Source organism: Cornus florida, unplaced genomic scaffold (genome assembly GCF_030987335.1).
Source record: "Cornus florida cultivar Cherokee Brave unplaced genomic scaffold, ASM3098733v1 CherokeeBrave_3.0.0_Hap2_Chr08, whole genome shotgun sequence".
NCBI lineage: Eukaryota > Viridiplantae > Streptophyta > Magnoliopsida > Cornales > Cornaceae > Cornus > Cornus florida.
Window position 1 is genome coordinate 41,395,552 of NW_026775578.1, and position 144,179 is coordinate 41,539,730.

Here is a 144,179-nt window from a genome sequence, read left to right on the forward strand (position 1 = left end):
GGGTGGGTATGTAGTATTACTTAATAACTTAAACTTTTGGGTAAATGAGTAGTCCACCCGTTATACCTAGTTAGTAGAGGATCCAACTCCTCGAGCGGGTATGTCCGTATTAGAGTCTCTCCTCCTATCCACTCCTTTGCCAAATAATATGATAAAAATAAATTATACTTAAATTTTGAATTGAACAAGGCTTCATTTATCAAAACTTAAAATAAGCTAGATATCCATCCATTAGATATTAATGCAACCCGGGCTAACTCAACTAGTAAGTCATTTAGGGATGCTTCCGTTTGAGTCTCTGGTTCGAGACTCACCGAAAATGAGACCTAGACTTAAACGATGCACGTCCTATCTAAACTGCGTATCTTGATATTTTGTGGTTGTCCTATATCGAGCCAAATTAATTTTTGTTTTTTTGTCTTTCCATGATAATGTGTATTAAGAAGGAAAACTGTACAATTGCATTAAGAAATAAGAACGAAAACTGTATATATAACGTAAGAACAAGGCCGAAGCCCAGAGCAATCAATATAGATTAAGGCCCTTGTTAAATATGAAAACCTCGTGCAAGACTTACAAAGGCCCTCTAAAAGGGCAAACTGGCATGAGGTTAGGACTTGGGCATATGCCCCAAATAGACCGAGGGCCTGGCTCATCTCATGAACTCAGTGCAATGGCCCAATTTGACATGGACCTAAACAACCCACCTTAATGTTTGGGCTTTCTTCCACTTGGAACAAAATTTAAGTGCATGTTTGGTTTGTAATTTTAGAACAGAAACTTAAAATTAAAATAGTGTACAAAAACTATCGTTTTGTTTCAGTTTTCTGAATATATATATATTTTTAACAATTCAATTATAAAAATGCTTGCTTTAGAGAACTGATTTCTATAGTTCTTTTAAAACAGTTTTCTGTTTTATGAATTACTTATAACTGTGTCTAGAGTTACAAAGCAAACAGACATTAAATTTTTATTTATTATTATTGTTATAGAAAAAATCAAATTTAGATTAATTGTTCAATAGGAATTTATAGAAAGCATCGAGAATTTTAATTAATAAGGCATGTCATAATTTATGCAAAATTAGTGTAGACATTACAAGGTTTCATTCATAAGTTCCAAATTTGGAGGAGGAACTATTCAAATTGGAAGCTATTAGAAGCTTATCAAGAAACTAATCCAAAACTCAAAAACTTAATTTGATAAAATTATTATTGTTATTGTTTACAAAGTAAGAAGGGTTAGAAGTTATATGAATAAATGTATAGAGTCAAAACTTGATACTCTAAAATTCACCGAAAATACTAACCCACTAAACTTTCAAGACATTTTTATTATTGTTATTGTTAACTTATATACAATCAAATAATTTTTTTTACTAATGTCGTTTTTGTATAGCTCTCATACTCTGCACGTGTGCGACTCGCTCCCACTTTCATTGTGTAGGACTTAGATTTCGCCATAAAGCTTATGAGGTTTCTGTTATTAGACTTTCTTTTTGTTAAACCAACCAATTTCATTTTTAGCGGAAAAAATCAGTTAGTTTTATGGCTAAAGTGTGCTAGACAAGTGGTCATCTGATGGCAAGTAATCATAAGAGAACATAAATAATGAAGATTCTCAATCTAACGTCTAAATTTATGTGGACCATCACAACTATATTCTTTATTTTTTAAAATTTTTTATTCTATAATTAGCCTTTAAATTTATTATGTAAAGAAAAATAAATTTAAATGGAGTGCATATCATTTAGAGTCCTCTCAACCCTTTGCTACTCAGTTAGCTTTGCTTGTGGGCGCTAGCACTCTTATTTTCACTGACACCTTTTTGATGTAGGTTATTGTCAATGATGTTATCTTGACATTTATGGGTGTCAGTTTTGGATGTTTTGTGTCTTTTAATGTTGAATGTGTTTGTTTCGACAATAATTACAATGGTATCTTGTTCGTGCCTCTATAGATGTCGTGTGGCTATTTTCTTGCCAAGTTAAAAAATAAATAAAAAATATTTGAGCCTGAAGCGATCATAAAAGTTTCAAAATCTTTATTAGTTTCATTTTAAGTGAAATAGCAACATAAATTTTAAAAATAGTCTATATTTATGTGAGCAGGAAATGACGTCATCATAAAAGTTTCAAAATTTTTAATATTTTCGTTTTAAGTGAAATAGCAACATAAATTCAAAAAGTAGTCTTGAAAAACATATAATGATAGGTCTATCTAATAATAAGTTTACATTGTTATTGTGATTGATTAATTTTATCACTCTCAAAAATAATTTTATAAATAAATAAAATTTTATTATTTATTCCCTTGTAAGTAAGTAAGTACTTCTTACTCATTGTTTGTGTTGATCTGATCCAATCACAGATACACACATCTTTCAAAATTAGAAAAGTAATAAATAAAAAAAATGAACTCAAATTGACCCGATTATCATTTCATTTTTTTTTCAACTTTTTTAATTAATAACTAAAGGTGATGGGTCAGTATAAAAATGGACAACATCAACGATTAGCCCCAAATACCTAGTATGAGAAATTATTAGATAGTGATGAACTATTAACACTTAGCGTATAAGAAATTATTAGATGGTGATGAACTATTAATACTTGGCGAACCAATTCAATTTAAATATTTTAATTTAAAAAATAATCTCATAAAAATATATTTAAAAATTAAAAAGAAATCTCAACATTAATTATTGTTAAATTACCAAATATCAAATAATCTAATAATTTATCAGATAAGTATTGTTCTTATATTAATAAAATTTGTGATTGATTATGGTGAAATTCAATTAAAAAAAAAAAAACAGAGAGAAAAATCGTTGGATTTTGATTTGATATCATGTGAAAATGAAACTTAGATGACAATTACCAATCAAGATTATAAATTAGGCACGTATATATTTGACCAAAAATGTAGGCCTTTTATAGCTTATAAGACTATTACAGTCACAGCCTCGCAGCTCACACAGGTGTGGTGTGGTTGTAATATTCATATATACATACACATAGATATATAGATAGAAAAAGTCATCCCCAATGCCTTGCTGCTTTCCTACTTGTCAACCTTACTCTCTCACTAGCCTCACCGCCCTATACCTCCGCCCCCTCCTCCTCCCCACCTCCAAACCCCTCAGACAATTCCATTTCCGCCCCTCCAATCTCCTCAAATCACAACCAAGACCCTCCTCCTTCGCATGCGACGCGGTTTCAACCTCCAAGTTTGAGAAAGCATGTAAACCCTAGCAAGCCAAGAAAAGAAGCAATCATCCCCCGTGAGCCGACTTCACAAAGGGTCTTGCTTCCTTGAGTAAATCCTAAAACTACAACTCTGAAATGAAATTGAAAGCCTTCCTACAAGAACCTAAATACAAGATAACTTCTCAATTTTAGCATCCAACATTTTCATATCTTGAATGGTTCTCGATTCTGTTTGGTAAAAATTGTTACTAGTTTAAAAATTTGAATGGTCAGTTAAAAAGGTTATTATAGATTTTTTTTTTTTTATTATTATTTTAACTGCGAAAGTAAACAAAAGTATCATTTTGACATTTTCGAATTTAGCCTCAATTTTAGAAGCGTTTCGGTACTATTCCAATGACGGCAAACATTATCAAACATGTTTCGTGTTTTTGTTTCGCTATAGTACACTAGCAAAAGCAAAAAATACGAAACAAAAGCATTAGTCAAACTTCGTGTATCCACCGTACTATTACATTTTTACACTTAGGGCCCGTTTGCATTAGAAATATTATTGAAATAGCTAAAAAAAAAAGGATCTCAAATACAATTCAACTATTAGTTGGAGAAAGAAAAGCTAAAGTCCTGGGAGAAATTCTCCCAAAACAATCTCAACCAAATCCTAACATGTAAACAAAAGCATGTAAACCCTAACAAGCCAAGAAAAGAAGCAATCATCCCCCATGAGCCAACTTCACAAAGGGTCTTGCTTCCTTGAGTAAATCCTAAAACTACAACACTGAAATGAAATTGAAAGCCTTCCTACCAGAGCCTAAATACAAGATAACTTCCCAATTTTAGCATCCGACCTTTCCATATCTTGAATGGTTCTCGATTTTGAAGACAGTCGGACACATTCGATTAAATTCACGTGAGTAGGAGATGACATCTTCATGAGCTCGTCATATTTGATGATGTCATGACGATATCATCCCCTTCTCACATAAAAATAGTCACCATGAGATTAAATTCATTTCCAAAAGGAAATTCTAAAATCTTAGACTCTGCTCAACACTTCTTCTTCTGCTGCTTGACCTCGTTTCTGATATTCTCCTTCCTCAAGGCTCATGCACTTATACCACTTGGCGCAAAACACATAGGCCACAAAATCAACAGCTGTTAGGACTGCTATAAGGAAGTAAAACCTGTCCATATGGCCACTATTTAGGTTTTGAGGGATCCAACCTGGGCTGCTTCCTCTAGCTGTGATCTTCATCACCATGTTAACCAGCATGCTACTCACATAATTGCCAAGAGAAATCGATGCCATGCACAGAGAGCTTCCGAAACTCTTTATCCCATCCGGGGCTTGCCCATTGAAGAACTCCAACTGTCCCACATACATGAAAACCTCTGAAGCCCCTACAAGAACATACTGTGGAATCTGCCAAAATACGCTTAAAGAGCTCGAATACTTGTTTGGGATCACCCTTTTCAGCCTCTCCAGCTCTGTGACACCGGCTGCAATCATTGCTAGCATTCCAATTATAAGCCCTATGCCCATCCGTTGGAGCTCGGTTAAGCCCTTAGGGTTTCCACTTAATCTTCCAGCTACTGGCACCAGGATTTGGCGATAAATCCCCGTGCATATGAGGACACTGCAGATGTCGAAAGCAGACATGCTAGCGGCTGGAAGGTGGAAATTTCCGACGTTGCAGTCCATGGCTGCACCTTGCTCAACAAAGAGTGAAGCCATCTGAGTGAACACAACAGAGTATATGATGGTGCATAGCCAAATAGGTAGCATTCTTATAATACACTTGGCTTCTTCAACTTGAGTGACAGTGCAAAGCCTCCATGGATTTAGAGGGCCATATCTATCCTCCTCTGTCACTATTGCAGCCTTGTCCAAACACCTGACCATGTCCAAACAACATAGAAATCGAAATAATTAATTCAGCTTTTACATACACAAAATTGTCCTAAATAAATATAGATATTGGCTTGTGTTCATGCTTGTTTTTACATTAACATAAAATTGTGGTAATAAAAGATTGTGCATACTTACTCGAACTCATTGGTGTGGAGTATCTTCCTACTCCCTTTAATTGCAGACTCCGATCCTTCTACCTCATACAAGTCATCATCCTCGCCTAGATCTTCCTTCCATTTTTTAAATGCAGCGACGAATACTTGAGCAACACGGGGCAAAGGGTTGCCACAAGGTTTGATATACCGGTAAGCAGGTGACCCTAACAAGAATAACAATAGGGCTAGAATAGCAGAAAGAGTGGACACCCAAAACCCCAAAGTCCATTTTCCCGTATCCTCATAATAGACCAAAATGGTATTTGAAAATAAGGAGCCAACATTGAGTGCGAAGTAGAAATAGCAGAAGAAAGCCCCTTTCAAATTCCTTTCTTTAGGATTGTTCTCATCAAATTGGTCTGCTCCAAAGGTGGCTATAGTGGGTTGGTGCCCTCCATATCCAAAGGCCACCAAGTACATGGCTAAGTAAAATATGCCTATTCCAATTGAAGAAGAAGGCGTGCAACTTAGTTCTCCATCGCCACAATCAGCAGGTTTGATCAAGAATAGCCAAGATGATAGTGATAAAAGCACCAAACCCTGGTCAAAAGTAAAATAATTTGCTTAGAATTTTTTAGATACGACATGAAAATGGTTAAAGAAGGTGACTATATGTTATTGAACTTATATTACCAGCACGAAAACAAGTTGAAATACAGCGCAGGTCAGGTAACGGCCCCAGTATGAGTCGCTGAGGAATGCTCCTATTAACGAACACAAATAAACAGTTCCGGTCCATTTGCTGACATTGTTGGCTGCAGTGGCATTGTCTTGACCAATAACTCTGTTCAAGAACAATACCAAATTCACACCAACACCGAAGAAAGCTAGTGTTGCAAGGCCTTGATTTGCTGCACCAAAGAGAAGAAAATAAGAAACTTCCCATCACTTTACACATGAATTAGAACCAACATAATTAATGGATTGTTTGGAAAAAAAAAAAAAATCTAGCTTGTTTCTTGAATAAAAGTTGATTATGAGTGATTCGATAAGTACCCAGCAAGAGAGCTGCTGAATTCCAGCCTCCTAAGCCATTGCTCTTAATGCAACCTCCAAGTTTGAGAAAGCTAATTATGTTCTTCTCATTCTTATTGAAATTTGTATTAGTAGCTTCTGATTTTCCGAGGCTATTATTTTCTTCTCTGGCCTGCTTGAAGAATAAAATTCATTAGTTGTAAAAACTTTAAACAGTAAAAATTTCAATGCATATGAAACTAAATCATATAGAGTCATATATTTAAATCCTTTGTAGCTAAAGCATATATGGTCAGTTTCAAAAGCATGGTCATATGAACGTCAAAAGAAAGTAACAGATGGTTCTGAAGGTCTAATTTGAAGTCAAATGAAGATAACACTATCGTAACAGTAATTGACTACAGGTCATTATCCAGTGATAATCATGCCTAAGCAGGGTACTCACTCACGAAGACTTGAACTCGTGATCTCAAACTTTTTACCATCGAACCAAACAATGGCTTCTTTAGACTATGATTTAATAAAAACTAAAATAAATCTTTGTATTTTGTTTGGAGTGAACCCATAGGATAAAGTTAACAAGACTCCTAAAGCTTACTTTTAAAGTAAGAATATATTATAACATAAGCATATCATTTGGACAAAAAAAGTGAAGCATAAATATGATAGTTGTGCTCATGAACAGAGAAAAGCAGAGCAAATGAACCTATTATGCTGAAAATATCCCTAGGAATCAGCAGGAACATTGTGGCCCCTCAGCTGCAACAAACTGATATCATATTTTGACCCCACTGATAGGAGACTAGTACATCATTTTCACCACAAAACTTCTTCTATTTTCATGAAAAGGGAAAAAAAAATGATTATTTGTTGCCAACCTTTAGCGCAGTCTCTTTGGTGACAGTAAGCGAGTCCATTGCAGCCATTCGAGGCTTCCTCTGCAAATTATCAGTCGAACCGGGAAAAAAATGTTGTTAGTGATATATCATACTAAATTTTTCACCAAAAAAGATGAAAACCCTTCAACTATAGTACAAAAAACAATAAACCTAGAGGAAGAAAACTATGATTTTGTAAGTGATGGCATAAAGCAAAAAAATAATAAGAAAAGGGTTAATAAATTTAATGCAAGACACACACAACATCACACACATAGACACACATACAAGTGAGATAATAGTTCTTTTAATAATGGAAAAAAAGGTATTCTATCAAAATGAGTAGAGAAATGAAGTAATGCTTACAAGGAGAGAACTTTCAGGCAATTGACTGAACAAAAGAAGCTATAGGAGAGGTATGGAAAGAAAGTTGGCAATGAGAGGATGAGAAGAATGGTGCAATAGATAGGTGAATATATAGGACAGCATAGAGAGAGAGAGAGAGAGGTAGAGGAGAGAGAAAGCTAGAAAGAGAGGGGAGGGGGGTCACTTTCAGAATTAGCTTTGTTGTGGAAACAAATATTTTTTTAGGGGAAATGATGAAAATATTGGTGGAGGAAATGGAAGTAGAGGTCTGGTTAGAAGAGTCTGGGCCACGAACCCAGTCACGAATTCCATTGAATATCTCTGCAAGTGGGACTTATTTCCCGGTGAAAGTGATATCCTCTCATTCTACACCATTTTCCTTTCCATGTTTGATATATGTATACTGATAAACTCTTCCTAATTTCACTTTCAGATTTGATTTTTCCTGAATTGCTTCTTATATATACGTCACGAACCATAATGAGCATAGGCAAGTAGTTTTTCCTAGAACAATCCAAAATAGCAACATTTTATGGGACACACTCAGAACTGTTTTTTGCTTCATATGCATGGTATGATCTTTAGCATAAGGCAAAGGCTTAGACAATTGGGAATGAACTGTGAACTAGTGAACTAGGAAAGCAATAGTTAAGCAAGAGACTCAGCAAGAAACTAAAAACACAGGTTAAACATATAATCCAAATACATAGAGGCATATATTATATGCGCGCCAATGCTTACTATACTTTACAAATGGCATTACCAAGTCCGTACTTCTCAAAGAGATGTCAAGGGTTCGAGCCTCAGTGGAGGCATATGTGTGTGAGTACTAACTGAGAAAAAAAAAATGGCATGATGGTGATGACTAACATCAATATTAATTAGTATAAGCAATTCAATGTCTTAATTTCTCTTTTTTTACTTCATATATATATATATATATATATATATATATATATATATATATATCTTGTATAGAAGCATTTATGTATCAGAATCTTAATGATTAGGAATGATCTTTTAGCATAATGCAAATACACAGAGACATATATTATATGCCAATGCTTACTATACTTTTAATTGTTTTTATTCAAATCTATCATTTATGCACCAAACCCTTGTCATTTCTTGTCAATCAATTGTATAAATGGCATGATGGTAATGACTAACATCAATATTAATTCGTATAAGCGATTCAGTATATGTCTTAATTTCTCTTTTTACTCTTCATATATATATATATATATATATATATATATATATCCTTGTATAGAAGCATTTATATATCAGACTCTAAAAAGATTAGGGATGAATGAAATTAACCATACATCAAATATAGAAACAAGCTAGCTATATAACCTATATGTGATCTTTAATTTGATTCAAAGAATCAATAGACAGCTAAACTTTTATTAATGCAAGGTAAATCACTAACCATTTTATTAACAAACATGAACATATATATATAATGTATGTATAGAGTAAGAAGGCAAAAACAAAGTTTTCAGTATATATGAAAATCAATAACAATTATATAGCAAAATATTGATTATCACATGCTACAAGTTTTGCTAAAAATATATTTCTTAATCCTACTGAAATTCATCTTTTCCTTTTCTTTTTTCTTTCCAATGGACAGGAATCACTTCTGCTAAGAAAATTGCTTTTCTTTTTTGGGAAGTCTAGTAAATGAACCACTTACCCAAAAAAAAAAAAAAGTAAGTCTAGTAAAAGAATTGTTAATAAAAAAAAATATATGTAATTAATATTATTCAACAAAATTTGGGTAATTTCTTGTATCAGTTTGACCACAAGGGTATGATAAAGGCATGATCATGAGCTCTTTTTTCTAATAATGGAAATCATATAATTTATATATTATATTATATAATTATATATAAAATAATTATATATAAAAAGGCATGCTACATGTTTGAACTTTTTCTACGACCTTTTTCTGTATATAAAGCCATTGCATACTTTGTACATACAAATACAACACAAACAAAATTGCTGAATTTTATTGCTAACAGAAAAGTAAAAACAAATTAATCAACAATCATTAATATAAATTTTTGTACACATACACATATATAAAGACTATAATTATAAGTACTGAAAATAAACAAGGTAGGGTTTAACCTTTTACGGAATTTGGTGACAGAGAAAAACACAGATTTTGGAATGTTGCTCGATTCTGGTAACGGCGAAGAACGTGTATCGAAAAGCTCAATTGGCATGGTAGGTCGGAGAATCGCTCAAGTGGAGTCACCGGAGACTAGAAAAGCCGGTGAAACCTTAGTGTCAAACTAATGATGACCTGTTAATGGCCATTTATATATATGTTTCAACTGTAGACCTGTTTTTTCTCTAAGGTTAAACTGATGTGTCTGAACAATATTTTTGTTAATGGAACACAAAACCCTAGATAGTATTGACTACAATGCAGTGCAGAACAGAAGAACCCTAGTGGAGACTGGAGAGAGAAGACCCTGCATGAGAATAGTGTTAGTGTAACAAAGAAAGTCTTATATTATTATTAATATATATATATATATAGTTTCAGACTTCGATTGAACGTGACACTATCACAGTTCAGCTGTGAAACTAACTCCTGATAAATTTCCAATTCTTTCTCTTTCCTAACTATATTCATGGATTGCAGGTTCACATTATTTTGAACTTTTCTACTGCCAAAGGGTAGCTCTGTGTGCGTATATACACACACACACCTACATATACACCCACAATATATATATATATATATATATATATATATATATATATATATATAATTAATTTTCAAGTAGTAAAATTGATGAACTGGTCAAAATCGTTTAGAATGATCTATCATGTGCCTCAAGTGTTTTGGCGCTTTTGTCATTAAATTAATTTTAAGCATGAGGAAACAAGGGCTGGTCATTTTTATTTTTGTTTTATTTTATATTTAATTTTGCACTTTTTCCAAATTTATGTAATCAACATATGACAAAAGTGCACCATTCCCATTGTTTCGAAAATATTTTTAGGTTGAGGCCGATTCCATCGGGCGTGGATATAAAATGACTTGTCAAAAATTTATGAATAAGTTATTTTCATATTTTAATATATTTTTTCTTCGTAAATAGTTTACGACAACCAAACACCATAAAATAATATAAAAAAATTCTGAAAATTATTTTAAATCCAAACAAACCAAACCTAAATGAGGAATATCTTGACACAAAATAATAAAGCGGAATAAACAAACAATTAATCTTTTTAATAACAATAAATTATATTTACTACCAGTTCTGTATGTAAATTAATATGAATGAATACCGAGTGGTTATAAAAGTTCAACACATCAAATTTAATTTATGTGAATGTGATTAGGAGATATTGTTTATATTTTTATTCTGATGATAGTTGATGCACTAAATATATGGCTTGAATTAAGAGTTTTTTTTTTTCCATCTTAGGAAACCATTTTGACATTCAAAATCAACGACTATTATTGTGTCAGCTGTAATCAACTAGTAAAATAGTAATCAAAATATTTGAAAAATTGACTGTTATTATGACCTTTGCCTAAAACTTTGAACAAAGTTAACAAACTATTCAAACACAGTTACACAGTCAACTTCTTTAAGGGACAGTTGGACGAGAGTCTCTAGCAAAATTGAATAATTCCAAAACGTTGACCAATTCAGATTCAATCCATAAATATTCCAGCTGTAAACCATGCTCTCTCTCCCTCTCTATTTATATATACACACATATACATCTGTGTGGGTGATTTTGTATGTGAAAAGTATGTATAATAATGAGTGTATTTATCAAAAGGAAAACAAAATTTAAATTGATGAGTTAAACCTAAAAATTGAGCCCAAAACTTATTTACTTCTAGATATATTTCAAAGTGAAAACTTTTTTAGCACTTAAAACAAATTTAGCAAATAAAAACCTTGGACAAGTGTTTTAGGTGTAAGTTATAAGTTAGAGTAGCATTTTTCTTATAAAAAAGAAGAATTGGGGGCATTAAAAAAGAAAAAATATATTAAAAGTTTATAATTATATACACATAAATAAAACCACTCACATTATGTGACAAGTAAGATATTTGTAGAACTTTGGAGAAACTCAATATCTTAAATTATTTATTATATTATTTCATTTAACAAAAAGAATCAATTATTCTAATTTTCTTACTTTAAGAATTAAAATGAACCGTGCCAAAGTTGGTTTAATACCTATTATACTAAAATAATCTAATTTTAATTTTATTTTACATAAACAACGTAAGTCTTTAAAATACAAAAATTATAAAATTTTCTTGTATCAAAATTGCTAGAGTTAGAAAAACCTTTGACCAAATTCCGTTTAAAATAATTTCAAGATTTAAAATGTAAACTCAGTCTCAGTTCCATAGTCGCACGTACCTTATCCGCCTTTGAAATTTTTTCGAGTGGGAGTAGGTTAGACCTACCCAAATCCCATCTTTAATATGTGACATAAAGAAGTATATATGTGTGTATAATGTATATAAGTTATGTGTCCATACGATGGAGGACTTATGAAGATGAATAATAAGTGGAACTTGATTTCAGGAAAAGAAATAATAAAGGAATGATAAGGACCGGACCATATTACACTACAGAAAAATGACTTATCAAATCAAACATTAGTAATGTCACTCTCAAATGGAACTATCAGCAGGGGTAAAGCTGTCTTCCACTGTGCCCAATTCCATTGTCTTGCACACTGTGTATGGTACACTTTTCTTTCATTCCTTTCACCATCAATTTTTTTGGTTTTGATGTTATCCTCAACCAGATTTATATGGTAATGGAGTAAGCGTAAAAAAACACTCCGCTAATTTGAAAAAAAGTGTCAAAAATTATCCTTTAATTAAAAAAAAAGTGTAAATAACAGCTTTCGTGTTCAAATCACACATTTCATAGTAGTATGAAAAGTGAGCAAATGAGGGCTTCTGATCCCAAAAAGCGACATGTGTATGTCATGTGACCAAAAAATGCTCCTAAATACCAACATTGCCCTTTTGGACTTCCCATACTACCCCTCAATGAGATTATTAGGTAGTCCTGGTGCACCACCTCATCTATGGTCCCAGACAATCCTAGCCATCCATCTGTCCAGAAAAATTACACCTCATCAATAATCTTTACACATCAACTTTACATACTCTCTCTACACTGTCATGTCGGCCGGCCAATGAAATTGTGCTTTTTCGGTGTGGAGTGAACTACAGTCTCGTTCAGGTTGAGGAAGATCGTCTTTTTTCTTTGGGGACATCAATGGTGGGAGGCGATTTTTGAATTAAGGTGACCGATATGTTCAATCCTCTTCATGAAAGAGTTTAGATCACAGCCGAATTATGGTTGTGGGAGATGATTGATACTCGTATTTTTTAGGGTACTTGGGAGTTCAGATTTGGGCGAGTTTGGTGAAGATCTTGATCAAGCGACGATGTCAGGTGTAAATCGATTTATTTATCGTTACGACAACGATGGAAGAGTTGGATCACGCCAAAGATTGCAGGTGTCGCAGGCTGAACCATGCCGCCGACGTGAATCATGTTGGGATTTCTTTCCCAAAATCTAAGATAGATAGATATTATATATATATCACTATTTCTACCACCATCATCACCACCCAATCGGATCCATGACGAACCCAATCGCACCCAAGAGGAACCCCAAATCAAACCATCACCATCATTGCAGACAACTTGCAGAGCCTTAATCGAACCCAACACCACCACCATCACCAATTTGAATTGTCTACAAAACCAAATTGAAACCCAGCAACACCACCATCGGTTGCGCAACCAAACTCGGCGTTGACAAATGCTTCCCGGATTCAATGGAGATGCATAAACAAAGCTTCGTCGACTTCAATGGACATTGTGCAGTGATTGTACTCATCTTCAACTATTCTACTACAATCACCATTCGCGACGACGATTTGAATCCAAAGAAGCGTGGTTGCGAGAACAATTTCGTGTTGGTACATCTAATTCTCATTTCATCTTTCAACCCAGTTGGTTTTTCTGCGATTTTTCAAGTGGGTCTTTTTTGCTTTGTTAAATGTTCGTGTATATACATGTACACACCCTCAGACACGGGTTCTATATTTGATGTTGGCTGGATTGATGAGGTCGGCCGATGAGACAACGACGTCGGTAGTGAGAAAGGGGGTGAGCAGTGGTGGTGATGAAGCATGGTTGATGGATGATGGTATAATGAGAATGACTAAGGCTATGTTTGGTAGGGTGGGTTTGAAGGGGGAGGATAACATTAGTTACGACGGAAAGGGAAGGGGAGGGAAGGGAATGATAAATTTAATCCTCAATCGTGTTTGGTCGATTAATGAAAGAAAAGAAAGGAAAGGATAACAATCGTGTTTGGGAAAAGAAAAGAAAGGGAAGGATAATAATAAATTTACTATTATGCCCTTTTATATTTTAAAAGATGAATTTTGAGATTTAAATATGCAACAACATTTTTGCCCCAAGAGGAGCCGGCTCAAGTAAAAGTGGAGGAGGCTTCAATATGAATGGAGCCGGCTCAAGTAAAAGTGGAGGAGGCTCTACTTTAAGTAGAGGAGGCTCCAATATGAGTAGAGCAGGCTCCTAAAAATGGGAGGCGGCTCCTTTCAAGAAAAATTGTTCTGGGAACCAATTTTAGCTACTAGAATGAAGATCAAGTGTGTGTTTTTTTTTCCTTTCAGTTTCCATCGCTGTTCCAGTTCGGGTTCGCCGTCGCCATCCGCCTCAAAAAATCAAAACCCACATCTTTTAGTTTCCATCACTATTCCAGTTCGAGTTTGCCGTCTGCCTCAAAAAATCAAAACCCACATCTTTCAGTTTCCATCGCTGTTCCAGTTCGAGTTCGCCGTCTGCCTCAAAAAATCAAAACCCACATCTTTCAGTTTCCATCGCTGTTTCAGTTCGAGTTCGCCGTCCGCTGTTCGCAAGCTTCCTGCGCTAAATACATGTTCAATATCAAGTGCAATTTTGAGGGTAAAAGTGGCATGACAAATATTATATGAGCCATTGCCTTCCCTTTCCTTCCTTATCCTCCCATTTTTGGAAGGTTAAAGAAATTACTGTACATTGTTATGAAGAACCCATCCAAACCCTTCCCTCTCCTTCCCTTTCCCTCCACTCACCTTACCAAAACACAATTTTTTTATAACCCTCCATCACCTTCCCTTCCCTTTCCCTTCAAACCCACTCTACCAAACTGAGCCTAAACGACTAATTTGCAATTTGCAATTGTGCTTTGTTTCATTACCCAAAACGATGTAGTTTAGGCCAATGTCCATTTAGGTAATTTCAACTTCTTCAATTTTTTTTTATTATTATTGAATAAAGAATATTGGGGGGTATTTTCGTATTTTTACCTACGCCTCCAATAAAAAAACCCTTATTTCAACTTTTTGAAACTAGAGGAGAGAAGTTTGAATAATAAGGGTGTTATTTGCATATTTTTAAAAATACAGGGGTATTTTTTACACTTACCCCATATAGTAATATAACTATGCAAACTCCAGATAAAGTATGGATTTGAATAAAGGATAAAGTGGGCAAACAACCCCTAATATTTATATTTTAAACAAATAACACTCATATCTTATATTATATATTTAGTGTATAAGTCCGATAAGTTGAAAAAAAGAGTAAATAATGACTTCTTTTTTTTTTTAGATAAAGAAGGGCTTGTGTTGTATATAATAAGTCCGTTAAGATATAAAATTTAAACAACGTCCTTACCTTATATATATATTACCCTTATATATATATATTATACACGTTGAACTAACGTCGGACATATCAGGTCATTGCTATTCTTCCACTACTAGTGACATTGATGATGATGAAGAAACCCAAAAAAAAAAAAAAAATGATAATTTAGTCATTCATTATTTAATTAGTTTTTTTCTTTTTTTTTTTTTATTAATTGTAGAGGGACACTTTAATCTTTTCATCATTTAGGTCCTTATTTGCTCCAAAATTAAATGTTAGTGATTTTTTAAAAATGTATAAAGGATTATACACTTTATATACATACCATAGTAATATTTTTCGCTCAACCCTAAAATAAATCATGTTGTATAATGGGACTAAAGTTTTAAAAGAAAATTTATAATTTTGTTTGAGTAATAAAAAGGCAATTGTATATTATTTATCAATGATTTATCTATTAACTATGTTAATAAAGCAGAAAAAAATTGTCGTTTGAAAAAAACTCCTCAAAAGTACATATGAATTCAAAGATAGGTTGATTAATTTAATAAATAAAAAAAACCTAGTTGATATCGAGACCCTCCAAAGAGAATTGTTTGTACTTAAGAAAAATCGAACCTTAACTTTTCTATTTCTTGAGAGACCGGAACAAAGTTACTTATCACTTGAGCCAATTCCTTTTGAAATTTTTTTTAGCATTAAGATCCTCTTCATTTTTATTATTTTTTTCTTTTACTTTGTGACACTAGATTGAATAATTCAAACACTCCATCTCAACTAATTAACATTTATTTTGATTTTCTCAAAATAATGTATTGTTGTTTAATGTCCCATTCAATTTTCTACGAACTGACCCAGAACTTGAAAACATCAAAAAACGGATATCAAGTTGTTTTACTAATTTTGAGAAAATTTTCATTTTTTTCTGGTTCACATTTGATAATTTTTAGAAATTTTGAAAAACAAAACTTTGACATGTCAAATGAGTTAATTAATGAAAGATTAAAAATTTTTTTTTTTGAAAGATTAGGTTTTCAACAACATTAATGTAAGAAGAAGTTTAGCGTTCCCTAGCCTAGTAAATTAGTATTTTTCATAAACTCTACAGTATCAGGTTTTGCCATATGTAACTACTAATCTAACATTTAATACTTCTTGCCAAAGAAGAAGTTTATGCTGGAAAGTATTAAAAAAAATTACAATATTTTCATATATTGGAGCAAATGGTCACATAAATTAGGGGTGCACAAAAATCTAGTCAAACTAGACCAGTTTGGTTTGGTTTGCTAATGGTTTGGTTCGATCACGGTTTTTAATTTGTGAAACCGTAAAGATAAGATTTGGCCACGGTTTGAGGTCCTTTAGGACCGAACTAGACCGAACCGAACCGAACGGTTATGTTATATATATATATAAAATTATAGAGCATGTATAATATAATATAACCATACAATCCAAATTACTTAGAAGTTTATAGCAACTATCAATCATATGGTCCACTCTTAATTATCTTAGATTTTATCAATTTATTAGATAATTTTTTTTTTAGTGAATGAATTGAATTGTGACGGATTGTTTATTATTAAACTAGTAATTCTAAATGTATTACGTTATTACCAATTTTAAATTTATTTACTTCAGTTCAAGAACTGATAGAGAAGAATGAATAAAACGTTCTTAATATATTAATAAATTTAAAATGTGCATGGATAATATGAATACTTTTGTAACAATAAGATATAAAAATAAAAAATAAAAAAACGTGGAACCGAATCGAACCAAATTGGTTTTTCACAATTTGGTTTGATTTGGTTTGGTTTCTTTGGTCAAATAGTTCGGCTTGATTTCAAATATTATTAATTTGTTAAAATTAGTTTTGTTCCAAAACACTCTTAAACTGGTCCAAATCCAACCGTGTGCACTCCTAACATAAATACAAATATAATAATAATATATATTTTTTTCAAACATAATTATAGAGATTAAATTTGAAGTTTCAAACCCAAGCTTGAGGCATCGACCAATAGTTGAAACTACTCTAAGGTTCATCAATAAAATTAAATAGCAAAACTATTAATGAGAGCCAACTAAGACAATAAAACAACCCCGACTTGAAATTTTTTATACACATAAATACACAATTACACATATGCAATAAATAATTAAAGAAATTAAATTTGTAATTACAAATCCAAGCCTGAGGGGTCTAACTACTCCTTCAAAACAGAAGAAACCACTCCAAGGTTTAATCAATAAAATTAAATGCAAAACTACTTATAAGAGTCAACTATGACAAATTCAACAATCTGTATGTACGATTAAGGGAGTCCCCGCCGGGGGATATAATTTACAAAATATTACTTTGTGCCTCATTAAAATTTATTTTTTCTTTCTAAAACACCACGGGACTTGAAATTTTTTATACACATAAATACACCTGTGCAATATATAATTTTTTTTTTCAAACATAATTAAAGAAATTAAATTTGTAATATCACATCCAAGATTAAGGCGTCTAACCGCTCCTTCAAGATAATTGAAATCTAAATCATATAGAGTAAGAATGAATTTCAGAGCAGGAGCGTGAAAGTGACAAAATTAAATCATAAACAGTGATAATTTGAGTTAGAGCGTGCGTGAAGCGTGAGAAAGAGAATGCGTTCGGAACGCGAGAGCGACACCTGTTTTAAAGGATTATGTGACTTAGATTAAAACCATTCTAAGGTTTAATTAATAAAATTAAATGGCAAAACTATTTATGAGAGTCAACTAAAATAAATTTAACAATATGTATGATTAGGGACGGAGCCAGCCGAGGCCCAAGCTCACCCACTAAATTTTATATAAGGATATAATTTAAAAAATATTACTTTGTGCCCTGTTGAAATTTATTTTTCTTTTTAAGACACCCCCGGACTTGAATCTTTTTATACATATAAGTATATAATTTGTAAATTATTATTGTGTTCCCCTGAAATTAAATCCTAGCTCCGTCCGACCACCTTGAACTCATGTATTTATCTTTGTCCAAATTAAATAAAATATAAATTTAAGAAATTATATATATATATATATATATATATATATCAATTATATAGTGAGTGTTAAAGTTGAAAACGTTACTAAATTAGAATTCCTAAAAACTGCATAATTTCGTGAACGAAGATCAATTAGAATTCTAAGTATGTTGTCTGTGCTAGGTACTTAGCAGGAAGTTTCTCAAATTCTGAACATGTTACGAGAAACTTCATCGGAATTTCACTGAATTCTAGAAATGTCACCAAAAATTTCATTAAAACTTTGTCCGAATTTCACTAAATTATGTCATTTCACTCATTATATTTGGTCTCGACTCAATCAATTTTTTAATTTATGGTGTATAAGGCTCACTCTTAGCCCTTTTATAGGTCCCTTTGTTAATGGATGATTAAATGTGAGTGATTAATCATACAAGCCCACAAGTTTTTAGCATAAACTCCACGATTTTTTTTGCCCCTTATATTTGACACATGAGATCCATTAGTTCAAAAAATGAGATGTGACCAAATGGAACTCCACTTTCCTTCTACCAATTATGCAACTTGATTATTTCTTTAAATTTTAAGAGATTTTATAAAAAGAAATATATATATACACACACACAAGTGTGTATGTGTGTGTATATAACGTTGTATAAGAAGAAAAAATAATAAGAAGTTAATAGAATGCTAGAATAATTAGGGAAAACATGAGAAATTAAATATATGTAATTAAATTCAAGAATTTGAAAGTCTTTTTTTTAATTGAAAAAAATTATGTGCCCAGTAAAAAAAAAAAAAATGGAGAATATTAAATTATAAATCAATTCAGAACCAGCTAATACTCATTTATTCTTAAAATATTCCAAATTCACAATATAGCAACTAATATGTTTATCAAAATATGCATTATTCTTATAAAATTGTCCTTATATTCAAATCAGACTTATTGTATTTCCAACCAAAAAAAAAAAAAAAAAAACGTGCAGATCTTATATCTTTAGCTTTTCGTGTGCACTCCACGTGTTTTTTTTTTTTTTTTTCCATATTTTTTTTCTACAATATAATTTTTAAAATTGCATGGTGACGACAAAATGTCGCATTCATGTGACCTTTTATAAATTAAACAATTAAAGTGGCATAATCAAACATAGGTCATGCTTGCCCTACAAGCAATAAAGTTTCACTCTTAAAGAAGACATATTAATGCACATTAAGGGAAACTTGGTAGCAAAATGTTCAAATCACGAATAAATAAATTTTAAAAAAATAATTGTACCTGAAAAAAAAAAAAAAAAAAACAAACACAAAAAAACAAAACAAAACTTGTATATTGCTTCATAATTAATAGCAATTGACCGGGCTTTTAATTTAATTTTTTTATTTTTATATATTGGGAGTCCCATATTTTGTAAGCAGACGTAAGTCGTAGTTGTATACTGGTAAATGTGATAAGCATGAAATTGACGATGACAAGCATATGACGATGAATGTTGGTTATGATGTGGTGACTACTACACTGATGGGACAAATCTTACCTAAAAATAGTCTTTGCTTGTTGATCCACACGATCGCCATGACCATGTAATTTTCATGAATAGAAGAAATTTGCGAAAAATATACTTTTATGGTGGATCTATCGACAGGATGACCATCAAAATTTCATGAATGCTTTGTCAATATATAATGGTAATATATATATATATATATATATAAAACAATGATAAAACGACTTGTGAGGAATGAATGATCGTCGTCATCCCACGTAAGCTTTGGTCTTACTTTCTAAATAAATAATTCTTCCTTCTTTAATAGGTGTATAATCGAGTCTACGTATTTATAGGGGTTATACATATTTCCCTTATAAGCTCAGTATTAATCGCATCTCTTTTTAGTGATTCCTATTACCAATGTAACATCCTCATTTCCGTTACACAAATGTGTTGAAGTTGTCTCTTTTTCAATGCCCAAAGACTCCGCTCCATAATAACCACTCTATAGAATTTCATTTTTATTTATTTAGTATTCGTCTGTCACAAAAGATATTACTAGCCTGCCCCTAATGTGTCTACCCGACTCTAATCCTACAGCTATATGACCCCCAACTCTAATCCAACCATCTCCTCATCTTTTTGCAATATAGATAATATGTAACAGAAAAAAATTATAATCTTGAAGTGTAATATTTATAACGTGGATCGTTTTTTACCTTATCAAATTTACATGTTATATATTTCGTTTTACTTTTAATAATTCTTACGCCCCTTGATTTTAATATCTTTCTTCATATTTCTAATTTTGTTTTATCAAATCAAGAAATAATCTTTTTGAATCCAGATAAAATCACAATCACAAGTCATACTTCTCACTAACTTACACAAATATTCTTATATTCATTTCTTGAAATTCTTTTTTTTTTTTTTCCAATTTATTTTTTTTTGCGATTTCAGAATGTATAAAGAAGACATTTTTAGCCAAATTTAACAATTTCTTTTTCTTTTTCTTCTTATTAACTTTATATTATATTTTTCTTTATTTTTTAAAAATTTGATTGGCGCCAAGCATATGAACCGACAAATGACAGCATGAATGTCGTGACCCCATAAATAATGTCGGGTGGACTAGCAAATAGTTAGCCATGCGCTCAAACAAACAAAAAAAAATGTGGAAGCATTTTTTAGGGATATTCATTCATTCATTCATTCATGACTCATATATGCTTTTACATCAAAGGGCCCAATAAGGACTGAAAGGTGCGTTACACTGTACTCAATCTCACTCAAAGCTACTACACATGCACATTTAAGGGCTCTTCCAGAGGTAGACAGAGGCCACTACCCCCATTAATTGCTTCCCTCAAGGTCCTTTCTCATGGAGACACTGACCTAACTACACAACTCTTCTGCCCACTTTACCTGCATGGCCCATACTTCCTCAATCCCATTCACTTAAACTAGGGTTTGTTTATTCAATTTAACACTTGGGCATTATGGAGAGGACTAATATTACAAGGAATATTTGTTTCACGTCGAATCCGGATGGAAAGTAAAAAAGGTATAAATGAGTGAGTATGCAGCACAATTCAGTTTTTTGATAAATTGTTAAGTATCCATCCGTTACAGTTGGTATCAGAGTTATACCAGTTTTTTATCTAGTGTCATGCCAATTGCCCGGCCCAGAAGCATTTGGTGAGCCCACCCGGGTAGGCAGGGTGGTCCAACCGTAATGAGGGAGTTGCGAGTTCGGATGAGAGAGAATGTTGCAAGGAATACTTGTCCTACACCGGATCCGGATGGAAAGTGAAATGGGTATAAATGGGTAGGCATGTAGTATTACCCAATAACTTAAACTTTTGAGTAAATGGGTAATCCACCTATTATACCTAATTAGTAGAGGGTCCAGCTTCTCAAGCTGGTATGTCCGTACTAGAGTCTCTCCTCCCACTCATTCCTTTGCTAAATAATACGATAAAAATAAATTATACTTAAATTTTGAATTGAACGAGACTTCATTTACCAAATACTTAAAATAACTCATTCCTTTGCTAAATAATACGATAAAAATAAATTATACTTAAATTTTGAATTGAACGAGACTTCATTTACCAAATACTTAAAATAAGCTAAATATCCATCCATTAGATATTAATGCAACCCAAGCTAACTCAACTAGTAAGTCATTCAGGGATGCTTCCGTTTGAATCTCTTGTTCGAGACTCACCGAAAATGAGACCTAGACTTAAATGATGCACGTCCTATCTAAACTGCTTATCTTGATATTTTGTGTTGTCTTATATCGAGCCAAATTAATTTTTGTTTTTTAGTTTTTCCATGGTAATGTGTATTGAGAAGGAAAACTGTACAATTGCATTAAGAAATAAGAATGAAAACTGTATATATAACGTAAGAACAAGGCCAAAGCCCAGACCAATCAATATAGATTAAGGCCCAAGTTAAATATGAAAAGCTCGTGCAAGACTTACAAAGGCCCTCTAAAAGGGCAAACTGGCATGAGGTTAGGACTTGGGCATATGCTCCAAATAGACCGAGGGCCCGGCTCATCTCATGAACTCAGTGCAATGGTCCAATTTGACATGGACATAAACAACACACCTTAATGTTTGGGCTTTCTTCCACTTGGAACAAAATTTAAATGTATGTTTGGTTTGTAATTTTAGAACAATATTTTGTTGTTAGAAAACTCAAAATTAAAATATTGCACAAAAACTCTCATTTTGTTTCAGTTTTCTGAAATTTTTTCTTTTTTTAACAACTCAATTATAAAAATGCTGTGTTCTAGAGAACTGATTTTTATAATTTTCTTAAAACAGTTTTCTGTTTTATGAATTACTTATAACTGTGTCTAGAGTTACAAAGCAAACGGACATTAAATTTTTATATATTATTATTATTATAGAAAAATTCAAATTTAGATTAATTGTTCAATAGGAATTTATAGAAAGCATTGAGAATTTTAATTAATAAGGCATGTCATAATTTATGCAAAATTAGTATAGCATTACAAGGTTTCATTCATAAGTTCCAAATTTGGAGGGGAACGGTTCAAATTGGAAGCTATTAGAAGCTTATCAAGAAACTAATCCAAAACTCAAAAACTTAATTTGATAAAATTATTATTGTTATTGTTTACAAGGTAAGAAAGGTTAGAAGTTATATTAATAAGTACATATCGTCGAAACTTGACATTCCAAAATTTACCGAAAACACAAACCCACTAAACTATCGATATATCTCCATTATTGTTATTGTTTATGTATATACAATGAAATAATTTTTTATACTAATGTCATTTTCGTATAGCTCTCATACTCTGCACGTGTGCGACTCGCTCCCACTTCCATCGTTCAGGACTTAGATTTCGCCATAAAGCTTATGAGGTTTCTGTTATTAGACTTTCTTTTTGTTAAGCCAATCAATTTCATTTTTAGTGTACTTGGAAAAAATAGTTAGTTTTATGGCTAAAGTGAGCTAGACAAGTGGTCATCTGATGGCAAGTAATCATAAGAGAACATAAATAATGAAAGATTGTCAATCTAACGTCTAAATTTTTGTGGACCATCACAACTGTATTCTTTATTTTTTCAAATTTTTTATTCTATAATTAGCCTTTAAATTTATTATGTAAAGAAAAATAAATTTAAATGGAGTGCATATAATTGAGAGTCCTCTCAACCCTTTGTCAATTAGCTTTGCTTGCGGCTGCTAGCACTCTTACTTTCACTGACACTTTTTTCATGTAGGTTATTGTGAAGGATATTATTTTGACATTTATGGGTGTTAGTTTTGGACGTTTTGTGTCTTTTGATACTGAATGTGTTTATTTTGACAATGATATCTTGTTTTTGCCTCTATAGATGTCGTATGACTATTTTCTTGCCAAGTTGAAAAATAAATAAAAAATATTTGAGCCTGAAGCGATCATAAAAGTTTCAAAATCTTTATTAGTTTCATTTTAAGTGAAATAGCAACATAAATTTTAAAAATAGTCTATATTTATGGGAGCAGTGATGTCAAGGTAATAGCTATGAATAGTCATCGACTACCGCGAAAGGGTAGAAGAATAGGAATGACATCATCATAAAAGTTTCGAAATCCTTATTATTTTCGTTTTAAGTGAAATTGCAACATAAATTCAAAAAATAGTCTTGAAAAACATATAATGATATCATCTCAGGTCTATCTAATAATAAGTTCACATTGTTATTGTGATTGATGAATTTTATCACTCTCAAAAATAATTTTATAAATAAATAAAATATTATTATTTATTTACTTGTAAGTAAGTACTTCTTACTCATTGCTTGTGTTGATTTGATCCAATCATAGATACATATATATTCTTTAATTACAAAATTAGAAAAGTAATAAATAAAAAAAATGAACTGAAATTGACCCGATTTTCATTTCAATTTTTTTTTCAACTTTTTTAATTAATAGTAACTAAAGGTGATGGGTCAGTATAAAATTGGACAACATCAACGATCAGTCCCAAATACCTAGTATGAGAAATTATTAAATGGTGATGAACTATTAACACTTAGCGTATGAGAAATTATTAGTTGGTGATAAACTATTAATACTTGGCGAACTAATTTAATTTAAATATTTTAATTTAAAAAATAATCTCATAAAAATATATTTAAAAATTAAAAAGAAATCTCAATATTAATTATTGTTAAATTAGTCCACCAAATATCAAATAATCTAATAATTTATAAATAAGTATTGTTCTTATATTAATAAAATTTATGATTGATTATGGTGAAATTCAATTTAAAAAAATAAAAGAGAAAAATTGTTGGATTTTGATTTGATATCATGTGAAAATGAAAGTTACATGACAATTACCAATCAAGATTATAAATTAGGCACGTATATATTTGACCAAAAATGTAGGCCTTTTATAGCTTATAGGACTATTACAGTCACAGCCTCGCAGCTCACACAGGCGTGGTGTGGTTGTATACATATATACATATACATAGATATATAGAGAGAGAGAGTCATCCCCAATGCCGTGCTACTTTCCTACTTGTCAACCTTACTCTCTCACTAGCCTCACCGCCCTGTACCTTCGCCCCCTCCTCCTCCCAACCTCCAAACCCCTCAGACAATTCCATTTCCGCCCCTCCAATCTCCTCAAATCACAACCAAGACCCTCCTCCGTCGCATGCGACGCCGTTTCCAGCTCCTCCGGCGTCTCCATGGACTCTTCGTCGAGAAACCCCGATTTGTCGGTGGACTCTCTCGCCGATGACTTCAAGAAACAGAGTTGCTGCGACGATAACGTCAAATTGAACCTTGAAGATCTGAAGTGGGACCATTCGTTTGTTCGAGACTTGCCTGGCGATCCCAGGACCGATACGATGCCGAGAGAGGTCTTTGTTGTTGCTCTAACCCCTTTTTATTTTGGATTTATGATGATCTCTTTAGATGAAGGATTTAATTTTTTATGAAATCTCTGTACAGATAACAGATACGTATATATATGTGTGTTTCTATATATTTTCATGTATAAATCTAGTTGTTTTAGCCAATCTCGTAAATTAAATGTTTGCGCTATAACTGATTTAGCAATATGTATGGAATTCGATGACGGCATAGAATTCTAATTCTCATTCTAATTGAAGTTGAAGATTTATTTTTGGTTGGGAAATTACATGGTAATTTATCAGCATATGGAAAATGTTGAATCGATGCATTCTTAATCTCCTTAGACTTCATAAGGTTCTATCATATTGGTTATGAATTTAGGTTCGGAGTCGCTCTCATAGCATGATTCAAAGTCTTCAAATTCCATGTCTCCAACTTTATATTGCCATGCTCTTACAAGTTCATTGTAAGCTCGTGTAATGCATTTTTGGTACACCTTTAGATTTGTTTAAGCTTTTTCATATTGTTCTTATAAGGTCTGGAGTGGGTTAATTGAATTCTGCCATCAAGGGTACTTGTTATGACCGAAGCAGCTGAAGGAACAAGGATCTCTACTGGAAATATTGTTTTGATTCAACAAACTAGATAAAATGGCATAGTCATTGTGGGACTTTTATTTGAGGTTTGGCGTCCATAATGCACAACCCCAATTCTTTGGAAAATCTCTCATTGGCATGCTGAGAATCTTAAGTAGTGTCTTGTTTGTAGCTTTTCCTTATTATTGCTTTGGGATAATGTGGTGTGGCTTTATGATGATCAATGCCATGGGATACAAAAAGTTGACCGACCTGTAAATTCACGAAAGAACGCCATTGTTAGGTAAGATTAATTTAGGAATTCCTGAACAAATTATATGTTCCTGAATGAAGCATAAAATAGCTGGCTTGATTGGTTCTTTTAAGTGGTATAGCTTTGGACCATTTTGCGTAAATCTCAGCTGCAGTAATGGTCCAATTCTATCTTTTTTGGGCAATTTAAAACAGTCCGGTTAATTCTAGAGCCCAGATGTGAAAGGGCTGTGGTGTTGAGAATTGAGGGTGGATGAAAATTCACCTCAGGAGCATAGCGATTGTCATGTAACTGACAAGAACGACATTTCTTAACATAGGATTTTGCATTCAGCTTCCGTGGTAGGATAATAATACTCCACATACTCCACCTGTAGTCAGGGCTGGCCCTGAAATTGAAAAAATCTTGAGAGGCCTTAGGCGAACTTTAAAAGTGAGGCCTTCTATACATAAATATATTTTTTTTTGGTTGCCCATCATTCATGGGCCTATAAATTTTGAGGCCCCTTAAATTCTGAGGCCCTAGGCGACCGCCTTGGTCACCTTGGGTAAGGGCCAGCCCTGCCTGTAGTAAATGTCTATAGAGTTTATTGTTGCTCTGATGTTCAGTATTGGGCCAAACATCACAATGATTAGCCATAGAATACTCTTCTGAATAAGTTGATCTTGATGAATGATGAATTGAATTGGATTTGACCTGTCTCAGTTGATATTTTATACTATGCTTTCCTAGTAAATTATTTGGTTATTCCTTTGTGGTTAAACATCATAGTTCAAAGTTACAAATGTAGTCGTGTTATAGTAGACACAGGCTGTAAACAACGCTAGTAACAGTTGAGGAAACTGCAGTAATGAAATTTTCTTGACCTTGCACACAATCAGATCTGATGACTTGGTCTGTTAGGTCAGTAGGATTTAGGTTGACATATTTCGTGATCAAAACTAGAGTTTGTATGTTTATTTTAATTATTAGCGTAGTTGTATTTTCATAGATTTTGTGTTTGATTTTTTGAAAATCATTTTTCATATCCATAAATTTTTGAAAACTTCTACATTGAAAATTTTCTAGGCATAGAAGATAGGGCACTTTGATGGACTGATCAAATGGCTGGTTGACATATTTCGTGATCAAAACTAGAGTTTGTATGTTTATTTTAATTATTAGCGTACTTGTATTTTCAAAAGTAAGTGTCAAGTTAGTTGCCTCTTGGACATGGTCAAAGTTTGAATTCAAGCTTCAACCAAGGAGAAAATTGTAATCTTCAAAGCCAACGGTAGAAATGTAATTTGACATGCATATATGCACTCACCAAAATTAGGGTTCATGCGTTTATCAATTAGGGTCTCATAGATTTTGTGTTTGATTTTGAAAATCATTTTCATATCCATAAATTTTTGAAAACTTCTACATTGAAAACTTTCTAGGCATAGAAGATAGGGCACTTCGATGGATTGATCAATGGCAGGGCACTCGATGCATGTTGATTGATTGACTTGATTCCTTGATTGATTGAAATTTTTGGAAAGCTAGTTTTGTTTTTCCCAAACTGTAAGTCTAAAACCCTAATTTATCTACTACTTTTCTATAAATACCTTATTATCTCAGAAAACCTAGACACAGATAACATACAATATAGCATAACTGAGAAACGAGTGCGTGCATCTTATTATTTTTTCATTCATCAATCATCGATAGGTGAGTGTTCTTCTACGAGTGTTGACACTACATTCAAACGGATCTGCATTTAAATTCAACACCAAACAATCAGTCAACCGAAATTGGCTGGACGACTGGTCTAGAGATAAAAATTTTATTGTTGAAGCGAATCGCGTGTGGAGCGCAATCTTTTGATGGAACGGACTTTGTACTTGGAGACTCAGTGTGAGATTGGCGGACCAATCTGTGTCAAGAGGTAACTAGGGGGTTTGGGGTTATTGAACTGTTAATGTAGCGGTATGTCTCTTTTGTATTAAGACAGCCAACAGGAGCTATCACCCCCTCTATGTCTAGATCACGGACCTTGCACACACTCTCTTTGGCTCTTCTAGAGTCTAGGGTTCCGATGCTTACCCCATCATGCCTGATTCCTTATAGACTCCAAAGAGACTCGTCCGATTCCAATTTTCACTGATATATCGGGGAGTATTGGACTTGGCCAAGTCCATTATGACTCAACCAATATGCAGAGACTCAGGTGCGCTCCAGACCATGGTTAACAAACTGTATATTGGTTGTCTACATTCTGTCTCTTAATAGGGAGATTCTGTTGTTACTTATTCGAAGTTCTGCTTCAGTTCTTTTGAATGCTGGAATATATTGGTAATATTACACCTGAATTGTACGTTTTGATTCAGCCTCCTCATTTTTAACATATACAGTTTAGAGCACTATTGAGGTAAGCATTTATTGGTTGTCGAATGTCTTGCTGTTTTATTATGACATTATTGTAAAAAATTACGAAGTTGTAACTTTAAATATTTAATTATGGAAGCCTTAGACTTTTAGGAAATACCCTGAACACTTTTCTTTTACTCCCTCAGACATCAATAAATTCTTTTGTTCAGTTAGATGGAATATATCTAGGAATCTCAGGTTATTCATAATAAAAACACATGATATTATTCTGGAAAAAGAAAATGATATATAGTTTCCTTATGGGATTTTTAAGATGAGTACCACCTTTTCCTCAAATGACTTTTGAAAAATGGAAATTTGAGAACATGAGCTGGTTCCCTTCTGGATGTGTGTCTGAGGTGTTTGTCATTTCAGTTGCACATGTTTTATTGCAAAAAGAGACCTTGAATCAATTAGTTATTATGGTGCCTTATTACTTTATTGTTTGTGTTAGGAATTACCCCAAGATCTCACTTATAATGGCAAATAAAACAGATGAAAGCACACACACAAACAAGACAGGATTTACGTGGTTCAGCAAATTGCTTACATCCATGGGCGAAGAACGACCATCTTTCATTTCAACAGAAAGATTACATACTCTCTACTTCTCAACTCTCACAACTTTCTCTCTTACAATTCTCTCTCTCTCTTTTTCTTTTCACACAATATTCTCTTTACGTCACCTCTATTTATACAGTCTTCAATTCCGAAATCCTGGCAAGAGTTCCACAACTTGCCTACAAGGCGTTACCATATCAATCACCAGCTCTAAAATAGAATCATCCTAGTGAGAAACAATTTACTCCACAAGTCTAGGCCCTTTGCCAAATGAAAAAGGAAACTAATTTGAGGCACACTCTTTGTTTTAGAAATCTTTACTGTGGTGATCTCATTTTTACTGTCAAGATGGGTCAGAAAGATTGTTGACGTGTCTTGAGATTTTTTACAAAGACCACTAAGTTGCATGTTATGGAGTGTTTCTGCTGTAGTGCTTCTATAATCTAGTCTCACTCTTGCTCAAAGTTATACTTTTTTTTTGGTACTCAAAGTTATGCTTTTGGTTGAATGAACAGCATGCTTTTTGGTTACCACTAGAGGCGTGACACTGCTTATCTCCCTCTATTTTCAATTTAATTATTCTAGTCTTAACGTTACTCCCCTTGTCTGATGCTAGTGGGTTTCATGCGAATGAGATGGTTGGTGGACGACCTGGCAAAATTGAATCTGCTAAAGTCACTATTTTGTCTTTTTGATAAAAATCATGTGGACCCGGGTGTTGGAAAAGAGAGGGGCGGGGTGTTGGGGGGAACTTTTTACTTAAGAGTAGGGCTGCAAATGAACTGAGCTCTTCATGAACAGCTCGGGCTCAGCTCGGGCTCGTTCGTTTAGTAAACGAGCCGAGCTTGAGCTCAATTTTCAAGCTCATTTAGTAAACTAGCGGAGCTTGAACAATGTTAAGCTCGGCTCGTGAGCAGGCTCGTTTACACACACACACATATATATTATTTCAAAATAGCCCATATAGCCCAAATTCATATATATTTTTATTGACCCAATTAATATTTGGGCATTTGGAAGCCCATTTAATTAAGTAGCCCATTTAAATCTAAATTCATCTCAGCCATTGATTCACCTTATAATATCTTAAGGGTAGAGAAAAAAAACACCCTCAGAAACAGCCGCAACATGTCGAAACCATCTTCTCCAATCCCATTGGCATATTGCAACGGAAATCCACCGTCCTACTCCGTCGTCCTACTTCTCAGGTGACTGTCTTATACTCCTAAGCGACATCAAATTAGGTTTATCTAGCTCTCTCCTCCCCCTCTCTCTCTAGCTTAATAATATTGTTATAGATCTGATAAATCATTGATGAAATTGAAGTTGGTGAAGGAGACTCAAGAATAGAGAGGAGTGTTTAATATGTGAAGTGATGGTGGTGTTTTTCCAGATCCAAAATGGTTACCCGATTTGATAGATAGTATATACATATATGTGTATATATTATATATACACAGCCACATACGAGCCCAAACCGAGCCGAGCTCGAGCCCGGCTAGGCCAAGCTCGGCTGAGCCTGAGCAGCTCTCTGACTTAGACGAGCCGAGCCTGAGCAGCCTAATCAGCAATAAGAAACAGAAGTAGCATCTTACATGTCCCTTATATGTTCTTTATTGGAGGCTGAATTGCTATTTTTACGACTTGTTTAACTGTTTAGTTTAATTAATGCAATCAATCTTCTCCCTTTGCTTGTTACATTTTAATACTGTAAAATGTCATATTACCTTCTGATTATCTTTTCTTATACCTCCAGACCATAGGTAAACAATACCTGTTTAATTGCAATGTGAATTTAATTGTGCTAAAAATACATCTTTCTTTCTTTCTAAAATTGTAGTGTTGTCTCCATATGAATTGTGTCATTGCAAACTAATTTACAATTGCAGTCCCAGATGTTAATATTTTCAATATTTCCTCGGTATAGGTATTGCGTGCTTGCTATACAAAAGTATCCCCGTCTGTTGAGGTAGAGAACCCTCAACTTGTTGCGTGGTCAGAATCAGTTGCTGAGTTACTTGATTTGGAACCTAAAGAGTGAGTACTTTCTTTTCTTGTGCTTCCTGGCTTGTTAAAAAATTGTAATTCTGGATATTTTCATAAAAGAAGCGGTCCTCCTCCACCCATCCTCCTCTTTAAAAGGGGGACTTCTGGCCCTGATTCTCCTCCAGGGGTTGTAAAGGGGACCAAGCGCATGGCAGATGTTTGACTCCTATCACTCATCTTTTATTTGCAGATGACATGCTTGGTTAGAAATCTCCATTTTGCGACTGACTCTTGAATAAAATTTCTGCAAGTTTACAACAAATGAATTTAGTTTTGGTTAGTTATTAAAATATAATTTCAATCAAAGAGTTGTCGAATTGTACTGCTTGGTTTATTCAGTTCTTTATGGAACTTGCATTACATTTGGCTCTCTTAGGTGGTTAATTGCCTAACATATAGAAACTGTGCGTCTTAGCAAATGGGCATTTTGTGTTCTTTGTTTAGACCCTTCCATTGTCTTGGAAATTGTGTGGGATATGTTTGAAGTGTACAATCTATGGGGTAAATTTACTACATTGTTGTTGGCTGAGCTTGGGCAGGCCACTCTCTTATTAAGAAGTGGTGTTTCAAGAATTTGGCAACGGTTATTAAGGCTGACTTTTGGTTTTAAAACGGCCTTGAACCCTCTGATCCATAAAGCTGACCCATAACTGGAATTAATATTTGTTAATTCTGATTCTGGTTTCCGCTTGATTGGTATTTGAAAGTCTTTGATTCACATTGTCTTCCTCTATTGTACTAGGCTTTTTCCGTCAGCGTTTTTCAAAATTTCATATTTTCTAATTTTCATGGGTTTTCTTTTACTGTTGTCTCTGTCGTGTATTGTCTTATTTTGCTGGACTAAACTGATTTTGATGTTGCAGATTTGAAAGACCTGATTTCCCACTTATATTCTCTGGGGCATCCCCTTTGGTGGGAATGTAAGTGTCATTCTTCTAGTTCAATTCATTTCCAGACTCTTTATGGTGAAGCTTTATTTAGCTTTTGTAACATGTTTGACTTTTATAGAATGCCTTATGCTCAATGCTATGGAGGACATCAGTTTGGCATGTGGGCTGGTCAGTTGGGTGATGGTCGGGCAATAACTCTTGGAGAGATTCTAAATTCAAAATCTGAAAGGTGGGAATTGCAGCTTAAGGGTGCAGGGAAGACTCCATACAGCCGGTTTGCCGATGGCCTTGCTGTTCTGCGTAGCAGTATCCGAGAATTCCTTTGTAGTGAAGCAATTCACAGTCTGGGAATCCCAACAACACGTGCTCTCTGTCTTGTGACAACAGGAAAATATGTAACCCGGGACATGTTTTATGAGTACGTCTCCAAAGTTTAATCATGATACGCTTGTTGCTAACATAATGATTTCGTTTTTCAGTATACCCCTTGACTGTTCCTTTAGTTATATGGATTGCCAAACTTCCAGATTTCGAATACTTCCTTTTCCGTAGAAGAAATAAAATAAAATTCACGAGGTTATTAATTTCCACTGTAATATTTTTCTAAAATTTCCAAAGTTTGGCCCCTTCAATTATTTCACCAAAGTCATTTAATTTGGCTGCAGAAACTTATTAGTATTGATGATTTTTGGGGAAGGAAAATACATGAGTTTATTTCTGACTTTTTATATTAGCAAGCACAAAATTAATGCACAAAGACAATATTCTGCTGTTACTAATTCTTGGGCCTATCTATATATATAACTGGAACATATAAGAATTTGTAGGAGTTTTTTTAATCGATTTTGGTGGATAATTAGTTTCATTGCTGATCATTCTTTGTTTATTCACTTGCAGTGGGAATCCGAAGGATGAACCTGGTGCCATTGTTTGCAGAGTTGCTCCGTCCTTTCTGCGTTTTGGTTCATACCAAATACATGCCAATAGAAGTGCCTTAGACATTGTTCGTAGTTTAGCAGATTACACCATTAGGCATCATTTCCCCCATCTCGAGAACATGAGTAAGAGTGAAAGTTTATCTTTTAGCACAGGCGAGGAAGACAGTTCAATTGTGGATCTAACTTCAAACAAGTATGCAGGTGAATATTTTAATTTCACAAATGTCGTCGGTGATAATTTAAATCATTGTGGACTGAAGGTGAAATGCAGCCTGCGTGGAATGGATAATAAGTAAAAACTGTAGCCTATAAGTAGGTTTGATGAGTGTGTGACGTGGGTTTTAGTCTAAAAGAAGCCAGTTTATGTAAAAATAATAGCAAAAATTAGTTTTCTGTCTTCCTCTTCAAGCATCCTCTTAGGGAAGAGCAACATGATGTAATGACATTTTGGACTATAAGAAAGCCTGTACTTCAGCACTGGCAAATTACTCCATTTTCAAAGCCTGCACTTCGGCACTTGCAAATTATTCCATGTTCCTCATTTAGAGATTACTTATATTCTTTAATTTAATGAACTTCCCAAACAATTTTTGAAAAATGAGTTTGTATAGCTATTGGGCTATATGGAAGCCTGCACTTCAGCTCTTGCAAATTACTCCATGTTCAAAGCCTGCACTTCGACACTTTGCAAATTAATCCATGTTCAAAGCCTACACTTCAGCACTTGCAAATTACTCCATTTTCAAAGCCTGCACTTTGGCACTTGCAAATTACTCCATGTTCCTTATTTAGAGATCACTCCTGCTCTTTTATATCTATGTACTTCCCAAACAACTTTAAGAAAATGAGTCTGTATGCCTATATTGTTTCAGTCTTCTTGGACCGAAGGCTCTTGTTCAAAGACACGACTGGGACCGATGTATGGATGTTAATAGACACAGAGTCTATCGAGGGCATCCAACTTAGGATGCAATTAGTGGTTATCTGGTCCTAGTAGTCTAGTCCTGGTTAGTGAATAGGATATGGGCCAGACACCACTATGTGATTCCCAGTTAATGTCTAAACCCGGATGGGAGTCGGCACCCTCTATTAAATTTATGTTTCTTTTCTATTGACAATTACGAACTGTGAGTTACACACTGTAATTTATTTGAACACTTGCATTCAAACATGGTATAGGGGAGATCTCACTTACTGGGTAAAAGTGATGGAAATGTAATTTTTAGGCATTCACTTCATTAAAACAGAAAGAGTTGCACATTGTTGTCTAGGATTTTCTTGAATCACTCTTCTAGAGTGTTTATGGCACCTCAAAACAAAAGCACCAAAGTCTGCAATGTGCTCCTTCAAAATTCATTTATCTCACAGGTGAAGGGATACCCCTATATATAATGGCGGAGGAACTTACTTCAAACTTAAGTACGTGAATAGGAAAATAAGCTACTAGGTGGCAAGTTGGTTCTTTTGGTAAAGATTTCTAAATCTTCTCCTCTTATACTGATCCCATAACTCAGGGTTAATGTGGCCTCAAAACAATTCAAGAATGACTGCCTCTTTCATTGTCTCATGTCTTACTTTCTATTAGAATTTATTAGATAAACGCCATGGACCATGCACACAGCTTACAATACTGAAGTTTGATGCTTCATCTTAGTTTTAAGAGATTTGAATTATATCTTTCTCATTGCCCCTGTTTTTAGACATTGCTTGAAGCATACCCTTACCATATCTTGGGGGGAAAAAAAGTCACTCTAGGATCTATTTTGACAATTCCTTTTTTGGCTTACAATGGTGGACATCAGCTTGGACGGTAGAGGTTGCTGAGCGTACTGCTTCCTTGGTGGCAAGCTGGCAGGGTGTTGGTTTTACTCATGGTGTGCTGAACACTGACAACATGAGCGTGTTGGGTCTCACGATTGATTATGGCCCTTTCGGTTTCTTGGATGCTTTTGATCCCAGTTACACTCCAAATACCACTGATCTTCCGGGAAGAAGGTATTGCTTCGCAAATCAGCCTGACATTGGCTTGTGGAATATAGCGCAATTTGCCTCAACCCTTTCTGCTGCTCAGTTGATAAATGATAAAGAGGCAAATTATGCCATGGAAAGGTAGGTGTAAACTTTTAAACATTTTCCATAACAATTCTTGCTAGCTGGCTATTTGTTGAACATTTATGTGCTTGACTTGCTACAGATATGGAACCAAATTTATGGATGAGTATCAGGCCATAATGACAAAAAAACTTGGCCTGCCAAAGTACAATAAACAGCTGATCAGCAAACTTCTTAACAATATGGCCGTTGACAAAGTTGATTACACGAATTTCTTTCGGTTGCTTTCCAATATTAAATCTGATCCTAGCATTCCAGAAGATGAACTTTTAACTCCACTGAAGGCTGTTCTTTTGGATATTGGCAAGGAGCGCAAGGAAGCATGGACCAGTTGGATACAAACTTACATTCAAGAGGTACTTTGATGTTGTCTGAAACTATATACTTATTATACAACTTAAGAGTTAAGAGTGATTAATATTTTGAAAAATAATGATCATTAAGATGCACTAATAAATTATCTGCGCGTGATTATTTTTATTTACTAGAAATGGAGCTCCTTGCTTCGAATTCCGTATTTTTCAATTTTAATATTAGAATATTAGCATTCTTTTCTTATAAAAAAGAAAAAGAAAAGAATATTAGCATTCTACAAATCAACAAAGTTATAGGTTTTACGAGATTTTAGTGATTTGTATGCCATTTACTACTGGTAACTTTTAGGAATAATATCATGTGGACCAAGTTACATGTTATGTCCAATCTGTTGTTTTGATATCCCTGTCTACTACTTACTTTTTTTTTTTCCCAAGCAAATGTTGTTTGAAATTGTAATGCTGATACATGTCATATACTCGTAGAAGAGTCTAGTGACAGTGGGATTCTAAAACACGTATCCTATGTTCTCTCAAATTCTGTTTTTATCACTCCCTGGTTGGATGTCATTACACAATCAAAATGTCGGCTTTCTGAAAGAGGCTGTTGTGCATGTGTTTCTGCACATCTGTGTGTGAAAGAGAGGGAGGAAGGGAGGGATCATTCTGGAATAATTTTTTATTTTAAAAAAAAAAAAACTCAAGTCTCTTATATTTATATGTTGTGGCCTGAATTCTGTTTCGGCCCGAGTCGCAATGAACGGGATAACGGGGTACCCCAGGAAAATTCTTTGACCCGTTTTTTTGCCTGATGTTTACTGTGGATGTAGGGCCTTGCCGAACCACGTAAATCTTTGTGGTGTTTTGTGGCGTGTTTTCTTTTCTGTTTATGATTCTTCATTTGTTCTTGGTTAATGGTGTTTGTCGTAACACACACACACACACACACACATATTAGGAGTACCAATTAGAATTTAGTGGAAAAAGTAAGGCATTGTTGTATATTATTTGATACAAGATGAATACATAAGAAACTCTTTTCCTTCGCATATTTGAGGATGAGGGAAACTAGAATGCCTTAATTACAAATAGACACTAGACTTGCATTTTCCCTAATAATAGCATAATTTCGGTTTATAATTTTTTTTTTTTTCTTTCTTTTCTTTTTGGCGTCTCCTTTTATGTCCCGTGATGGCTAGTTTTTTATGCCCTTTCACAACCACAGCGGCCTCGAGTATTCCACGATTCTGCTTTCATTATTCATGAATTTATGTAACCGGAAGATAACTTCTAATATTCCCTCAGTTTTCTCATTATAACTTATAAGACAGAACATCAAAAGTCACAAAAATAATTCTTTTGGAAGGTAATTTTTTTAAAAGAATAATTAAAGATAAGGACTACCGGCACAGGAAGAACTCAAAATATTTAGGATCCATGCATTCCTTGTTTCTAACTTTCATTATTAATCTATGGGCTAAGGAAAATCACTCTTGTAACTAGAACTGCCTCATTTCATTTACTATACAAACCTACCAATGCTGTACTTGGTTTTAGGGTATGTGGCATGCCATGTTCTTGTTTAGTGTGGCAGACTGATCTGCCTCCTTGGTAACACTAGTTTACCCTTTGCTCATAAAGAAAATGTGACGGAAAATGGTTTTCACAAAATACCATTACTGAACCTTTTCATGAGCTTCTTAGAGAAGAAGGAAATAAAAGAATTAGGGCATGTTGGAATCATCTCAACCTTGGTTTAAAATTTGCATGTTCTTTCCCATTGAAATCTTGTGAAAGCTCCATGGATCAGTATTTTAGGTGTAGCTTAATGGCTGTTAATTCTAGCTCTATCGAGATGATCTCTTTCTTAGGAGGTCTGTCCAATAATGCAGGACTCTCGCATTGATAGGATTCACTCCAAAACATTTACCATCCTCCTACTCCCTCCACTATTTTCTAACTGTTCCGCAGAACATGGAAGAAGAGACTATTTTAGAATTTTTTGATGGAAACCAATACCATCCATCAAAATGTCATTTCAAATTGGTTTTTGGGCTATTCAGTTGTCATCCTGGAAGATTTTGTAGTCTGGTGGTGTCACCCCCTCTTCCCAAATATTACCCAAAATTGTAATATATAGTGTTTTTAACCCCGTCTTTATTTCTTTGAACCGGACTATCTGGCTTTTCATTATTCGTTAAGATTTTTCATCTAACTGCATTCAATTTTGGCTCATTTCTTAAATTATTATTCTTGAGCCCTTAGTTAGCACCTAGCACCCAGCCTTCTAGGGCTACAAATGAGCCGAGCCAAGCCAAGCCTCGCCATGTTGGGGCTCGGCTCTTGTATGTCTGAGCCCAATGTAACCAAGTTCAAGTTCGACTCAGCACTTTTTCTAGAAGTTTGGGCTCTGCTCGAGCTTGTAGACATGAACTCTATCGATACCAATCTCCGTCTTCTCGATGCTCGTGATTTCGGCATGAGAGGGTGAGTTTAAATGAGAGAAATGTGTTATATATAGAAAGAGAAAAAGAGATAGATACCTTGTTCCCCATTGTTATTGGGTTGTGGCAACTGTCGATGAGCGAGGCTGGTACTTGTGGTTGCCGCTGGTGAGTGAGGTTGTCGTTGTGGTGGTGACGGAAAAAGCGCCTAGTGCCGCTGCCTGTGATATAGTCTGTTTGAGAGAATGCAAAGAGCTATAGTGAAAATTAGGGTGATAATTATGGGTGTGATGTCCCACATCGCTTGGGGGGAGAGGTTTGATGACACTTATATGCGTGGACACTCCCTAACTGTGTAGAAGCGTTTGAGGAAAACTGTGTGCACTGAGAGGAGAGTGTGCAAAGCAGGCAAACGAGCTCAACAAGCTGAGCTTGACAATGTTCGGGTTCGACTTGCTTATTAAACGAGTCTTAAATATATGTTCAATCTCGGGTCATTTAGTTTTGAACGGCTTTTAACAAGTGAGCCCAAGCTGTTCATAAAGCACTTGGTTCATTTGCGGCTGTATTTAACGAGTAAGCCTGAGCTGTTCATAAAAACCTCGCTCTTTGTCATATTGAGAACCTACTTTATTTTTATTTTTTTCCTAGTTGGTACTCACACACCCCATCCAAGAATTGTTTGGACCTAGCAGGAATCGATCTTGAGACCTGGATGCTTCATGAGGCAACAAGGCCTAAGTGGTTTCCAACTAGGCCCCAACCCCTTGGGGTTCTATTTTATTTTTATTATTGGCTTTTGAGTGAATGATTGCATGAAGGTATTTTTCTCTACCCATCTTGGTCATTATTTTTCTTTGATTTTGTGAGTCATGGCCATTTCTGTGTGTGCATATATATATATTTTTTATTTGCAAAACAACTGAAAAACTATCTTAGTTTGGTTGAAAATCAATGCATTTGGTGAGTCATGGTCATTATTATTATTTTTTTAATGGGTCTCTTGGTTTTCTCTAATACCCGTTAAACAAGTATTTTACTTGCAACAATTTGTTTTTTCTTTTTACCATTTGAACGTGTTGATGCCCTTCACAATTTCATGTACGTATCGCGTTGCTCTTGTTGCTTCCACAGATATCTGCTAGCGGAATTTCAGATGAGCAGAGGAAGGCTTCCATGAATTCTGTGAATCCCAAGTACATACTCAGGAATTATTTATGTCAAAGTGCCATAGATGCAGCTGAACAGGGTGATTTTGGAGAGGTTCGCAGGGTATTAAAAGTTATGGAACGGCCATATGATGAGCAGCCGGGTATGGAAAAATATGCTAGGTTGCCTCCGGCCTGGGCTTATCGTCCAGGTGTGTGCATGCTATCTTGTTCTTCATGAGTTGGTTGCTCACCATATTATGCAAAAACGGAAAAGGAGACCAACTTGTATATAATACTAGCAAATCAAGTTTTTACCATATAAATAATGAGCGGATGTCACACACCTTTTTCCCTTTCTTTTTGTCCCTTTTGGCATAGTTAAATTATATCAGTTGGAGGTGTTTGTATTTTTGTTAACCATGTGGCCTGTTACATGGTAGATATTTGCTCTTATATGGGTGAAATTTGTTTTTTTTTGTACTGGTTTTACTTTATGGACTGTTTATGTTGAGATCTATTGTTGAGATCTATAGATGATGGGCTTGAAATGACATTTTATTTTTGGCTATATTTGTGCTTGATTAAAATGAGGTGTTTACCATGGAGAAATCTAATCCAAAAATGGGTTTGGAAAAATACTATCTTATGAGGACATCCTCCCTTATAGCAGGCGGCTCATGTCTATGCTCTTTCTCAAAATATATTGGGACAAGTGATCCATTAGAATTGAAGCACGCACGATTTATTATTACACCACTAGTACACCATAAAAAACCTTGGATCTTACTTGATACATGCTTCATTGCCTCATCTCTTTTTGAGGCTCTTTTACATTCATTCACGTGTTTAAAAGAATGTTAGGGGTTAGTGGGGAAGGGGAAGGGGAAGGGTGCAAAGTTCCTAGAATTAATTTAATCATTCGGACACCAAGATAAACAAGAATTAATGTTAACTAAACACTGGGTATATTCATTTTTTAATGGGACTTAAGTATTCTCTTTTGAGATTTTTAATATAATCCTCTGAAATTTGAAGTAACTAGGCTCGGTTTGTTTCCACGTTTCAGATAAATTTTTTTTTAGTGTTTGGTAAAGATCTAGGTCGAGTTCATCGGGTGGGACGTGTAAAATAGTTTGTCGAAAATTGATAAATAAATTTTTTTTATTAGTTTTAATATTTTTTTCTTCGTAAATATTTTACAACAACTAAAATACTAAAATTATTTTTTAAAAAATATTTTACGTTCAAACAAACACAGCCTAAATTATGAATTTGGATAGGTTATAAAATCTAAAAATGGATTCTTTTGGAAAGCTTTTATTTCTGTGCACCTAGGAGTGGCAATTTTTACCGCCCCACGGAGGCCCCGTCCTGTTAATAACTAGGGGTGGCAATTAAAAATTCGGGTTACTTATATGGCTAATCTTCGTATCGAAAATTTAATATGATTTTGAATTAGTTTTAGATTAAATTACTCTTTAAAAAAAAAAAAAAGGTTTAAAGACATTTTATAAATTTTTAATAAATTACAAACAATTTATTAGAAAATTAATTCTCCTAAATATTAATATACAATAAGTTAAGATTTAACGAATGAAGTTGAAAAGAAAAACGTAATCATAATTTAAATATTATATATAATATATTTAAAATTAAAAATATATATGAAAATAATATTAGAATTCGGGTTCAGGATTGCTCGGGTTGCTAATACCTCAACCTAAGCTCAATCCTAATCAAACTCGGTTTGAGATTTTTCAACCGAGGTCCAACCCTAATTATAAAAAGGATTGTCCAAGCTTAAGAAAAATTGAGCGTGGCTCGGGTTGGATTCGGGTTGCCCAACCTAAGTTGCACCCCTAGTTATAATTTAATAAAAATGGCTCTTAATAAAAATTTAGATTTTTGAAAAAATAAGTTTCATTTTAGGTTTTCTTTTCCTTTTAATTTTTTTTTTTTTGAAAATTACAAACTATCAAAGTGATGTTATAATGATTGAAAATTATGCACAATTAAAGTGATGTTAAACTATGGTTTCATCTTAGATTTTCATTTTAATGGTGCATATTTTCAAAATGTTATTAGATTTTTATTTTTTATAAATAATAAAGAAAAAAAATCTAAAATGAAAATCATTTTAAAGAAACTTAAATTTTCATAAATTTATATTAAAGGGCATTTTTGTCATTATAACATCACTTTAATGGTGCATATTTTCCTTAAATTTCTATTTTATAAAAAAAAATTAGAAAGAAAAAGAAAACCTAAAATAAAAATCATTTCAAAAAGCCTAATTTTTTTTTTTTTTTTTTTAAATTTTTTATTAAGGTGCATTTTTGTCATTATAATATACTAACTCTAACGGTTAACTAAATGGGGTGTGTATGGTGGGGGTGGTGTTGCAACAATTGGATAGCCATCAAATCTTAGGGGTATTGTGCCGAAAATAAAAAATGGAGGAGATTTTTATGCAATTTGTCCTACTTAAATTTTATTTTGGGTTTTCCGTGATATCATTTTACTATTATTATTATTATTTTTATTTAATTAATTATTATTTTTAAAGTTCAAGTAAATGCGCACACATTATTACAATATTATTCCTAATGGCTTGAATAATCAACCTCCCTTCAAAGAGGAAAGACTGAAAAAATATATCATCTGAAGTAATAATGTTCATTTTATTAAATATTTGTTGGTCAATACTCAATAGGTGACATTATGTTTCACTTTTGAAAATATATTTATTGTATTGCGGTGCATAGAGGATGGACCTCGAGTTTGTGAATATCCGTTTGGGTAAGAGCAAAATGTCACGCTCAGCCTATGGAGGTTGTGCCGCGCAGGCACTGAGGAGGACGCTGCATGATAACTGCATGACAATTGGAGTTTCTAGAATCTTCCGGAGTTGTCTAGAGTTGTGTGGAAGATTCTAGATATGTGTAGTATATTCTAGAATTCTCCGAATTGTGTGGAGTAGTATGGAGAGTTCTAGAATGTTGTAGATATTAGTAAATAAGTATGGAAGTGTGAAGAAGGTGGGAGAAGAATCTAGAGAATCGATCTCCACCGTTGGTTAGAATGCATCTTAGCCATCCATTAGGGATGAGGATGCCTATAAATAGGGGTAGGACTTCATTTTGTATCCAACAAGTCCTAGAGTGAGTCTTGAGAACCTTGTAAAAAGTTTGAGTGCTAGTCTTTTACAAAGCACTCTTTGAAGTAATAGAAATGTTCCTTCCTTGCCAACATAAGTGCCTTAGTGTATGTGAGTGTGCAAGCCAAGTGAGGAGAGCGCGAGAGCCACTACAACACTAGTAAGCGCACGAGGGGAGTGTGTTGGCTAAGGTGTGCACGGAAGTTAGGTTGACCAAGTACTTGCGAGAATAGAAACAACGTCTTGGTGCCGCACTAGAGCAGCTAGAGTGCTGTTAAAACTCTAAGCCCGTGACAAAAAGCTCCAATTTGGCTTATTTGGCCTAACTCGAGCTTCATCTTCTTAGATTTGATACCACTTTTATTTACGTGGCATGATAAATGCACAAATAAACTTTTAAAGATAAGCTACTTTGACAATTCTTGAAGTTTATCCAAATTACGTGTTGTTTGATTTTTTTTTTTTTTTTTTTTTTTTTAACAAAAGGAGAGAGAGCAATGAGCATACCATCTGTATTAATCCATTCATAGGTGATTTTATTTTTCACTTTAAAAGCATTTTCAAAACGCTAATGTTTTGTGGTTCGAAAGTATCTGTTCAAGTGGGAGTAAATTCTCTAATTTGGTTAATTTTGGCTTATATGGTTCGAAAATATATGTTCAAGTGGGAGTAAAAAAAATTAGGCGTACCAAAAAAAAAAAAAAAAAATTATTTTTGAAAATCCAAATATATATATATATATATATATATATATATATATATAACTCATATTTTTTTGGAAGGTCTATTTTTTTTGCTCATTTCTCTGGCCTATTAATTTTTATCCTTTGATATTTTGATGATATCCAAATCTTCTTCTTGTTTTACTATTTTTTAATTTTAATTTTTTTGTCAACTTAAATATATATATAATTAGATATATATATTTATATAGAGGCTTACCAAATTTATATATATAAAAGTAATATATAAAATAATTTTCAGAGGATGACTCAAATACGAGTACACCCATTCAAAAAATTGTACATTCTACCTGCTAGGTTACTTGATAAAATGACATTTTGATCCTTTTTGTTGCTTAATGATTTGCTTAACCTTAAGAATTTGATTGAAAAGGCCAGTTACCTTCTTGACCCTTTCAAATAAACAAAAGTACCCTCAGCCGTTAAAAGATCAACGCGTCTTCAGGGTTCGAACACGAACTTGTAATTTTTTAGAATGTACAGATTGTGCAAACTAAACAAAACTTAATTTTACAAATTAACTTGTAAAACTAATATAGTATTGAGGAGGCCCAGGACGACATGGGCCGGATCTGACTTGCAAGCACTACATCCGGTCCGTACAGCTGGGTCGGCCCATAAAAAGACACTGCCATATGGGCCGAACGCGAATAAGCCCATCAAAGGTGACCAGGATTTATGGAGGAACAGGCCCAGATCCAGCAATCCGTCAGTATTTGTAAATATCTTGTAAATATCTATAAATAAGGGAAGGAATGGAAAGAATAGGGGGATCTTGTTATTGAAATGTAAGAATTCTAGAGAGAGAAAGAGAGTATGAATTTCTTGCATCTTCAATTGGCGCCGTCTGTGGGAATCGCATGGAAGTTTGGTTGATCAATGAGGAATATCGAGTGGATTCAGACCAATTCGGTTGATCGAGACTCGATCTTTGGGATTTGGATCCAGATCTGAGCGATTGTGACCTACTCTGGAGGAATTACAATTCTTGAAGCTTTGGCAGAAGTGGCTTCAGATCTACGCAACAACGAGTTGTTCGATTGTGGCAGGATCTGACGGATTTAGAGTTCAGACAATTCAGATCTCGTAAACGGTGAGCATAATTCGGAGAATTCGAAACCAGATCTGAAAAATTCCCACTCACGAAGCTCGGATCTACTCGCGAACTTGAGATTAATGCCTTTACTCCGTTCAGGAATAATGATAGGTGAAAGCTCCAATCCGATGGAGGCTGTCCAGCAAACAAAGCTTGAGGAGTTGATGAACTTGATTGAAGCTCTCAAAAAAGAGAATGCAGAATTGAAAGCTGGAATGCAACATCGGCAAATACCTGCGGTTTCGCATCCACTTCCGGTCGGTGAAGGAGGTGTTCAATCTAATATCACGCGTCAAGGCGAGCAGGACGAGAACAATCAGTCAGCTCACCACCGTGATGAAAGGATGGTGGACAATTTGCCGCCAAATGTTCGTCGAGTTGAGGATCACGAAGGATCGACTCACGTTGATCCGCGACATGAGCAGATTAGACGGCATGAAGCCATAACCTTCGATCCGCATCGGGAAAGGTTCGACCGAGAGGAAGTGATAGAGGTTGATCGCCGTCGAGTAGCGTCGCCTTGGCAAAGAGAGTTCATAGAGGAACGGTCGTTCGATCCGTCTTACCGGCCCTCCATGGCTACTATCACTCATCGCGGTTCGGAGGGCAGAACCGTAACTCACAGAGCTACCGCTGGACTCCAGAGAGAGAATGAAGCTCTCCGATCCGCAGCTCGGACGGTTGATTCACCATTCACCGACGAGATCTTGAATGCCCCGCATCCAAGGAAGTTTGCTATGCCAGTCTTTATTCTGTTTGACGGAACAACCGATCCGATCGATCATGTGTACCATATCCAGTTGAAAATGGCCCTGAATACGGAAAACGACTCTTTAATGTGCAAATGTTTCCCTACGAGCCTAGCCGGACCGGCGCTCAGCTGGTTTAAAAACTTTCCTAGGAGCTCCATTGGTAGCTTCAGAAACCTATGCGATCGGTTCATAAGCCAGTACTATGGCAACAAGCGCCCGCCGAAGGACATCTCGAGCCTATTCACGATGAGGCAGCACAAGGATGAACGTCTCCAGGCTTTTCTTACCAGGTTTAATCTCACTAAGAGTATGGTGATCGAATGCCACCCTTCTACAGCAGTTCAAGCCTTCAAGTTAGCCATGACACGTGGAACTCCGTTTCACACCAGTCTGGTAGTGAACACGCCGACTACTATGGATGAACTCAATGAAAGAGCCGATGGCTTTGTGCGCCTAGAAGAAGAGGAGGCAGCTAATGCTCGGACAGCGTCGCTCGTGTCGACCGAGGAAAAGTCCAAGGCAAAGATCAGGCAGAAGCAGGCTCAGCCGCAACGTCAGACCTCTTGGAAGGCAGAAAAAAGGTCCAGGGAGGAAGAGCTGATTACTCCGCTGAAGGTCACTCTGGCGAGGCTGTATCAGGAGAACAAAGATAAGTTTCATCCACCACTGCCAATTAGGCAACCCCTCGAACAGAGGGATCAAACTAAACATTGTGCTTTCCATTCCGACTTCGGTCATCAGACTAACGAATACAGGAACCTGAGGAGGCAAGTGGAGATGTTGATAGCTAGAGGGGAGTTCGCGAGTTATGTTCAAGGCTCGGCGATAGAGCAGAATCGACCGGTGGAACAAATAAAAAGGAGTCATAAACAAAGCTCCCACAATTCACAACCAGTTCGTATAATCAATGCTATCCATGGTCGACCCGAGCCTAGTGAAGAGTCAGATGAGCTACTCCGGGCGCGCCTGCGGCAGGCGCAGATGAAGAAAAGGGTCAGCAGTGTGAATACTCTACACCAGCAGAGCCCGTCATGCAGATAAAGTTCGACTGGACAGACCTGCAGCGTGTTCAACTGCCCCATGAAGACCCGTTGGTAGTCAGTTTAACAGTGGCGGACTGCTTGGTGCGCAGAGTTCTGATCGATCCTGGGAGCAGTGCGAATGTCATGCCGAGGGACACATTTGATAGGCTTGAGATTCAACCAGAGAGGCTCAAGCCCACTGGAAATCCCTTGTTAGGATTCGATGGGAAGAGGGTGGAGCCCGTCGGGATGGTGGAAGTGGAAGTTCAAGCTGCAGAACGAGCTCTTATGGAAACTTTTGTGGTTGTAGAAATTCACCCCTCGTATAATCTCCTGATGGGAAGAGGATGGATTCACAGAGTCCAAGGTGTACCCTCAACTCTGCATCAGGTCATGAGGTGCCTCGGACCCGATGGAGATAAAGTGATAGACATTCGGGGGGATCAGGTTGCAGCCAAAGAGTGTTATTCCGTCACACTAAAGCATGCTGGGAAAGGGAAGGCGCCCGTCCGTTCGGCAAGCCCCAGATAGCAATTACAGGAACCTCCGCCCGAGCAGAACAGGGTGGAGGAGTCAGTCAACTTGACCGAGGAGCCCCTTCTGGATGTGCAGATCGATCAGTCCAGGCCAGAACGAACTACCAGAGTAGGTATAAGACTGACCAGAGAAGAGCAGCAAGAGCTAGTGGATTTCTTGTCCCACAATGCCGACGTATTTGTATGGAGTCACCTAGACATGCCTGGAATTAGTCCCTCCGTATCCTGTCATTCCCTGAATGTCAATCCCAATTTCAAACCAGTGAAACAGAAGCAGCGAAGATTTGCTCCAGAACGTAATCAAATCATAGCGGAAGAAGTCGATAGGCTGCTTGATGCGGGATTTATCAGAGAAGTGCACTACCCTGATTGGTTGTCCAACGTCGTTGTCGTGCAGAAGAAGAATGGGAAATGGCGAGTATGCATTGATTTCACCAATTTGAACAAAGCCTGTCCGAAGGACAGCTTCCCGCTGCCTAAGATTGATCAAATGGTGGATGCCACCACCGGGTATGAGCGTTTAACCTTTCTGGACGCTTATTCAGGTTATAATCAGATCCCTATGGACCCCGCAGATGAAGAAAAAACTTCTTTTGTCACCGAGCGAGGAACATACTGCTACAAAGTTATGCCTTTCGGACTAAAGAATGCGGGAGCAACTTATCAAAGACTTGTTAGCAAAATTTTTAAGAATCAAATGGGAAAGATTGTGGAAGCCTATATTGATGATATGGTGGTAAAGAGTAGGAAGAAGGATGATCATCTGAAGCATCTGCAAGATGTATTTGATGTACTGAAGCGATATGGGATGAGGCTCAATCCAACCAAGTGCTCGTTCGGTGTGAGTTCCGGACAGTTTCTGGGACACGTGGTCAACCGCAGAGGCATCGAAGTTAGCCCCGCTCAAGCAGAGGCTTTGATTAAGAATGCCGAGCCAAAGACGATCAGAGAGGTGCAAGCCCTCACAGGACGAATAGCTGCATTAAGTCGATTTATTTCGAAATTGTCAGATCACTGCAAGCCGTTCTTTGACACGATTCGGAGCCATGGAAGGCAGGTCTGGGGGGATGAGCAACGACAAGCATTGACTCATTTGAAGGAATATATGCAGAATCCACCAGTCCTGTCAGCCCCAGATCCGGAAGAAAAGTTATTTCTATATCTTGGAGTATCTGGTGTCGCGACAAGTGCCGTTCTGATTCGTTGCAAGGAGGGGGTGCAATACCCGGTATTTTATGTAAGCAAAACAATGACAGAGACAGAACAAAGATACTCAAAGGCCGAACGGGTGGTACTTGCACTTGTAAATGCAAAAAGAAAGTTGAGGCATTATTTCGAATCCCACCCCATAGCTGTTCTAACAACTTTTCCAATCAGAACGCTTATGCACAGGCCAGAGCTCTCGGGCAGAATGACAAAGTGGGCCATAGAGTTGAGTTCATTTGACATAACGTATGAGCCGAGAACAGCTGTTAAAGGGCAAGCGGTGGCCGATTTCCTGCTAGAATGTGATGCCGAGGATACGGAAGAAGACCTTAGATGCGGCTCTTGGAAACTTTTTGTGGATGACTCCTCTAACCAGATGGGGGCTGGAATTGGGATCAAACTGCAAACCCCAGAGGGTACTTCCTTGAGTCAAGCACTCAGACTTGAGTTCCGAGCCACCAATAATGAAGCGGAATACGAGGCGTTGCTAAATGGATTAAAGTTGGCCAGAGAGCTACAGATCAAAAGTTTGACTGTGTATAGTGACTCGCAGCTGATTGTTCGGCAGGTAAATGGTGAGTACGCGACCAAGGATGACACGATGGGGGCATATCATTCTGCCGTTCTGCATAAAGCCAAGGACTTTGCAAAGATTGAATTCATACAGTTACCGAGGGAACAGAATGCAGATGTAGACCGGTTAGCATGTAGTGCTTCGAGTTCCGGTGAAACATTGGCGAGGGTGATTCCAGTAGGAATACTGACCCAGCCATCTATTTTCGAAGAACCCTTGGACTCTGACCCTTGGCAAGTCAACGTCATACCGTATGAACCGAGTTGGATTGACCCCATCATTACCTATATTCGAGATGGCGTTTTGCCTATGCAGAGGGATGAAGCTAGGAGACTCAAAAAGAATGCTGCAAAGTACGCCATCGTGCGTAACCAGCTGTACAGAAGGTCCTACTTTGGCCCATACTTGAAGTGTGTCACCCCCGCAGAGTCGCAGCAGGTATTGCGAGCTATTCATGAGGGTGTGTGTGGCAATCATTCTGGGAGGCGATCGTTAGCGCATAAAGCAATAACACAAGGGTATTTCTGGCCAAACATGTCAAGAGATGCGGAGGAGTTCTCTCGAAGGTGCGATAAATGCCAACGATATGGACCATTGATCCACCAACCACCTGAGGAATTGCACGTAATGGCCTCGCCATGGCCTTTCGCGCAATGGGGGATGGATGTGGTCGGTCCTCTGCCAACTGCAAGAGCTCAGAACAAGTATGTGTTACTGGCCACGGATTACTTCACTAAATGGGTGGAAGCAGAACCATATCCTAGCGTGACTCAGACTCATGTGAGACGATTTATTTGGAACAATATTATCTGCCGTTTCGGCGTTCCCAGATCAATAGTCATGGACAATGGCACAAACCTCAACAGCAGGCAAGTAAGAGAGCTGCTGGAGGAGTATGGAATCAACCAGAAGTTGGCTGCAGTAAGTCATCCTCAGGCCAACGGACAAACAGAAATCACAAACAGAACCATTTTCGCCTGCATTAAGAAGAAGTTGGAAGACCATAAAGGGAAGTGGTTGGATGAACTCCCGAACGTTCTATGGGCTTACAGAACCACCCCAAGGCGGCCGACTGGGGAGAGCCCGTTTGCAATGGCATATGGTACCGAGGCAGTTATACCGGTTGAGCATTTGGTCCCCACTATCAGAAGCTTAGCATGGAGTCGAGATCAGAACGACAAGATGTTAAGATTGAACCTCGATATGATAGACGAAAGGAGGGACACAGCGGCTATAAGGTTAGCATCGTATCAGCAAGTATTGGCGAATAGTCACAACAAAAGAGTAAAACACAGGGATTTTGCCCCTGGCGATCTGGTTCTGAAAAGAAAGGTGGGGATGGTCAAAAAAATGATGCCACCCTGGGAAGGCCCATACAGAATTGCAGAAGTCATAAGCAAGGGGGCATATACGTTGGAAACCATGGCGGGAAGGTTGGTCAGCAAGCCCTGGAACGCCACGTCTCTGAAGAGGTACTACCAATAAAAGCTAAGTTTCGGCTCTAATTGGATGTTGTTTGTTGTCAATCAAATACGTATGAATGTGCAAGTTACTGAAATTTACAAAAAAAATAACTTTCTTTTCCAACGGCCTACTAAAAAATGAAAAGCCAAGTGGCAAGTGGCATTCTAGCCGAGCGCCAGGCACTTAAGCAAGATAAGTGGCAGCTGGCACCATAAGCCGAACGCCAGACACTTGCTAAAAATTTTAAGCCAAGTGGCAAGTGGCATTCTAGCCGAGCGCCAGGTACTTAAGCAAGATAAGTCGCAGCTGGCACCACAAGCCGAACGCCAGACACTTGCTAAAAATTTTAAGCCAAGTGGCAAGTGGCATTCTAGCCGAGCGCCAGACACTTAAGCAAGATAAGTGGCAGCTGGCACCATAAGCCGAACGCCAGACACTTGCTAAAAATTTAAAGCCAAGTGGCAAGTGGCATTCTAGCCGAGCGCCAGGCACTTAAGCAAGATAAGTGGCAGCTGGCACCATAAGCCGAACGCCAGACACTTGCTAAAAATTTAAAGCCAAGTGGCAAGTGGCATTCTAGCCGAGCGCCAGGCACTTAAGCAAGATAAGTGGCAGCTGGCACCATAAGCCGAACGCCAGACACTTGCTAAAAGTTTAAAGCCAAGTGGCAAGTGGCATTCTAGCCGAGCGCCAGGCACTTAAGCAAGATAAGTGGCAGCTGGCACCATAAGCCGAACGCCAGACACTTGCTAAAAATTTAAAGCCAAGTGGCAAGTGGCATTCTAGCCGAGCGCCAGGCACTTAAGCAAGATAAGTGGCAGCTGGCACCATAAGCCGAACGCCAGACACTTGCTAAAAATTTTAAGCCAAGTGGCAAGTGGCATTCTAGCCGAGCGCCAGGCACTTAAGCAAGATAAGTGGCAGCTGGCACCATGAGCCGAACGCCGGACACTTGCTAAAAATTTAAAGCCAAGTGGCAAGTGGCATTCTAGCCAAGCGCCAGGCACTTGCCATAAACAAACACACGGCAAAGCTAATATAAAAGAAAAGAGAGAAAAGATATATATGTATTGAAAATAGGTTGAACAGAGCACAACACAAAGGGAAAAAGAGTTCTGTCATTTCATTGATATTAAGCATTGAGTTTACAAAAAGTGAGATGTCCATCGTTACAAAAAGATATGGAATCGAAGAGTCCGAAGGAGCCCTAGCTAGACGCCTCAGTACCAACAGCATCCTGGTTGTGCCGACCCGCCTCCTCGGCCCCATCAGCCGTCTCACCTTCACGAGGCGGGGAATCAAGATGAATGACTGAATCGTTCGGCTGGGGCTCAGCGTCAGCAGTGGCTATGGAAGGTACCACAGTTGACGATTGAGGAGCGGTCAGAGGCAGAGCGGTAGGAGGAGCTGTGATGATCCTTGAGGAAGCAATGTCCTGGCACTCATCGAATATGCGCTCCGCTTCGGTGGGTTCTGGGTCGACATAAACCCCCAGAGGTCCGATCCCTAGATCCTTGTCGACCTCATCTGGAGTGGAGCTGGTCTGTCCCTCATCCGGAACTCGGTCGGCGAAACCTTCCCGGAATCCTTGAGCATATCTAAGAGCACCGACCCTTGAGAACCGAGCGTGAAGAGCCAGCATCCCACCGCTCACTCTGCTGATCGCATCGATCAGAGCGGTACGCTCGTCCAGAGCTCTTTTCTCAAAAGCCATCCGAGCAGACTGTTCATCAGCCAGAAGGCGCTGGAGTTCTGCCTTTTCGTCTCTGATTGAGTCACGCTCAGTCTGCCAGACGCTCTTTTCAAGCTGGAGGGCATCCTTCTCATCCTGAAGAGAGTCATTCTCCTTCTTCAGGACATCTTTCTCTTGTTCAGTTTTCTCAAGCCGAGCCAGTACCTCGGTATTCTTCATGGCGAGAAGGTCGTTTTCTTTATTAGCCACCTCCAGGCTATCAGAAAACTTACGAGCCCTGGCGTTCCCCATCTCCACCTGCTTCTGCATAGCCATCATTCCGAACAATGTCTGCATAGGTGTACATTAAGAACGGTTAAGCCAATAGTCAGGTCGGGCGAAGGCAAGACCAAATAATATGAGAGAATTCATGAGTTGGAAAATAAAAGTCACCTCCATAGCAGATTGGGGAAAGCGGCTGAACACATCCTTCTGGGATAGGCCCTTTGCCGCCTCAAGGTCTTTCGGAGTCCACATGCTCCTATAGTATGCTATGGCGGTCTGGCCATCCTTCAGCATGGTCTCGTTCGGTTTCACGAACGTCCCATCCGTTCGGGTGTACCGAGGGGCCCATGGCGGTAAGGTGGGGATAGAAGGGGGGCCTGAAGCAGAAGCGGAGCCACCAGCTGCAGTAGGCCCAGAGGGAGCAGGAGCTCTGATCGCACGATGCAAGAGAGCACCCGGCCCGGAGACCCGGGTCCTTCTTATGAGAGGTTCCTCCTCAGGATCGACTTCACTGTCAGGATGTGGCCTTTTGCCTCGTTCTTTATCCCGAACGCCCCCCGCGGTAGCAGGAGGTGTGGTAGTTTGGGGAGACGCGCTCGGGTTGGCAGCAGGGGTGCTGACAACGGAGTTAATAGCCACTGTGCTCGGGATAGTGTCAGAGATGGTGGCTGAGGAAGAGGCTGATGCTGGAGAGGAGGTCGCCCCAGCAGCAGGAGTGGCTGGTGGAGTATTTTTCTTCCTGCCAAAAGAAGGAATCTGAAGCCTGCTCATGTTGTAGCCGAGTGATGAGAGCGCTAAGAGGTTGTCTGAAGTGAGGAGATCTGAGCAGGAAGGAATATCGTTCAGAACGTATTTCTTCAAGTAATTACTCCTATCCCTGCAAACACTGTAGCTCAAGTCATCACAAGGTATTCCTAAGGAACGGCATAAGAAAGTACAAAAACGGGGAACGCATGTTTCACAGGGGCAATCATGTTTATGAGATTTGAATTTCTTATAAGAGGAAACAGAACAGACACCAAAGGCGCTCGGGATTGGGTAACCCTCTGCAGCCGGCGAAGACCAAGCCCCACTAATGCCCACGATGCTATCCCTCCAACCCTTTTCAGATTTTATTGTGTCCGTACATATGGACATCTTCTCGAACGGGTAGAGGTGGTAGAAGGGTTCGTTAGTACGGATCTTACTGACCTTATAACACAGAAGAAGGTCTATGAGGTCAAGGTCCAGATTTCTGTCACGCATCAACAGGAGCATAACGGATATGATTCTAAAGAAATTGGGGTTTACCTGCAGGGGGGATATCCCCAATCTATTGAAAACATAACTAAAGAAAGGGTGCAGAGGGAACCTAACGACATTCAATTGAAGGTTCGTGAATAAGACTTCGCCGGGCAGGAGGCCGGCACCGGTCATAATGTTAACGTCCTGAGGGCAAACCCTAACTTCGATGTTGTCAGGAAGTCTAAGTCTCATACGAAGAACATCCAGATCTACAACCATGGTGGAAGTGCTTGAAGGATCTAAAAGGGGGTAAATAGAAGCCTGCCGAAAGTAAAAAGGAACAAAACTAACCTCAGAGGACTGCAAGATCGCTGGAAGAATGACTCTTGAAGGATTTCACCAGAAAAAGCTTAGCACTGTTCTAGAAAGAGAGAGATTTGACTGATGATGGAGACGGTAAAAGGACGTGAAGTGGTATTCTAGAGCCTTATAAAGGCGAGGGGGGCCCGAGGGCCGAAGCGTCAGGAAGGCGAGAAATTCATCGAGCCCCGGAACATTGATTCTGGATCTGACCGTCCGTTCCCCCACGTGGTTTTCTCGAGCCGTCAACGTCATGATGAGACGCCATCAATAATTACCCCCTTATTAAATAAGGGGCAATTATGGGGGCAGTTGAGGAGGCACAGGACGACATGGGCCGGATCTGACTTGCAAGCACTACATCCGGTCCGTACAGCTGGGTCGGCCCATAAAAAGACACTGCCATATGGGCCGAACGCGAATAAGCCCATCAAAGGTGACCAGGACTTATGGAGGAACAGGCCCAGATCCAGCAATCCGTCAGTATTTGTAAATATCTTGTAAATATCTATAAATAAAGGAAGGAATGGAAAGAATAGGGGGATCTTGTTGTTGAAATGTAAGAATTCTAGAGAGAGAAAGAGAGTATGAATTTCTTGCATCTTCAAGTATGTATATATAATATATACATAAAATTTAATTTATAAATTCTATATTTTATTATATATATGTAGCATCCACATTTTTTTTAAAGTATATATTATTTATTTGTATTAATTATTACATTATATATATTGGGATAATAGGGTTGATGACAGATGAGTATTATAACTTAAAATTTGATAGTTAACCACGTAACGTGATTTTCTCTCAACGTTGACGATATTCTCTCTAACTAAACACGCGGCCATTATATACCACCATTAGTTGTGAGATGGGGGGAGTGGTTACCTGATAATAAAGGTTTCTGTATAGGGAAGATTAAGAGAGAAGGAAATGAGGTTTCAACGTGATTAACCAGGGAGGAGAGAAGAATTTGGAAGAAGAGATCTGTGAAGAGATAATTAAAAGGCAAGTAGATCTCTGCTAGTTTTTACGTTCAATTGTGTGATATGTTAGAGATTTTTATTTTTTAATATATTTTTAGATATGAACAGTACTTGAAGTATAGACTGAGGTAGGAATAATACGCATGAATGTAGATTAGTGTATAGATCATCTTCATAGACTACTTCACTGGATTCGGTTTAGTATGAAATAACGTGAATAAAAATGAGTATTATTTTGACTACACTAATTCATATATGTAAACTGTTATTTATGTGACCTATGGTTATGCCTATTATTTTATTTTATTTTATTTTATGGGGATTTGTTTGTATGATGACGCATACCTAGTCTTGGATAGACTTTATCTATAATGGCAGATATATATATGTATAGAGTAAATACTGAAAGTCGTATTGAATAAATTGTATGGTAGTAATGATTACATAGGACCTTATTTCCTGAAGTTGGGGTGCGAGGAGATTGTATATTGGAGGTGGGATATAGATATTCACGAGTAGATATATATATATATATTTGAACTTGATTGCCTAGTCTATTATTCAAGGAGTTGTTATTTAATTGAGTGGAGCATGATTGATAAAAGGAAACTGTGTTTAATGATAGCTATATATGGAATGCTAGTGAATTAGATTGGATTTTAATTACTGGAACTATGTAGGTAAGATATATATATATATATTTTACGTTGAGATGATGTGCAATAGAGTTTTTTTTGGTAACTATAAATTACTGGGTCTATTAAGTTTGAATTGTGGATGTACTTATATAAATCTAGTTTCTCACAGTTGGAAAGTAGATAAGTTTAGAGAAATTGAAATACTGGAAAAACTAGGATTGTGGGAATCTTGGGCAATTAGAAGAGATTAAGATAGAATTGTTGTCACTGAATTTGCAACGTGCTTTGACAGTTGTCATGTGGTGTTGGTGGGATCTTGAAATATAAACTTTAGACGGATTATTGATTTTGTATAAAATTAGTTTTTCCTAAAGGTGTTACATTAATTCTTAACGAGAGTATAAGAAATGCTGTTAATTAATTAATTAAATATGATGAAGTACTATTTAATTGGAATTAAATTGAGAGTCCCTTTCTTGGGAAGTTGGATTCATTCCTAAACTATTATTGGATGGTTGAATTCATTCCTTACCATATATTGAAAGGTTGGATTTGTTCCATATTTATTATTGGATGGTTGGATTCGTTCTTTACCTATTGTTGGTTGGTTGGTTGGTTGGTTGGATGGATTTGTTTCTTACCACTACTTACTGGATTCGTTCCTTACCCTATATTCATTAATATTAAGATAGAATGAAAAGAATTCGTTCCTTATCCTCCAGAATACTAGGAATTGTACATAAGACTAAGTGGAAGAAAAGATATAAAAATAATAAATTCTATGATATATTGTACAATTTTTGGTAAGAGGTAATAAGAGTTTACTTGTTGAATTGTAAACTCACCCTTTATTTAACATTTCAGGTAAGGCGCCTATGAAGCAAAACTGATGTTGCTATGACAAGCTTACTTAATAAATGTTTAGTTTATTTCTATTGGATGCAAGATATTTTAGAATGGAATAATGTAACTAAAGGATTTTGTTTCTCGTTGCTCATATGGAACACCTTATCTTTTCCTTATATGTACTGTTACTTATTTCTAGTAAATAATTCGGCTATTGGTTTTTATTTTGTTAAATAATGAGATTTTAGTTTTAGTCATGCATGTAGTGTTTTGGGTGAGGAAACCTTTATTGAAATTCGGGCGTGACAATATTAATGAGAATTATTCTTATTATAATTATAATTATTTTTTCTTTTTTAACCCAAACTAAACAATATAGGATAGCCAAAAAAAAAAAAAAAAAGACTAAACAATATAGTGGGAAAAAAAAAAAATTATCGAGTTCAACTTTTAACCCCAAAGATTTTGCGCCAACTGATTGCACAGCAGGAAGCTACTGATGTCTTCTTGCACCAGTCTGTCATCTTTATCAACTATCGCCCAAATTTAGGTCACACAAACCCTAAAACCAAACGCAATCGAAACCCTAACTCTCGTTCTTCTTCATCGTTCTCACGTAGTTTCCTAATCGAAGCATCTCCGAATTTCTTCCCACCAGAGGGAGAGCTCTTGAAACTGGTCGCTGTAGTCACCATTGCAACTTCGGTCGCGATGGTCTGCAGCTTTATAATCACTGTAGTGACTGTACTCAATCGCCAGCCGAAACCCTTTCGCGACTGCGGTGTGGATTTTGATGATTCGCGCTCTGGTGACTAATTTGTATCAATATTATTATTACTATTTCTTGAAATTAGCTGTTATTCCAAGGTAAATTCAAGCATGACGCTTCATAACCAGAATGTTGGTATTGCCGTGTTGGAGTTTCACGATGATAGGGACAAAAAAGTCATTTTACTTTGGAGGAAAGTAGCTTTTTACTGTAATAAAAAAGCAACTACAGTCCCGCCCCGTAGCTGTGAGTCTCTCTGACAGGGGACTGGGCTTAGGTTGTAGGATTTTTAAAAGAACGGTTTGGTGCCTAAGTATGGAATAATAATAATTTTTTTATTTTATCTTATTTGGTTAAAAACAAAATTTAAATTTTCAATTAAAATTTGAGATTTAATATTATTATATGATATTATAGATGTTTTTATTATTATTATTATTATTTTTTAGATGTGTCTAAACAAGGATAATACAAAAAGTTTTTGAGTGATTAGAATAGAGTAATTTAAGATTTGTTTAATATATATTTAATAATTTTTTAAATAAAAATAAAGAGTTAATTTCACTCACACCCCTTTAAGTTTGACCAAATATCAAATTATTATTACTCGTACTATAAACGTTTATTTTGTCTTTCACTCACACCTCAACGGTCATGTTCTAAACTCTGACAATATGACTTAAATACTCTTTGACTTGGTCAAAATCACTATCTAACCAAAAGAGTTAAATAACAATATTCATAAATACACTACAAATTTACAATTTTATATATATATATATATATATATATATATATATATGTTTCCAAAACCCAACATCGCTGGATGTGGAGGAATGGATCAGCTACTAGGGGCTCCATCGCGATTTGCCGTGTGATTGATGGGTTTACCGTGAATTTGGTAATCAACACAAATTCCATCCCAAATTCCATCATTTTGGAAACATTGAATTTGACTCTATTTTTTGGAAACATTGAATTTAACCTAACAGTTCAGGCGCCCACGATTGTAGTAAATTCCGACGATGTTGGGTTATTGTACCGCGTAACAGGGCTACCCCTTTTTTATTATTTTTTATTTTTTTTTTCAGTTGGGTCTGGTGGTGGTAATTATGGAGAGCGGTAATTGAGGTTTTGGCTAGTTATGGTGGTTTTGGGAGGTGGTGAAGGTTGTGGGCGGTGGTGATAAGGGCAAGGGCGGAGCCAGCATAGTCCCAGGGGGCCTATGTTGGTCCATTAGTTTTAATTACAAAATAGTCTATAGTTTACAAAAGTTTTCTAAATGTTCCCCCTAAAATAATTTTTTTTTTTAAAATGGCCATTAATTTTTATTACACATAGGCCAATAATTTATAAAAAAGTGAAAAATGCCCCATTGAAATAATTATTTACCCTTGGGTCAATTAATTTTTATTGTAAATAGGCCTATAATTTGTAAAATTTTACAAAAATGCCCACTAAAATAATTATTTTTTCCTTTCTTTTCATTCTTACTCTTCCTCCTCCTCTTCTTCTTCTTCTTCTTTATATTCTCTTAAAAAAAAAAATTGCATTCCTTTATTCAAACTATTTTTTTTTTTTTTTTTTTTCTCTTCAAAGTTTGGTAATTAAATTTGTTGCTAATAGGACTCTTAAGGTGTATTTTATGTTTTTATTATTTTAAAATAATTATTTTTTAAATTATTAAATGTTATTATTCCACCATTATTACAGTTCTATTTTTTTTTTGTCTTGCATCACTATTCGCTTGAAAAAAATATAATTTATCATTTTTAATAAGGCGCCCCCCTGAAATAAATTCCCGGCTCGCCCCTTGATAAGAGAGTTTTAGATGGAGTTGTTTTGCCGATTTGGGGTGGTGTTTCAAGGCGGAGGTAGCTGAATCGGCCGTGAGCAAAAGACGAACCCACCGACGACGATGGAGGAATGGCACAGCAACGGCGAGCAAGGATCCCAGTAGCGATGTGACGAAATTGGATCCCTGTATATTCCAGCAAAAATTGTTAAAGAGTGAGAAAGATGGGATTGGGCGTACTAATAAGGGTATAATGGTAATTTTAGTAATATGATATTTTAGAATAAATAAGATTAAAAACTTAGGGGCAAAGTTGTCTTTTTATACTTTTTAACGAATTCGGAAAAAGAAAAATGAATTTAAGTGATAATAATTTTCGAAAGATATTTGAGTGTGATATTTAATCAAACTTGAGGAGGTGTTAGTAAAATTAATTTAAAAATAAATTATAGTGACAAAATAAAGGGACTCTGACTTTTTAATCCCATAATCCATTTTTGGTTTGAATCCAATAGTTCATTACATTAATAAATAATACTTCGTATATGGATAAGGAGCAATCATAGTAATTCGATCCGATCAAATACTACTATATATATCTATATTCGTACTATTATTAAATGTGTGAAATATTTCAGTTTTATTTATTAATTAATATATATTCTATAAAATTCAAAATTACCTAATAAAAATTCAAAATAATTCTATAAAATTGAAAATTACCTAATAAAAATTTAAAATTACCTGTTTCGTATTTCAGTATTTATTTATTAATTGATATAAATTCTATAAAATTCAAAATTACCTAATAAAATTTAAATTAACACAATATCAAAATCATAAAACAAGTATTTATTTATTATACTACTACTCTAATAAAAGAAGTATTTATTTATAAAAACAGTCCTTCTACTATACTACTACTCTGATTATTATATCATACTACTACGCAGGAATCCTCCTCATAAAAGAAGCATTTATATATAACACGATAATTCAAAAATAAGAAATAAAAAACCTAATAGCATACTACTACTAAACCTAACACGATAATTCAAAAATAAGAAATAAAAAACCTATTAGCGAGGGAGAAAAAGAGTCTATTTTGAATATTACATACTACTACTAAAGCTAAGACGATAATTCAAAAATAAGAAATAAAAAACTTATCAGCGAGAGTCCATTTTGAATATTAATTAAATATATAATCTCTCTCTATATATGCCTTTTTTTGCCTTGATCTAATTACATCAATTTTCTGTTTTTCGCAAGGTACATGTCACCCCCACCCCCTGTTATAGAGTAACTCATTAGCTATGTCTTCATCACGCATTGTTTTATTATTTGCTCATGCACTGTTTTATTATTAATTTTATGTTTTGAGCATGCATTGTTTTATTATATATATTGCTACATTTATCTTATATTTTGATCATGCATTGTTTTATTTTATATATTGTTACATTTATTGTATACAAAAATAAAAAAACCTAATCAATTGTCTTTCTCTTCTTCTTATTGTTATTAATCTTATGTTTTGATTATGTATTGTTTTATTATATATATTGCTACATTTAATGTATACAAAAATAAAAAACCTAATCAATTGTCTTTTTTTTTTTTTTTTTTCTTCTTATTAGTCCAAGTTTTACCAAGATCGAAGCCTTTTTTTGCAAGGCTACGTGTCACCCCCACCCCCTATTGGTAGAGTAATTCATTAATTTATATATATATATATATATATATATATATATATATATATCTAGGTTGTAATTATAATTTTTTGCTTGATTAAATTTGAATATTGTTATTGTTATCTCAATATAATAAATTTAATTATGAGGTGTGTCTTGCTAATAGAATCAAAGGATAAACAAGCCAAATATCAGACCATTATTCTTTCAAATTGTTTCTAATTCCACCACACTCAAATTGTTTCTGACTGATTTGTTTGAATTGATTTTTAAACCATTAGAATAATTGATCAAAAAGAACCAAACCTCTGTTTTGAAAAAAAACAAGCAAGGTGTTGGTCTCCCTTTATTTGCAAAAATATTCCAAATGTCGATAACGTCATTTTGACATATTCCAAATGGAGTGTTTTTATGTTTTATATTGAGGATACCAAAGGCGGTATGGGCCGAATCTAACCTGCATGATGAGGAATGGACAAGGAAAGTGGCCTGGGCCCAAATCCAGCTGTCGTGAGGCAAGCCCAATGCCGAAGAGTGAAGCTGAAGGCCTGAAAGACGAATAGGTCCATGAATACAAAAGCCTCAATGATGAGCCCAATAAAGGAAGATAGTTAGGGAACTTCTAGAACTATCCCTCCATTGACTCTGTCGATGATACTGAGTAGGGCATTACGCTCATCCAGAGCCCTCTTTTCAAAGGCCATACGCTTTGCTTGTTTATCATGAAGTAGGCGCTGAAGATTGTTTTTTTCAGCTTTGAGCGCTTCACGCTCGGTTTGCCAGACACTCTTCTCAATCAGAAGTGCGTCTTTTTCATCTTGAAGGGAGTCTGTTTCCTTCTTCAGACCATCCCTTTCCTTCTCAGCCTTGTCCAGCTGCGCCATGAGTTCAGCATTTTTGGTGCTGATGATCTTGTTCTCTTTGTGACCCACTTCAACGTCTTTGGTGAACTTTCGTACCTTAGCATTGGTAGCCTCGACATGCTTTTGCATGGCCATCATGCCAAAGAGAGTCTGTAAAACAATATATGAGTACTAATTAAGCCGAACGCATGTCTGGAGGAATTACAATGAAAAGACATTTCAAATGCAACAAAGAGAAGGGAGATGAATTACCTCCATGGCTGCAGGGGGAAAACGGCTGAAGACCTCATTTTGAGATAGAGATTTGGCGACTTCAATGTCTTTAGGAGACCACATGTTCTTGTAATAGGCCATGGCTGTCTGACCTTCCTTGAACATGGTTTCGCTCGGCTTCACAACCCAGCAGTCAGCTTGGACCAATTTGGGGGTCCACGGAGCCTCACCAGAAGAGGAGCCAGCTGCAGTGCCGGAACAGGAAGGAGCAGTTAGCCTAACCTAAGGAGGGATATGCAAACTTGGCCTGGAGGTACGAATCCTTCTTGTCAGAGGAACGTCGTTAGGGCTGCCTTCGCTTTTAGGCTAAGGCCTTTTTCCCTGTTCTTTATCTTAAACGGATGCAATGGGGGCAGGGGTATTCCGAGCCTGAGGGACAGAGTTCTAGATGACAAGTAGAGCGGTGATGATCGGGCGAACAGTCACCACGTTCGGGGTAGTGCTGGATGTGGTGGCAAATGAAGATGCCGAAGTTGGAGAAGAAGAAGTTACGGAAGTAGCATTGACCTTGGGAGGATCCTTCCTCTTGTTGAAGGATGGAATCCGAAGCTGGCTCATTGTGGTGCCGAGGAGAGATATATCACTTAAATTATCGGAGGTGAGGAGTTCCGAACAGGAAAGGATGTCGTTCAGAACATAGTTCTTCAGGTAATTGGTCTTATCCCTACAAATGTTATAACTAAGTTCGTTATCCTGCGGGATACCCAAAGAATTGCAAAAAAATGAACAGAACCGAGGAATGCAAATTTCACAAGGGCAACCTGTCTTATGGGTTTTGAATTTCTTATACGAAGATACGGAGCATTTACCGAAAGCGGTAGGGATAGGATAGTCCTTGGCAGCCGGAGCAAACCAAGCACCCCGAACTCCAACAATACCCTTTTTCTACTCCTTTTCAGAATTAAGCTTGTCTGTACAGATGGATTTCTTTTCAAGGGGGTAAAGATGGTAATATGCATCCTCCAGCCTGATTTTACTGACCTTGTAGTAGAAGAGAAGATCAACCAAGTCAAGATCTAGGCCTCTGTCACGATTCAGAAGTAACAGAACGGACATAACCCTAAGAAAATTAGGGTTGACTTGAAGAGGAGAAAGTTTCAACCTATTGAACACATAGCAAAAGAAAGGGTGAAGAGGGAATCTAATAATATTGAGGCGATGAAGGGAAAACAAGACTTCGCCGGGAAGAAGACTGGCACCGGTTCTGACATTAACGTCTTTGGGACATTCTCTAAGGTGAATGTTGGAAGGGAGATGGAGCTTCATACGCAGAATATCCAAATCTATAGGCATGATGCTGACCGTTATGATCTTTGGGAAAATGTACAAATACTTTAAGAAGAATAAACAGAACTAACCTTGAAAAGATGAAGATCAGTGATGGATGTTGCAAAAGAATTGAGAATGAAGAACCTTTCACTGGATTCGCCGGAGAGTATCTGGATTGACTAGAGAGAACAAACTAAAATCGATTGAAAGTGATTTCTGGGGGGTACGACAAGGGAAGATGTGGATATGAGGAAATGGTTTATAAAGGGGAAGTGGTCCCGCTAACCCAGACGTCAGGGAGTTAAGAAGTTCAAATTTCAAAGACATTAATTCTGAGGCCAACCGCTCGATGCCCTACGTGATCGTCTCGAGCCGTCAAATCATCATTAGCCGTCAAGTCATCATTACGTCTATTGATAATCACACCCTAATTAATAAGGTAGTGATTATGGGGGCAGGTGAGGATACCAAAGGCGGCATGGGCCGAATCTAACCCGCATGATGAGGAATGGACCAGGAAAGTGGCTTGGGCCCAAATCCAGCTGTCATGAGGCAAGCCCAATGCCGAAGAGTGAAATTGAAGGCCTGAAAGACGAATAGGTCCATAAATACAAAAGCCTCAATGATGAGCCCAATAAAGGAAGATTGTTAGGGAACTTCTAGAACATTGTAAACAATCTATAAATAGATGAAAATGAAAGAAAAAAGGGATCGAAAATTTTGAAGTGTAATGAAACTCTGTCAATTTAGAGAGAGAAATTTTCTTACATCTTCATATATATTTTGTGTTTAGCCCTTCCGTGAATTGGTAGGTGTCACCCCCACCACCAATTGGTAGAATAACTCACTAGTTATGTTTCCATCATGCATTGTTTTATTCCCCACTTTGGGCAAGTAGCCTAATTGAGAAAGAAAAAGAGAAAATTATATATACATATATAATCAATACAAGGCATGCTTATATATGCTTAAGAATAATAGTACTAGATTTCAATATGAAAATTTAGTTAATGATATATATATTTGATGATTAATATATCACAAATTACTTCATTTATTTATTTTTGGTTTTTTAATTTGGTTTTCTTGACTTGATAGAATAGTGTTATTCACCTCTTGGGATTCAAAAATTTGGCGGTGGGTTTTTAATTGAAATAAGAGATAAGCGACACAGGCAATGAGCATCAAAATAATGCCTTAAACAAGAATATATTTAAACAAAATACAATAATTTCTATAAAACTCTATCATATATAACCTAAATTTATCTATTTATCATGAATATTTTTACAGAAAATAAAATAATATTTATAAAACTCTTTCACAAATTATCTATTTTATTTTCTTTAAAACTCTATCACATTTTAAAAAATGAATTTGAAAGTGGTGATTTGATTCTTATTCGATTCTAAGGTTCTAAGATTGTTTTTTATTATTGTTTTTCATTGTCTTTTTAATGCTAAACATCTTTTACATTTTATAAAAGCATGTCTAACATATCTCTTTATCTATACATATGTTTAAATTTGTTGGTCACACTTGAATGGCACCCACACATAAACAAAATCAAAGAAGTTCAGACAATAGAAAATATTATGCAAATTTATCTACTGAGGAAAGACAGAAGAGGATTAAAGAAGTAACAGATGTGGCCAAAAGAAAAAAAGTAGATGTCGAACAATCAGCACATGTAGAAGGAGTTTAGATAATGCTCTGGTGACTCTAAAAGCTGAGCAAAAGAATGCATATGATATGATAATGGAATGTGTTCTCTCAAACAAACCCGACATCTTCTTCATTGATGGCTCGGGTGGAACTGGGAAAACATATCTATATCATCAAGGTCAGGTCCGAAAAAAAGATAACTCTTGTTGCATCTTTGATTTTACTTGGTGGCAGGACTGCACATTCAAGATTTAAAATTCCAATATTAGCAAACGAGTCCGCAGTTTATAACATTTCAAATCAAAGTTCAATAGCAGAGCTAATGTGTAAAACAAGTGTCATTATTTGGGATGAAGCACCAATGGCAAAACGTTATGCAATTGAGACAGTTAACAGGACTCTCCAAGATCTCCGCAGTACGTAGCAGTCTTTGGTGTAGACATAAAAAAAATATATAAATTTTTTTTAAAAAAAATACAAAAAATATATAAAATATAATAAATAAATAAATATATATAAAAATATAAAAAAATTTAAAAATTATAAAAATATAAAAAATATATAAAAATATAAAAATATAAAAAAAATAAAAAAATAAAAAAATATTTAAAAAATATGAATATATATATATAAAATATACAAGAAATACTAATATAAAAAAATGTTTATTAATTGATATTAAAAATAATATAATTTCTCTAATAATCTAATTAGACTAGGATATATATAAAGAAATAATATAATTTGTATAAAAGTCTACCACAAATGACCTATTTCATCTTCAATTAAACTCTCTCACATTATACAATGATATATTTAAAGAGTTTCTATAAAATTTTAACACAAATTATTTATTTATCTATTTATTATGAGTTTTTTTTTTAATGAAAGTAAATTTAATTAGACAAAAATTATTAATATAAAAAATATTTATTAATTGATATAAAAAGATATTTTAAAAGAGTTTCTATAAAACATTAACACAAATTACTTATTTATCAATCTATTAGGAGTTTCTTTAATAAAAGAAAGTCTAATTAGACAAGAATTATTAATATAAAAAATATTTATTTATTGATATAAAAATAAAATAATTTTTCTAAAACTATACCACAAATTATCTTTTATTATGAGTTTTTTTAATAAAAGAAAATTTAATTAGAGAATAATTATTAATATAAAAAAATATTTATTAATTGATATAAAAAGAGTTTTTAAAAGAGTTTCTATAAAACTCTAACACATTTGACCTATTTATCTATTTATTATGAATTTTTTTAATAAAAGAAAATCTAATTAGACAAGAATATATTTAAAGAAAATAAAATAATTTCTATAAAATTACCACAAATTAGTTTCTATAAAGCTCTATGACATTATCTACTTATGATGAGTTTTTTAAGATAATAAAATCTAATTCAACAAGAACATATTTAAAAATAAAAAAATAATTTCTAGAAAACTTTACTACAAATTAGCGATTTTATTTTATGTAAAACTTTATCACATATAACTTGTATTTACATATTTATTATGAATACATTTAAAGAAAATAAAATAATTTCTATAAAAGTCCATCTCAAATTACCTATTTTATTTTTTAAAAACTCTATCAAATCTAACCGGTTTTTATCTATTTATTATGAGTTTTTTAATAAAAGGAAATGTAATTAAACATGATATATTTAAAGAGAATAAAATAATTTTTAAAAACATTTTCTATAAAACTCTAACATAAATTACCTATTTATCCATTTATTATGAATTTTTTAATTAAAAAAATGTAATTAGACAAGAATTATTAATATAAAAAATATTTAAGAATTGATATAAAAAATGAAATAATATCTCTAAAATTCTACCACAAATTACCTTTTATTATGTGTCTTTTAATTAGAAAATAATCTAATTAGACAAGGATTTATTTAACGAAAATAAAATAATTTTTATAAAACTCTACCACAAATTCCTGTTTTATTTCAATAAAACTCTATCACATTAGACAATGATATATTTAAAGAGTTTCTATAAAATTGTAAAACAAATTATTTATTTATCTATTTATGATGAGTTTTTTAATGAAAGGAAATCTAATTAGACGAGAATTATTAATATTAAATATATTTATTACTTGATATAAAAAGAGATTTAAAAAGATTTTCTATAAAAATGTAACATAAATTACCTATTTATCAATTTATTATGAGTTTTTTAATAAAAGAAAATATAATTAGACAGGAATTATTAATATAAAATATATTTGTTAATTGATATAAAAAATAAAATAATTTTTCAAAAACTTTATCACATATAACCTATTTATTATGAATATATTTAAGGAAAATAAAATAATTTCTATAAAACTGTAGCACAAATTACCTATTTTATATTTCTTTAAAACTTTATCATATCACCTATAAAAGAAAATCTAATTAGACAAGGATATATTTAAAGAAAAGAAAATAATTTTTTAAAAGAGTTTCTGTAAAACTCTAACACAAATTACCTATTTATCTATTTATTATGAGTTTTTTAATAAAATAAAATCTAATTAGACAATAATTATTTATATAAAAATTATTTATTAATTGATATAAAAAATAAAATAATTTCTCTAAAACTCTGCCTCAAATTACATTTTATTATGAGTTTTTTAATAAAAGAAAATCTAATTAGACAATGATATTGTAACGACTCAGATCCACTGGATCCGGATCATTAATCGGGTCCTTACCCGACCCAAAATCATCCAAGGGTAATACGGGTCTTTCACATTAAATTAATATATTAAAGTCTAACAAGGACGAAATGGTTATTTGTCACAATTCCATTGGTTTAAGACTCCAAGGGTATAATGGTCAATTACTCGTAGTATAAAATAATTAAGATAAAGTTCCTGGGTAATATAGTCTTCTACGTGGTTAAAATATAATTATTGAATTTTATTGGGTCATAAAATAAATACTCACAACATTAATTAGGTGCTAAAGAGTAATTATTTTGGAAACTAAACAAAAAATGTATATAACAGGAATCGGTCGACATATGCTTATTACACGTTAACTGGTTTGGGTCACGCACAGTAACATAGCTCACTGCTAGGATACCGGTCGATGTGTGGGAAGCTACGCGTCGACTGGTTTGGAACGTGTACAGTAAAAAGACTCACTGTCAGGATACCGATCGACGTGTGGGATGCTACACGTCGACTGGTTCAGGTCATTCAGTCGACGTATGGAACTATACGTCGACTGGTTCTGGGTAATTCCTCACTCAACTCCCCACTGTCCAATGAGAACCAATATACATCAACATTTGGTAATTAACCACCCACGCTATTACACTCACGTACAAATTTAAATACATATTAACACTTAATATAATAACAACAACCACGTTGTTAACATAATTTGCCACACGTCACTTAAATACACAAAAGGATTAAATGTTGGTAAACTCAATTACATTACCCCGCTGGCCATGTACATGATAAATCCAAATATTTTACATATTGCAAAAGTAATACATCTTTACAAAATCAGTTCAAGCTCTACAAAAATACATCCAAAATGCTTCCTAGGTGCTCTCAAGCATGAGGTGGATTATCATCCGCCAACTCCTTGCCGTGACCTGAAAAGAATTTAAATATGGTGGGGTGAGCAATTTGCTCAGTAAGTGGCGCCTAAGACGCACCTCTTGAGTCCCCGTGAATCCAAAATAAAAAATAGAACCATAGAAAACGGGGTCATACAATGTCGGGAATTTACAATATGGTTTCCAATCTCAACATAAATAATATGATGTAATGGGGATGCAATGCATGCCGATGTCGCTCTCCATTTTTTCACATTTAAAATCATCACTTTCAAACTGTTAATATAACCCGCCCTTTGGTGACCCCACAGCGACACGAGAGAAGGATTGGCTAGTGTCCCTGATCCTTGGTACCCCGCGGCGTCATTATAGGGCCCAGCTAACTCAATCACGCTAGGGCGACTTTCTAGTTCCCTCTAGGCTATATTAACACTCCGGCCCTTTGATACCCCCGCGGTGACAGGGTTTTCTCAAAACCGATTCAAAACAATTTTCTCCCGAAAATCCCCTTTTTACTTTATCCAAAACATTACCAATCATGAAACCCAATGACTTACATGCATATCTCATACTTTTAATGCTTTAACAATAAGGGATTTTCACATAACACAACGAAGCATGCCTTCATCCATCATTCATAGCATATAAACAACATAATAAGTATAATAATTCATCATATAAGCATGCTTTCCACATAATACATTTAATACATGTCCTCACATAACCACATATACATAATTAAATCATTTCAAACTACAATTAGCACAAATAAGCATGTTAAGTCACAATTCAAGTAATTTGACTCACAAAAGTGCAAGAATATGCAGACTAGGAAGCCCCTATCTCAAGTTTGTGCAAAACCCTCAAAATGGTTTCCAAATTTCGAAAACCCTATGGAGGCCCAAAGCTGAAATTGTTAGTACTCACACGTAGAATTCGTCGTGCTCCCCGTTTTGCGTCAAACGACACTTAAAAAGTCTAAGTATTGAAGTTGGAATCAAAGCTTGAAGTTTGCTTGTGAGAATGGAAGAAAAATTGCAAAGGAAAGAGATGAGAGAGAGACTTGCGGGAAAGGGGAAAGAATAAGAGACCAAAGTGGTCTATATACCACTTAAAAGTGGTTGTGGGCCCCAGCATGAATTTAATTTATTTAAATACGGGTCCAGGAGATGCATCAGTCGGTGCAAGTGCAAAGACACGTCCTTGCGGTGCCTGTGCTTGAGAACTGCCACCCTGAATACCAGACTGCTGCGCTGACACAGTAGGAGCATCCCTCCTAACGGATCATGAACCCTGAGAAGACAGAGCAGGCTATGATGGTGGCGGTTGTCTAAAACCTGATTGAACTGTAGCCGATTATGACGACCTCTGTCATGACCCTTTGCCACTACCAGTGCCTATTCCCTGACTAGGACAATCTCGAATCAAGTGACCCTGCTGGCCACACCCATAGCAAGCCTTTGGAGCTGATGAAACAGAAGACGATCTCATAGGACAACTGGACTTGTAATGCCCTGGCTGTTGACACTGGAAACATACGACTCCACTCTTGTCAGACCCCACTGGCATAGGAGTGGTAGGAGCAGATCATACAGACTATTACCCCTAAAACTGAGACGAACCACCCTTGTTCTTCTTCCAAGAAGATCCTTCTGAAGATGGCCCTGCACCTCTCTTTTGTTTCCACTGCTCCCTTCTTGCATCCTTATCTTTAATATTAGCCTCAAGCATCAAGGCTCTCTCTACTGCTTCAGAATAAACTTTGATAAATTGTGCCGTTATCAACGGCCTCATTCTATCATTAAGACTGGAAACAAATTTTCGAGTCTTATCAACTTTATCTCTTACCATTTTCGGAGCAAAGCGAGAAAGTGAAGTGAACTTGTTCTCATACTCTGCCACAGACATATTGCCTTGGATGAGGCCAAGAAACCGGTCTTTTAACTCCCATCTTTTAGAAAGTGGAAAATACTTCTCGTAAAATAGTTCCTTGAACTTGTCCCAATTCATCTCTTCCACCTTATGCCGATTCGTAACCGTCTTCCACTAAAGTTTGGCATCCTTAGCAAACTTGTAAGTTGCTAGGATGATCTTTAGGTGATCCTCTGTCACATCCATTGAGGTCAACTGAGTTTCAACTTGATCCATGTAGTCGTCTGCCTCCATTGGATCTGCACCGCCCTCAAACATAACCGGCATCAGCTAAGAAAACCCCTTAATGATCTTGAGACGCTTTTGAGCTGGCGTCTCCTTAACTTGAACTGTAGGTTATGGTGCCGACTGCGACTGAGCGGCAATTGTTGCCCTCACGGCACTTTGTGACAAACGATTCAACTCCAGTGCCACAGAACCTTAACCTACTTCTATGGGTGCTTCAACGTTATCCCTCCTCATGGGGACAACTCTTGGGGGAATTAAGTCCCTAAGACGTGTGTCCTCATCATTTAGCTCCTCCGGATTGGAGCTGGAGCTCTGGCCAACATCACCCTTAGTCGGCCTAGGGCCAACTTCCCTGGTTTCCTCACGCCGTGACATCGTGCTATAAAACGAGAAAACGGTTCAATGACAAAACACTAAGGTTCACTGTGGACGACTCAACGTGAAATGATGTCGTACCAACACTTATCATGCAAAACTATACAAGGAACATTTTAACGTAACATTTAAGCACGTAAGCACATAAACAATTAAGCATGCTTGTTCAAGAAATAAAACACGTAGCAAGTAGTCACGTAAACAATGCAAACAACTTCCTATGCAACTCTATGTAGGCCTTTACCTGTCATCCTATAGGTTTTCGAACCAAGGCTTTGATACCATTCTGTAACGACCCAGATCCACTGGATCCGGATCATTAATCGGGTCCTTACCCAACCCAAAATCATCCAAGGGTAATACGGGTCTTTCACGTTAAATTAATATATTAAAGTCCAACAAGGATGAAACGGTCATTTGTCACAATTCCATTGGTTTAAGACTCTAAGGGTATAATGGTCAATTACTCGTAGTATAAAATAATTAAGATAAAGTTCCTGGGTAATATAGTCTTCTATGTGGTTAAAATATAATTATTGAATTTTATTGGGTCATAAAATAAATACTCACAACATTAATTAGGTGTTAAAGAGTAATTATTTTGGAAACTAAACAAAAAATGTATATAACAGGAACCGATCGATGTATGCTCATTACACGTTAACTGGTTTGGGTCACGCACAGTAACGTAGCTCACTGCTAGGATACCGGTCGACGTGTGGGAAGCTACACGTCGACTGGTTTGGAACGTGTATAGTAAAAAGACTCACTGTCAGGATACCGATCGACGTGTGAGATGCTATATGTCGACTGGTTCTGGGTAATTCCTCACTCAACTCCCTACTGTCCAATGAGAACCAATATACACCAACATTTGGTAATTAACCACCCACGCCATTACACTCACGTACAAATTTAAATACATTTTAACATTTAAAATAATAACAACAACCACGTTGTTAACATAATTTGCCACACGTCACTTAAATACACAAAAGGATTAAATGTTGGTACACTCAATTACATTACCCCGCTGGCTATGTACATGATAAATCCAAATATTTTATATGTTGTAAAAGTAATACATCTTTACAAAATAAGTTCAAGCTCTACAAAAATACATCCAAAATGCTTCCTAGGTGCTCTCAAGCATGAGGTGGATTATCACTGCCAACTCCTTGCCGTGACCTGAAAAGAATTTAAATATGGTGGGGTGAGCAATTTGCTCAGTAAGTGGTGCCCAAGACACACCTCTTGAGTCCCCGTGAATCCAAAATAAAGAATAGAACCATAGAAAACGGGGTCATACAATCTCAACATAAATAATATGATGTAATGGGGATGCAATGCATGCCGATGTCGCTCCTCATTTTTTCACATTTAAAATCATCATTTTCAAACTGTTAATATAACCCGCCATTTGGTGACCCCGCAGCGACACGAGAGAAGGATTGGCTAGTGTCCCTGACCCTTGGTACCCCCGCGGCGTCATTATGGGGCCCATCTAGATCAATCACGCTAGGGCGACTCTCTAGTTTCCTCTAGGCTATATTAACACTCTGGCCCTTTGGTACTCCCGCGGCGACCGGGTTTTCTCAAAACTGATTCAAAACAATTTTCTCCCGAAAATCCTTTTTTTACTTTATCCAAAACATTACCCATCATGAAACCCAATGACTTACATGCATGTCTCATACTTTTAATGCTTTAACAATAAGGGATTTTCATATAACACAACGAAACATGCCTTCATCTATCATTCATAGCATATAAACAACATAATAAGCATAGAAATTCTTCATATAAGCATGCTTTCCACATAATACATTTAATACATGTCTTCACATAACAATATATACACAATTAAATCATTTCAAACTACAATTAGCACAAAGAAGTATGTTAAGTCACAATTCAAGTAATTTGACTCACAAAAGTGTAAGAATATGAGAATTAGGAAGGCCCTACCTCAAGTTTGTGCAAAACCCTCAAAATGGTTTCCAAATTTTGAAAACCTTATGGAGGCCCAAAGCTGAAATTGTTGGTACTCACGCGTAGAGCTTGTCGTGCTTTCCGTTTTGCCTCAAACGGCACTTAAAAAGTCCAAGTATTGAAGTTGGAATGAAAGCTTGATGTTTGCTTGTGAGAATGGAAGAAAAATTGCAAAGGAAAGAGATAAGAGAGAGACTTGCGGGACAGGGGAAAGAATAAGAGACCAAAGTGGTTTCTATACCACTTAAAAGTGGTTGTGGGCCCCACCATGAATTTTAATTTATTTTCTCCTTTTTTTTTCTTTTCATTTACAACACATAATATACCTACATGCACATACAAAGTCACAACCATAAATAACACATTACACCAAAATAATTATGATGCAAACGGACCCAACTAAAATCCCGTACGCAAAATGTGAAATGACAAAAATACCCTTGCATCAACGGAAGTTCGGAAAAAAGAAAAATGCTGAAAATTGGAAACATCACAGATCTATTTGAAGAAAATAAAATAATTTATATAAAACTCTAACATAAATTATCTATTTTATTTTAAATTAACTCTATCACATTAGACAATGATATGTTTAAGGAGTTTCTATAAAACTCTAACACAAATTACCTATTTATCTATTTATTATGAGTTTTTAAAGAAAAAATTCTAATTAGACAAGAATTATTAATAGAAAGAAATATTTATTAATTGATATAAAAATAATTTTTAAAAGAGTTTCTATAAAATTGTAACACAAATTACCTATTAATCTATTTATTATGAGTTTTTAATAAAGGGAAATCTAATTAGATAAGAATTATTAGTATAAAAAATATTTATTAATTGATATAAAAAATTAAATAATTTTTCTAAAACTCTACCACAAATTATCTTTTATTATGACTTTTTTAATAAAAGAAAATCTATTTAGACAAGAATTATTAATATAAAAAATACTCTATAAAACTCTACCATAAATTAACTATTTTATTTTCTTTTAGTATTTTAGTATTTATTTATTAATATAAAAAATATTTATTAATTGATATAAAATGAATTATAATAAAAGATTTTTTTATAAATAAAATGAATTAAAATAAAAGAGTTTCAAATCATTATTAAAACAATAAAAAATAGGTAATTATTTAATAAAATAATTTGCCAAATAATAAAATAACTTACAAAACATTCATCACGTGTACGTGCCTTTTATTAGTATATATGTAGAGAGAGAGAGAGAGAGAGAGAGAGAGAGAGATGCACATACAGTTAGCCACACCCACAATATTATATACATTAATTACCAACCATTTAGTTGATGTGAATTTGATAAATAAAATCAATTAAAATATTACATAATAAGATAAAAAAAAAGTTAAAAAAATCCAATAATAAGTAAATATGTAATTTTTCAACTGTTGGGATTATTAATTCTAAATATGGCGCTCTTTGCAAAAAAAAAAAAACAAAAAAGGGTCTAGTAGTGTTTGTGATTGAACCAGGTCTCTTCCTTTATTTCCTTAAAACTATTCACGTTATTTTTTAATTTCTCTCACTTTTTAACATGTGCTACCCTTTAATATTTCCAATCAAAGTTGGCATGCATATCTTTTAGTCACCTTCTAAAAAAATTCAGTCAGAATTATGTCCCCTTGAAACTGGCTCAAAGTTTTTCTTTTTAACATTTAAGTGTGATTTTGAAAACACTCGTTCAAACACCACTGACTCATTGGACCACAAATTTCGCCCTTTGGAGGGGCAAGATTATTCAAAAGTGACCATATGCAAAGTCTCTTTACTTGGTAAAAATCAAAGAAAATGATGAGGGTGGACTTGGTTGTCAGGCACGGATTTACAGTGGTCTCGGTGGGGTCTCCTCATATGAATTTCTAGATTGGTCGCTGTTGGTAGTCAATTACTGAATAATAAGTTGAGAACTTTTTTCTATATTACTTCTTCGATATAACCCAACCTTTGCTGTATTCCTGAAATCAACCAACTTGTTCAGGCTATGGCTAATACTCTGCCTCATCTCCTCTTGTTCCCACTATTTCTCATGCCATTTTCTATCCTTGCTCAAGCCAATGGTACAGTAGTTGTTGGCACATCTCTAACTGCAACTGACAAGGCCACTCCTTGGCTTTCACCTACTAACGATTTTGCATTTGGGTTTCATGAACTTGGCGATAAGGATTTGTTCTTGCTTTCTATTTGGTTTCACAAAATACCCGACAAAACCATTGTCTGGTATGCAAATGAAGGCAAGCCTGTGCCAAGAGAGTCAAAAGTGGAGCTAACTGCATACCGTGGGTTGCTTCTAAGTGATCCTCAAGGCAATGAACTATGGAGTTCAGACTCAGTTCTTGATGAAGTAGCTTATGGTTTTATGAACGATACAGGCAATTTTGTGCTCGTTCGTAGTGATTCTGTAAACGTATGGGAGAGCTTCAAAAACCCAACCGACACCATGTTGCCTCACAAATAATGGAGACCGGTGGAGTACTTGTTTCTCGCCGCACAGAAACCAACTTCTCGAGGGGAAGGTTCCAGATGCATTTATTCCAGGATGGGAATCTTGTGCTTAATACCCATAACATGGAAACCAATTGGGCTTATGATCATTATTTTGTCAGTGGTACTAATGATCCTGCAAATTCAACCAATTCTGGTTACCAGGTGATCTTCAATGAGGCAGGTCATTTTTACATATTGAGAAGAAATGGAAAAAGATTTGAGCTCACATCTAGAGTGGAATTACCAGTCAGGGAGTACTATCACAGAAGAACTCTCGAGTTTGATGGAGTTTTTATCCATTATAGTCACCCGAATTTTTTTTCTGGCAACCCGGGTTGGAGGGCAATTTGGGCTAAGCCGGATAATATTTGTTTCAATATAGGTGGAGGGAAAGGTCGTGGGGCTTGTGGGTATAACAGTGTTTGCAGGATTAGTGAACAAAGGCCAATTTGTGAATGCCCAATGGGATATTCTTTGCTTGACCCTAATGATAATCATGGCAGCTGCAAGCCCAATTTCACAGAAAGCTGTGAAGAAGATGGGGCAACTTATGCGGAAGATGCATATGGTATTGTGGAGCTAAAAGATACTGATTGGCCGGAATTTGACTATGAGCAATTGAAGCCTTCTAGTGAAGCGGAGTGCAAAAAGTCTTGCTTGCAAGATTGTTTCTGTGCTGTTGCCGTTCTCTCTACTAATGGCTGTTGGAAGAAGAAGCTTCCCCTCTCACACGGTCGAAAGGTGAGTGGCCCGAAGGCTTTCCTCAAATATAGGAAACGTAGTCCTCCTCCACAAAGTCCTCAGCCTCTGTTTCCAGAAAAGAAAAAGAACCATGGGACTATGATGCTTGTGGGATCAGTGCTTTTAGGTACTTCCTTTTTTGTCAATTTTGTATTTGTTGGTGCTTTTTGCTTGGGTTTTTTCCTCATCTACCACAAGAAAATCATAAAAAATGGCAATGGTAATAACGTTGTGGGAACAAATTTGCGTTGCTTCACATACAATGAGCTTGCAGAAGCTACAAATGGATTTAAAGAAGAACTGGGAAGGGGATCTTTTGGTATTGTTTACAAAGGGGTAATACAAATGGGTGCTAGAAATTTTGTTGCTGTCAAGAAGCTACATGGGATGATTCAAGGGGTGATTCAAGATAGCGATAAGGAGTTCAAAACTGAAGTCAATGCGATCGGCCAGACTCATCACAAGAATCTTGTCCGACTGCTTGGATTCTGCGATGAGGGACAACACCGAATGTTAGTATATGAGTTCTTGAGCAATGGCACTTTAGCTAGCTTTCTTTTTGGAGATTCGAAACCAAGTTGGAGCCAAAGGATCCAAATTGCCTTGGGGATTGAAAAAGGACTCTTGTATCTACATGAAGAGTGCAGCGCCCAGATCATCCATTGTGATATAAAGCCTGAGAACATACTTCTGGATCATTATTACAATGCGCGGATTTCTGATTTTGGATTGGCAAAGCTTTTGATGATCAACCAGAGTCAAACAAACACTACCGTTATGAGAGGAACAAAAGGGTATGTTGCTCCTGAATGGTTCAGGAACAAACCAATTACAGCGAAGGTTGATGTGTAGAGCTTTGGTGTGTTGCTACTAGAGATCATCTCTTGTCGCAAAAACGTGAAAAAATTGGAGATTGGTGGAGAAGAGAAAGCAATATTAACTGATTGGGTTTGTGATTGCTTTGAGGCAGGAAAACTTGATGCTTTGGTGGAAAATGATATGGAGGCCTTAAATGACTGGCAAAAGCTGGAGAGGTTTGTGATGGTTGGCATTTGGTGTATTTAAGAAGACCCTTTTCTAAGACCAACCATGAGTAAGGTCACCCAAATGCTGGAAGGAGTTGTAGAGGTTGCAGTACCCCCATCTTCATTTTCTACTACTGAATGAAACACGGTGACCAGCTTCTTTTGCTCTGGTTAGTGTTTTTATGGTCAGTACTCGTCTTTTCCAACTTCCCAAATATTTCATCTGGCTGCAATTATCTAGAGTAACATTGTTCCTTGTAATAATAATTGTCTAGTGTTTCAATCTTGTGTTGGTTTTGAGATTCTTAAGTAGAAACATTGTAGCATGACGTGTTTTAAGAGACCATATACTTTGCTTATTGGCTTTGATTACAGCAATAAAATTTGTTTCAAGCAGTAAGTTCACTTTCAAAGTGTTTAAATTGCAATGTCATCTATTTTTTTTTTAATTTTTTTTTTGTGTTCTAGTAAGTAATTTGCAGCCTAATCAATATTGTTTTTGTAAGCCCTCATATATATATATATATATTTCATCTTTTTGGGATATGTTATCAACATGCTTTAAGCATCAACTTTGCTTTCAGTTGTAGCCAATTTCGTTGCTATTGTCTTTGAACTTCTCATACCAGACAATATTACTTGGCTTTTTTTTTGAACAAAATTAATAAGGAAACTGTAAAAAATACTTTAAAATATAACTACATTGATGAAGTAGAAACCATCAAAGTAAATGATTTGGTTACATCATCATCTAATAATAAACGTTTCAATCATGAAAAGTATGCTATCACATATTTTGTAAGAGGAGCAGAGTATTATTGTTTTCGCTTGGTTTTCAAAAAGTGAAACAGAGTCGCTGGATCAAGTTAAACTTGAATTTTTATTCTCTCTTTTTTTGTTGTCGTCTTTGTTGTTGTCGGTGTCCAAAATTTTCTTCTTCCCTTAGGTTGGCTGAGGGTTCAAACTTCATGAAACAAGAAATAAATTCATAAAGAATTTTGAAATATTATAATATTTTTAAATTCTGTTGTTACAGTACATTAATATTTATAATAGAGAAAACCTAAAACCACAAGGAAACTAAAAATACTAAATATTTAAATTCTCTCTAAAAATACTAGAAAAATAAAGAAAGAAACCTAATCAAATAAAACTACTAAATATAAATTTTAAGAGTATTCCGACCTTGTTAAGGCCTCGAACAAAAATCCCAAAATAATTCGTAGGGCTCCTATAACATAATACAACGCGATTTCGGAACCCTAAATGAAGGTTTTCTACCGAAAACCAATATGGCTCACAAGCTAAAGCTAGTGGGTTTTTCTCAATGCGTCGTTTCCACCCCAAAAACTCTCCAATCGGGTAAAAAATGGACTCGTCAAACTGTTCACTATTATGTCGGGCATCACTCTTTTTTGTCGTTGTCGGTGTCCAAAATTTTATTCTTCCCTTAGGTTGGCTGAGGGTTCAAACTTCACACCTTCCATTAACTTAATAAGAAGTTTCTTTGCAGAATTCTGGATCAGTCACCACATATTCTGAAAACGCAAAAAGAATCAGTTGAAATAGAGAAAAAAAATAAAATAAAAAATGAAGCAGTTTCCCCTTCTTTTCTCTCTAGGAAACTTTACATTGAAAACAAAATCTTACAATACAAAAGAAAAAAAAAATTGTTTTGCCCACGAAGTTTCAGTTACATACTCCTACTACATCCTATACCTGTCTACAAAAAAGGAAGCATAAGAAGTGTTAATTACTTTTTTCATTCTTAATGAACCATTCCTTCATATAATTGTTGTTTCCGCAAATACACATTAGCAATGAGGCAAACCTATCACCGTGAATGTGAATTACTTTTGACACATATCTCACTTATTTGGCCTCCGCTTCACGAATTTGAGGTAAACAGAGAATAATCTTTAGGCAACTCTCTTTCTCTAGGAGGACCTATGCAGAATACTGTGAAGTTAAGAATGGACCTTGCATTTGTAATTCCACGAGAGCACGCTCATTGTCACTTTCCAATCCAGGTTTGTTTCTCCTGATGTGTGAAATTTATTTGTTGTGTTTGCAACTTGCTTTTGAATTTTGACGAGGCATGAAATTGTTGAATTATTGTACAACTCTTATCACTTCTTGGTTGTAGTGACTTCCCAATGGGCCATTGGTTCTATATTAAGGGGACAATGTTAACAATGCTAATGAGAATGTTTAGCAGGGAATTGGTAATAGTGATGAAAACCAACCAAGACCATCTGTCATAGTATGAGAAAGTAGAACTAGTGACTGGATCTCAAAAGATGGTCAACACAATGTTTCATGTCTAAAATCATTTGCTTAAAGGGTGCGAATTTTTTTTTTTTTTTTTGTGTGCAAAATTTTCTATTATAAGCTTTATTTTGTTTGCCTCTCAGGTCTTGTAAACTCAGAGCTGGATCCATTATTGATTTGCCCTCTGGTCCCATACTGGAATATTGACTACTCAAAAGTAATAGAGCTGGATCCATGATTTTTCCTCTGGTCCCAGACTGGAATATTGACTTCTCAAAAGTAATCGAGTCTTTGAGGGTCCAAGATAATTCAAAGTCTTTGAGGGTCCTAGGATTTGTAAAAGTTTTTCATTCTTGAAAATTCAAGGAACCAAGACAATTGTGAACTAAAAAAGCTTTATTCCTAGTAGTTTTTGCTCTACATGTTGATGTTTTAGCAGTTATCAGACTAAGTAGATAATTCTTGCAGTGGCTTATGCTCTCCTTCATCTCCTATATTGATGTAAATTTTAAAAGAACCACAAACCTGCCTACCTGGACTACTAATGATCCCATACTCTGAAAGAGAGACGAGTGATGATACTGATTCATCAAATTCATGTACATACTAAAACTTAACGGTCTGAAATTCACGCTCTCAAAAGGAGATGACATTTCAGCTGTGGATTTCTATCACACAACTGACTTTGTCAAATTCGATGGAGTGTATGTTCAAACATTATTATCATCCAAAGACTTAGATGTCAATAAAATTAAGATGGTTTAGCGTTTGGGCTGAACGGGATAATGTTTGCAATTACATGTAAGCTCTAATTAATTTGTGTTAAACATTAATCACAAATTATCATAAATTCCTAGATATTAGAACTTCAATTAATTTCACATTCTTCTAATGCATAAATAAATATAGTTAGATATACATACCTCGATTCATGATATCAAACCTTGTTGAGACTAAATCCAATGTCCAGGTCCTTTAACCACGAACCAATCTGCAACTCTAATCAATAGGTAAAAGTGGAAACTGGTTTCTCTCTCTTAGCTTTTTGCACACAATAACCTTTTACGTGTTGTCTCAATAATCGTACATAATTGATGGAGCATATGCACTTTTATAAAGGCAGAGAGAGGACCAGTTTTCCTTTTAGTAATATAATTCTACTTTCCATCAAAGTAAGGAATTAGAAAGAAAATACTTCTCTAATAAGTAATTACCAAAAAAGTAATGATAAGTTGACCAAGAATAATTAATTGATATCTATTTACTTAGCCACTAAGTAATATGTCACATGGCCAAATCTTGTTGGCCACAATTAAATAAATAATCTTACATTCTCCCACTTGGCACATATGATAACTTTTGTAGCGGTTTAGTAAAATAGTCATTAGCGTGCACCATAAATCAAATTAAGATATTAATATGGTCATCATAAATACCATGGTAAACAAACTACCAATGTGAGTCATGGCGGTTGTATGTCTCTAAATGACACAGTCCGTTCCATGTACCACAACACTAGTAACCTATTTAACATAGTCTATAAGTGAAAAACATCAATAAAGGTCTAGTAATAATGTCTTTTCTAAGACTATTCCTGTTTTTCATCATTTAAAGTAATACATGCATGTACATACATAAATTAACAGGAAATAACAGAAACACATTTTAATGAGCTCAAAATGTCAAATATATATAAGCATTGTTAAGCAATTCATAACAAAAATAATAGTTAACTTTGATTACATTCAAGACCTATTATTTTAACATGCTCTATGAATGTCTTTGGCGGTAATCCTTTTGTTAATGGATCTGCAATCATATATATTTTCAAAAGATACTCATTGTTTTTGAACTTCTTCTTTAACGGTAAGATATTTCAGCTCCATATGCTTAATGCCATTGGAATACTTATCGTTTTTAGTAAAGAAGACAGCTGCGGTGTTATCACAATAAATTTTCAGCGGTTTGGAAATTGAATCAATAACACCAAATCCCGAAATAAAGTTCCACAACCACAAACCATGATTTGTAGCCTCAAAACATGCTACAAACTCAGCCTTCATAGTAGATGAAGTAATAATGGACTGTTTTGCGCTTTTCCATGATATTGTCCCTCTAGCTAAAAGGAATAAATAACCAAAAGTAGATCTTCTACTATCCACACATCCAGCAAAATCTAAGTCTGAGTAACTAATAACCTCTAAGTCACCAGTCCTTCTAAATGTGAGCATATAATTCTTTGTTCCTTGTAAGTATCTCATGACTTTCTTTGTAACTTTCCAGTGATGCATTCCTGGATTGCTTTGGTATCTGCCTAGCATTCTAACTGCAAAACCAATATCTGGACGAGTGCAAACCTGTGCATATATCAATATTTTGCATTTTTTATGTTCTAATTCATTCTTTGGGCATTGCATCAAACTAAATTTATCCCCTTTCTGTATTAGAACAATACTAGCTGAACAATGTTCCATACCAAATCTCTCTAGAATTCTCTCAATATATGTTTTCTGAGATAATCCTAACAATCCACGTGACCTATCATGAAATATTTCTATTCCTATCACGTAGGATGCCTCACCCATATTTTTCATCTCAAAATTTTTAGAGAGTTAATGTGATACCCCTCGGATCCGAGACACGGGTTGATCAGGCCCAGGCCCAGGCCCAAACCCGAGAGAATATCAAACAATTAACGTATTTTAAAGCGAACACAGATGACAAAATGAAATAATAAAGATAGAATAAAGCTGAAAGAAATACTAATTATAAAACCCTCAATATATAACTGAATAATAAAATTCCAATCCTCCAAAACTTCAAGGTTACAACTTGGGAATCCACTGGTGGAACCCTAACCAAAAGTTCAACTGAAACTGAAAACTGAAAATAGATAACGCTAGAAACATCGAGAGAAGTCCTACGTAATCAGTTGAATGTGAGGCTGTCATCAACAAGCACGATCAAGCTCTAAGGCTAGAACCGTCCTGTACCTGAAAAGAACAATAAAGGAGTGGGTCAGACCGACGAGCAAGTTCTAATCTAACTGCAATCCATACAGTGACCCGATACGCAGATACACCGTAGACACCTCACAATATCTATCTAGTCCAAACATATAAATATATCCATACTAAGGGACATTCACTGGTCTATAATAGGGGTCTCAACCTGAATAGAAGGCAACATGCGAATACGTACCCAAAGGTGGGTATGAGTACCTAGACCTAACAGGGTACACCTCAACCTATTATAACAAGCTACGCATCCACCGCATATACGCACCCTAACCAACGAGTCTGAGACTCAAGCTCAACTCGTGGTACCATAAACATATATATAAAGTCCGTCCAAATCCAGGGTATGTAGTTCAACTATTTATTAAAGTGACATACAATAAATCAACTAGTTAGTCACTCAACTTATTCAGTTGATATGACTTAACTACCATCCGTTAATCCAGGAAGTCATCCAACTTGGTTACAGCTGATCTGACCTAGACACAAATAGGATTCAATATCTTTTAATCCATTCCATTAATCCATTAAGTTAGGTTTATGCGTTTTGAGCTAAACTGTCCCTAGTATGTCACCGTCCCATATCGGTACATACAATCCTCCATATCCACGTAAATTACAACATATATAACAGTTCAATAATTTACAGACCCAAAACCACCAACCAAATAATTGCAGAAAAATATTTAAAGTTTTAGCAATTTAAATCCAAGCATTTAACTATATAGTTGCAGCAGACGATTTAATAAATCAACAACTAACATCCAGAGTCTGCATAGACCAAATTTAATATGTCAAGGACTCCATCATGCATGTGAATATGTTAAATAGTCCTATTGTTATTCAATAAATTGCTAAAATAATTTCAGAAGATTGTTTAATGTTTCAACAATTTAAATCCAAGCATTAACCATATAGTTGCAGGAAACGATTTAATAATTCAGCAACTAGCCTCCCGAGCATGCATAGATCAAAATTAATAATTAAATGACCTTATCATGCATTTGAATTCATTTTAAAACAAGTTTTATAAACACATTACATTCCATCAAATTACTAAAATTTAATTCAACAATTAATTTATCTTCCATTTGTTAACAACATAGGAAGTGCCTTAATTTTTACACTGTTTGTCCCAACAATTTAGAATTAAAATTTAATCAATTTAAGGTCTTAATAACACCCAAATTCATCCTTTTAATCTCTCTTTGGAACCCCAGAACCAATAGATTAAATCCCATGCTCCAATAGTAAAACACAGTACGTAGAAAAACTAAAAAAAAATTAAAACAGAACGTAAAATGAAAAGGGAGCCTGCTCCAAAATTTGGGAGCAGGCTCTTTCAGCCTAGAGCTGGCTCTAGGAGTCCTTGGAGCCGGCTCTACTTGTTGTGGGAGCCGGCTCCCACTTCTATGGAGCTAGCTCTCACCTCTTTTGAGAGCCTTCAGTCCCCGGTGCTTCGTTTCAGCTTCTCTGCTCCTTCTTAGGCTTATTCCTATCACTCTGTTAGTTTTTAAAACTAATCTTAGGTGTCATATTAATACCCAGTACATCCCAATTGCTTGATAACAACAATTAAAATCAATTACAGAGATTAAATTTGCTACCGAACTAACCCGCGCTAGGAACAAAACTGAAACTATAATTCTATTCCAACCTCTCTGTTCCTTTTCACAAACTGATCTTAGGAGTCTTATATCATCCCATTAACATTCCCAGGGTTTGTTTACAGAAGATAAACGCAAGAATCGTAACTAAAATCTCAACAGATTTTAACATGCTTTAATGAACAGAACTGGAAGCAACCATACACGAACTGTAAACAGATTTGAATTCAAGGTAAACAGATCATCAACAGAGCATATAATAAACGCGTAAGTTTCAATTACTAATTAGTTAAACCCTAGAGACTATCTAGGTGCACAGAACACGAGCCAAAAGGGAAAGAGGAAGATAAGAACTTGCTTGTACAGTTTTATAAAAAAAACCTTGTCGCCGTTGTTCTAAGCTTTCCGGCAACCACTGCAATAATGTCTAACCTCCTAACACTTCTGCCCTTTCTTTCTCCTAGGTTTGACCTTGAAACCTCAGTTGAGAACTCACTAACTTGCTTTGGTCTTTCAAAACCTCACTCTGTAACTCTCTGGATCTATGTTACTTGAGTAGGTTTTTCCAACCCTTAATACAGATTATAACCATGTATATATAGGCATAAAAATCCTAAACCCTAATCCTTGTTTAATTAGAGACAGAGCCCTAATTCTAATCCTAGCCGGCCTATGAAACTATCTCTGTTACTATAGTGTGGCTTACCTATATGTGAATTGTAATCCAAAGTTAACTGTAACCTAAAATATAATTAAATTAAAATCCAATTATATAATTAAAGACACTTAACCAATTAATTCCAATTAAATAACCCAATTAATCAATTAAAACACTTATACAATTAAATCAAATAATAAATAAAAACAATTAAACCAAATAATCACCCAAAAACACAATAAAATAATAAATAAAAAAAATTAAACCAAATAATCACCCAAAAATACAATAAAATAATAAATAAAATGCCGAGACTATTATTTTAAAATTAGGGGTATTACAATTAATTTTTAGTTTCATGCAATAAACCAAGATCACTACTAGCAAGCAAAATATCATCAACATATAGAATCAGAAATATAAACTTACTTCCACTAACCTTCTGGTATATACACTGATCAACAGTATTTTCATTAAAACCAAAAGAGGTAATAGTATCATTAAACTTAATATACCATTGTCGGGAAGTTTGTTTAAGTCCATATATTGACTTCTTAAGTTTACAGACCATGCGTTCTTTACCCTCTAATCTGAAGCCTTCAAGTTGATCAATATAGACTTCTTCTTCTAAACTCCCATTTAGGAAAGCTGTTTTCACATCCATTTGATGCAACTCTAAATCATAATGAGCTACAAACGCCATGATAATTCTAAAGAAATCCTTCTTAGATACAGGAGAGAAGGTTTCTTTATAATCAATGCCTCCTATCTGAGTGAAGCCCTTGGCAACAAGTTTGACTTTATATCGTTCAATATTGCCATTAGAGTCGTGTTTGGTCTTAAAGACCCATTTACACCCGACTTGTTTAAATCCTTCAGGCAATTCAACGAGTTCCCAAACTTTATTTTGTTCCATTGACTTCAACTCTTCATTCATGACATTAATCCAATTAGTAGAATTATTACTATTAATAGCTTGTGAATATGTAACCGGATCCTTACATATCCCTATATCAAATTCAGATTCATGTAGATATACCACATAATCATTCGGAATAGCAGGTCTCTTTTCTCCTTGAGATCGTCTTAATGTTATTCCTTGTGGTTCTTCTATAACTTCATTGGTGATATTTTCATTATGGAGTTGTTGATCATTTAATTGTTCTTCGTTGTTATGTAGTTCAACAACTAGAGAAACAATTATTTCTTTAGAAGTTGTGGGTAAAGGGATTTGTACCCTAACTTCTTGAATGATCACATTCTCATTTCTATCACTTCCACTGATTTCACCATCTTCAATGAATCTGGCATTATCGGTTTTAACAATTCTTGTACTATATGTAGGACAGTAAAACTTATACCCTTTGGATTTTTCTGGGTAACCAATAAAGTACCCACTAACTGTTCTAAAATCCAATTTCTTTTCATGTGGGTTATAAATCCTAACTTTCGCTGGGTAACCCCAAACATGGAGGTGCCTTAAACTAGGTTTCCTTCCTGTCCACAGTTCAAATGGAGTTTTTGAAACTACCTTACTAGGAACCCTGTTTAATACATACATAACAGTTCTAAGAGTATACATCTATAATGATATGGGTAATGAGGAACTACTTAACATACTCCTAACCATTTCCATAAGAGTACGATTACGCCTTTCAGCTATACCATTCTGCTGTGGCGTGCCTGACATAGTGTATTGAGCACAAATGCTACGCTTTTCAAGGAGTTTAGCAAACGGTCCAGAGCATTGACCCGTTTCATCATACATTCCATAATATTCACCACCTCTATCTGACCTTACTATTTTCACTTTTTTATCTAGTAAACTTTCAACCTCATTTAAGTATACTTCAAGAGTATTCACTGCTTGGGATTTATCATGCAACAAATAGATATATCCATAATGTGAAAAATCATCTATAAAGGTGATAAAATATTTTCCTCCACCAAAAGATGGAATATCAAAAGGTCCACAAATGTCTGTATGAATAATTTCAAGAAGCTATATACTCCTTGTGGCTCATTTCTTTGTGTGTTTGGTTTGTTTACCTTTAATACAATCCACACACACAATAAAATCTAGATTCCAAAGAATTCCATCTTTTACTAATCTTTTTTAACCTTTCACTGGATATATGACCCAATCTTTTATGCCACAAGAAAGCTGAATTTTCATTAATTGAGCTACGTTTGGTTCCAACATTATGATGCAAGGTCAAAAGTGTTTCAGAAAATAAATCATCAAGCTTTATCTTGTATAAACCATCAACAAGAATACCAGAACCAACAAATTGGGATTTTTTGAACAAACTGAAACATCCATTACCAAATTTAAATGAAAAACCATCAACATCAAGTTTGGACATAGAAATCAAATTACGGGAAATTGAAGGAACATAAAGAGTTTTAAACAAATCTAAATGAAATCCACTATTTAAAACTAAACGAAATGTCCCAATGGCTTCAACTGGAATTTTCTCCCTATTCCCTATGAACAAGAAACCATCATTTGGATTTGTGGTTTGGGTTGAAAGGAATCCCTGCATTGTATTGAAAATATGAACATTAGAGCCTGAATCAACCCACTAAGTATTAGAAGGAACTTCAATTAAGTTTGATTCAAAACATACAAAAGCCAAAGGCTTACCTTTCTTTTCGAACCATTCTTTACGTTTCATGCAATCTTTCTGAAAGTGTCCAGATTTGTTACAAAAATGACACTTATCATTCTTGCGTTCCTTCTTTTGAGTAGCTTGATCAGAATCCTTTATTTGGGATGTTGCTCGCTTAATGCCTTTTCCAAGCCTTTTCCCAAATTTCTTTCTAGCTTCTTAAGTCATGAGATGAACATTATGATTATCTTGTTGCTTAAGCCTTCCTTCCTCCTGAACTAACATACTAGCCAATTCATTCACATTCCACTTGTCCTTAATAGTGTTATAGTGAATTTGAAATGGCCCATACTGAATAGGTAAGGAATTGAGAATAAATTGAACGAGAAAAGTCTCATCCACATTCATCCCTAAAGTTTTCAATTTCACAACAAGATTAGTCATGTCAAGAACATGCTCATGCATACTATGAGTACCATCAAAATGCATAGTAGTGAGGTCAGCCATTAATTTCCTTGCAAGAGACTTATCTGCAGTACGGAAATGTTCTTCAATATTTTTCAAATATTCCTTAGCACTATCAGTTTAGGGAAAAGTTGTTTTGATATTGTTTACAATAGTCATTCGCATAAACATAATACTCAATCTGTTCGATTTCTCCCAAACTTTATGGAAAGTTTTTTCTTTTTCACTGCTTTCACCAGTAATAGTAGTAGGTTTCTCAATTTGAAATACTAAATCAAGATCTAGCACACCTAAGTTGAACTGAACTTGCTCATTCCATTCTGAGAGTTAGTCCCATTGAGAATTGGAACAGATGAAGTATGTGAATTCACTGAAACAGGAAGAGATACTGCAATAAAATAATCATAATAAGGTAAATGCTCATAACATTAATACTTTGAGATAACAACACATAAAAATAAATAAATACATTGTATAACTATGGTACCCTTTTGGGTAGTAACCACAAAATACAAAAAAAATGATGCTTAGATGTATTTATTTATATATAGCTTCATTGGTGATGCACTAATTAATTAAATAGACAAGTTACCTTTGGATATCCTATATCTATCCAATTAAAAATTACATGCAACCCCGTAATGTTTATTTAATCACTTGAAAATTAATTTCCTTTGAGGAATTATTTCTAATAATTGAATAAACCCAATATTCATGAATTTTACAAAAAATTATAAGCATCATTATTCATGAATATTGCAATTATGTCTACCACTAAAATTAATATCCATTAATCATTATAGTTAGGTCACTTTGGTAGCTACCAACCTTTCTATAATATGAATATTTAATTATTTAGTGATAAATTCAATATTAAATTACCCACCATATTATGCATACATATTTTACAAAATCAATAAATTAAATTGCTAGTGAGTGCCCAAAAATATCATAGATATATGTACTGTAGGTTTATATCAATAAGCATATGTAATCATGTTCCAAACAAAAGACATCATTACAATTTGGTACCTCGTTTTACGCGGAATCAAAAGTAAAAATAAAAAATAAAATTCATTCTCTACTACTACTGATAGGCATGCACGAAAAACACTTAGATTTGTCTCATTATGCTTATATATATATAAATATATAACTATTAACCATTCATTAGGTACCAAATCAGGGCACACAATATAATAAAAACAACAAATCTGGTAATTGATATATTATATGTACTGAGAGATATATTTCATGAAACCAAAATCTCACAAAACAGATCACATACAACATATATAGGTGTATCATAATGAGACAAAACTGATCACATACAAATAGATCCGTGACAGTAATTCAAAAAAATGTTACTAGTGTACGAAATTGAAAAAGGTTTGACCAGATCTGTTAAATTAAAATTAATTAATTGTTTAATTTTAATTTAAACTGAAACATATTATTTATGCAAATATAATGAAAAAAATAATGAGTTCCAAAACTTGGTCTCTGATACCACATGTAAACTCTAATTAATTTGTATTAAACATTAATCACAAATCATCATAAATTCCTAGATCTTAGAACTTCAATTAATTTCACATTCTTATAATGCATAAATGAATATAGTTAGATATACATACCTCGATTCATGATATCAAACCTTGTTGAGACTAAATCCAATGTCCAGATCCTTTAACCACGAACCAATCTGCAACTCTGATCAACAGGCAAAGGTGGAAACTGGTTTCTCTCTCTTGGCCTTTTGCACACAATAACCTTTTACGTGTTGTCTCAATAATCGTACATAATTGATGGAGCATATGTACTTTTATAAAGGTAGAGAGATGACCAGTTTTCCTTGTAGTAACATAATTATACTTTCCATCAAAGTAAGGAATTAGAAGGAAAATACTTCTCCAATAAGTAATTACCAAAAAAGTAATTATAAGTTGACCAAGAATAATTAATTAAATATCTATTTACTTAGCCATCAAGTAATATGTCACATGTCCAAATCATATGGGCCACAATTAAATAAATAATCTTACACCACAAACCTGCCTGCCCGGACTACTAATGATCATTATACTCCGAAAGAGAGACTAGTGATGATACTGATTCATCGAATTCATGTACATACTAAAACTTAACGGTCTAAAATTCATGCTCTCAAAAAAGGAGATGACATTTCAGCTGTGGATTTCTGACACACGACTGTCAAATTCGATGGAGTGTATGTTCAGACATTATTATCATCCAAAGACTTCAGATGTCAATGAAATTAAGCTGGTTTAGCATTTGTTCTGACCGGGATAATATTTGCAGTCAAGTGGTGTGATTACAGGAAGTGGCATTGCGTGCATTCAAGAAGAGTCCTGTTTTTTGAGACTCAAAATGATTAGGAAAAACAATACAAATGTGTTGAGGAGTTGTTGAAGTTAAGGTCCCTCTGTGTCCCTCCCAATTCAGGTATTCAGAATAAAATCCATAATATATGTTTGTGCAAAATCTCATCGTTCTTTAAAGCAAATAGATAACAATTAAGAACTATAATGATTTATATTTGTATTATGGCTCAATTTGACCATAATTATCATCCAAAGACTTTTTACCCATGGTTACTCACTCACTTAAATTTGGATGCCCAAATGATTTAATTTTAGTGGGCGGGTTTGGGCTTAAATTGTCACCCCAAAATAAGATACACACATGATGGTAAGAGAATCATTGTCATGTGTTTGTTTCTAATAAACTCACACAAGATTAGAGCTTTGAGTTAATACCACCCCCTACACTATTTTGAAATATATATTAAATTATTAATTATTGTTCACTTTTTATTGCATACCTTAAAATAGTCTTTTATTATTTAAAGCGATGAAAAATAGTATTGATTTTTAATGATTTGAAAATTTTCAGATGAAACACAAAGAAATGATAAGGATGTACAACATTCCACATCATCCCAAAGAAACTGTTTCAATAATTTTGAACTTCAAATAGATGATATTCTACTTCCTTATTTGTTTTTTCTACTTTATGAAATGTTCCACATTTAGAAAAAAATAATTGGAGTAAATAATCAGATTTAGAGTCGGTTAAAAAAAAAGAGAGTAAATGGAGTTAGAGTCTAAAGAAATTGTAAAGAAATATAGAGAAAGAATGAGAAAAAGTAATGAATAGAAAAATAAATTTTATTCACTCTTTTTCATTGTCCAGCAAGATGTATGGATATATCTATTTATACAATAAAGAGGTCGTTAATATACAAAAAAAATCTCCTAGAAAAAAGCTTTATTTAATTCTAGAAATAGGTAATACTTTAAATATGGCATAACAAATTGCCAGGTTTGTTTCCAATGGCTTTGCATATATCATGGGAATTTTTGACCGCTTGGAGTAGTAATTTTCTTGTTCCTTTTCCATATATCATGTCATTAGTGGTAGGATCTTTATTTTTGACAGGTGGATCATCATTGACTTTATTAGGCCCTCTTAAGCTAGGAAGTGGAAGAGGATGAACTCCCAGCTTGATTCGAAAAGTTTTGAAAGATGACTTTGGAAGAGCCTTAGTTAAGATATCCGTAATTTACAGTGGTAAAGGAATATATTTGGTAACAAGATCTCCACGCGTAACTTTTTCTCAAACAAAATGGTAATCTAGTTCAATATGTTTGGTCCAAGCATGGAAAACATGATTTTTTGCCATGTGAAGGGCATTGATATTATCGCAGAAGAGCTGAGGTGGTTGAACTAAAGGAATCCCCAGGTTGCATAATAGATACTTGATCCATGTTAATTCAGCAGTAGTGACAGCAAGTGCACGATATTCGGCTTCGGCACTTGAACAGGCAATGGTTGGTTGTTTCTTTGAAAAGCATGACACACAATTGGAGCGAAGAAAAATACAGTAGCCGGTGGTGCTTCGACGAGTGAAAGGACAACCTACCCAATCTGCATCACAAAAACCATTTAAAGTGAAGAGCTTTGAGATAAAAAGTGAATGTCATAAGTTATAGTGCCTTTGAGATATCGAAAAATTCGTTTGACAACTCTAAGATTGGCAAGGGTTGGTTGATGAAAATGTTGGCAAACTTTATTGACTGTATGAGTGATATCAGGGCAAGTAAAAGTGAGATATTGAGGTGCGCCAACAATGCTTCAAAATTCAGTTTCGTTGACCAAGTTGTGATCATCTGGTTGGTGGGGTAGTTTAATGGCAATTGGAGTCGATTGATGGGATGAGTCTAACATGTGAGTACGGGAGAGAAGATCTTTAGTGTATTTTGTTTGTGAGAGGAATAGGCCACCAATGAAAGGGTTGACTTCAATGCCCAAAAAATAATGTAAGGCGCTAAGATATTTGAGAGAAAATTCATCCAAGTTTATGAATGATTTGCTGAATAAGAGTATCATTTCTTCCTGTTATAATAACATCATCAACATAGATAAGCAGCAACAAAAGGTTATTGTTTTTCTTGTAAATAAACAAAGAAGAATTTGCTTTGCTATAGGCAAAACCAAGTGTAAAAAGACAATGAGATAAATGCTCAAACCAGACATGAGGTGCTTGTTTTAAACCGTAAAGGTATTTATTCAATATGCAAACATGATTTGGAAAAGTTGGATTGACAAAACCTGGTGGTTATTCCATGTACATAGTTTCTTTGAGGAAACCATGTAAGAAAGCATTTTTGACGTCAAGTTGTTTAATGGTCCATCTTGAGACAATCGCTAGAGACAGGATGATGCGAATGGTTGTGAGTTTGATGATAGGGCTAAAAGTTTCGTCATAGTTTAGCCTAAGAACTTGAGTGAAACCCCTTGCAATAAGTCATGCCTTGTACCGATCAATTGAGCCATCTTCCTTGTATTTAATGCGGTAGACCCATTTAGAACCAATGATATTGGTGTTGGAAGGTCGAGGAATAAGACGCCAAGTGTTGTTTGAATAAAGGGCTAAAAGCTCTTCTTGCATCGCAGCAAACCAATGTGGTGATTTAATAGTAGTTTTGAGAGACTTTGGTTCTTGAATAAGATCAGTAAGGAGAGCAACATCTTTATAAGTGGACGAGCTAGTGGTGGGGCATATATAATCCTTCAAATGAGGTAGTGGTCAGCGACTCGGTGTACACGAGTTAGACGAGTAATTGGAAGATAAGTCACATTTTGATCTATAATAGAGGGAGCTATAGATAAGTCTTGTATTCCATGAGAAACATTGTTGTCGTTATCTTGAGAGACTTTAAGGTATGAGCTATGAAGGTCATTTTGTCCCAATATGTGACTAACTGTATCAATTGAGGTGTTGTCATCTAGTTCATTACAACAACCAACTTGGGTACCGCATGAGGTGTTAGCTTGCGTGTTTTCGTCAGCTAAGTTTTGATGAGAATGATGATTGCTTGCCGTAGAAAACCACTTTTCTTGATCTGGAAAAGTTGTCAATGCAAGCTATGGAATATCACCACTTGAAACTTTGTGAGAATACAGAAATATTTGTTCATTAATAGCCACATGTCTAGATATATAAACTTTATTTGTTAAAGGATCAATGCATCTTTATCCTTTGTGAAGAGGACTATATCCAATATAGACACATGGAAAGGTTCTTTTACAAAATTTATTTTGATTTTAGTGCCTTAAATAAGGAAAACATTTACAGCCAAGGACCTTTAAAATACTATAATCAGGATGTCTGCCAAACAATTTGAAATATGGTGTCTCCATTTTTAGAGAAGATGATGGGAGACGGTTTATTAAATATGTTGCTGTAAGAAAGGCATCTACCCAATACCTGAGTGGTAGATTTGCATGAAAAATCATGGTGAGACCAGTTTCCTCAACATGTCTATGCTTTTTTTCTATAATTCCATTTTTTTCGGGTGTGCTTGAACAGGACAATTGTTGAGCTATGCCACAAAGAGCAAGATGGTTAGTGAATAGTGTGGAAGTGAACTCACCCCCTCCATTACTTTGAAATTTTTTGATTTTCCTATCAAATTGATTCTCAACAAGTTTTTGAAATTTTAAGAAACTTTCATAAAAATCAGATTTGTGCTTGAGAGGATATAACCAAGTATATCTCGTGCAATCATCAATAAAAATAACATAATAACGAAAATTTTGAATAGAAGAAATAGGAGCTGGCCCCTATAAATCACAATGTATTTTTTCGAAAGGACATTGGCATAACTTATTACTATCATGAAATGAAAGTTTGCAGCGCTTCCCTAATTGACAACTAGTACAAATAGAATGTCTATTTAGCCAACTAGAAATGCTTAGCACGTCTTTTTTATTGAGAACTTGTAAAATTTTTGAATGGGGGTGTCCCATTCGTTGATGCCACAAATCCGAAAAAGCTGAAGGAGATTTGACTGCTGCAAATGCTTATAATTTTGCTTCTTCAAGAGCATATAATTGTCCTCTTTTATGCCTCTTCGCTAGTGTCCTTTGACTTTGATCCTTTGTCACAAAACATTAGCATTGAATTCAATACTACAAGGATTATCTTCAGTAAATTGACTAACAGATAGTAGATTTTTCTTAAGCTTAGGAACTACAAGGACATTTTTTAAATTTAAATTTCCATATGGGGGGGGGGGGGGGTGCATTACTAGTGTGTGAGATGGATACTTTATTTCCATTTCCTACATAAATGACATCATGTCCATTATAAGCATGTACTAAAGAAAGCTTACCAACATCATTTGTCATATGTGTTGTTGCTCCCGAATCCGCATAGAAACTTAGGTCAGTTTCTTGTAGAGATAGAGCCGCAAAACTTTTAGGCATCTCATCTTCTTGTTAAGCATAATCGTATCTGTAAAAGCATTTAATGGCAGTGTGGTTGGTTCTTCCACATATTTGGCATTTGATTTCTTCTTCATCTTGTTTGTTAGTGTTGCTTCGTCCATTGCCAATGAAGTTTTTCCAACCATTGTTTGATTTGCCATTGTCTCGATTTCCTGAATAGTTTTGAGAGGGATAGAAATTCTGGTTGTTTGATTGATTTGCTTGAGCGAACCTTCTCCCTCTGTGATTAAAATGTCCCCCTCTGTTGTTTCTTCCTCGCCCTATTTGTCCAAAGAAGGCTTGTGTTTTGTAACGACCTAAACCCATATGTTTGAACCGTTAGCTAGGTCCTTAACCGAACCCGAGGTTAACTAGGGACAATACCATTCTTTCCTACGTCAATACATATTATACGTGTCATTCTGGGTTTACAAAAAAAATAAGTAATAATAAATAAATAAATAATAATAATAAAATGAGATTATAGTTGCAAAGTATGTCAAAACGGTCTACTAACCCATCAAACCCTGTGGAGGAGCGTCGTCCACCACTTGCCATCCATGTCTTGAAAAATATTAAATATAAGGGGTGACCAAATTGCTAAGTAGGTGGTGCCTAAAACACACTTCTTGCGACCCCGTGAATCCACACAATGAATAGAAATAGGGAATAGAGATCATACTATGCCGGAAAGGAATACAACATAAATTTTAATTTCATGATAAAAAATGTCGTGCCATGATATGCAATGCCATATATGTCACTCCCCTTACTTAAAAACATTTCCATTCTTCACTTTTCAAACCGTTAACCCTTCGGTAACCCCTCAGCAACGAGAGAAGGATTGGCTACTATCCTTGACCCTTGGTACGCCCGCGGCTTCATTTGGGGTCCAGATAGCTCAACCACGCTAGGGCGATCTCCTTAATTCCCTCTAGGTTACATTAACGCCACGGACCCTCGGTACCCCCTTGGCGTCCAGGTTTTCACAAAATTCTTTTCTCAAATTTTTATTTTTATTTTTATTTTTTATTTTACTCCTTTTTCATTTCAAAACATTTCCCTTCCTTCATGCCCAATGACATGCATGTATATCTCATGCCTTCAATACTATGGAAATGGAAAAAAAAATTATTATTTCCCAATTAACATGCTTCTTCATACAAGTTTCTAGCAAGTTAGTAAGCATCATAGGTATGGAGAATTAGCACATAAAGCATACTCTTTCATACAATTCAATTAAATACACATACTCACTTGCTTCATATACACAATCAAGTTAATTAAGGAGCAATTTACACAATTTAGCAAAATCAAACACAATAGGCATAGAGATTCACCACTTAAACATGCTTTTATATACTACATCAATTAGTTCACATAATTGCATACTTTAAATACACAATTAAGTCATTTAAAGGAATATTCAACACAATTGAGCATGCTATATAACAAAACACATAGAAAATCTCACAAAGGAGTAAGAAGTTGTGGATTAAGAATCCCTACCTCTTAGGATGCAAAAACCCTCAAAATGGGTCTTAATTTTCGAACTTCCTAGAGTGGCCAAAAGCTGAAATTGCTGGTATGGATTTGAAGGTCTCGTTGTGAGCTTTATTTTGCCACAAACGGCACTCAAAAATTCTAAAGGATGAAGGAGAAATCTTGGATTGAAGATTGAAATCTAAAAGAAAAAGAAAAATCCAGAAGAAGAGGGAGAGAAAGAGAGCTATGGCAGGGTGAGAAGAAATGAATGACCAAGTGGTCTCTAGACCACTTTAAGTGGTTGTGGGCCCTACCTAGAATTTTATTTTCTTTTTCTTTTATTTTTAACCTCATTTTACACCACACACATATAAATACATACACATACACATATTAAATTACCACCACATAAAATGCATTAAATAAAAATGATTATGGCGCAAATGGTCCCAACTAAAATCCCAGTAAGCAATAGTTGTAGTAGCGGGTCCCACACGGGACTGTCCGGTCCGAAAAACAGAAAAATGTAAAAATGACCACCCTTACATTTCAAAGAGTCCTGGACTCAATGAAATGGCCCAATCAACTCTTGAACATAATCGGCACACTCCACGGTGTCCCGTACGCAAAATAGGAAAAGATAAAAATGCCCTTACAACGACAAAATTCCAAAAAATTGGAAAATGGTGAAAATCGAAAACATCACATGTATGATCTCCAATTTTCTTCTCTTCTTCACGTTGTTCAGTTATCATTTGCTCATGATTCTGTAGAGAGAGAACAAACTGAGTAAATGAACGATATGGTGGCTTTAAAAACATTACCATTCGAAAATCTTGGTATTTAGGACCAAGCTCGCGAGCCAATTTGAAGACTTTTTCGGTTTCGAGAATCGACTTGTTGATCGATGCAAGGTTGTATAGCTTTGAATTTTCTAATATATTCTGTAATGGAAAAGGATTCTTTCTTCAAGCAAGCCAATGAATCCTTCAAATTCTCTTCTTGTTCAATGGTGTTTGGAAGTAATTGCTCTTCCAAGCTATTCCATATTTGTTTTGATGCTTCACTCCCCATGATCATGCTGAGTGTGTCCTCAGTCAGGATGTCCTCAGTTAGGATGCCCAGGAGCCATGAAACAAGTAGTCCGTCATTATGGAGCCATTGTATGTATTGCGAATTTGAAACTTTCTTTCCATCTTCTCTGCTCATTTCTTTAGCTGGTACATCATCTGTAAGATGGTGAGCTATCCCAAGACTTTTATTCAAGGGCAAGACTTGCGATTTCCAGACAAAAAAGTTAGAAGAACTTAATTTTATAGAAACAAGGCTAGCACATTAATGGAAGATTTGTATTGTATGTTTGGGTTCATCATGGGAATTGTTTTTAGAACTGAGGCTTGCCATTGGCTCTGATACCATAAAGAAATTGTAAAGAAATATAGAGAAAGAATGAGAAAAAGCAATGAATAGAAAAATAAATTTTATTCACTCTTTTTCCATGTATGGACATGTCTATTTATACAATAAAGAGGTCAATAATATACAAAAAAATCTGCTTGAAAAAAACCTTATTTAATTATAGAAATAGGTAATCCTTTAGATTTGGCATAAAAAATTGCCAAGTTTGTTTCCAACGGCTTTGCATCATGGGATTTTTTTGATCGTTTGGAGTAGTAATCTTCTTGCTCTTTTTTTATATGGTCATTAGTGGTAGGATCTTTATTTTTGGCAAGTGGATCATCATTGACTTTATTAGAGTCAACATTCAGATTGTGTGGATTTTGTTTAGCAACAAAATATGACTAGTTGTACCAATCAGATGGGCGGCATCATTGGCTTTAATTTAACAAAAAGAAACCAGCGAGGACTGCAAACAAATGACTTGAAAACCCAAGAGGTTAGTGTTATTATGAAAGCAAGTTGTACACACTTGTTGGAACAGCATTGTTCACTCATTGACCCACAAATTTGGCCCTTTGGAGGGGAAAGATTATTCAAAGAAAGCTAGCTGTTGGCAATGTCTCTCTACTCGGTAAAAATCAAAGAAAAATAAGAGACTGGCTTGGAAGTCAGTCACTGAGTTAATAATTTCTATCTATTTTAGTTCTTTGATATATGTAACAACCCAAGCATTTCTGTTTTCCTGAAATCAATTAACTTGTTCTAGCTATGGCTAATCCTCTGCTTCATCTCCTTTTGTTCGCACCCTTCCTCATGCCATTTTTTACTCTTGCTCAAGCCAATGGTAGATTAATGGTAGGAACATCTCTAACTGCAACTGATAAGACCACCCCTTGGCTTTCACCTTCGAACGATTTTGCATTCGGGTTTCATGAACTTAGTGATAAGGATTTGTTCTTGCTTTCCATATGGTTTGACAAAATACCCGACAAAACCATTGTTTGGTATGCAAATGAAGGTAAGCCTGTGCCAAGAGAGTCAAAAGTAGAGCTAACTGCAGACCGTGGGCTACTTCTAAGTGATCCTCAAGGCAATGAGCTATGGAGTTCTGACTCTGTTATTGATGAAGCTGGATATGGTTTTATGAACGATACGGGCAATTTTGTGCTCGTGCGTAGTGATTCTGTAAAGGTATGGCCCGTATGGGAGAGCTTCAAAAACCCAACTGACACCATGTTGCCTACGCAGATAATGGAGACTGATGGAGTGCTTTTTTCTCGCCTGAAAGAAACTAACTTCTCAAGGGGAAGGTTTCAACTTCATTTACTCCAAAATGGGAATCTTGTGCTTAATACCCAAAACAAGGAGACCAGTTGGGCTTATGATGCTTATTATTATATCAGTGGCACTAATGCTCCAAATTCAAGCAGTTCTGGTTACCTGGTGATCTTCAGTGAGACAGGTTACTTGTACATATTGAGAAGAAATGGACAAAGATTTGAGCTCACACCTAGAATGGTATTCCCAGTCAGGGACTACTATCACAGAGCAACTCTTGAGTTTGATGGAGTTTTCATCCATTATTCTCATCCGAAAACTTTCTCTGGCAATCCGGGTTGGACAGCATTTTGGTATGAGCCAGATAATATTTGTGTCAATATAGGGGGAGGGACATTAGGTAGTGGGGCTTGTGGGTATAACAGTGTTTGCAGGCTTAATGATTATCAAAGGCCAATTTGTGAATGCCCACAGGGGTTTTCATTGGTTGATCCTAATGATGAGTATGGCAGCTGCAAGCCCAATTTCACAGAAAGCTGTGAAGAAGATGGGACTACTTCTGCAGAAGATGCATACGGTTTTGTGGAGCTAATAGAGACTTTTTGGCAGACACCTAACTATGAGCAATTGAATCCTACTAGTGAAGTGGAGTGCAAAAAGTCTTGCTTGCAAGATTGTTTTTGTGCTGTTGCCATTTTCAGAAACGATAGCTGTTGGAAGAAGAAGCTGCCCCTCTCAAACGGCCGAAAGGACAGCAGTACTAAAGGGAAGGTTTTCCTCAAATATAAGAAAGGTAGTCTTCCTCCACAAAGTGATCGGCTTTCTTTTTCAGTCAAGAAAAAGAACCATGGGACTTTGATCCTTGTGGGATCAGTGCTCTTAGGTACTTCCTTTTTTGTCAATTTTGTATTGGTTGCTGCTTTTTGCTTGGGATTTTTCCTCATCTACCACAAGAAAATCATAAAAGTTGGCCGTGGCGATAACATTGTGGAAACAAATTTGCGTTGCTTCACCTACAAAGAGCTTGCAAAAGCTACAAATGGGTTTAAAGAAGAACTGGGAAGGGGATCTTTTGGTATTGTTTACAAAGGGTTAATACAAATGGTTGCTAGAAATTTTGTTGCTGTCAAAAAGCTTGATGGGGTGATTCAACATAGCGAGACAGCAGAGAAGGAATTCAAAACCGAAGTCAAGGTGATAGGCCAGACTCATCACAAGAATCTGGTTCGACTACTTGGATTCTGTGACGAGGGACAGCACCGAATGTTAGTTTACGAGTTCTTGAGTAATGGCACTTTAGCAAGCTTTCTTTTTGGAGATTTGAGACCGAGTTGGAGCCAAAGGAGCCAAATTGCCTTGGGGATTGCAAGAGGACTCTTGTATCTACACGAAGAGTGCAGCACCCAGATCATCCATTGTGACATAAAGCCTCAGAATATACTTCTGGATGATTATTACAATGCTCGGATTTCTGATTTTGGGTTGGCAAAGCTTTTGAAGATGCATCAGAGTCGAACAAACACCGGTATCAGAGGAACAAGAGGGTATGTTGCTCCTGAATGGTTCAGGAACAAGCCAATTACAGTGAAGGTTGATGTGTATAGCTTTGGTGTGTTGCTACTAGAGATCATATCTTGTCAAAAAAACGTGGAAAATTTGGAGATTGGTGGAGAAGAGAAAGCAATATTAACTGATTGGGTTTGTGATTGCTTTGAGGCAGGAAAACTTGATGCTTTGGTGGAAAATGATATGGAGGCCTTAAATGACTGGAAGAAGCTGGAGAGGTTTGTGATGGTTGGCATTTGGTGTATTCAAGAAGACCCTTCTCTAAGACCAACCATGAGTAAGGTTACCCAAATGCTGGAAGGAGTTGTTGAGATTCAGGTGCCCCCATCTCCATTTTCTACTACTGATTGAAATCAGAGAGTATGAGCTTCTTTTGATCTGGTTAGTGTTTTTATGGGTCAGTAATTGTCTGGTATGTCAATGTTTTGTTGTTTTGAGAACTCGAGAAGAGATTCTCAAGTAGAAACTATGTAGTATGATGTGCTTTAAGAGAGCAATATAATTTGCTTTTTAGGTTTTGATTTCAACAATGAAAATTGATTCCTTCATAGTGTTGAAATTGCAATGTAATCTTTTTTAGTTTTGTTTTTCTAATAAGTAATTTGCAGCCTAACCAGTATTGTTTTTGGAAGCTTCCGTCAATATGTTTGTTCATCTTTGTGGGATATGTTACATGCTTTAAACACATTGTTTGCCTTTTTGTTGTAGCCAGTTTTGTCTGCTATTGCCTTTGAACTTCTCATACCAGACTATATTTCACTTTTTCTGAACATAATTAATTAGGAGTGTGTAAAAAAATATGTCAAAATGTAACTATATTGATGAATTAGAAACCATCAAAGTAAATGATTTGGTTATATGAATATGTAACGTAATCATGAAAAGTATGCTAGCTGTACATATATTTATTAGAGATGCTATCACATAAAGTGGGAACGTGAGCGTGAGGGTGACAAAATTAAGTCATAAATAGTAAAAATTTAAACCAGATCGCATGCAGGGATTAAGAGTAGGAACGCGCTCGAAACGTGAAATGCTATCACATAAAGCAGGAACAGGAGCGTGAGAGTGACAAAATTAAGTCATAAATAGCGAGAATTTAAATCAGAGCGCGGGCAAAGATTAAGAGCGAGAACGCGCTCAGAGCGTGAGAGCGACACCCATCGAGAAAAATTGTGTGACTAGCTTAGATTAATTTAACCATTTCATTTATTTATTTATCTTAGTCCTTTAATTATTATTTTTATTTAATGTAAATGGAGAATAAGTATTTATGCAACTTTCTTTCTCTAGGAGGACCCATGCAGAAAACTGTGAATTTTGTGGAGGCCTGAAATTGTTCAGCTATTGTATCACTCTTATCAACTTTCTTGGTTGTATTGACTTCCCGATGTGCCATTGTTTCTTTATTTATGGTCTATGGCGCAGATTCCACTCATTGCTAATTAGTTTATAGTTTTTAGATTAGAAGAAGCATTCTCTTAATTTATTATACTTTATTTCCTTTTCTTTTGATTAGTTATCCATGTGGAGACCCGAATGCACTTTTGTGGGGACAACACTTGGTGGGCCTCACATCAAAATCTTGTTCTGCAACTCTGCATTTTTGTGGGACCTTTCACTATTCATTTACAATAAAATAAGTTAATCATATATTGTGTTTGCATAATAATTTAATAAAAAAAATATTAAAGAGTCACTCTTTGGTTTTTCAATTATTATTATTTTTTTAAATCTTTATAAATTCCACATTCAATTTGCTCAATTAAATTCGTCATAATCCATATAATGTCTTTTTATTTTATTAACTTATTTGTTAGAAAATATGTATATTCGTCATAATCCATATAACGTCTTTTTATTTTTTTATTTTATTTTATTAACCTATTTGTTAGAAAATATGTATAATGTATTTTATTTATTTTCTTTAAAATATGTATAATGTCAACAAATATAAGTTGTTGTATTTTAAATATTTATTTGTTAGAATATGCATAATGTCAATAAATATATTTTAGGGTGAACTACATTAAACCTCTTTTTTCTATCTGTATTTTTCACTAAACTCCCCTTTTCTATTTTTTTTGTCAAAAAACACCCCCTCAACTATTAGAGGGGGGGTGATTTAACTAACTTTCGTTAACTAACTATTAGAGGCAGGTGATTTAATTCTCAAATATATATATATATATATATATATATATATATATATAGCAAATAAATTTCAAGAAAAAAAAACCTAGATTTATATTGGAAAAAAAAAATTATACATTATTTCTGATAGTGTCCCTTTAATAAATCTATATAAAATGAAAATCAATAAAAACCAAATAAATAAATGCACAATATAAATATCATATATATATATATATATATATATATATATATATAACAAATAAATTTCAAGAAAAAAAAAACCTAGATTTTTTTCCTAAATAAAAAAAAAACCTAGATTTATATTGGTCTGAAGGCTAGATGGAAATGAAAATATATTTAAATAATATTTAATGATACATATTATATATACCATTATATTATGATACAAATTATATATAATATTATAATGATGGGTAAATAAAAGAAGTTGAATAAGAAGAAAAGTACATGTTGTTGTAATGGTTATTTTTTCAATATAAATCTAGGTTTTATTTCTTGAAATTTATTTGCTATATATATATATATATATATATATATTTCAGAATTATATTGTGCATTCATTTATTTGGTTTTTATTGATTTTCATTTTATATTGATTTATCAAAGGGCCACTACCAGAAATAATGCATATATATATATTTTTTTCCAATATAAATCTAGGGTTTTTTTTCTTGAAATTTATTTGCTATTTGCTATATATATATATATTTGAGAATTAAATCAACCCCCTCTAATAGTTAGTTAACGGAAGTTAGTTAAATCACCCCCCTCTAATAGTTGAATGGGGTTTTTTGACAAAAAAAATAAAAAAGAGGGGTTTAGCGAAAAATACAAATAGAAAAAGAGAGTTTAATGTAATTCACCCTATATTGTTAGAATATGTTTAATGTTAGAATATGCATAAGTTAATCAGTAATATAAAAAAATAGATTTTAGTCAATTACACCATTCAATGAAATTGAAAGAGATTGAGGCGCAACACAAATTATGGAGATGGAGATAAATAAGCAGGAGGTTGATTGGCAAAGAGAAATAATGTCAAAAAAAATCCAAATGATGCTTCGTCATCGACGGCAAAAGCATGAATCGAGCGTCATCAGAATGCAATTACGCCACGTTTCAATTAAGGGGACGATTATATGTAATGTCTAATATTTTATTTAAATGTGAGAAAGTATTAATGTATTTTTTTTTTCTTTATTTGTGGAGGGATATGTAACGTACTTTTTTCTATTTATATAAGTAATACCATATTTCTTTAAATATTGTTTTCTTTAAGTTTCTAAAAATATATATATATAACTTTTAACAAACAATTAAACTTTTTATTTGATTCGCTGTTTGGATTATAGTCGTGAAAAATTAATTTTATTAAAAAAATTATTTAATAAATAAACTAAAAAATAGTAAAATAATAAAGTGGAGACATAAATAGTGAGGTAAATCAACGTGTTATAGTTTGCATTTTTCTTCCCTTATCTCATTAAGATTGTGCTTATTGTTTATCTTTATATATTACCTTTACACAATTTAATTATATAGATATTGCTTAGACTTGCATATTTCTTTTAATCCGAAAAATTATCCATTTTTTGCCATAAACTCTATTCATCCCCTCCTATAGGGTCAAAACTTGGGTAACACTTGGTATCAGAGTATAAAACTTTATTTAAAGACTTAACTATCTTAGACTTCGATCATGGCTAACAATAGTGCAATAATACATCAAGAAGGCCAATCAAATAATAGACCTCCATGGTTTGACGAAAATGATTACAATTATTGGAAAACCAGAATGAGAATTTTTCTAAAAGGCCTAGATGTTGAATTTTGGGATGTTGTAGAAAATGGAGATTATATCCCTTGAAAAATTGTCGAATGGAAAGATGTCCCTATATCTAAAGCGGGTTGGGATGCGAATGTTTGAAGAATGGTTCAAAATAATGGTAGAGCCATGAACAATCTTTATTGCACATTAAACAAAGAGGAGTTCAATATAATCTCCTATTGTGATACAACTAAGCAAATTTGACAAAACTTGAGATTACCTACGAAGGTACCAACCAAGTTAAGGAGACCAAAATTCACATGTTAGTGCATAAACATGAACTATTTTGCATGAATGGTAATGAATCAATTAGTTAAATGTTTCCTCATTTTACTAATATCATTCATTAATCATTTGAAGGCTCCTAGTAGAACTTATCCTATGTCCAACAATGTGAGAAAGATTCCTAGGTTTGCACTAAAGAATTGGAAAGCAAATGTGACCGCCATCCAAGAAGCTAAGGATCTTAACACACTTGGTCCTGATGAACTTCTTGATTCATTAATGACTCATGAGATCAATATCAATCTATCCAAAAGAAGAGTCTAATTCTCCAAGTGAGTCAACAAGTGTGCCAACTAAGAGGGAAACTCCTACATGTTTCCATTGTGGCAAGCTGGGCTAATTCAAAACCGAATGATATATATTCTCATGCTGTGTTGGTGTCATCTTAGAAATGCTAAGAAGGAGGTTGACTAGTATGAGCTTATTATTTCGATGAGATGGGAGGCTCGAGCGGTCATTTGGGAAGAATGGTAATGGAGGTGTTAAGGCGTGGTATTCTTGTGCTGAGGAGTAAGATGGTTTAAGGTATGGTTCGAACATGGATTGAGAATTTTGGGTACTTGTCATTTGTAGTTGAGCGTGTGATGGAGTTATGCACTTGTTGAGGCAATGGTAGGTTGTTTTATCTCTTATGAAATTGGTTCCACTTACTTGATGCGCAAGGAAAACCAATGTCAATAGTGTACCCACCCAGTATCTACCTGTGTTGAATGCCTGTGTGGTGGTCAGACCGAAGCATAATCACCGCCGGAACGATCTTGATCTTGTGATGTGTCTTCCTCCAATAGATACTGATGTGTGTTTTCTTCAATGATAAACCACTCACAATAGTACGAATCCTTGAAAGATAGGGCTATATTGAGGGTGTCAAACCTTAAGGACTGCGGCAGTTATGCTGTCCAGATACTAGGATTATTTCTAATTTAATTCGAAAGAGAAGTTTTAAATTTTAATTTAACTAATTATTTAAATCTAACTTAAACTAAGTAATTGGAAAGATTAATAACTAGAGAGTCTAAGGTATTGACTTCACCACTAATCTGCCCTCCAATGGCAATTAGACATATTTTTAGGATATTTTGTATGATCAGAAGATGTATGGCTACAAGCATATAACATAATATATTTTGTATGATCAGAAGATGTATGGCTACAAGCACATATAACATAATTTATAAAGAAAAACTCATATATCTAGGGCCAAGCATAACCCATCTTCGGTTAACATAGATCGTCTACCTAACTCTATTAAACTAAGGGTGTAGTACGACCAATCTTCCCTTAGCATGGCCTATCAAACCCTTAAACATATGATCATTAAGTACCATTGCATAATAAACCTACCCTATAATCACAGAAAATAGAGAGGTTGAGATCAATTATAAATCATTCTTCCTAAGACAAGGTAAGATATCAAAAATAATTGAATTTAAGCATTAAATCCCAAAATCAAGGTACAACTATTGTTTTGCCCTTAATTATGCAATCATCATACAATAAATAATCCCAATAAAATGAATAACTAAACCATTGGAGTTAATATTAGGGTTATATCAATTCCTTAGAAAGAGTTTAGCTGCTCATGGAGAAGGAAAAAGACTTTATGGATGTGGAAACTTCCATCTTCATCTTCTCTTGCTTGATCTTGTCATTGAAAAATTCTCTCAACTCTGAAGAAAGTCTCTAAACTATACTATCAATGCCCTTCCTCTATTTTTCTAGTTGTGAAGAAAACCCTATTTTTATAGCATTTGAAACCACTCCAAAATAGAATAGGAAATAGGAAATCTGCAAAACTTGGACTCTAAAATTCGTGCTGTCTTATAGCTAATGAGCGTTGAAAAGTACACATTTAAACCCCTTAAGCTTAGGTATTCCAGGACCTTTATCTATCTTATTTTCTCGTCTTAGACTAATTTCATATTATTGCCCTTTTCAGGCACTTATCCCAAAAATAAGTTAATTCAGCTAAATAAAAGCTTAAAAGAAGCAATCTTAAGCTGAATGGAAGAAATGAGCAAAGTGGAAACAAAGTGTGAAAAAATAGCAAGTTCGATCGATCTCAACATTCCTTCGATCGATCAGAGCAGCATCGATCTGGCCTCATCAAGATGGATCCAAGCAATTGTCCTTATCCAAAAAGATCTTACCATCTTCGATCAATCCAACTTTTCTCAGATCGATCGACATTATTCGATCTTATCCATACCTACCACCCCACTTACCACTTTTGTCTTTTCCTAAAATATATCAGAGATTTGTCTTTATTCAAAAAGGCGCCGTCAAGGATGATTGATCTCTGCAACATTCGATGGATCTCACCAATGTTCAATCGATCTCAACACAGTTCGATCGATCGAACCTCCTCAAGTCTGAAATAAAACAAAGTCCAGCTCATTAAAAGATGGCTCGTGGTGCAATCATTGCAAGGACCCTAGTGCATGAATTTAGACCATTGGGTGTGACACTTGAGCCTCCTATATAAGGATTTTGAGCAATTTTTACACATATCTTGATGATCTCATCATAACTTACACATCTCATATCTTGGAGAGGAGGCTAGAGCCTAGAGAGCTTTTACACATCTTTGGGAGTTCTTCTATTCTTCTAGGGTTTCCATCAAGAAAGAGGTCATTCCTACCATGGGATAGCCCTTGAGGGTTGGATGACTACTTCAATGAGTGGCTAGACATCTACTTGGGGCTAGAGTAGCCCTTAAGTTTGCTTCCTAGACCTAGTGTTTTGTATATTTTTGGGGATTTACTTGTAACAAATGTTTTGATCTTGGATTTATATATATATCTTGTAATTTTTACTTGATGTGTATGGATTAATGCTTTCAATTGATTGTCTATTTCTAATCATATGTCTATGTATGTTAGAATGGATGATTCATGTGCTTTTCTCTAGATTTAATAGAATTTATGCATGTCTATGTGTATGGATGAAGTTAATCTAGTGATGATCAAAACATTGTACTTAATTGAACACTCTTATAATTTATTTGATGGTTCACCTTGTTTCTTGATGAATTGTACCACACCCTTAGCTCACTTAGTTTAATTTCCATGTCTTTAGTGTAGAGGTAGTGTAGTTGCTTTAGATTCATAGATAGGTGGACAATCTATTCTTGTTCCTTGGTGTTCCATACTTATGAATGCAAAAGGTGTATCATTGAATGAATTTTGGTCTCATTTGATAGGTTGTACTTTCCATTTGATTGGCTAGACAATTTATACTTATTTGCCATTTATGTCTAGTTTCAATTAATGTCACACACACACACAAGTTACAATTCAATTTCTCCATTGATATACAATTGCTAGTCTCTAGTGAAGTTAAGCTTAGTGGTGAACTCTAGTACCCCAAGTCCTCTCCTCTATATCTTTTTCCCTACTTTCTAAATCGTTACCTTTTATTTGCTTTAATTTCATTTGCATTGTAATTTAATCAACCAAACAAATCATCTTTTGATCACTCGACTTACTAATCCTATATATTGTTTCCATTGCAAACACGCCCACAATCCCTTGGGACGATCCCTACTCACCCTAGCTATATTTTTAGTTAGAGGTAATAGTGGCTTTTATAAATTTAAAAGTTGGCCACATTGTACACTCACATTTTTAGACGGTGGTGCCGCGACAACACCAACAGCCCAGTTTTGACATAAGAAACTTCCTTTTTACGAAATTTCCGTGAAATACAAAGTTGTAGAGTTTTGAATCATCTTTCAACAATATGAAATTTGAGCCATTTTGACACTCAAAGAAGGAGATATAGCCGGAATACCAAAATAGGTCCAGTTTCCAAATCAAGAAAGAATTTTTTAGTTGGAGAAGGATTCTTCCTTTTGTTCTTATTTTCATTCTTTTGTTCTTATTTTCATTCTCATCAGCTTGTGACCTCTTTTGAGCTCTTTTCCAAATTTAATTGAACTTAGATCTTCATCATAGTTCAGCCTAATGAATGTGATCTTTCCCTAATATCTTGGATATCATCTTTAAAGCACAAAACTCATAATTTTAACTGACTTTATAATCGAGGGTCTGAAAATAAGAAAAATATTAAAATAACATAAAATCACGAATAAAACTAATACCAAGTGAATAAAATCTTGGGAATTGACTTTAGTACACTAATGCATATGCTTTAATGTACAGGTAGTGGAAACTGAACACACTGCGAATATTTCGGCCACTGATGAGTGGTTTAATGTTACTGTCGAATAAAAAATGCACAAAAGGTAATTAACACTTCTATAAAGGGTCTCTCTCTCTCTCTAAATATCTAAATGTTGATTTTTCTTCTCCCACTATATCTGCACGCTGATTTAGGGTAGAGTTTCTTTTGTTAGAGCAAGAAACTTTCCTTGGACAACATGGATACAAAAGTGAGCGACTCTATTATTTGTTTTCATCAAATGTTTGGATAACACGGATACAAAAGTGAGGGTATAGAGTTTCTATTCAGACCTCATAGAGGTGTATAGGGTAGAGTTTCTTTTGTTAGAGCAAGAAACTTTCCTTGCACCAAGAAGCATGGTAATCCTTGGATATAATTTAAGTATAAAAAAATTAATTATAAAAAAAATACGTAGTAGGGCTTGTCCGTATAACAGTGTTTGCAGGCTTATATATATATAAAAAAGTAATTATAAAAGAATTGAAAATTAAGTAATAAAAATTTTAAGTGAAAACTGAATATTAAGCGCTAAAAATTTTAAATGAAAACTAAAAATTATGCACCGAAAATTTTAAGTGAAAACTAAACATTTAATACTGAAAATTTTAATGAAAACTGAAAATTTAGTACTAAAAATTTTAAGTAAAAACGAAAATTAAGCACTAAAAATTTTAAGAAAAAATTGAAAATTAAGCACTGAAAATTTTAAGTGAAAATTGAAAATTAGGCATGGAAAATTTTAAGTGAAAACTGAAAATTAAGCGTTGAAAATTTTAAGTGAAAATTAAAAATTAAGCACTAAAATTTTTAAATGAAAACTGAAAATTAAGCACTAAAAATTTTAATTGAAAATTTAAAATAGAGTGTAAATTAAGTGAAAACTTAAAATGAAGCACTGACAATTTGAAGTGTAAACTTAAAATGAAGCACTGAAAATTTTAAGTAAAAATCTAAAAAATTAAGCACTAAAAATTTTAAGTGAAAACTGAAAATGAAGGGCTGAAAATTATAAGTTAAAACTTAAAATTAAGCACTAAAAATTTTAAGTGAAAACTGAAAATTTTAAGTGAAAAATTAAGTACCAAAAATTTTAAGTGAAAACTGAAAATTAAGTAGTGAAAATTTTAAGTGAAAAATGAAAATTAAGCATTGAAAATTTTAAGTGAAAACAAAAAATTAAGTACAAAAAATTTCAAGTGAAAACTGAAAATTAAGCACTGAAAATTTAAAATGAAAACTAAAAATTAAGAACTGAAAATTATAAGTGAAAATTTAAAGTGAAAACTTAAAATTAAGTACTGAAATTTTAACTGAAAAATGAAAATTAAGCACTGAAAATTTTAAGGGAAACTGAAATTAAGCACAAAAAATTTTAAGTGAAAACTGAAAATTAAGCACTAAAAAATTTAAGTGAAAACTAATAATGTACTGAAAATTTTAAGTGAAAATTAAAAATTAAGTACTAAAAATTTTAAGTGAAACTTAAAAATTTGGCCCTAAAAATTTTAAGTGAAAACTGGAAATCAAGAACTGAAAATTTTAATTGAAAATTTGAAATGAAAAATGAAAATTAAGCACTGAAAATTATAAATTAAAATTTTAAGTGAAAACTAAAAATTAAGCACTAAAAATTTTAAGTGAAAATTTAAAATTAAGTGAAAATTAGGTGAAAACTGAAAATTAATTAGGAAAAATTTGAAGTGAAAACTTAAAATTAAGTACTGAAAATTTTAAGTGAAATCTAAAAAATAAGCACTGAAGACATTAATTTAAAACTGAAAATGAAACACTAAAAATTTTAAGGGAAAATTTAAAATTAAGCACTCAAAATTTTAAGTGAAAAATTTAAATTAATCATTGAAAATTTTAAGTGAAAATTGAAAATGAAGCACTCAAAATTTAAGTGAAAATTGAAAAATAAGCACTAAAAATTTGAAGTGAAAAATGAAAACTAAGCACTAAAAATTTTAAGTGAAAATTGAAAATTAAGCACTGAAAATTTTACGTGAAAACGGAAAATTAAGCATTGAAAATTTTAAGTGAAAATTGAAAATTAAGCACTTAAAACATTAATTGAAAACTGAAAATGAAATAGAAATTTTTTTAAGTGAAAATGTAAAATTAAGCATTGAAAAATTTAAGTGAAAAATTTTAATTAAGCATTGAAAATTTAAGTGAAAATTGAAAATCAGGCGCCCAAAATTTAAGTGCAAAATTGAAAATTAAGTACTGAAAATTTTAAGTGAAAACTGAAATTAAGCACAGAAAATTTTACGTGAAAACTAAAAATTATATATCGAAAAATTTAAGTGAAATTTAACTGAAAAATGAAAATTAAGTGCAGAAAATTTTAAGTCAAAACTGAAAATTAAGCACTGAAAATTGTAAGTGAAAATTAAAAATTATGCACTAAAAATTTTAAGTGAAAATTTCCTGTTTGATGCTGAATACAGAAGACGGTAAGTGATTTTTAAAAATAAGTGCGTTTGATAAAATTTGAGGATACCGCTTAATATGGTAATTACCACTTAAAGGAGGCTAAAATTTTAAGCGATGAGAGGGTTACTTATTGCTTATTGTAGAAGATAGTAAGTGATTAGGTTTTAAAACTATTTTTTTTAATGACTACTCTACCCTCAAATAATCATGCATTCTCTTCTAGACTTCTCTTTGCAATTTTTTTAAAATTCTCTTTTCGATCTCTCTCTGCATCTAGAAATAGAGTGAGTTCTCTTGTTGAAAAACTCTTCTATATATATTTGGTTGGTTGTTACTCTTTTTTTTTTTTATTATTATTATTTTTACTTTTACATTATAGAACAAATTCTTTAAAAAATATATAATTTTACCAAATTCTCAAAATAATAGTAATAATGATAATAATTCTATGTATTATATTATAAACACGTCTCTTTGGTTACCTATTCAAATTGATTTAACACCAGTATTTATACCATAGAATTCTATTTCTAGATAAGAATTATTTTTTATCTACTTTCTTTAATATTTTTAACATCCTTTTTGATACCGTACGTAAATATTATATAATCCAAAGTCCATATATTTTAAATTTTCTATCACTTATTTATATAATAGAATTATATTCTTGGATAAGAATTCTTTTTCACGTATTTTCTTCGTAACACCCTTTTTAATACCATACATAAATATTATGTAATAAAAAAATTAATATATTTTAAATTTTACTTTCTTTAATCTTTGTAACACCTTTTTCGATATCTTACATAACAATTTAACAAATATTACATAATCCAAACCCATATATTTTAAATTTTACTTTCTTTAATCTTTGTAGTACCTTTTTCTATATCCTACATAAATGTTATGTAATCCAAAGTTCATATGTTTTAAATTTTCATCAATTATTTATATAATATAATTCTATTTCAAGATAAGAATTTTTTTTTAATGATTATTTGACATTATTATTCATTGTTAAATTGATAGATTTAATTGAGTGTGGTTATTTTATTAATATTTTTATATTATAAATATAAAATTGTTATGAGTACCACATATTGAAGGCAGAAATGTAATCTGTACAACTAGTAGACTTCAGTTTTTTTATATAACAAACAATCTTAATAAATTCAGTACTTAAAAGTAAATATTATCAAACGGGTTTTCAAATGAATACAATCAGCACTTAAAATTTCAGTGCTTAAAATTTAGTACTTAAGATTTTCAGTGTATAATTTTCAGTTTTATCAAACAACACGTTAAAAATAAGCACTAAAAATTTAAAGTGAAAACTTAAAATTAAGTACTAAAAATTTTCAGTGAAAACTGAAAATTTTAAGTGAAAACTGAAAATTAGCACTGAAAATTTTAAGTGAAAATTTGAATTGAAAAATGAAAATTATGCACTGAAAATTTTAAATAAAAATTTGAACTGAAAATTGAAAATTAAATAGTAAGAATTTTAAGTGGAAACTGAAAATTAAGTGGAAACTTAAAATTGGGCACAGAAATTTGAAGTGAAAACTAAAAATTAAACACTTACACTTTGAAGTGAAAACAGAAAAATAAGCACTGAAAAAATTAAGTGAAAACTAAAAATTAAGCACTAAAAATTTTAAGTGCAAATTTATAAATAAGCACTAAAAATTTTAAGTGAAAATTTAAAATAAAGCAGTGAAAATTTTAAGTGAAAAACGTAAATTAAGCACTGAAAATGTATGTGAAAACTGAAAATTTTAAGTGAAAAATGAAAGTTAAGCACTAAAAAAATAAGTGAAAACTGAAAATTGAAAATTATGTACTGAAAATTTTAGTGAAAATTAAGTGGAAAATGAAAATTAAGTACTGAAAAATTTAAGTGGAAAATGAAAATTAAGCATTGAAAATTTTAAGTGCAAACCGAAAATTAAGCACTAAAAATTTTAAGTGAAATTTTAAGTTAAAACTAAAAATTAAGCACTAAAAATTCAGTACTGAAAATTTTAAGTGAAAACTAAAAATTAGTACTGAAAATTTAGCTCTGAAAATTTCAAGTGAAAATTTAAAATTAAGCACTGAAAATTTTAAGCGGAAACTGAAAATTAAGCACTAAAAATTTTAAATTAAAAAAGAAAATTAAGCACAAAATTTTTTAATTGAAAATAGAAAATGAAGTACAGAAAATTTTAAGTGAGAAATTAATTATTGAAAATTTTAAGTGAAAACTAAAAATCAAGCACTAAAAATTTCAGTGAAAATTGAATATTAAGCCCTGAAAATTATAAGTGAAAACTGAAAATTAAGTACTAAAAAATTCAAGTGAAAATTTAAAATTAAGCACAGATAATTTTAAGAGAAAATTGAAAATTAAGTGTTAAAAATTTTAAGTGAAAACTGAAAATTAAAAGTGAAAACTTATAATTAAGTACTTAAAATTTTAAGTGAAAACTGATAATGAAGCACTAAAAATTTTAAGTTAAAACTGAAAATTAAGTACCGAAAATTTTAAGTGTAAAATGAAAATTATACACTGAAATTTTTTAAGGGAAAACTAAAAATTAAGCACTAAAAATTTTAAGTGAAAATTTTAAGTGAGAACTGAAAATTTAAAGTGAAAACAGAAAATGTAATGAAAATTTTATGTGAAAATTGAAAATTAAGCACTGAAAATTTTAAGCGAAAATTTGAAGTGAAAAATGAAAATTAAGCACTGAAAATTTTAAATGAAAAATTTGAAGTGAAAATTTTAATTGAAAGCTAAAAATTAAGCACTAAAATTTTTTAGTAAAAATTTAAAATTAAGTGAAAATTGAAAATCAAGCACTGAAAATGTGAAGTGAAAACTTAAAATTAAGCACTGAAAATTTTAAGTAAAAACTGAAAAATAAGCATTGAAAACATTAAGTGAAAATTGAAAATTAAGCATAAAATTTGAAAATTATGCACTAAAAATTTTAAATTAAAACTAAAAATTAAACTCTAAAAATTTTAAATGAACAATAAAAATTAGGTATCGAAAATTTTAAGTGGGAATTGAAAATTAAGCACCGAAAATTTTAAGTAAGAACTGAAACTAAGCACTCAAAATTTTAAGTGAAAATTGAAAATTAAGCATTGAAAATTTGAAGTGAAAAATGAAAATTAAGTACTGAAAATTTTAAGTGAAAATTAAGTGAAAAAATAAAATTCAGCATCGAAAATTTAAAGTGAAAACTGAAAATTAAGCACTAAAAATTTTATGTGAAAACTAAAAATTATGCACTAAAATTTTTGAGGAAAACTTAAAATTAATCCCTAAAAATTTTAATTGAAAACTGAAAATTAAGTGCAAAAAATTTTAAGTGAAAACTGAAAATTAGTACTGCAAATTTTAAGTGAAAACTAAAAATTAAGCATTCAAAATTTTAAGTGAAAACTAAAAATTTTGTACTGAAAATTTTAACTGAAAACTGAAAATTATGCATTAAATATTTTAAGTGAAAACTGAAAAAGAAGCACTCAAAATTTTAAGTTAAAATTTAAAATTAGGCACTGAAAATTTCAAGTGAAAACTGAAAATTTGGTACTGAAAATTTTAAGTGGAAAGAAAAAAATGAAGCACTGAAAATTTTAAGTGAAAACTGAAAATTAAGTTCTGAAAATTTAAGTGAAAAATGAAGTACTGAAAATTGTAAGTGAAAAATGAAGTTTTGAAAATTTTAAGTGAAAACTAAAAATTAAGCACTGAAAATTTTAAGTGAAAAATGAAAATTAAGCACGGAAAATTTTAAGTGAACTGAAAATTAAGTACTAAAAATTTTAAGATAAAAACTTAAAATTAAGCATTGAGAATTTTAAGTGAAAACTGAAAATTAAGCGTTGAAAATTTTAAATAAAAATTTAAATTTATAAATGAAAATTAAGAACCGAACATTTTAAATTAATATTTGAAGTGAAAACAGATAATAAAGCACTAAAAATTTTAACTGAAAACTTAAATTAAGTACTAAAAATTTTAAGTGAAAATTGAAAATTCAATATTGAAAATTTGAGTGAAAAATGAAAATTAAGCATTGAAAATTTTAAGGGAAAATTAAAAATTAAGCAATAAATTTTTTAAGGGAAAATAGAAAATTTAATGTGAAAACTGAAAATGTATTGAAAGTTTTAGGTGAAAACTGAAAATTAGGCATTGAAAATTTTAAGTCAAAATTTGAAGTGAAAATTTAAAATTAAGCACTGAAAATTTTAAATGGAAATTTGAACTGAAAATTGAAAACTAAGCACTAAAAATTTGAAGTGAAATTTTCAAATTAATTGAAAACTTTAAATTTAGTGTTGAAATTGAAGTGAAAATTAAAATTAAGCACTGAAAATTTGAAATGAAAACTGAAAAATAAACTTTGGAAACATTATGTGAAAATTGAAATTTAAGCACTAAAAATTTTAATTGCAAATTGAAAATGAAGCACTAAAAATTTGAAGTGAAAATTTAAAATGAAGCACTGAAAATTTTAAGTGAAGTCTAAAAATTAAGCATTGAAAATTTTATTGCTAAAAGGAAAATTAAGCACTGAAAATTTTAAGTGAAAATTGAAACTAAAGTACTGAAAATGTAAGTGAAAACTTAAAATTTTATGTGAAAAATGAAAATGAAGCACTGAAAATTTAAGTGAAAACTGAAACTTAAACATTGAAAATTTTAAGGGAAAACTGAAAATTAAGTATTACAAATTAAGTTTAAATTAATTGACTAATTAAAATTAATCACTGAAAATTTTAAATGAAATTTTAAGTTCAAATTTAAAATGAAGCACTGAGAATTTTAATTGAAAACTGAAAATTAAGTATTGAAAATTTGAAATGAAAATTGAAAATAAGTACTGAAAATTTTAAGTGAAAATCGAAAATTCAGCACTGAAAATTTTAAGTGGAAATTTAAAATTAAGCATTGAAAATTTAAAGTGAAAACTAAAAATTAAGCACTAAATATTTTAAGTGAAAACTGAAAATGAAGTACTGAAAATTATGTTCTGAAAATTTGAAGTGAAAAATCAAGTACTGAAAATTTGAAGTGAAAAAACTGAAAATTAAGCGCAAAAAATTTTAAGTGAAAATTTATAATTAAGTGCTGAAATTTTAAGTGAAAACTGATAATGAAGCACTGAAAATTTTACGTGAAAACTGAAAATGAAGTACTGAAAATTTTAAGGTAAAACTGAAAATCAAGCATTAAAATTTTAAGTGAAAATCGAATATTTAAAGTGAAAACTGAAAATGTAATGAAAATTTTACGTTAAAATTGAAAATTTTAAGTGAAAACTAAAAATTAGGCACTAAAAATTTTAAGTGAAAACTGAAAAATTAAGTACTAAAAATTTGAAGTGAAAAATAAAAATTAAACACTGAAAATTTGAAGTAAAAATTTGAAGTGAAAACTGAAAATTAAGCACTAAAAGTTTTAAGTGAAAACTTAAAATCAAGTTAAAACTAAAATTTATGCAATGAAAATTTTAAGTGAAAACTTGAAATTAACCACAATTTTTTAAAAATGAAAACAGAAAAATAAGCATGAAAACATTAAGTGAAAACTAATAATTAAGCGTTAAATTTTTTTAGTGAAATCTGAAACTGGAGAATGAAAATTAAGCACTAAAAGTTTTAAATGGAAATTGAAAATCAAGCACTGGAAATTTGAAGTGAAAACTGAATATTAAGTGTCATTTGATTGACACTGTCGCGCAACGTTGCCTTCAATATAGGAGAAGAGACAACAACAACAGGTTTTATGACTGCCCTTTCAAATATGTATAAGAAACCCACTGCGTCTATTAAGGTATACTTGATATGGCGATTATTCAACTTAAAAATGTCAGAAGGCGCTTCAGTGATTGACCAATTGAATGAGTTTAACACTGTTATGACTCAGTTAGGCTCTGTAAAGATCGAGTTTGATGATGAGGTTAAGGTATTGTTTCTCTTATCCTCTTTACCAGAAAGTTGGAATGGTACTGTTACAGCAGTAAGTAGTTCTTCAAGGAAAAGAAGATTGAAGGTAGATGATGTTCGGGACTTGATTCTCTGTGAAGATATTTGCATAAGGGAAACAGGGGAATCATCTGGATCTATTTTCAATACCGAGGGCAGAGGAAGAACTTTTGAAAGACCAGACATGGATCGCAGTAAATCCAAATCCAAATACAAAAGCAAGTCAAAAACTAGAACTTGCTGGAATTGTGGAAAGAAGGGGCATTTAAGGTTTGAGAGTCAAACACCAAATAAAAAGAGCGAAGGGAAACAAGAATCTATAAATGCTGTCAAAGAAGAGGTTATTGATGCTCTGATTCTGAGTGTAGATAGTCCAGTTGTCTTGGGTTTTATACTCAGGTGCAACCTTTCACTTTACTCCGCATCGTGAAATAATGGAGAACTTTGTCAGTGGTGATTTCAGAAAGGTTTATTTTCCTGATGATGAGCCTTTAAATATTGTGGGTAAATGTGATGTTCAGATCAGGCAATCTAATAGGGCTGTTTGGAAAATTCAGAATGTGATCGAGGCATGTGTAACGACGTAAACCCGTAGGTCCGAACCGCTAACCGGGTCCTTACTTGAACCCGAGGTCACCTAAGTCAATACCATTAAGTCCAGGGTTATTACATCATTAACATATATAAAATATGACCAATAAAGATCCTAAACGACTTTCCAAGACTCCTGGATAACTGTACTGGAAAGAGAAAGCAAAGTGAGCAACCAGCAGCAAACCGGTCGACCGAAATGGAGCTTCGGTCGGCCGGAATAGCTCTTGTACCAGTCGACCGAAATGGCCATTTCGGTTAGCCGGTTGTGGTCTAAACAGTGATGGAAGCTATTGGAAGAATCGATCGACCAAAATGGTCTTGTGAGCTGCACTTTCAGCTGAACTGCCATGAACTTGAAACTGTATATAAGTCTTGCTATAGAACCTTACAACTATATAAATCATGTCCCAACAAATAAGAAATCATATCATACGGATTACAACTTTTACTTAAGTTCGTTAACAACATAATTACATATGATTCTGCATAGTCTCTTACAAGATAACAAAGTTTATAAAAATTTACATTCCATGAGTTCCATTTGCTTCCACAATTTCTACATTTGTAATGTTATACAAATTTTATCTCATCATTACAAAAGATACAAAACAAAAATCCTAATCACGTCTATAATTGTGGTGGGTTGTCGTCCACCACTTTTTTCCCCGAACTTGAAAAATGTTGAAATAATGGAGTGAGCATAAGCTCAGTAGGAAGTGTCTAAGACATATTTCTTTTAACCCCGTGAATCCACATGAAAAATAGGTAAAAAGGTGAGCGGGATCATACAATAGGGACTACATTTCAACAACTACAACGACGAGTGTGAAACAAATGTCATCCAATCACAATTATACCACATATACAAATAGAGTGCAATGTCATACAAGTGTCGCTCCCCATTTCTAAAACAATTCCGTTTCAACTTCCAAACCGTTTGTGTAATCCAACCCAAGGCACCTCCAAGGCGTCACGAAAGGAGGATTGGTTAACTATCCATGACCATAAGGCACCTCCAAGGCGTCGCATCCGGCCTAATTAACTCAACCACACTCCCTTCTAGACTATACTAATATCACAGACCACTAGGCGCCTCATAGGCATCCGGTTTTCGCAAACACTTTTAGAAACAAATTTCCCAAAACAATTTCACTTGTTTTAAAACACTTTCCCCCTTTTTTTTTTCCCCAATGAATGCATGAGTGCTTTATGCTTCTAATCATCAATGTAACCATGACATTCTCATACATGTTACTCAAGATAAATTGCTAAAATATACAACTCATACTTTCAATCATCATTGATTCAACATAGTAAGCACATAAAATAAGAATTTAATCCCATGTAAGCATGCTTATTCACAACACATCAATTATCACATATTTGCACATTCCATATACATCCTTTACATCATTTTAAAGGTAATTAACATAAATTGAGCATGCTTGACACAAATAAATGAGATTCAACTCACAAAAGTATAAGAACTTGTGGATAAGAAAAGCTCCAATTTTCCAAGCCCTAATTCGAAAATCCAAAGGGTGATGAAATGATGCTTGGCTGCTATCAAATTGAAGATCTCAATAAGCTCTCTAACTTTGTTCAAGGAGGTGCATCATATTCCTACAATGCTAGGCTTAATCAAGCCTTGAAAATGAAGGAGAAAAGAAAAAGAAAAAAATATAAAGGAGAGGAGAGAAGCTGCCGAGTATATAGAGAGAAAATGAGGCTAAATATGGCCTTATGGCCACTAAAACAAATGGGTTAGTAGTGGGGGGTCCCACCACTAAGAAATATCTTCTTTTTAATTTACACCACACATGTAAATGCACATCAAACATATAAAATCCACATATAGCACACTAAATAAAAAAAATGTGATGCAAATGAACACAAGCAAAACCCCCGTATGCGATAATTCCGGTAGCGGGTCCCACCCGGAACTTTCAGGCCTAAAAAATGAAAAAATGCTGAAATGGAAACCGGTGCATTTCCAAGAGTCCTAAACTCAAAGAAACGCTCCAACCAACCCTCGGACACACTCGGCACACCTTGTAATACCCCTAATTTTGAAAGGATAGTTATGATATTTTAATTAAGTATTTTGTTGCATTTTTAATTAATTTAATTGTTTGTTTGCTTGTTATTTGAATTAATTGTGAATTATGTGATTTAAATGAATATTTTTATTTTTTTGTAATTACATTAATTATGAATTAATTATTTAATGGTGTTTAATTGTATTTTCTTTTCGGTAATTACATTAATTGTATTATTAGTAAATTAGGGTTTTGTTTTATTTCTTTCACGTGGTGGCTGACTAGAGTTTAATTAAGGTTTTAAATCTCTAATTCTAAGTGGACTAAGGTTGTTAGAGATGTCTGTATATATATACTATCAGATAAGGTTCTGTCTAGGGTTTACCACTAAAACCACGAACAGAAGGTTTTGAGAGGCAGAGAAGGAATTTGAGAGATAGACAAAGAGGTTCAAGGAGAACGGGACGAAGTGGTTTTTGGTTGAACCAAGAGCAACAGAGGAGTGGAACGACAGTCAAGAGGGTGGCCGGAAAACTCAGAGACGGAGGTTTAAGATTTCTAAACTGAAATCAGAGGCAAGTCTTGTTCTAACTCTTTCCCCTCAACCTATGTTCTGTGCATTCCTAGGTAGACTCTAGGGGTTTGATTAATGTTAAAACAAGTCGTTTATACAAGTTTTAACTATATGTAATTTTGTTGAATTAAACTGGATTACAAGTTCTTACTGTTCTGTTAACTGATGCATGTTTTGTTTGAGTTTAAACTTACTTTAATTGATGTCGTTGATGCATATCGATGCTTTATATCTATTCTGGAACATTGATTAAACATTAGAACAAGTGTTTAAAAGAATTAAAGAGGCCTGGGTACAACTGGAGGTGAGGAAGATGAAGAAGAAAACACAAACGGCTTCCGAAAGAGAGAGAGCAGGCTCCCAAAAGGAGGGAGCCAGCTCCGTCATCAATGGAGCCAGCTCCAAGGGGAATGGAGCCGGCTCCATGCTACATAGAGTAGGCTCCCTAAGTTAAGCAGCCGGCTCTCATGATAAAGGAGCAGGCTCTCAATTTGTGAGAGCCTGCTCTCGCCTAGTTTTGCTAACAGATGTTTTTAGGGTGTTGTTTGGTCTGTACAGGGTTTTTGCACTTCGTTTAAACTGTTTTAAATGATGTTTGGGACTGTAATAGACCTGTAATATTATGAGAAAACATTAATTCATAATTGGACTAAGGAATGGAGCAAGATGAATTTAAGGAAAAACCGTAGGTTGCACACTGTTTTGGTTATTTAAATTACTTGCTGGAACTTAGAACTTCTGTTATATATAATTTAGTACTATTTAATTATATCTAACTAGAGTTATAAGTATAGTAAATTACTTGAATTCAACTATGCTTGGTTTAGAATAAATTGATATATATGTTCTGTTAATTGTATCAATTTATGGATTATATGGAAGATTTAAATGCTATGACTCATTTTAGTAATTTAAACAGTTGGAATTTGATTTTTAGGTTCTGTAACGAATGCCTAATGTCATGGTATATGTATTAAACTATATTTATGCATATCCTGGATAATGGTTGATAAATAACAATTATTATTTTAACAGTTATGTTATTTGGAGGATTGTATGCACCGGTATAGGACAGTGGCATACTAGGGATGGATTAGCTCAAATACTAAGTCCTACTTAATTTGGATTGAGGTATGGATTAACTATAAAGGTCAAGTCCTACTCATATTTGTGTCATATCAACAAAGAATTGAATGACCTACTTTGATTTCTTGATAGATTGTTTTACATATATCAGGCCACTATATCAGTTGGATGATATTTTGTATTAAGAGGATACGGAATTTATATATATATATATGTTATGGTGCCATGGTATGAGTTTGAGTCTCAGGACCATGGTTAGGGTGCATATATCGCCTAGGATAGATAACTGGACATAGGTGTTGTTCCCTGGTAGGTCTAGGTACACATGACCACATTATGTGCGATTTGCATGGTATCTCTACTCAGGCTAAGACAGACCTATTGGACTAGTGAGCATCCTATAGTGTGTACTTATATATATATGGATTACTCTAGATATTGTTGAGCTATCTAGGATGTATCTGCGTATCGGATTTCTGTATGGATCGTAGTAGAATAAGACTTGCATGTGGGCCTGACCCACTCTTTTTTTTTTTTAGCTGCTCGTCAGTTCTAGGGTTAGAGCTTGGTCGTGCAGAGCAGATACAGACACTCATTCCTCCGACTATGTAAGACTACTTCTTTATTTAGCTTTGGTTTTTTATTACAGCTTTTCTTTTCTAGTTTGGGAGTTTATTAGGGGTCCACTTGAGGGATTCTCGAGTTGTTAAATTAATGGAGTTACTTTGGAGGTTTTGGGTTAATGGATTTTAAGTATTTAATTTTTAAAGTATTTTTAATTTAGAATTCTTCCAGCCATTAATTATTTATTTATTAATTTGATTTGTATTATGTCCTTGTTTTAAATATTAATTGGTTGATGTCCCTTGGATCTGTGCTCGAACTTGATCACCCGTGGCTCTAGAATTGAGGGGTATCACAGTTGGTATCAGAGCACTCCAGGTTCAAGTGTCTCTAGGATTCTATCTTATAAGACTTCTGCATAGCGTTTTCTCTTGATTAGAGCTTAAGTTTAGGATTCATTGTATTCCTTTACGTACAGTTCAGTTTAAATCGTATTGATATCTGTCTTTTTCTAGTTAACAGAATGGTTAATGCTAGAACCATACGGAACAATCAGCGACGAAGAGAAGCGGACCGTAGGCAATTTCAGGATGATGATGGTCAGTTCTATGGAGAGCAGGAGGACGTCCAGCAGACTCAGGATCAAGGAGGAGATCCAGAGTATCCTCCGCTTATCAATAACCTTATTGCTCGGGCTATAGAAGTAGGGGTAACAGCTGCACTTTAGAATTAGCCTCATGTACAGCCAACACCGACACCAGCACCGGTTGTTCAGACTAATACTTGGGAGAAGACTAGGAGTTCTTTCACAAAGGGGAGCCTACCTGAGTTCACAGGCTCTACCGATGCGAAAGTAGTTCATAAGTGGAAGAAAGATATCGAGCGACATTTTCATCTGGTTCAGTGCATGGAGGTTCAGATTGAAGCAGATGCTTGGTACCTTTAAGCTAGTTGGGGATGCACTACAGTGGTAGAAGTCAGTTACCACCGCAGAGGAGATGATGGCATTGACTTATGATCAGTTCAGTACTCGCTTTAACGAGAAGTACTTTCCTTATGCAGTCAGGGCAGCTATTAAGGCGGAGTTCCTTAATCTGCAACAGAGGAATATGACAGTGGCAGAGTATGCGTAGCAGTTCACGTGCTTATCTCTTTTTGCACCAGAGGAGGTGGATACAGAGTAGAAGAAGCACAATAGTTTCGTTAAGGGACTGATGTGGTCTATCAGGAGAGCTATTACAGGTAGTCCAGCCTATACTACCTACGCTCAGGTGGTAGACGCCGCTTTACAGCACTATCAGCTAACCGTGGACTTCAGACAAGCCAAGGGTGAGAAGTGGGGTGACAGAGACTTTCCTAATCAGTTAGCTGAGAAAGGGAATGGCAACGGATACCGACAGAATGACAAAGGAAAATTCCAAGGACAACAGTCTTGGAAGAAGCACAAGGGTGGTTCGGATGCTCACAGGGATGTGGCACCTATTGTAATACCCCTAGTTTTCAAAAGGGTAAAAGGGGAATTTAAATTGGATTTCTAGTGCATTTTAATTGATTATCTAGCTATGTGTTTATTTGTAATTGGTTATTTATTTTAAATTAATTGTTTAATTGTTATTTAGTTTATTTATTTTAAAGTAATTGTCTAATTGTGTTTATTGTAATTACTTGTTTATTGGAATGGCACATTTGTGTTAAATTAATTGTTTAATTTTAATCGTTATTTGTTTTAAATAAATTTGTTGTAGTTGTTTAGTTTATAAAATAGGTTTACATTAAATTAATGTTTTAAAAACGGAGTTGGGCTTGGATAGGGGATTTCATGGGTATGGTTATATCCGTGGATGGACATACATGTATATACAATATAAATGTATATAGGATTACGTTAATTGTTTAGGTTTATTAATAATTCAATTTATACTGTTTTATTGTTAATGATATTAGGGTTTTATGTTTTATGTAATCACGTTGGGTTACGAAGTAGTCGACTTATAATTAGGCTGGAATTGGGATTAGGGTTTTATAGAGCCTATATATATATAAGTTGTATGTCTGCAAGGGTTTTAGAACCATTTTTCCCGTAACAGAGGGACACAGAGAAACAGAGGAGAATAGAGGGAACTGGTTAGGGTTGCAGCCGTCGATTTAAGGTCGGACTAAGGAAGAAGGAAGATGTTGATTGTGAGATAGAACTGGAGAAGTAGGAGGGTTGCCGATGGTCATCAGTTCGTCGGAGAATTTAGAAATGACATTGAAAGGTTTCAAATTGAAACCTAAAGGCAAGTTCTATTTTTATCTCTTTTCCTTAAACCTGTGTTCTGTGCATGCCTAGGGAAACTCCAGGAACTTTAAGTTATTAAAATCAACCATGTATGCATGCTAAAACTTGAATTACAATATGTTAATTGTATGTGTATAAGTTTGAATTTTGTTTAAAGTATATCGCATGAGTTGTGATTTTAACTTATTTAAATTATGCATAAGAGGTTTACATGATGTTTAGGGTTGTGCTAGACTTAAAACAGTAGCCTTAGGACCTTAACGGAGGAAGACGTAGTCGCCGGAGCCGTGGAAGACGAACTGTCATAGTTCGGTCAACCGGTTTGGTGCACACGTCGACCGGTTTGCATGAACCGGTCGACACCTTGGTGACTTGGTCGACCGGTTAGTTGAAACCGGTTGACCCCTTGTGAAAAAACATTAACTGGTTATTAAACCAGTCGACATCTATGATGAATCAGTTGACATCTTTAAGTTTCAATGGACTTTTGCAAACCAGTTGACATCTAGGAGTTTTACATCAACATGTTTAGGCGAACCAGTCAACACTTGGGATTTTACATCAACAGGTTCCTGTAATCATCATATGGGTTGTCCAGTGTAGGATTTTGGCACATAGGTTTGTATCTAGGGATGGTTGGGCCTGGTTAAATAATTTTAATGAATTTCTTGGACCCGAAAATTAACTGGAATGCATAACATACAATAATATGCTAGGTTTGGAATAAAATTATCATAATGGTTAATTTATGGTATTGTTTTAAACTATTTTAAATCAATCAACAGAATTGAAATAGTTTAATCACGTTGTGGATGTTAGATAGTCTATTTGAGATGCCTGATAATTTATATAAAATAAATTATATGCATGCTATTTAGATTTATTATTATGGCTAAATAATATGCAAAGATTATACCCATGTTTTATATCATGGCTATATGAGATCAATGGATGTATTTATAATTGTATGCATCTTTGTTTGGTTTAATGCACTGGTATAAGACAGTGGCATTCTAGGGACGGATTAACTAAAGAAGTTAAGTCCTACCTATTCTGAAATAAGTTGGATTAACTATAAAAGTTAAGTCCTACTTATATACATATATATGCACCGGTATGGGATGGTGGCATATTAGGTATGGCTTAGTTTAAAACACTAAGACCTACCTATTCTAGGGACAAATTAGTTCAAAACTCTAAGTCCTACCTATTTTGAAATAAGATGGATTAACTACAAAGGTTAAGTCCTACTTATAACTATGTGTCAGGTCAATAAACCTTTTGAATGACATACCTTGAATGGATTTATATATATTATTATGGTACTATGATATGAGCTTGAGTCTCAGGACCATGGTTAGGGTACAAATATCACTTAGCATGAATATCTGGATAGAGGTGTTGTTCCCTGGTAGATCTAGGAACTCATGACCACATTATATGCGATTTGCATGGTATCTCCACTCAGGCTGAGACAGACCTATTGGACTAGTGAGCGTCTTATAGTGTGTACTTATACATATATGGACTACTCTAGATATTGTTGAGCTATCTAGGATGTATCTGCCTATCGGGTTTCTGTATGGATCGTAGGAGAATAGGACTTGCATGTGAGCCTGACCCACTCTCTTATTTTTCAGGTACTCGTCAGTTCCAGGGTTAGAGTTTGGTTGTGCAGAGCAGATACAGACACTCATTCCTCCGACTATGTAGGACTACTTTCTATGTTTAGCTTTAGATTTTATTTTAGTTATTTCAGTTTCAGTTCGGGATATTAATAGGGGTCCACAGGATGGATTCCAAAGTTGTTTTATTCTGGATTATTGGATTTTAACATTGTTTACTTTTGAGGATTTTTTAATTAGAATTCTTTTCAGCTTCAATATTTATTTCTTAATTCAGTTTTGTATTCCGTGTTCATTTTTAAATATTAATTGTTTGGTATCCCTCGGATCTGTTATCGGACTTGATCACCCGTGGCTTTAGAATCGAGGGGTATCACAGTTGGTATCAGAGCACTCCAGATTCTAGTGTCCTTAGGTGTGTCTTTCGTTATATGACTTCCACGTTGTGTCTCTTAAAACTTAGAGCCATTTTAGGATTCGTTGTACTCTTTTACGGTTCGTGAGGAGGAACAGCTGATGTCGATTATATTTAATGGTTATGGAATGGTTGCCACTAGGAGGAGGATGGGGTCCAAGGCGACAGCGATATAGACCCAAAGGAGTAAAGGAGTACGTTATCGAGTTCTCTATCAGAAGCAGAACTTGGGATCGAAGGTTTAGTTCCGGTTGGCGCTACTTTTAGAAGAATAAGCCAAGGAAGAATTTAGGAGTGCGTTTTAGGTCACCGCATAACGGGATCAACACGATTGCAGTTGTTCTCATAAAGGAGACAAACAAGGATTAGGAGTCCGTAGAGGATTCTAGTGGAGGAGATTTCAACATTCCCAAGAAAGAGGTTATTGAATCTTGAGAATCAAGGATCGCGCAAGGGTGATCTTGTTCACTAATAGTATTGTGAACGATACTAGTGGAGTTGGTGGGGATCGACCTGCATATAGTTAAATTTTCGTGTTACCTTAAAAAAGGTAGATAAAGAGGACTCTTTAGGAGTTTAGGATTGGATGGGGTTCTCGTCGGAACACAGCAATGATTTTAATATCACGTTCTGGGGAGTATGGGGATTAGGTTGTGACGGTCTAAGTTGCTTTATTAAGCTACATTAGATGGTTTGCATTATGTGTATAAGGAGGATGAAGGTTAGGCCTTTAGAATTTGCTGAGGCAAATGGATTTTGGTTTGAGCTATGGTTTGAGCTTATGTTTCGAGGTTAGATGATTACCTCCGGGACTGGAAAAGGAGATTGTGAACCAATCAGGTAAAGTTGATTTCCAAAAGAGACTTTGTTTTCTGGAAGGAACGATGTTTTACGTAGGATTATATTGTGTTTATTATGTGTGCATTATGTGTTTCATTTTCGTTAATTATTCAGGATCGGGAATGTGGTTAGTTGGGGATACAAGTGTGTGCTCAGCCAACTACTGATGTAGAGGACTAGCGTTAATTACGCTAGGATTTTGGGCATGTAGGCATAGGATTTGGTAGATATACATAGTTTTAGCCAATCTAGTGAACCTAGACATGCATAATTATGGTACTTTTTCAGGGTAGGAAAATTAAACCAGCAGTTCGAGTTAAATGATATAGATTCGTTTGATATACTGTAACACCACGATGATTTATCGAAGGAATTGACTTTGCAGAATATCTTCTCGAAAATTTTAAAAGGTGTTCCCAAGTCGGCAGGAGGATTTTGTACTGGCTCAAGTACTTATTAGAATGGCATCGACTGAGGAGAGTAGACCGACTAACTAGTCATCAGTCAATTCTTAATCAAGAATTTTGGTTCATGAGGGGGTGTCATTAGGAGGAGTTGTCGGGGTTGCATATCAAGGGGGAAGCAAAGTCTCTTCAGTTGCACAAATAATATGGAATTTTTTTTTTTTATTAGGTCACAATTTGCAACAAATAGTTGTTGCTAAGGAAATTGTTGACTATTTGAAGGGTGGAAAGATTCCATATTCTTCTGAAGTTAGACAAGTAGTCTAATAGACACTTACTTGAGTTAGAGAAGTAGGATGTCAAAGACTTGAAGGTGAGACTGAACATCTAAATATGGAAGCTGGTGCTACCAGACTAACAATACATTCGTTAGACAAAATGGAAGGAGGATATCAGGACTGAGGTTCACAACTCTTAGTTTTTTTATTAATCATGGAAGAAACATGATGCTTTACAGAGGGAAGCAGATGGTTGGAGGGCAGGCAGGAGCAGGGACATAGTGATTTTGTCTCCAAGTCTGATATCTAGTAGATAATCTAGATAAACCGTTAGAGATCATTGGATCCTTGCAGCCACTTCTCATACTAGAGCAGGAATGGCAAAGTAGTTTCCACGGATCTAGATGAGAGATTGCTGATTCTACACAAGGGTCAGGATTCTGGTTGGGATATTGTTTGACTGATAAAATTAAATCAGCTTCACTTTGTCTATTTTGGACCTGGTCAGGTATCGGTTGCTACGAATAACATGGATCACGAGACGACTTAGATGGATAGATGTGGTGATTCACACTTTGCATTAATTTTCGTCTAATAGAGGTAATAAAAAGGAGGATGATTTTATCAACCAATATGATAATTGAACCTTTGGTGGTTATTACGCAGTCCGTTGCGTTTTAGCATATGTAAATAATAACACTTACTATTACTAGGGGAATGGATGTGGTCAACTTAGAATATTTGAGTTAACCCCACAGGAGGTAGTATTTAACTCAGTTGAGTTTAAGGTACTGAAGGAGGATGAATGGTTGGTCTTAATGATGTTAGAAAGGTTGGAGTGACTAAGGTGTAAAGGTTATAAAATTTTACAGTACAGTCAAATGGTTATGAGTTGCATTACGACATATAATGTTAATTTTGGTGTGGTACGGATATTGACATGTACATAACTGTCTCCAAGAGTATCACCTGCCACCAAGGTGGAAAAAAAATCGATACTTGGATATCATTGGAGGTTTTAGCCACTTCCTATATCAAAATAGGAGTAGGACTAATCAGGAGGGGATGGTTGGTAAAAATTACCGACATAGGTTGGAATTCGAATTCCATGTGGAATAAGAGTAGTGGATCAAGCAGGTTCGATTGTGGACATCACGGTTAGTCGTGTTTGTTTTGGCGTTTTATGTCAGTTTTACATTGCACTGATAACGGAATTCTAGCATGTGGTTATTCATTATAGTAGATAACCAGTGCTATGTCAAAGGAGTTTTTGAAGGTGTTGGAGCAATAACTTTGTTTCGCATCTTTAGATGAGAGATTGATCAAGACATTATCTTTGATCATGGAGGATGTGCTAGGATATATATCCTAGGTTGGCATGTGTAATTGAAAACGTTACTTAACTTTTCAGCTATTTTTCTGTGCTACTGTTGGCACAAGGTGGTTAGTGCGACAACGTTTGGGGTTTTGGTTATTACGTAGTACAGATCTCTCACTCGTTGGTCTGGCATGGAAGCGAGGTTATATAATAAGACCTTGCCTTTATTCAAGGATACATTGAGATAAATACTTTCTTTTATAACGATTGCACGTGGTTTAAAGGTGGCAGTCAGATTTTGTAAATGGTTGAACTCGTGTATTCAAGTTTTCTGTCAAGAAATGGTTGTTTAGGATGTCTTCCATATTGGAAACACTATTTTTGGAGGAAGATCAGTTTTACGTATTACTTTGACTTTTCCAGGGTTTTTTTTATCATCTTAGGCAGCAGCCTATTGCTTAGGGTTTCCAATTAGTTAGCGCTAGATGGGTAGGAATTTTATGCATCTTTCTATGGAACTTGGAGGAATAGGTATCGTTACCCTTCATTAAATATTAGGTAAGATTGGATCATTGATAGATACAACCTAGGAGTTGTACATTTATGGTATTTCTTCAACATAGACACCTTGTATATTGTTGAATGTGATGGAATTTGGTGGAGCTAATATAAAGGGGTTGTGCCATACGAGAACGGAAATGAATTTTGAAAAGTCATTAATTCAGAGTTTCGTGAATTCCTTGGACGGAATTCCTTTTGTTAGGGGGGAAGAATATAATACCCCTAGTTTTCAAAAGGATAAAAGGGGAATTTTAATTGGATTTCTAGTGCATTTTAATTGATTATCTGGCTATGTGTTTATTTGTAATTGGTTATTTATTTTAAATTAATTGTTTAATTGTTATTTAGTTTATTTATTTTAAAGTAATTGTCTAATTGTGTTTATTGTAATTACTTGTTTATTGGAATGGTACATTTGTGTCAAATTAATTGTTTAATTTTAAGTTTTTATTTGTTTTAAATAAATTTGTTTTAGTTGTTTAGTTGATAAAATAGGTTTACATTAAATTAATGTTTTAAAAACGGAGTTGGGCTTGGATAGGGGATTTCATGGGTATAGTTATATTTGTAGATGGACATACATGTATATACAATATAAATGTATATAGGATTACGTTAATTGTTTAGGTTTATTAATAATTCAATTTATACTATTTTATTATTAATGATATTAGGGTTTTATGTTTTATGTAATCACATTGGGTTATGAAGTAGCTGACTTATAATTAGGGTGGAATTGGGATTAAGGTTTTATAGAGCTTATATATTTATAAGCTGTATGTCTGCAAAGGTTTTAGAACCTTTTTTCCCGTAACAGAGGGACACAGAGGAGAATAGAGGGAATTGGTTAGGGTTGCAGCCATTGATTTAAGGTCGGACCAAGGAGGAAGGAAAAGGTTAATTGTGAGATAGAATTGGAGCAGTAGGAAGGTTGCTGGTGATCGTCATTTCGTCGGAGAATTTAGAAATGACGTTGCAAGGTTTCAAATCGAAACCTAAAGCCAAGTTCTATTTCTATCTCTTTCCCTTAAACCTGTGTTCTGTGCATGCCTAGGGAAACTCTAGGAACCTTAAGTTATTAAAATCAACCACGTATGGATGCTAAAACTTGAATTACAATACGTTAATTGTATGTGTACAAGTTTGAATTTTGTTTAAAGTATATCGCATGAGTTGTGATTTTAACTTGTTTAAATTATGCATAAGAAGTTTCCATGATGTTTAGGGTTATGCTGGACTTAAAATAGTAGCCTTAGGACCTTAACAGAGGAAGACATAGTCGCCGGAGCTGTAGAAGACGAACTGCCGTAGTTCGGTCAACCGGTTTGGTGCACATGTCGACTAGTTTGCATGAATCGGTCGACACCTTGGTGACTCGGTCAACCGGTTGGTTGAAACCGGTTGACATCTTGTGGAAAAACATCAACTGGTTATTAAACCAGTCGACATCTATGATGAATCAGTTGACATTTTTAAGATTCAGTGGACTTTTGCAAACCAGTTGACATGTATGAGTTTTACATCAACCGGTTTAGGCGAACCAGTCAACACTTGGGATTTTACATCAACCGGTTTAGGCGAACCAGTCAACACTTGGGATTTTACATCAACTGGTTCCTGTAATCATCATATGGGTTGTCCAGTGTAGGATTTTGGCACATAGGTTTGTATCTAGGGATGGTTGGGCCTGTTTAAATAATTTTAATGAATTTCTTGGACCCGAAAATTAACTGGAATGCATAACATACAATAATATGCTAGGTTTGGAATAAAATTATCATAATGGTTAATTTATGGGTATTATTTTAAACTATTTTAAATCAATCAACATAATTGAAATAGTTTAATCATGTTGTGGATGTTAGATAGTCTATTTGAGATGCCTGATAATTTATATAAAATAAATTATATACATGCTATTTAGATTTATTATTATGGCTAAATACTATGCAAAGATTGTACCCATGTTTTATATCATGGCTATATGAGATCAATGGATGTATTTATAATTGTATACATCTTTGTTTGGTTTAATGCACCGGTATGAGACAGTGGCATTCTAGGGATGGATTAACTAAAGAAGTTAAGTCCTACCTATTCCTAAATAAGTTGGATTAGCTATAAAAGTTAAGTCCTACTTATATACATGTATATGCACCAGTATGGGACAGTGGCATATTAGGTATGACTTAGTTCAAAACACTAAGACCTACCTATACTAGGGATGGATTAGTTTAAAACACTAAGTCCTACCTATTCTGAAATAAGATGGATTAACTACAAAGGTTAAGTCCTACTTATAAATATGTGTCAGGTCAATAAACCTTTTGAATGACATACCTTGAACGGACTTTATATATATTATTATGGTACCATGATATGAGCTTGAGTCTCAGGACCATGGTTAGGGTGCGTATATCGCTTAGGATGGATATCTGGATAGAGGTGTTGTTCTGTGGTAGATTTAGGTACTCATGACCACATTATGTGCAATTTGCATGGTATCTCCACTCAGGCTGAGACAGACCTATTGGACTAGTGAGCGTCCTATAGTGTGTACTTATATATATATGGACTACTCTAGATATTGTTGAGCTATCTAGGATGTATCTGCGTATCGGGTTTCTGTATGGATTGTAGTAGAATAGAACTTGCATGTGGGCTTGACCCACTCTCTTATTTTTCAGGTGCTCGTCAGTTCCAGAGTTAGAGCTTGGTTGTGCAGAGTAGATACAGACACTTATTCCTCCGACTATGTAGGACTACTTTCTATGTTTAGCTTTAGATTTTATTTCAGTTGTTTCTATTTCAGTTCGGGATATTAATAGGGGTCCACAGGATGGATTCCCGAGTTTTTTTATTCTGGATTATTGGATTTTAACATTGTTAACTTTTGAGGATTTTATAATTAGAATTCTTTTCAGCTTTAATATTTATCAGTTTTGTATTATGTGTTCATTTTTAAATATTAATTGTTTGGTATCCTTTGGATCTGTTTTCAGACTTGATCACCCGTGGCTCTAGAATCAAGGGGTATCACACCTTTTCAGTGACAGCAGAATGGGGAACCACAGGTAGGACAGGGTCAGCCAGAGGCTAACCGACAGAGGAGGCCATTTGGTACTTTCCAGGGTAGTTGCTAAACTTGTAGAGAGTATGGTCACACTGCCAGGCAGTGTCCTAAAGTAGGACAGGGACAGGACAGCATGTGCAGTAGGGACAGAGGGCACCGGTACCTGTACTAGCTCTATAAGTTCCACGGATAGAGGGACAGACATTTTCGGCATTACCAACACCGCCGCAGCCTCAGGGATAGGCACCTCAGCAGTTGCATTACGACAGGGTTTTCAACCCCATGTTGTAGGATATTCAGGCACCTCAGGCTGTTGAGGTTATGTTTCTTATCTATGGTTTAAAAGGTCGTGTTTTATTTGATACGGGTGCTACACACTCATTTGTAGCTAGATCTTTTGTTACTTTATCTAGGATGACGACACGGGTATGTAGTAGACCTTAGGGTGTTTCTACACCATTAGGTAATACTGCCATTCTACATGAGAGTGATGGGTCGGTGACACTAGATATTGGTAGACTCAGATTTCTAGCTAATCTTTTGGTCTTGGACATAAACACTTATGATGTGATACTTGGGATGGATTGGTTATCGCATTACCATGCCCAAGTTGATTGTTATGATAGGTCTGTTGTTTTTACCATACCTGGTCAAGATATGTATGTCGTCACTATGCCACGTCCTAACGGGGGCACTAGCACTTATTTGTTCCATATGGAGGTGGAAACGGAGGAGGGGACTACTGTATCATTGGATAGCATACCAATTGTACAGGACTTTCTAGATGCATTTCAGGAGATTTCAGGGTTACCGCCTAGTCGCGAGATAGATTTTATGATTGACTTAGCTCCGGGCACTGCACCTATTGCTAGGGCACCGTATAGGATGGTACCCGTGGAGATGCGAGAGCTGAGGGATTAGATTCAGCAATTACTCAGCCAGGGTTTTATTCGTAGGAATACTTCACCATGGGGAGCACCAGTTCTGTTTGTAAAGAAGAAGGACGGATCACTTCGGTTATGTATAGATTACAGGGAGTTGAATAAGGTTACTATTCGTAACAAGTATCCGTTACCTAGGATTGATGATCTTTTTATTCAGTTGAAGGGTGCTACATACTTTTCTGAGATTGATCTGCGGTCTGGATACCATCAACTTTGGGTTAGGGAGCAGGATGTTCCAAGGACAACATTTCTTACTAGATATGGATCTTATAAGTTTCGAGTCATGCCTTTCGGACTGACTAACGCACCTGCGGTTTTAATGGACTTAATGAATAGAGTCTTCAGGGCTTATGTAGATCAGTTTGTCATTGTCTTCATAGATGACATTTTGATTTATTCGAGGTCAGAGGACGATCATGCTAGACATCTTTAGATTATGTTGTAGACGCTTCATGAACACCAGTTATATGTTAAATTCGAGAAATGTGAATTTTGGCAACGGGAAGTGAAGTTTCTGGGTTACGTAGTGTCAGAAAGGGGAATAACAGTAGATCTAGCCAAGGTTTCAGCAATGGTTGAGTGGGGATAACCTACTTCACCTATCGAGATTAAGAGTTTCCTCGGATTGGCAGGATATTATCGTCGGTTCATCCAGGGGTTCTCCAAGATAGCCGGACCACTCACTCATTTGACTAAAAAGGGTGTACTGTTCATGTGGGATGAACATTATCAGAAAGTTTTTGATGAGCTGAAGACTAAGTTGACTTCTGCACCGGTTTTGTTTGCCCCACAGAGCGGGATAAAGTATCTTGTCTATACAGATGCTTCTTTGCAGGGTCTTAGATGTGTTTTGATGCAGGAAGAGCGATAGATTTCATATGGATCTTTTAAGCTTAAGCCTCACAAGCTTAATTATCCAACACATGATTTGGAGTTAGCAGTTGTGGTATTTGCCTTACGTATCTGGAGGCATTATCTGTTGGGTGAGTCCTTTAGATTATTTAGTGATCATAAGAGTCTGCAGTATTTGTTCACTCAGCGGGAACTAAATATGAGACAACGTCGATGGTTAGAGTTTGTGAAAGACTATCACTTTTCTATACAGTACCATCCAGGTAAAGCGAATGTGGTGGCGGATGCACTCAGTCGCCGACCCGTTGCTAGTTTTTCTGCTCTATTCAATACTGAGTGGAATACTTTGAAGACGGTGGATGAATTGTCAGATGCTTTTATGGCTTTCATGGTAGTTACACCCTCTATCATTCACAAGGTTTTGCAGGCACAACTCATGGATCAGCAGTGCAATGATAGAGTTGCAGAGATAGCTTCCGAGGAGGTTCCATTTTACTATGTTGGGGCTGATGAAGGTTTGAGGTACAAGGGACGGTTGGTAGTACCTTCTGCTGATGATTTGAGGAAGGATGTGATGATTGAGACTCATCATCCTGAGTTTTTTGTTTATCCAGGAGGAGACAAGATGTATTAGGATATGAACTGGCAATTTTGGTGGGCAGGTATGAAGAGGGACATTGCTCTTTTTATTTCTCAATGTAATACTTGTCAGATGGTCAAAATTGATCATCAGAGGCCACAAGGAGCTCTACAGCCACTACCTATACCGGAGTGGAAATGGGAGAGTATTTCTATGGATTTTATGGAGGGATTGCCTAATTTTATTTGGGTTATCGTGGATAGATTGACAAAATTAGCTCATTTCGTGCCTATTCGCACTGACATCACTTCGGAGCAGTTGACGAGACTTTACATTATAGAGATTGTAAAGTTGCATGGAATTCCGTTGTTTATTATATCGGACAGGGATTCGAGTTTTGTGTCAGGATTCTAGAAGAGTTTTCAGTAGGCTTTGGGTATAGAATTACATCTTAGCACTGCTTATCATCCTTAGATTGATGAACAGACTGAGAGGGTTAATCAGATCATGGAGGATATGCTTCGGTCGTGTGTTCTTGATTTCAAGGGCCACTGGGAGGATTATTTATCACTTGTGGAGTTTGCATATAACAATAGTTTCCAGAAGATTATTGGGATGGCACCATTTGAGGCATTGTTCGGCCGACCGTGTCGATCGCTTATTTGTTGGATGGAGGTTGGCGAGAGCAGATTTTTGGGTCTTGAGTTCATTAAGGATATTTTTGAGAAGATTGCTCTTATTAGGGATTGTATGCGCATTGCTCAGAGTCGACAAAAGAGTTATGTTGATCGTCGCACTCGTGCTTTGGAGTTTCAGGTCGGGGATTAGATTCTACTCAAAGTGTCTCCTATGAAAGGAGTAATGCGCTTTGGGAAGAAAAGGAAGTTGTTACCGCGGTTTGTTGGTCCTGTCATGATTACGGATCGAGTTAGCACTGTTGCTTATCGATTGGCCCTTTTGGATAATTTGGATCGCGTACACAACGTGTTCCATGTTTCCATGTTGCGAAAATTTTTGCAAGATGATGATCAGTATCAACATATCGATGTTGGGGAGATTGAGTTGTAGCCGGATGCAACCTATTTGGAGCCACCGTGTCGTATTGTCGATCGTCGGGATCAAATCCTTCGGAATAAGGTTATCCCTTTAGTTCGTGTCCAGTAGAGTCACCACACTGAGGTTGAATCTACTTGGGAACGGGAGAACATCATTCGCTTGCAGTTTCCTGAAATTTTGGAAGAAGGTAAGAGCGAATTCCGAGGACGGAATTCCTTTTGTTAGGGGGGGAAGAATGTAATACCCCTAATTTTGAAAGGATAATTCTGATATTTTAATTAAGTATTTTGTTGCATTTTTAATTAATTTAATTATTTGTTTGCTTGTTATTTGAATTAATTGTGAATTATGTGATTTAAATGAATTATTTTATTTTTCTGTAATTACATTAATTGTGAATTAATTATTTAATGGTGTTTAATTGTATTTTATTTTCTGTAATTACATTAATTGTATTATTAGTAAATTAGGGTTTTGTTTTATTTCTTTCACGTGGTGGCCGACTAGAGTTTAATTAAGGTTTTAAGTCTCTAATTCTAAGTGGACTATGGTTGTTAGAGATGTCTGTATATATATACTATTGTATAAGGTTCTGTTTAGGGTTTACCACTAAAACCACGAATATAGGGTATTGAGAGGCAGAGAGGGAATTTAAGAGATAAATAGAGAAGTTGAAGGAGGACGGGACGGAGTGATTTTGGGTTAAACCAAGAGCAACAGAGGAGTGGAACGGCAATCTAGAGGGTGGTCGGAAAACTCAGAGACGAAGGTTTAAGATTTCTGAACTGAAATCAGAGGCAAGTCTTGTTCTAACTCTTTTACCTAAACCTGTGTTCTGTGCATGCCTAGGTAGACTCCAAGGGTTTGATTAATGTTAAAACAAGTCATTTATGCATGTTTTAACTATATGTAATTTTGTTGAATTAAACTAGATTACAAGTTCTTACCGTTTTGTTAACTGATGCATGTTTTGTTTGAGTTTAAGCTTACTTTAATTGATGCTGTTGATGCATGTCGATGCTTTATATCTATTATGGGACATTGATTAAACATTAGAACAAGTGTTTAAAATAATTACAGAAGCCTAGGTACAGCCGGAGGCGAGGAAGATGAAGAAGAAAACACAGACGGCTTTCGAGAGTGAAAGAACAGGCTCCTAAAAGGAGGGAGCTAGCTCCCTCATCAATGGAGCTGGCTCTAAGGGGCATGGAGCCGGCTCTATGCTGCATAGAGCAGGCTCCCTATGTTAAGGAGCCGGCTCTCATGATAAAGGAGCAGGCTCTCAATTTGTGAGAGCCTGTTCTAGCCCAGTTTTTCGTACAGATGGTTTTAGGGTGTTGTTTGGTCTGTACAGGGTTTTTGCACTTCGTTTAAACTGTTTTAAATGATGTTTGGGACTCTAATTGACCTGTAATATTATGAGAAAACATTAATTCATAATTGGACTAAGGAATGGAGCAAGATGAATTTAAGGAAAAACCGTAGGTTGCACATTGTTTTGGTTATTTAAATTACTTGCTGGAACTTGGAGCTTTTGTTATATATAATTTAGTACTGTTTAATTATATCTAACTAGAGTTATAAGTATAGTAAATTACTTGAATTCAACTATGCTTGGTTTGGAATAATTTGATATATATGTTCTGTTATTCGTATCAATTTATGGATTATATGGAGGATTTAAATGCTATGACTCATTTTAGCAATTTAAACAGTTGGAATGTGATTTTTAGGTTCTGTAATGAATGCCTAATGTCATGATATATGTATTAAACTGTATTTATGCATATCTTGGATAATGGTTGATAAATAACAATTATTGTTTTAACAATTATATTATTTGGAGGATTGTATGCACCGGTATGGGACGGTGGCATACTAGGGATGGATTAGTTCAAATACTAAGTCCTACCTAATTTGGATTGAGATATGGATTAACTATAAAGGTCAAGTCCTACTCATATTTGTGTCATATCAACAAAGAATTGAATGACCTACTTTGGTTTCTGGATAGATTGTTTTACATATATCAGGCCACTATATCAGTTGGATGATATTTTGTATTAGGAGGATACGGACTTTATATATATATGTTATGATGCTATGGTATGAGCTTGAGTCTCAAGACCATGGTTAGGGTGCGTGTATCGCCTAGGATGGGTAATTGGACATAGGTGTTGTTTCCAGGTAGCTCTAGGTACACATGACCACATTATGTGCGATTAGCATGGTATCTCTATTCAGGCTAAGACAGACCTATTGGACTAGTGAGCGTCCTATAGTGTGTACTTATACATATATGGACTACTCTAGATATTATTGAGCTATCTAGGATGTATATGCGTATCGAGTTTCTGTATGGATCGTAGTAGAATATGACTTGCATATGGGCCTGACCCACTCTCTTATTTTTCAGGTGCTCGTCAGTTCCAGGGTTAGAGCTTGGTCGTGCAGAGCAGATACAGACACTCATTCCTCCAACTATGTAGGACTACTTCTTTATTTAGCTTTGGTTTTTTATTACAGGTTTTCCTTTCCAGTTTGGGAGTTTATTAGGAGTCCACTTGAGGGATTCCCGAGTTGTTAAATTAATGGAGTTACTTTGGTGGTTTTGGGGTAATGGATTTTAAGTATTTAATTTTTTACGGATTTTTAATTTAGAATTCTTCCCGCCATTAATTATTTATTTATTAATTCGATTTGTATTCTGTGCTTGTTTTAAATATTAATTGGTTGATGTCCCTCGTATCTATGCTCGGACTTGATCACACGTGGTTTTAAAATCGAGAGGTATCACATACCCCACGATGTTCAGCACGCAAAACGAGAAAAAGACAAAAATTCCCCCGAAAATCAAAAAATTCCAAAAATTAGAAAATGACAAAATTCAGGAACATCACAGCATGTTCTTGGCTTGAAGAGAAATTTGATCTCTATGGGACAACTTGATGACAATGGGCACATTATTAACTTCATTGGTGGTTTGTGGAAAATCACCAACGGAGCTTTGGTTGTGCCTCGTGGAAGCAAGGCAGGTATTCTATACATGACAATAAACACCAAGAATGCCATTATTGTTACTGATGCTAGCGTAGATTCAAACATGTGGCATTATAGGCTCGGCCATATGAGTAAGAAGGGAACGAAGGTACTCCTATTGAAAGGAAAATTGTCGGGTATTCAATCGGTTGAAATCGGTTTGTGTAATGACTATATCTTCGGGAAACAGAAGAGGTTAAGTTTTTCAAAGGCTGGCAGGACACCTAAGACAGAGAAATTAGAGTTGGTTTATACAGACGTATGGGGGCTTTATCCAATTTCATCTTTTGGCGGCTCATTATATTTTGTTACCTTTATTGATGATTCTACGTGTGATACCCCTTGATTCTAGAGCCACGAGTGATCAAGTCCGAGCACAGAATACAAGGGATATCAAACAATTAATATTTAAACAAGCATTGGAATACAAGATGAATTAAATATAAATAGATAAGCTGAAAAGAAAACTAAATAATAATTAAAAATCCCATACCAAAGTTCTCCAATCCTCTGATACCAGTAATTAATTAAAACCACAACTCGGGAATCCATATTGTGGACCCCTAATAATATACTAACTGAAATAACTGAACTGAAATAAAACTAATAATTAAACCATAAAGAAGAGTCCTATGTAGAGTCGGAAGAGTGAATGACTGTCTTTGCTTGGCACGAACAATCTCTAAGACTGGAACTGACGAACAACTGAAAAATAATGGTGGGTCAGGCCCACGAACAAGTTCTAATCTACTATATCCCAAACAGAGACTCGATACACGTACACATCCTAATTAATTCAACAATAACTAAATAGTCCATATGTAGATATATACACACTAAAGGAACCTCACTAGACTATAGAGTTGTTTCAACCTGAATAGTAGGCAACATGCAAAACGCACATATAGTGGGCATGAGTACCTAGACCTACCAGGGTACACAACTACACTATATCTAGCTACACATCCCTGGCAATATACGCACCCTAACCACTGATCCTGAGACTCAAGCTCATATCATGGCATATAATTATATATATAAAATCCGTCATATCCAACCATCAAAGTAAATTATCCAAATATTATTTTAATAATATGTCATCCAACTATTCCGTTGACCTGACACGAATAAGTAGGACTTAACACTATGGTTAATCCATTCCCTTATTCAAAAATAGGTAAGACTTAACTTTTAAGTTAATCCGTTCCTAATATGCCCCCATCCCAGAATGGTGCATTAATCCATACCATAATCAAATAAAAGTTTCCAATCCAAGGACAATATAAATAATATTTACATCTAACAATCCAAATAAACATGATATAAATCATATACACATCCTTTACATTTACTTGAGCAAAAATATCAATTCTAAGTAGCATGCATTTAATTTACATCACAAGATACTAACATGTATCTCAACTAAATTGTACATCTCCATGTTCTGATTAAATTAATTTAAATCTAAACAATTGATTAAAATAATTTAATCCAACAATATTTAATTATTTATCCTTTAAAAAAATTAATTAAATTTCATACTTAGCATGTAAACTTAAATCATGCATTCCAACTCTTAATGAATCTATTTAAATTAAATAAATATTTAATTCAAATCCATCAATCAAAACTAACAAATATTAATTTAATATTCTAACATTAAATAGACTAATATTAAAAAAAATATTTATTGTAAAAATCTTCTAATCAAAACAAAATAAATAAATAAAAACACATAAAGAATAATTTTAAAAACAATTACTTAAATATTCCATTCAACCCAAATAAAAAAATAAATAAATAAAAACATTTATTTTCTTTTTTTCTCATTCCTCGTTCGGCATGCCCACATATAATGGACAAAACTCTTATTCCCCTCACAGTATAGGAACTTGTGTTATATATATATAAATTCTATAAAGTAAAACAATAAACATTGACTACCTCGTTCAGCGTGCCCACCTAAACAAAACCAATCTCTAATTTCTTTCCTTCTTTGTTCTAGGATAAAATAAAAGTTTTATGTTTTAAAAAAAAAAACTAAAGAACGAGCCACCAACAGTGCATCCAATACAGCGCCACCAACAGTGCCCAAATTCGGCGGCACCTGCTTCTTCTTTCCTTTACACGATTTGTCCATTTTTTTTTTAATCACCATTGTCAATAATCCTATGAACCAGTTTATGTTCTAAAATTGTCCCACTAGCGATTACCCAATATATAAACACACATTGGACATCATAATTACAATTTATGCATCAATTTATCAAAATATGAAAATTCATCACAAACCCATTATTAAGATACACGAACTGAAATTTTCAAATTAATTCATGTAATTAGATCCAATTAATTTAAAGAACCTAGAATTAATCTAGCATGCATAGAGTATAAATCAAAGGAGAAGAGAAGAGTTTAGAACTTGCCTTTAGGGATTTGATAAAAACCCTAGCCTCCTTCTTCCTTTTTCTCTTCCTTCCTCTTCCTTCTTTCTCTCTCTAAAATATAATACGTGATATATTTTCTAACATCTTTCACAACTCTATAGTTATATATTTATAGGCAACTAAAATAACCCTAATCCTTTTCCCATTCCAAGACAAACTAAAATAAAATAAAAATAAAATAAAATAAAATTTAAATACTAAAAAGGTAACTTAAATATATATTACGTATAATCTATGTGTACTCCTTTTTATATATAATATATAAATATATATCAGATTATTATTAAAGTATTTTCCTTATATATATATATATATATTTTTATTTATTTATTAAATATACATATACATGGGTAATTATCCGTACCCATTAAACCCCTTATCCAAGTAGTCCATGTCAGTCTAATTAATTGGTCAATTACTACTGTCCATATCCAATTCCTTAAAAATATAAAAATAAAATAAAAAAAAACAATTAAATTCCTAAATAAATACACATCATCACATGCAATTCAATTTAAATAAATAATTAAATTAACACATTTAAACAAATAATTAAATCAATTAAATTTGTAAATAATTAGCCAAGAAATCAACTAAATAATTAAATGCAATTAAAATAATTTTTAAAAAATACCGAGACTATCCTTTTAAAATTAGGGGTATTACATTCTTCTCCCCTAATAAAAGGAATTCCGTCCTCGGAATTCGCCCTTACCCCTTACCTTCTTCCATTATATCTGGAAACTGTGAGCGAATGACATCCTCTTGTTCCCAAGTAGACTCAGCCTCATTATGGTGACTCCATTGGACATGTACTAACGATATGACTTTATTGCGGAGAACATGATCCTTACGATCTATAATGCGACACGGTGGCTCCACATATGTTGCATCCGGTTGCAACTCAATCTCACCCACATCTATGTGCTGATACCTATCCTCATCGCGCAAAAATTTCCACAACATGGAAACATGAAACACATTGTGGACGCGATCCAAATGATCCAGAAGTGCCAACCGATAAGCGACAGCTCCAACGCGATCCGTGATCATGAATGGACCGATAAACCGCGGTGACAACTTACCTTTCTTCCCAAAGTGCATGACACCTTTCATAGGCGATACTTTGAGTAGAACCTGATCTCCAACCTTAAACTCCAAAGCATGAGTATGCCGATCAGCATAACTCTTTTGCCTACTCTGGGCAATGCGCATGCGATCCCTAATAAGAGCAATTTTCTCAGAAGTATCCTTAATGAACTCAGGACCCAAAAATCTACTCTCACCAACCTCCATCCAACAAACAGAAGATCTACATGGTCGGCCATATAATGCCTCAAACGGTGCCATACCAATAGTCTTCTGAAAGTTATTGTTATATGCGAACTCCACAAGTGGCAAATACTCCTCCCAATGGCCTTTAAAGTCAAGGACACAAGAACGAAGCATATCCTCTATTATCTGATTAACCCTCTCGGTCTGTCCATCAATCTGGGGACGATAAGCAGTACTAAGATGCAACTCTGTACCCAAAGCTTGCTGAAAACTCTTCCAAAACCCTGATACAAAGCTCGAATCCCTATCTGATATAATAGATAACGAAATGCCGTGCAACTTCACAATTTCTGTAATGTAAAGTCTCGCTAACTGTTCTGAAGTGTAATCAGTGTGAATAGGTAAGAAATGAGCTGATTTGGTTAACCTATCAACGATAACCCAAATGGAATTGTGATTCTTGAACAAATTAGGCAATCCCTCCACAAAATCCATAAAAATGCTCTCCCATTTCTACTCTGGTATCGGCAGTGGCTGTAGAGCTCCTGGCGGCCTCTGATGATCAATTTTGACCATCTGACAAGTGCTACATCGTGAGACAAATAGAGCAATGTCCCTCTTCATACCTGCCCACCAAAACTGCCGCTTCATATCCTGATACATTTTGTCACCTCCTGGATGAACCGAAAACTCAGAGTGGTGAGTCTCAGTCATCACATCCTTCTTCAACTCATCAGCAGAAGGTACCACTAACCGTCCCTTGTACCTCAAACCTCCATCAGCCTCAACATAGTAGAATGGAACCTCTCTAGAAGTTATCTTTGTAACTTTATCAATGCACTGCCGATCTGTGAGTTGTGCCTTCAACACTTTTTGAATGATCGAAGGTGTAACTATCATGCAAACAAGGAAAGCATCCGACAATTCATCCACCCTCTTCAACACATTCCACTCAGTAGTGAATAGAGCGGAAAGACTACCAACAGGTCGACGACTGAGTGTATCCGCCACCACATTCGCTTTCCTTGGATGATACTGTATAGAAAAATGATAGTCTTTCACAAACTCCAACCACCTGCGCTGTCTCATATTCAGCTCTCGCTAAGTGAACAAATACTGCAGACTCTTGTGATCGCTGAATAATCTGAAAGACTTACCCAACAGATAATGCCTCCAAATACGTAAAGCAAAAACCACAGCTGCCAACTCCAAATCATGCGTTGGATAATTAAGCTCGTGAGACTTAAGCTTTCGAGATCCATACGAAATCGGTCACTCCTCATGTATCAAAACACATCCAAGACCCTGCAACGAAGCATCTGTGTACACAAGATACTCTATCCCGCTCTGTAGGGTAGACAAAACTGGTGCAGAAGTCAACTTAGTCTTCAGCTCATCAAAAGCTCTCTGACAATGTTCATCCCACACGAACCGTACACCCTTCTTAGGCAAATGAGTGAGTGGTCCCGCTATCTTTGAAAACCCTTGGATGAACCTCCTGTAATATCCTGCCAAACCGAGAAAACTCCGAATCTCAGTAGGTGATGTAGGCTGTCCCCACTTAACCACCGCTGAAACCTTGGCTGGATCTACTGCTATTCCCCTTTCTGACACCACGTGACCCAGAAATTTCACTTACCGCTGCCAAAATTCACATTTTTCAAACTTGGCATACAACTGGTGCTCACGAATCGTTTGTAAGACTATCCGAAGATGTCTAGCATGATCGTCCTTTGACCTCGAGTAAATCAAAATGTCATCTATGAAAACAATGACAAATTGATCCAAGTAAGCCCTGAAGACTCTGTTTATTAAATCCATGAAAATTACTGATGCATTAGTCAACCCGAACGGCATCACCCGAAACTCATAAGATCCATATCTAGTGAGAAACGCTGTCCTCAGAATATCCTGCTCCTGAACCCGAAGTTGATGATATTCAGACCGCAGATCAATCTTAGAGAAATAAGTAGCTCCCTTCAACTGATCAAACAAGTCATCAATCCTGGGCAAAGGATACTTGTTACGAATAGTAACCTTGTTCAACTCTCTATAATCTATACACAAGCGGAGCGAACCATCCTTCTTCTTCACAAATAAAACCGGTACTCCCTAGGGTGAAGTACTCCTGCGAATGAAACCTTGGCT

At 34.7% G+C, this 144,179-nt stretch overlaps 5 protein-coding genes and 1 pseudogene across 5 annotated transcripts; 3 read left to right on the top strand and 3 right to left on the bottom strand.

Moving 5' to 3' along the window:
• Positions 1-3,718: 3,718 nt before the first annotated feature.
• LOC132270120 (protein NRT1/ PTR FAMILY 7.1-like) lies at positions 3,719-7,179 on the bottom strand. The gene is made up of 5 exons (XM_059771325.1): positions 7,132-7,179; positions 6,275-6,425; positions 5,912-6,156; positions 5,259-5,818; positions 3,719-5,106 (listed from the first exon to the last, which is right to left on the bottom strand). Exons 1-5 carry the CDS (start codon positions 7,177-7,179, stop codon positions 4,248-4,250), a joined length of 1,863 nt encoding a protein of 620 aa, XP_059627308.1. The 3' UTR covers positions 3,719-4,247.
• Positions 7,180-24,713: 17,534 nt separating this feature from the next.
• LOC132271476 (uncharacterized) lies at positions 24,714-39,424 on the top strand. Its single transcript, XM_059772860.1, has 8 exons — positions 24,714-25,162; positions 30,889-30,998; positions 31,871-31,927; positions 32,016-32,315; positions 32,795-33,036; positions 34,638-34,944; positions 35,030-35,303; positions 38,840-39,424. The coding sequence occupies exons 1-8, from the start codon at positions 24,797-24,799 to the stop codon at positions 39,092-39,094; spliced, it is 1,911 nt and encodes a 636-aa protein (XP_059628843.1). The 5' UTR covers positions 24,714-24,796; the 3' UTR covers positions 39,095-39,424.
• Positions 39,425-44,712: 5,288 nt separating this feature from the next.
• Positions 44,713-51,600, bottom strand: LOC132270121 (uncharacterized). The gene is made up of 3 exons (XM_059771327.1): positions 51,532-51,600; positions 50,896-51,429; positions 44,713-44,778 (listed from the first exon to the last, which is right to left on the bottom strand). The coding sequence occupies exons 1-3, from the start codon at positions 51,535-51,537 to the stop codon at positions 44,713-44,715; spliced, it is 606 nt and encodes a 201-aa protein (XP_059627310.1). The 5' UTR covers positions 51,538-51,600.
• A 17,113-nt stretch (positions 51,601-68,713) lies between these two features.
• LOC132270122 (uncharacterized) lies at positions 68,714-69,352 on the bottom strand. The gene is made up of 2 exons (XM_059771328.1): positions 68,965-69,352; positions 68,714-68,904 (listed from the first exon to the last, which is right to left on the bottom strand). The coding sequence occupies exons 1-2, from the start codon at positions 69,350-69,352 to the stop codon at positions 68,714-68,716; spliced, it is 579 nt and encodes a 192-aa protein (XP_059627311.1).
• Positions 69,353-73,841: 4,489 nt separating this feature from the next.
• On the top strand, positions 73,842-76,775 carry LOC132268615 (G-type lectin S-receptor-like serine/threonine-protein kinase LECRK3; annotated as a pseudogene).
• A 20,453-nt stretch (positions 76,776-97,228) lies between these two features.
• Positions 97,229-99,655, top strand: LOC132270123 (G-type lectin S-receptor-like serine/threonine-protein kinase LECRK3). Its single transcript, XM_059771329.1, has one exon. It carries the CDS (start codon positions 97,229-97,231, stop codon positions 99,653-99,655), a length of 2,427 nt encoding a protein of 808 aa, XP_059627312.1.
• Positions 99,656-144,179: the final 44,524 nt, after the last annotated feature.

Coding starts and splice junctions, on each gene's coding strand:
- LOC132270120 (XM_059771325.1), bottom strand. CDS start 7,179: ATGGCTGCAATGGACTCGCTTACTGTCACCAAAGAGACTGCGCTAAAG. Junction 6,157..6,274: donor TTCAGCAGCTCTCTTGCTGG/GTACTTATCGAA, acceptor AGTGATGGGAAG/TTTCTTATTTTCTTCTCTTT. Junction 5,107..5,258: donor CTCCACACCAATGAGTTCGA/GTAAGTATGCAC, acceptor GGACATGGTCAG/GTGTTTGGACAAGGCTGCAA.
- LOC132270122 (XM_059771328.1), bottom strand. CDS start 69,352: ATGAATTGGGACAAGTTCAAGGAACTATTTTACGAGAAGTATTTTCCA. Junction 68,905..68,964: donor TTGGAAGAAGAACAAGGGTG/GTTCGTCTCAGT, acceptor CTCCTATGCCAG/TGGGGTCTGACAAGAGTGGA.
- LOC132270121 (XM_059771327.1), bottom strand. Junction 44,779..50,895: donor TAGGGATCGGACCTCTGGGG/GTTTATGTCGAC, acceptor CCGATCGCATAG/GTTTCTGAAGCTACCAATGG.
- LOC132271476 (XM_059772860.1), top strand. CDS start 24,797: ATGCCGTGCTACTTTCCTACTTGTCAACCTTACTCTCTCACTAGCCTC. Junction 31,928..32,015: donor GCATCCCCTTTGGTGGGAAT/GTAAGTGTCATT, acceptor TGACTTTTATAG/AATGCCTTATGCTCAATGCT. Junction 34,945..35,029: donor GCAAATTATGCCATGGAAAG/GTAGGTGTAAAC, acceptor GACTTGCTACAG/ATATGGAACCAAATTTATGG.
- LOC132270123 (XM_059771329.1), top strand. CDS start 97,229: ATGGCTAATCCTCTGCTTCATCTCCTTTTGTTCGCACCCTTCCTCATG.